Consider the following 144,179-nt stretch of genomic DNA (forward strand, 5'->3'; position numbering starts at 1 on the left):
GGAGGCTTTCAGTTGCATTACCAGAGATTTGTTGCTATCTCAGTGGTATGATCCATTAAAATCCATAGGCTTTGCAGAATTTGATTTGGGGGTAGCAGCAACTTACATCTATTTTGCTTTCCTTCTGTTACTGCTTGCTTTGTTTTATATGCTTTTGTCCTGTCTGAATTGGAGTATATCAACTATGTAGACTTAAGTACCCTTTTTAGTATAATTAATTTATAAATGTCTCTGCCAAAGTTACATTTTTTTAAAAACAACATTTACTCTATGCAAGCATAGACTTGGTAAATGTTTGGTAAATGACAAGCAAAAATAAGCTAGCTTTCTGGTAAATCATGGGAATGTCACTGTTGCCTCATAAAAGTGAAAGTTACAGTTGCACATGAAGTAGCATTTAGTCACTTAACTCTACATTTAAAGTACAGTTTTCCTCTCCATACAACACCAATGAAATATGGTATAGATAGTGGAAAGAGATAAATGACTTCCCAGGCCACTGTTAATACAGACAGCCTCCCTGTATATACCTTTCACTCATGCATTAAAAAGATATCCATTTCTTTATAAAAAGTATTGAAATAATCATTGCATCTTGTTGCTACCACTCTGTGGCTAACACTACAGCCTATAGCTTATATGACTCTAAATGCATTCTTTGAACAGTCATCTTCACAAAAATGTTGTCAGATAAAGTGAGGCAGATTGCTACACCATGTAGGATAGTACTTCCTAGCTCAGACTACAGTCTGAAAATTGAAGACTCACATAAATTGTTGATATTGAAACCTGTGTTTTGCCCTACTGGAATTTCTTGTGCTTTGGTTTAGAAAGGAATATCGCTCTTTCCCTTCCTTCAAGAATTCTTGTACATTTGAAATTTGTAACTGTGCCTAATAAAAGGAAAACCGTAATAGCAAATACATACCTAAAAAAATAGCTTATGTGGTACTCAGCATACTGTTGAACGTGTCACATTAAACTGCTTTCATAAAATAGATTTGAGGTAGATGGGAGAACAAAAAAAACCCCACCATTAACTATTTTCTCAGTGGTGGTCATTAAAGAGCTGACAGGTTGTGTGTCCCATCAGCTGGATCTCTCTGAAATGGAAATCTGATACAAAAGTTTTGGCAGTTATGTGAAATGCTTAGTTACAGGCACAAATAAAAGGGAAATAAAAAACCCAAACCGAAAGACCAAAACCACAAAACATCCTTTAAAGTATTTTGAATGTTATAATCATTGGGAATCACTGATGCCTAAGGAAATGCCAAGGACAGACTAAAACTTTTGCTAATACAGATTGCCAAGTCTAAACCGGATGCATTTTACTGAATGAGAATCTATGTGCCTGAAGCCAGATTCTGATCTTCCTTGCATGCACAGAAACCTATGGTGCCAGCAGGCCTGTTTATATCCATGTAAGCGAAATCCGAACCTGGTCTGATGCATTTAAAATAATTGAATTTATCACTGATGTCTTACTTTGCCTGTTACAAAGACTGTATTTTTTAACCTCATTTCTGTTAGTGCATTACCAAAGACATTATAAATACAAGATCCCTCTGAGGGCCATCTGTGGAACCAGATACGATCCGATGAGGACCTCTCTGCAGTATCAGGATTGTTTACACAGTGTCATGAACAGTAATGATAAGATTTTTGCTGTTTAAACTCAGAAGCAATACAAGTGAAGCGTACCAATATCCACACCACATCAGGGTTTTTCAGTGCTGCTACAGGTGGGCCAGAGCACTCACAGTCCTCATTTTTTGCCGGTGGCCCTTGCCTTTGTGCATAGGAGGTCAGAAGTCATGAACTCCCCATCTGAGATCTCCAAGAGCCCAGGTGGATGAAAACACAACAGATAAGCAGATATACCTGTCAGTCTGGAGACAGCTGTGGCTCAAGTTAGATACCTGAAAGGGTTCACAAGCCACTTCCCTTGCAGGCAATCCTCCTCCCTTTCTGCAAAAGTGGGCTTGGAGTACGTGAGATAGCAGGGCATGCAAAAGCTTTCTCCGCTTTCCTATGACACTATGACAGATGCACAAAGAGGAGGAAATACTTAGTTTTGAAGGGGCTAGGAAGGCTGGAGCAAACTTTCCCACCAATACCAGGCTCCTAATTTAGGAGGTGAATCTTCCTATGCCTCCTCTATAGCCGGTGAAGAGAAAGAGGATCCCCCGGGAGGGCACTGGAGAGCACCAAAATTAGACTCCAGCTGGGATTTGCTGTAGAGTAGACCCTGTGTCCTCCACTGGAGGAGGTCAGAGAGCTTGCCTCCAGCTGAGGTATGAAATAGGCCGAGGTGCACAGTCACGCTCATACAGACACCTCTTCCTCTCCAGCTCTCCATTGAACCACGTTCCCTCATCCACTGCTAGAACAGGGCTTCGTGTGATGTCAGGACATGTGCCTCTGTACGTTAGGATGATTTCTTCAGCTAAGCATGCCCGCTAGAAACTTGTGTGGCATAATTACAAACTTTCCAAAACATAGTCAGTAAGAGTGACTCAGAGCATCAGTTGGCAATTATTGATTATTCAGTAACGTACTAAATCATTAATTTACTAACTTATAATCAGGTTTGCTTTCAGAACCTTTCAAAATTTAAGTAACTATTGATTCTTCCATACTCTCTAATTAAAATTTAAAGTGAAAAATGTAAGAGCTGTAATATTTTTTAAAATTTTAATATTTTTATAATATCTTAATATTTTTAAATGTTTTAACCATCAGATTAATGCCATAAAGAAAATGACACATGTAGTGCTAAGAGAAATAAAAATTACCTACAGGCATACTGTAACTGTGAATTAATGGTACCTGAATGAATGCCAGTATGTTTTAATCTAGGTATTTAACCTTTAGAAAGACAGTTTCTTCAGTTCTTTTGTGTGTTGAAACTTAGCAATTTCAATTTTATGAAACACTATGGACCTTCATGGCAATTTCATTAAGACTGAATTTTTTTTTTTTTTTCCCCAAAATGTAAAAAACATTCCTTTACAATAGAAAGTTTAATTATTGGATGACTTAGCTTTTAAGATTTTTCTTACAGTTGTTCAGATGATAGTACCTAATAGAGGAACTGGCTGTATCACTGCAGAGAGCAGAAGGTAGTGGCGGAAACTATAACAAGTGGTTGAAAGCAGTTCTGTTGCTACCCACCACTCAAAAATATTGTCTCACTTCACAAATGACCAAATAAAAATCATTTTTTTGTTTGTCTTCTGGTGCTGCTTTCTTCAGGGTTAACAGTTTCAATCCTTTCACAAAACAGCAGCAAAATTCAATCTCAGAAGCCAAGATTCCTAGGCAAGGCATTTATCCTTAGACCAATGCTTTAGAAAAAATACAAATTATCAAAGATCTCATAAAGAAACAAAAAGAAACCTCTTAAATCAGGTATGTTCTTTCTTGCAAGAAAATGAAATGCAGCATGGCAAAATGTGAACATTTGACTTAGTTCCCTTTATTTTTTTTCCCAAACCAAAAAAACCCTTTCAAAAATATGTATATAACATATTACACAATATCAAGGCTTTGGATAAGTTTGAAATAGCCAACTACACCAAACTTGCAGAATCCTTGCCTGCAACCCTATTTATTTATAATCCTCAATTTCCGCCTTCAAAACACATCCCCACGTACAGTGTCCTGCAGGTTATGGTTAGAAAACATCACGTGAATGTGGGAAAATCTGCGGTCTGCAGTGGTCCGCCTCACTAGATTTGATACCAGGGACAGACAGCTGCTGCTCACACACAGACCAGGTTGCACAAACGGGAAGGAGCTGTGGTACCATGGTCATAGCAGTGAAACATGGCATCTTTCTAAGGCTCCAGGCACAGGCAATGGCCAGCTCACAGGTCTTCCAGCAAGACTCTGCTGTCTGGCTTTCCAGAGGGGCAGAAAACAAGTGTCGCTTGTTGTAAGCCTCCTTCTTACTACACCTTCCACATACACACAACTTCACGCAACTTACCCTAGGGCTAAATATACCAGACCATTTACAAAAAGAGCGGGTCCTCCTACCACCATCAGCAGCATCTGATATGGTTCTGATTGCCTGGCACATGAGAGGAGGACTCCAAAGTCACATAGCCCTCCCTATTCTGCACTAGACTGCATCCAGCCCTGCCCCGCCCGTACTAAAACAGGAACATAGCTATCATTATGTATTACCAGACAACAGCATCCATAATCAGGTAACACCATTTACCAACAGGTACTTGAAATGCTCTAAGTTTACACCTGAGCATATCTAGTTTGCGCGGCTATAAGAACAATTCTCATCAGCTGTAACATGCCCCCCCACCATACAAAATCAGATCCAGTTTATTCCAAGCATTGTAAGCTTTGCTGAACCTGGACAACGCATCACTTTTGTAACAATCCTAAAAGAAGAAGAGTAGTATCCACATTCAGTTGACACTACGATATTTCAGTCTTTAAGTCTTTCTGACTCACAAAAGAGAACAGAACCAAGGAGTAAATAAAACTGTGACCAATAAACATGTTTCCTAATTACAATCATTCCTACAATCTGCTTTTGCATTAACAGATCAAAATCAATATAATTGACTTTTGTTCCATAAAACCATTTTTTTTGTATTCTTTGCTATCTTATACACTAAGAAGTAAACTTAAAATGCATCAATGCATTAAGAAATTTCAGGTAACTGGCTCTGTCAATACAGCATGTAGGATGAGGAAAAAGTGAGTAGAAGAGTAACATATTTTTCACAAACTGTTGGATCCCATGAACGAGTTAATGATGTTTGAAAGGGAGAAAATGTGAGGACCAAAAGTTTTCAAGTTGCTGAGTGATAATAATGGTGCCTTCTATTGTGCATCCATCACACTGAAGTGCTTGACATGTATTTTGGGCTGTTTTCATGCATTTTCTTTATGATGATTAATAGTGGCATTGTACCCTCTGAAATAGCAGCCCATCACACAGAGAAAGGTGTACTAAATTAAATTCAGATGATAATTTTCATCTCAGACACACATGGAGAAAATACTGAAAGGTTAGACGAAAAAAACCTGTGAGAAATACTCATTTCAAAGATGAAGGTCCGCAACAAACAAAGAGCAGCGAAAAAGGAGTAGGGACAAAATGCACTGCTTAAACACAAGCACCTTTCTGAAGCATCCATTATTCTGATTTCTTTTCCCCACTCTACATTTACATTAGAAAGTGGTGAGGTTTAAGATGTGTTTTGTTTTGTTACACTTTGAAGGAGAAAGGGGGATACTACACTAGGTAAGGTAATTAAATTTCTGTAAAAGGAAAGAATAAAAGGTGATCTGTATCATCACCCCACCTCTCATGCCCTGGACATGCTACTGTAGTCTGTTTTGCCTGTAATACAAGTCAGAAGTGCACAGAGGTTGATGTAACGTACGTTTGTTTCCTCCTGGGTCCTTAAACATTTTGGCTAAAGCAGCTCTTCATTTACTGGAGAGAGGAAGCAAAGTTAGCATAGAGACACTCCACTGGTGCCTTTTGGTCTGGTGAGACTGGAAGCGGGGCTTCCAAGCCCCCTACGGTGACCAAAGCAACATAAAGACGTTGCAGTGCGAGCGTGCTTATGCGGACACATTTGAGCCTGCTGCCTAAGAGGATAAAGGCAGTTACTATGGCCCAGCTAACGAGCTCTAACCCTAACTTCACCTCTTCAGAGGTGGAATTTAGCAGAGGAATTTTCAGGGTGCACCCTTTGCTCCGACTTAAGAAAAAGTAAGGGAAAAAAATCCCTACTCCCATCAGAAGAGCAAGCAGAATAACTTCTGCATGAGTGCCATAATGTATATTTAATGACTGGAAACCACTCTGAAATATCTGGATGTGTCATACCCAAACAGGAATGGTAAATAGCTGCTAGAACTCGTTCGGGAACTCGTGCAGCCCCATGTGCTCCCAGGCGGGCAGAAGCAGAACCACGCTACAGCTTCCCCAACATGGGAACACGGCTGCAGAAATCAATTATTCAGTCTCTTGGAACAGTCAACAAACTTGCAAGTCTTAATGGAGAGCAGCTAAGGGATGGGAGATAGCAGTCTGATTTGTGGATCAACTCAGGTGCATACAAGCAGCACAGTGAAGTCTGAGTAGGTACGTCAAAGACTGCCACCTTTCCTAACCGCCAAGATATGAATAAGTAAGTCCCAGTTGTGCTATTTGATATGCATATGATTTCTAAATGTGCCTGAGAGCAAGTTTAATCCCTACTGGCTTTTGCTTTTATTTTTCTGTACAGTTACAAATGTACCTAATAATATTGTACAGGACTGTTTAGAAAAACTGAATTAGCTGGAAGTTGATCTATTGAATATATTCCAGTGAGGCATCACATAGTATAGTTAAGAGATGTGATCATTATTTAATAACTTATTAAATTGCAGTGTTGTTCATACACTACATATTTTTACATTATTACCACTAGCAAGGAATACTGGCATAGTTATTCTTGTAAATCCCCCCTGCCTAACCTAAAATAATCTTGATGGACTTGAAAAAAAAAATTCCAGGGCAGAATAACTCTGAAGAATGGGAAGGGTCAAAAACGCACCTAATTTTTTGAGTGGGAGTACCAACAGAGATAGGAACAGTTGGTTAGTATTTTTCCTGTTAACGTTGAGTGTGTAAAATCCAAGTAGCCATAAACCCCAGGGGAATGAGTTAGTTAATGTTCCACCCACACCAGTAATCATACCTTCATCTATTCAGAGAGTGCATAATTTACCAAAAAGTATTTTGCGAGTAGTCTAGCAGTTTTTTTCATATTTATTGGAACTACACTCACATCTCTTTAAAAGGATCTCTCCGGAGTTTAGCTGTCTGGGCTTCTATACTATAAAAAGCACAATAGCTAGTGAATTTAAAATCCTGAAGAAATTATTTTAATAACTTTCCTATGCATAACAATGTTGTATCTAGCAATTTAAAAGACCTGATCCACCAGGGCTAGAAACATCTAACTTTGAGGGCAGATGCCTGCTCTCTGTGAGCTGAAGAGGTCTTTATTCTGACCAAGCTTCCTAAGAATGTGTCACCTTAAATCCATCCTTCATCCAATATTTTATATCATGGATTCTAGGCTTTAGCTAGTGTATTTCTGTGACAGAAATTTCTTGTTTAGGGGGCAAACAGGGAAGGAAATGCTTCTGCAGCCGTTGGTTTGCATTTATTGCTGTGAGGCAGTTGTCTTACATTTAAAAGAAGAACTAGTGTTCTTGGAGGCCTTGAGTTTTGGAAGCTGTCCTAATAAAGAAAGTAAAGCTACCTTCCATGTCATGGTTTAAAACAGGTTAGAAAAGAAGAAAACATTATACTGTGAAAATCAACATAGTATTTAATATCATGTTTTCCCCATAGCCAAGAGCATGCTACCTTCCAGATGCCCAGCCACAACTCCCAGTCAAACCCCATGAAGCTGTGAGGTGCCAGGTAGAGCTGATGAAGAAATTCTGCTGGTTGAGAAGCAGACCAGCAGATAAAAGAAAAATCAATACCTGAGCATCAGTATACTGTAATAAAAGCAATATCTCATTTTGACACCTTGACTGAGGGGTTTTTTTGGACAAAGACTACCATTATTTTTCCACTTTCACCTAAGTTTAACCCCTGATGTCAAGTTATGCTTTTCCGTGTTGTCCAGTATGGGTGACTTCTGCCTCAGCTCCAGTTGTAGCCACATTGCTTGTTTCTCTCTTGTGTAAAAGCTACTACCATTCTGCTTTCTGCAAAGACTTTTCTCTCGCTCATAGTAAGCTAAATATGCATTAGTAGGGTATCAGAGACTAATTAAATATTGTGACTGTGATACTCAGATAAACAGGTATTCAGGTTCCAGGGGTTTTTTTCCCCCCCAAGGTGCAGACTGCTTTCTCCTTCTCACGAAATATTTCATCAGTAGAGTCTTTGTAAGTGGTCATTTGATGTTCCTTATAATTTCTAGCTGACCCCGTAACAGGTTCTCCACCTTCAACGTTTAAAGGCAAAGCCCTCGAGCTGAAGGCACTCCTAAGTTTTTTCAATGAGCTGAACCATGGATAAAGATTTAACCTGATGCCAATTCCCCACGTTCATTAAGATCAGTTATTCCACAGAAAACCCCACGTATTCCAAGGGAACTGGTGTCAGGTAAACCATTTCTCCACTGCTCAGATAACTGACAAAGAAAAACACCAGTTCAAAACATTCTTTAAACAGATATGACAGCTTCCAGTTTTGTAGGCATCTTAGGCAATTTCAGTTGCTACTTGTGAAAAAGTGGTGACCTCTTGCAGTTGGGAAACTTAATTTTAGCACAAACAAGAAGTAGTCAATGAGGAACAAAGGAAGGTAATAGCGCCCACCTAGTACTTGAACCTGCACAAAAATTTACATCAGAAACATTAATCCTACTGATTTTAATACTGAATTTTAGTAAAAACATATTAAGAAAGGGCTTTCATCCATAAAGTTATTTCTTTTCCTTATCATTTTTATATGACTGGATATAGGATTGCTGGGATTTTTCCATATTTATTCTGATGTTTGTTTACAACCTGCTTAATTTAGCAATGTTGGAATAAAGGAATCCTCAGTACAAACATTTTTTTCTGCTGATTTCAAGAGCTCTGGTGACATCAGCACAGATATTTTTTCATTCATTCTGAAGTCAGAGAAAAAGGTCCAACTGAAATTCATAACAACTCAGAGGAACAGCACACTGTAAGTAATGTCAGAGGCTTGAGAAACATGTGGATCAGGTGGCAGTCCTCTGCCTACAGGTCAAGGTCATTTAAGAGAGTAAAAACACATATTTACACCCAATTTCTACATATTAACTAAAAAGAAACCTACACATCTGTTGTTTTGAGTTTTCTTCAATTGCACATGCGTTATTAATGTTACCAAGTGAGACTGACAACTGAATGTAAATTGTAACTGTTAGCTATATTAATATCCTTATGAAAATCCCGTATCTATCTTAATCGTTCTTATTTCTCTGACTCACATTGTTGATGGAGCCTGGGATGGGCAAATGCAGGTAAACACCTTCTAATTGCATCAGATTTGAACTGCAGTAGAGTATACCTACTTCTCACTGCCCAGCGTGAGACACAAGACAAGTGAATTAATCCTTTTAAAAAATTTGTCTCTGTACTTCTGGCTTACACTTTGCGTAACGACCAAAAGCAACCACCTATGCATTTGCTATCTCCAGCTGCATAAAAGTGCCAGAGAAATAGTGAAACGTACCAGTTGCAAAGTACCTGAAATGTAATACGTAACCTGTAAGTCCACAATTAATTTCCATTATTGACTTCCATAACATTAGGAATAAAACAGGGTTGATTTTCCACAAGTATTTTAATTCATGAAGTGTATATACATATCGTAGGTTAAATCTCAAATAAGTGACCCAGTATCAACAACTTTAAATAACGAGCCATACCTCTGGCCAGCCAGATAGTTATTTCCCCTAATTTACAGCTGGTACCCTGGCTATTCTTGACCCAAGTTTGTTGTTTTGTTTTTTTAAATAAAATCAGAGACTATTTCTGCAATCCTAAAGGCCTGCTTAAGTACCCATCTTGAGTATTAATTTTGCTCTTGACCATGAATTCTTTAGCTATATGTATATGTAAACAATGGACATATTTCCTCTTATCCAAAGTTACAGAAACTGCAAAAGAAAGGCCTCCTGCTGTGTTGGTTGCAGAGACCTTATATTTGTAAGGTTGGGTTTTCGTTGGTGAAACATGCCTGAAGTGCTATCAAACTTGTCTGCATTTGTATTGCTTCTCCCAAAGCTAATTACAACTATTTTTATTGCCTAACTTTTTCTTACCATTAACATCAACAAAATTGAGTACGTTATGCTAGTTCCAAATTAGTAAAGGAAGTCTGCAATTTCCAATTTTCATACCACACTCTAACACCGTTTATGAGCGAAACTGCTTTGTATATTGTAACGCATACTCTGAAATAAAAGACTTTGGCACTTTTGTGCATTAAACTGTACATAAAAGAGGATAAACGAGCAAAACTCCCATGCCCTTTCACCACACCAGCACTTTACGGATTCCTCCCTTGGCTTTGGCTTTAAGATTTTGAGGGATGCCCGGAACAGCCTGACTGGAAGCAAAGCCCGCTTTTGCAGCAGGTGCTACCCCCACCGCCCCGGGATGCGTTTTGCCCCCGGGCTCCGCGCACACACACACACTCCCCCTACACAAACACACACCCCCCGCCCGCGAACCGCCCCGCCCAGGCAGACCCCGCTTCCCCACCTCCAGCCGCTGCTCCAGCCCCGGCAAAACTTCGGGAAGTTCCCCGGCGGGAGGCGCCTGCCGGGGGAGCGCCCGGCGCCGGAGGGTCCCTGGGGCAGCGGCACGGCCGCGCCCGGGGAGGCACCGCGGGAGGCGGCCTGGAAGGAGGCGGCGGCTCCGCCCCCGCCCCGGGGTGCGCCCTGGCCCGCCCTGGGGGAGTAAACCGCAGGATTCCGCCTCCCCCCACACCCCCTCGTCTTTTTTTTCTTTCTGCCCCAGCCCCCCGGCTCTTACCTGGGCGGCGGGAGGGGGGCACGGGGAGCCCCGAAACGCGGTCCCAAGAGATGCGGGGGGGCTTACCCTCAATTTGCCGGGGAAGGGCGGCGGGCAGATCCCGCTGGAATTAAAGCCCCCGGGGTGCACGGCCGGCAGTTTGCACAGTCCAGGCGGGGCAAGCTTTAATCGCTCTGTTAAAGGAAACAATAAAAAAAAAAAAAAAAAAATAAGGGGGTGGGGGTGGAGAGCGAGAGGAAGGCGCCCGCTCCTACCGGCTTCTGGCGGTGCAATTATTGCAGCCGAAGGGAGGAGTTAGCTTCATTCCAGGCCGCGCTCCCGGGCAGCGTGCCCGAGCGGGCGCACCCCGGGCCGCGGCGGCCCCCGCGCCTCAGCACCGCGGACAGCGGCCCCGGGCCGGCCCGGCCGGCGGGGCGGGGCGGGGCGAGGCGAGGCGAGGGGCGCTCGGCCGGGGCTGCCGGCGCTGGGCGACCGGCCCTGCGGCCAGGCACGGCGGCTCCAAGGGGCGCTCGCCGGCGCCCATCGAAGTTTGCCTGTGAGTCCTCCCGGGAAGGGGCTGCTGCCAGCCGTCACCAGCTGAGAGCAGGCAGCGGGCCGCGATTGCCTGCGGAATCACCGATACCCTACCGATACACGTAAATTATGTTACTGCACCGACTCTGGCCGATTAGCCATCCACGAGCACTGGCTGATAAATATTACTAATCTCATGCTGCCGCTGAGGACATTGGGACAGACCCATTAAGAAATAATCATAGAATCGCGGTTACATACATAAAGCCAGATCCCTACGTGACTCCAGATCTGAGTGTACCTAACCTGCGGGATCATCTTCCTTCTCAGATCATTTCTTTCCCTCCTCCTTGTTCCTCCGGTGTAAGTGTAGTGCCTTAATGGCACTACAAGCGATACCTTGGCCATCAGCTCTGGAAGCTTTTATAGACCTCACTCAAACACTGAAATACGATTTGAGGTCCTCCAAATTCAGAAAGTTGCTATTGTGAATGTAATACCCCAAAACAAAGAAGCATGGTTTTGTGAGGAAGTCAATAAGGAGTATGAGAATAGAACTAGACCTCTTATCTACACAGAGATGAGCGTTAAGCAAGTGGCATAAGAATTCACATTTTAAGGTCTCTCAGGCAGAAGGGAGAGAACTCACCTTCTGTAAATCTCAACAAACAAAACTTTCCAGGAATTAAATGCTTCTTATTATCTCCGGAGTTCATGAAATATTGAATAAGCGTTCCAGGACAATCAACAAGCTTTGTTTCAGCATTGTAGAATAAGCTTTGCTACAGGACTGGAGCTAAGTTATTCTGGGAAAAAAATGTTGATATATTACAGGGAGAAAGGAAATTTTCATTACTAATAATTCATATAAAGAGTAAACAAAGAGAACCCACTTCTTGCTGGTTGTTGGAAACACTTTACAGATTGGAAAAAAATAAAGGCAGGCTTGGGGAAAGTTCATCAATGATCAAGACAGACAAGAGGAAGGTAAGCTGAATCTTAAACCAGTACTGCATGACTCTTCAGTTCATCAAAATTTATATGATCTATTTATGTGCATGCCTTTTCTAAACACATGTATGACATGAGAATACAAATTACAGCTGTGGAAATGGAAGGGAGTATGGAAGGCTGAATGGATGGAAATCCTATGAAAAAAAACCTCAAATTTCTAAATAACTACTAAATTGTGATAGCTCACGTACTTTCTGTCTAATCGTAAAGTAAAGGGACTATGAGAATTGAAAGGCTGAGCTGATTTTTAATTTTTTTTATTATATGTACAATTATATATTTTAATTATTTTCATTATATAGGCAATTTTTATTATGTTTTATTATACGTGCAATTCCTCACAGCCTTCCCATGATTTTTACTGTTTAAAGTATATTCTAAAATGTCTTCTTTTTCTACAGAGTTTCTTTTTGCTAGCTAAGAAATTACATATATATACACACACACACACTTATGCATGTATGAGAAAACCTAATGCCAGGCATTTATACCATTTTGCAAAATGGAGCAAAACCAGAGGAAAGATTAGACTTTGAAATCTCACGATCTGAGATGCAGACAGTAACATAAGCTTAGAAAAAGGTTTTCAAAGTAGTAACACACTTAAAATCGCGTCATGCAAGTTTTCCCAACAACAGCCTGAAAGCAGGTGTGCCAATTAGGCTCATCACAGATTGCGCAGTGAAGACACAGGCCTCTTTAGTGAAAGTGTCTTGGAGCATATCCAGTACTAGTACATGACTATGGATATGATCATGTCAAAATCCAGGCTGCTACAGCTTCAGACTCATAAGTCACCTTGCTACACAGATGGTCTGAGAGATGAAGCATGGAAGAAGAAAGCTAAAATGCTAGTGGCAGAAGTCATGAACTGAACGGGACCAACTGCACAAAGTAATGTATGGCATACCCTGCTGTGGCAGAGAAGATCTTTGCTTCCCTGTACTAACCACTTATGCACAGCCAGGAGGCTTGTTTAGGGTAGCGACCAGTTTGGTATGTTCATTTTACAGGACAGTCAAAAACATCCTTATGGTTAACGTTTGGCAGTGAGGGTAAGATTGCTCTAATACGGACTGAGTTCTTGGCATCTGTGGTCTCAGTGCAGTTTCTACAGGAGAAAATTTTTGCTCAGGTAGTAAAAATCAAAGTTAAACAACGGTGAAGCAGCTATACTCAGAAATTATTAGGGACTGAATAATGATCAGCTTAGAATTAAAATTGCTAGATGAACTGCATATTATTTTTAAGACAAGGGATCTTCCTTTCCTCCTCTTCTGCAATAGAACAGACATGGTCCTATTATGTTAGAGAGTAGACAAGTATGGAAAAGCAACAGCAAAAACCTTCCTTCGTTGAATGTAGTAAGGTAAAAATCTTGATAAGAATAATGTACTTACTGTGTGGGCAGCCTAAGTTTTATGTGTTCTTAATTATTCATTTCTTTGCTTCTAAGTGCTTTGATTTAAAAATTATGTGATGTGTACGTGCAGTGCTGATACTCAGATAACTTAATTGTTTTGGTAATATAACAAGGCGTATGATGTAATGTCAATAGACTGCACCTTGTGTGCATTACAGAGCTTTTCCATGTGGATGCTTATCCTCTAGTGACAAAGCTAATGATTCCTAATATGTGTACAGGGTAAGAACGAGACTGCTGTGATAGACACTTAATAAATGGTTAAACAGATTGGTGGGAGAGCCAAGAAAAAAAAACTGAAAATCAAATCTTGGCTTTGAACTGGTTTTGGAATGATACAAGCAGATGCAAAAGATTTGAATGTGAGTAAAACAGGAAAAGAAAGAGCCTGAAGCAGAGAGATACCAAAATAATGCAGCTATTTGTCCATGCATACAAACTTATCAGTTTCCCTCCTAAAAATGTGCTCCAAGCAATACCAACTTTATGTTTTGCGTCCAGTGGTAATCCAGGCTCAAAAATATTAGTTACTGTAGGGCACAATGAATTTCCTTTTCTAGGTGCTTCAGTAATGAAGTATGAAGTATCTAATTAAAATGCAAACATCCAAGTGGGTATTCACGCCTTCTAACTCATGTCATCTGAATTACTGCCTAGGAAAAACTTCTTTCCATTGACTACACAGAAAAGCTACATTTCTAATCATATCACCTAAACAGTGTTAAGTAGATGGCTTTTTTTTTTTTTTTTTTTTTTTTTTTAATCCATTTGTGCTGAAACAAAATAGAGCTGGAAATACACAAAGCAGTCAGAAAGGGAAATAAAATCTAGACCATTACTATCAGTGTGGCCCAGCCACTCAGGATCAGTAGCATTTATTGCTCAGGTCATCTTGGAGGATAAGGGTCTAACTGTGATAGGTATCAACAGCTGACTGTTCAGAGCAAAGAGGAAATGCCCAACTTTACATATCAATTGTGTGCTATGTAGTCTTTTTAAACACATACAGTCTATTCAAGAACATTCTTGTAAGAGTCATCTGAGTTCTGCTGTAAAGTGTATCTTTCTGGACAGGCTGTGGGTTTTTTTGGTGTGGTGGTTTTTTGTTTTGGTTTAGTCTTGGGTTGGAGGGGTGGCTTTGGTTTTGGGTATTGTTTAAGATATCAGTATTACTGATAGGTAGCAAAAAGAGCAGGAAATCACCTCCTGTAGTCAAAACAGGAAGATCAGCTAGAGCAACTATCTTTCCTCTCAATAAGCTAATGCATATCTATCTGTATAAATTTCATAAAGCCTCAACTTCATGTATGAACATTTGGCACATTGAAATGAATTGATGTTTTGGCAGTGATTTCAGCATGATCAGAATTTTATTAAACAATATTTAGTAAGCATGAGGTAGGAAAGTGTCAACAGAATGACAGGAGGATGGAGGATAGGCCATATATGTAATAATGTCTCTAATTAAACTTCTAAAGAAATATATGCAAATCAATACCATCACTGCTGTAATTCACATTTTCTTTTTAGAAGCATGTCTGCTAACATCTTTCTTTCCCGCTGGTTAGCCTCAACTTAAAAGCCAGATTTACATTCTAATTGCCCAAAGGCAGCATCCATTTTGAAGGGCATCTGATATGTCCAATAGAAAACTGATGGAACAAACAAGAGCAAACCCATCATTGTGATATCAGTCACATCAGTACAAAATAAAGTATTGGATTACCAGGATGAACTAAGAGGTCATTTACCTTTTTACAATTCCTCAGCTTAACAATTAAAACTTTGAATGATATTTTGATTTGAGTTGTGTCAAAAGCAGTTATACTACTACTAATAGTGCTGCCTAATTACAAATGTAATCATGCTTTTGAGTGAAAATTAACCCCTAAACGCTATGGTGTAGAAGGTTAAGCACTCTGATGACTTTGTACCTAGAATCTGACCCAGAATCTCGGTTTCATAATGCTAGACCAATTTCTAATTGATTTTATATCACCATTGATTATTACAACAACGTAAGACTTCATCCAATTGAGTTATAGAGGTGGGGGGCAGAAATCTATCACAAAGATACAGAAGCATCCATCAAAGATGCATTTAGAGCAAATGGACAATGTAGTTTTTCTTTTTTTTTAAGTTGTAATTGTATTCAAGGGAATGACATTTAGCAGCCATCGACTGTAGGTTATTGAAATATTCTGCGACCTTGGCTCCACTTCCAAATGGAAAGCAAAACCACAAATAAAACTGCAGGGAATAAAGAAATCAAATTTTGGTCTCAATTACATTGTTGTGAAAATGTTCAATAGTAAGAAATGATCTTAATTACTCTCACAGCTACCAATTTTGGAATTGGTGCTTAACCAAAAACCACATGTTGAATAACCCCATAATCTGCAAATGGATGGAGTTCAAAGTATTGCAGTTGGAACCCACCTACACATACATAAGTGAATATATACATACTTATCAGAGCAGCCCAACTATTTTGGTAAGAGCATGGTTTTCTAGCCAAAATAGTTCTATCAGTATACTCCTTGTCTTGTACAAGCCTAACAAATACACATGCAACACATTATAGGTTATTTCATTAGTATGTAACATTAAACTATGGTAATACAGCTGCGGTCACATTGGATGGGCATTTTCCACCCTTCTGTATCCTGGCATTTAAAGCACTAAACTTATGTTTAGTAGTAATGCCTTTTTTATTCATGTAGCTACTTCTTTTAATGAAAAATTAGAATCTAACAGATTTTTTTTTTTTTTTTTTTTAAATTTTAGAAGGGACAGGAAAGGGTAGAAGTTAAACCCAGGCCACAAAGTTCCAGTTTATTTAAGAGTTATTTATTTACAGCTTGAGTCTCTTCACTGAATTTAGCTGTTAAGTAAAGGTGTAGGAAGAGAGGGGAGAGAGAGACAGAAGAGAAGCTCTTTGCTTGACAGCAGTTGTTAGAGCAGCACTCCTGATTATCGTAATGGGTTCACTTGTCAAATGCCTTTCATACCAAAAGCAAGGCTGTTAAACGCGAAGTTGAGACTGTGGATTCCCCCCCCCCCCCCCCCCGGCATGAAAAAGCACTCTCCACATCACCCCCCCCCCAATAAGCATTAAAAGCATTTTGATGCTTGAGAGAATCTTATTTTCTAGGTGAATATCACAGCATCTACCCGTCTTTTGTTGCTTCTGAACACGGTGTTCATAACTTCAAACAATGAGTCAGCACATAAGATTTAAACAAAAGTTTAGTTTTATCTCTTTTGACCAGTAGCATTCATAAGTTAGCACAATTTCTCACTTTCCATTCCTTAAAAACAATGAGCATTCTACCAACTGAATTGAAAACCTTTGCTCATCTTTTCAGCTCTTTAGTAGCAAAATTCCTTAAAAAAAAAAATATCAACAGTCAGTGCTGGTTTTGTATCAGCCACTAATCCCACCCTAAAACTACACAGGGACTAAATGAATATTTGAATAATTTAAAATGAACAAACAAACAAAACCCCCCAAACCTCAAACACTTCCTCTACTGCCTCAGAGGCAAAAAGCTTTGAGCAGTAGAGAAGAAAGCAAGCCTTTGGTTCCTTTTAAAGGAACACCTCTCCCATGCCTTCTTTAGGGCACGACTGTCACCAGCGTGGCTGTTGCAGGTTGAGTGACAGAGCATGGTGCTGGAGCAAACGCAAGTGGCTGCTGCACTGTGAGGGAGAGAACCTCAGGGCTTCCCCAGTTGTGGGGGTCACGTTATGCTGGGAAAACACATTGCAGGGAACAGATGGGCAGGCAGTGAGAATCATAACTGAAAAGAGTGATGACTGCTCCTAATGAAAAGGTTGTTCAGGCAAATATTACACCCTTACAGTAGTGGAAGGGGAATGATTTTAGCCGTCACAGTAGAACTGAAAATACAAAGATGCATGAAGAGAAAGGAAGGAAGCCATGCTATTTCTGATGCTTTCCAGTAAACAGTGCTCAATGAAAGAAATTATTCAGTGGGTAACCTGACTGGAAACAGATTAGGAAAAATAAATCACCCCAAAACCAGTGATTGGGATTCTGGCACAGTGTTTATTACAAACAAGAACAACAACAACATCATTTCTGGTTTTCCACTCTTCTTTATTTTCAAAGAGGTGTTTTGAAACCTCAGCAATGTTGCTAGGACCAGATTCACACACATAAGAATCTAAGGACAAGTAGAAGACTCAGTAAGGAGAGTTGAAATAGACTATTTTTTTCCAGACTATTACTAGATGCACTACTTACACTTCCAGATACATGAAACCACATTTCTAGGAGATGGAGGGTTGTTTGATTTTGGTGTTAGGCTGGGGAAGTTGACTTTCTTCCTTTGGTGCAAGGCAAGTCATGTACCTATATGCTAGCTACCTCCTTTCAGGCACAGGAAAGAGTAATGTTTGTATGTCCCCATAGATTGCCAAAAAAATAACAATAAACTTTTTGTTTGCTGGGTATGAAAAGAACAAACTTCCAACTGCATTTTAGAGCACAGATGAGCATAGTGCTCTGTACCTCAGCATTGCTTGAGCTTTATTGGAAAACAAAAGTCATAATTATTGTTCCCAGCTTATGTAACTTAATAAAGAACTGATTTATGAGGCATTTCTGTTGGCTTTTAAACCATCAAAACACCTGCAACTCACCTGAACCCTTACAGACCTGCAATTGTCTTCGCTGACACATTATGCACAGATTTTAAGTGTGGCATTCCATTACAGATACTGCAGGCCACCAGCCTGCTTGCAGAATTAGAAAAGGAGTAGAAATAGGCATTTTAAAGGACAATGAAGAGGAGGAAGGGAATATAACTGGGGGAGGGGAGAATTCCCCGAAATATGAAACTAGATTTTCAATTATTTTTATAAACCATTTTTAGGTCAAGGCAACAAAGAGAATGAGCTAGTATATTCAAAAAAGCTTCAATTCCTTTTGCTACTGTTCTGTAACAGATGTACTAAAAAATCATTAGTATCTTTCTGAAAGATGGAGAGTTGGAAATATAGCACCACAGTTACTGGTTATGTCCTTTATTAGAAAGACAAGTGATTGCTCCAGGTTTTCTTATTATACATATTGAAAAAAGAAAAGCTGCAAAAAGGATTAATTCTGGAAAATAGCACACAAAAGTGTGGGAGGGGAAGAAATCAATAGCAACAGGAATCTAGGGAATAGATTTTAAAAAAAAGAAAAATCACAAGGGCTGGAGCAGTTACTTGTAAATGACAGGTGAAAAGCATAAATCAATAGAAAGCTTTGAAGAAGGTACCATAGGAATAGATGAATGCATACTCCAGAAAGATTAATGCTTTGTGTATGGCACACAAAACCAATGGAACCAGTCATCATGAAATGGAAAATAACATCACATCCCATAACGCTTTGTAATGACCTTGATAGGAAGAAGCTGGCTGCAGAGAAGTTACATCTCACTTAATTAGGTAGGATTTTGTGCAGCTTTGAAAGCATTTACTTGATCCTCTACACTAAATATAGTTTATTACCTACAAACTACTCATAACTTAAAAGCATGCCTCCTGAATCAAAGCGAGACAGTGATAAATACTATACTTTTCATATTAACTACCCTTGTTAACTACCTTTTTACCAGTAGACATGCATCATTGAAAACAACACATTGAGACATAACTGGTCAGAAAGCTATTGAAACACACTTTCTGATTTGAAAGTGATAATTCAACATTGTTCCTTTTATGTAACTTCCCAGAAAGTTTTATTAATATAACTTCTTTATTTTACAAAGGAAGTTTCTACTACCAGGCATGAATGTACTGGTTAGGGAGATTAGAGTAAGGAGGAGAACAGTTCATTTGCTCTCCTTAGATTTGACCAAGCAATGTACCATCCATTCCATAGCTCAGAAGAAAGAGCCCTAAGAACAAGTGACCACTATTTTATGAAGAGTTTTCCTATCATTTTGTTCCCAATTACATTTGTGTTTTCTATCACATAGAGCTAGTATAGAAGAGAAGATTCTGTGTATTCGTAATAAAGTTTTAAATAGATATAAACTCCAGGGAATCGATTCACCTAATGCAATTTAATGAGACAGTGTTTTTGTTTTGTTTTTTCCTTAATTTCCTCTTTTACATATTCTTGTAAGTTCATGTTAAAAGTAGACAAGCACATATACAGCAACACTTTTTCTGAAAGTTTCCTTCTGCTGCACATCAAAGGACCTTAAAATGTATGTAAAAATTACTTTAATGACTTTGGTTTCTGTGCTATAGTGCCTCGACCCTTGCCTTGATGTTAACAAACAAAGGCTGTGTGCTATTCTTGCTTTGAACTAGCCCGCTCTCAGGACAGGTGTGACTAGACTACTGGACAGGCTGCCCGAACAAGAATGTCCTGAGCTAGATTTTGTCCCATAGCACTTATGCTCTGTCTCTATATAAGGACAGATGGGCTGGACAGCCATGAATATAAACAACTAACAGGGCATTTCCCAGGTACTGATGATGCATCTAGAAAGTTTTAGTCTGGAACAAACTGCTTTCCAGCAGTCCTTGCCTGGCACAGCAGCCTTTCAGGGACTATTATAATACATTGTAATTTAAGCAGCTTAAGTCACACTGGACAGGGAAGCCTCCAAAAGGAAAAATGAGAACACATGCACCACAGAAAGTACCATGGTATCACACGCTTGGCAATATCTGTACCTTTTGAAATCTTAAATGGCTGTTTCAAAAATTCCAGTGTGGAGGATGCATGCTTTATAAGCATGATAGTTTTATCTTCCTCTTCCTGAATTTTCCCTTGGTTTTCTGACCTCCTTTCCTTGCATCTGGCTGTTTCACCCTTCAAGGAAAAAGAACTGGAAGTTCACATTTTGCTCTGGGAAAGGGCAGAACATAACTGTTTTGTGAAAAATTCTGAGAATGAACCAGAATGTTCATCCTCTGCTCTTCTTTGGTGCTTACATCCTCAGCCCTACACAGCAGCTGCTTAGGTTTGAACCATTTGGTACCTCACAATCCACTCATCATATTTTTGAAGGTTTATTCCATTCACTTTTCATGAAGAAAATGTTCTGATCAAGCAAAAAGAAGAACCATAGGATGTTTAGACTTTACTCTTCCTTCTTGTGAGCATATACCTATGAAAGATTAAAGCTGGAGGAATACTGTGAAAGTAGCTGCCAATTTTGATGACTGAGCAGGGAAAACACAAATACTATTGCTCCAGTTCTCTAATCCACTATGTAAACTACTCTCACACCTTCTTTTCATCTTAACACATTGGCCTATACCTATACTAATATAATTATCTATAGCTAATATTCAGCTATATTGTATAAGTGTACAGTATTGCCTCCCCTTGTGTCAAAAATAATTCTGTACTGCCTCAGACAATTTTTCTAACCTTCCCTTTCACATCACAGTGTTTGATAAGGCATTTTATTCTCCTTCTCCCAACAACTTCTCAGTTGTACCCTTGATATATTTTAATCTGTGTTTCTCTGACCAAAGGATGGACGCCTCTCTCTTCCAATTAGTTAATGGTTTCCTACTTTCTGCTGCTGCTGTTGTTTCCATCTCACTCGCCATCCTCCTTGACCTCAGAGCAGCTGGAACTCTGCAATTAGATTAGACAGGCTCATGCAACTCTCTCAGCTCCACAGAACCTGCTACAGTAGTTTTGCTGTTTGTGTCCAAAACATGCCTGGATTCTTATTTTATTGTAAAATTGCAGTAATTGTAGGTGCATATGGATGGAGATTACTATTTCCAATACAACGGGAAGCATGAAAATACTAAAAAACAGAACAAGCAGGAGATAGACACACTTGGTTTTGTAGCACAAACACATAGAAGACACATATAAGCCTTCCCAAAGGCTGTATTCAAAACACCATTAATCAACATTACCCTAGGAACAGCCCTCAAAAGAAGAACTACTAATGACAGAATGGCAACAAAGTCCAGTGATTAGGAATGGTTTTATTAAAGATGCTGCAACCGAGATTATGACTGGTAAGGAACTAATCTTTCCATTTAAAGTATGCTATAATTTTAATGCAAGGCTCATGGTAATACTAGAATGCTAGTGTGGGGAAAAGGGATTTTTACACAGATGGACAAACCTCTATTTTATTAACTTCTGCCTCTTTTGAAGCAATATTAACTCAGGCTGACTCAAGTATGCTCTTTAACTCTCACATTTTACAAACATTTTAAAGGGATATGGACTTTAGCAGCAAGTACTCAAAGAGTCCTTTTCTGCATGTCATTAGCCCAGTTTTGAAGAAGTAGAGTAAAGCCCAGGCAAGGAAAACATCTCCTGAAAACTACAGCTAGAAAGAGAAACAGAAGGTAAAAGCATTGGTTGAAAATGCAACTGAATGAGGTGGTACAAATTACTTGCAGTTCAGCAAGCACCCATTACTTACTACAGTGGGTATGGCAGTGTCCATACCACTCATGCACATTAATCTCTTAATTAAAGGAAAAAAAAAAAAATCAAGCCAGCAGTGGTGGAGGAAGTAACCATTATTTCTATTATTTACATTTATCTTCTCACTATATGGCGGGAAAAGGAAACCTGTTACTAGTCTTTATACAAGACACATGATGGTGTGTTAAAGCTTTTGCTCCTTTTCTTAAGGAGCCATACAATTATGGCTCTTAACACACTCTTAACAACAGTTCCTCTTTCACCTCAGTGTCCCTGTGCTTTTAAAGTAGGGCAGGATCAGAGACATGTTTGTTAAGCATCTTCTCTACTACTTTTGTGTTCAGTTTCAGTTCCTCTGACTGTGACATTTCAGTTTCATATACATGAGAGTCAAATATAGACTGCCTGAGCTCTTTCCAAACACTCAGGAACCATCCCACCATCCACACCTCCTCTTAATTCTCCCACATTTTGCCAAACAATGAGGAATCCACACCTTAAATCAGGAAACTGAGCTCTGAAGGCTTGAATGGTTGAATATAGGAAAAGTATTTAGGTCAGATTTTTCAACTCAAAAAGCCTAACTGATACGCCAATTAATCTGAGTCTGAATCCCAATGAATAATGAGGCCTCTATTTCTATGATGCCATTGCTTTCATTATTATACTAACATAAAATAATTTCAATTGTTTTACCAATGTAACACAATGCTTTATGAACATGAAGGATTTCAACCTTACAACAGTCCTGACAGATACATGTTATTAAGCAAGAAACTGAAAAACAGAGCTGCTGAGTTACAGTGAAAGTTGAGGGGAAAATACCCAGCTAAACAGCAACAACAACAATAAAAAAAACAGAACAATAATAGAAGCTGTCATGGAACATAGAATTCCTGATAGCTAATCTGCCACTTAACAAACAGCAATTGATCTGAATAAAAATGGAGAAAACAAAGAAGGACATTCTCCAGTTGTCAGTCATAGTAGGAATATTATTCACCCAAGAGGCACAAGTCCAGAAGTTTATATCTGTGTAAGCAAAGAGGTGGACAGAATTGATCCTGCTAATTGTTTTCATCCTTCATTGTAATTAAACTAGGAGAAATCTATTCACTCAGTGGGCTGCAGGACTAAACAATCACTGTCAGGTCATGGTTACCATGTATATCAAATGTAACTTGATAGAGTCCTTAAATGTCAATGTTATTTCATCACAAAAATAAGTAAATAAATCAACCTCAACTCTACACCAAGATTCAACTTCATTAAAAATAACTGCAAGGGCTTAACATTTGGAGTACATTTAGACAACCCCCCTTATTCAGAAGTGTCTATGGTTAGAAAAGAGAGTCTCATTTGGATATATATCACTCTCCTGAAGCACATGATTATGTCTCCAATGGAAAATCAGTATTCCATTTGCAACAAATGTATTACTGCTGGTTTCAGAAACCCTCCCTCCACTGCCACCTTACCAGTAGTATGATGAATTTCAATGCATTTTGCTGAGTTCAGTGCATTTTGATACTTCCATTTAGTGTTTTGCACATTCTTTTCAATTCTCTCGCTGCAGTGTATCAAACTTTGTTCATTATATTTCAAGTAGTGGGGCAGATAAATAGTGTCTGCCAAGATATACTTTCAATTGAGCATTGAAAGTGCCTGTTTAAAATTCCCTTTGAATAATTTTTGTTTAAAAAAAATGAAAAGAAAAGCTTTTTGACAAGCCATTAATTATCACACAATTATTTGTGCTAGACTGTCATATGTAGTGGATGTAGCACTATAAACACATTTTATAACTAAACAGCAAAAAAGATACTGACCGCCTTTCCCACTGAAGAGTTTGTTGCACAATCCTAAATAGATAACCTATATGTCCTATATAGAAAGGATTTTAGGCACCTTTTTCTGGACTTGCACACTGCTATAAGTCTGGCCGTTTCCTTTAAAACAAAAAAATCTTTACTTTCATAAGCAGAATTAACAGTTTGCCTCTATAGCTAATGTTCTACCTGATGTTGAACATGAAGGATTATATCCGCAGATAAAACCTAAAATTATTCAAAAAAGTATCAAAACTCTTTCCAAAAGCATCTTGCAGATGCTTTACAGTAAGTCATCTTCACTTGATCATTTGACAATTAAAATCCTGTCTACTTCGTACTTTTGAGTTAGAAAACATGAAGAACTAGGCATTGAACTTCTTTTATTTATACAGGATTCAATTAGGGACAAATATCACTGAGTTTCTCCTACTCTAGGAACATCAAAACCTCACCATAGATGCCCATCTTTTCTTTTTACCCTGACCATGCTTTCTTGCTGTACTGGGTCTGGCTGGGGTGAAGTTAACTTTCTTCACAGCAGCCTGTATGGTGCTGTGGTTTGGATCTGAGACTAAGACAGTGTTGATAACACAGCAATATTTTGGCTGTTGCTGAGGAGGGCTTCCACAGAGTCAAGCCTTTTTCTTATTCCCCACTCTGTCCCCACAGAGAGTAAGCTGGGGACAGGCAAGTTGGGAGGGGGGACACAGATGAGACAGCTGACCTGAATTGGCCAAAGGGATATTCCATGCTACATAACATCATGCTCAGCAATAAAACCTCAGGTACAGGAAGAAGGGCCTGTGGCTGGGGGTGGAAAGGTTGGCTTCCAAGGCGGCCATTGCTCAGAGATAGTCTGGGCATGAGTCTGCTGGCAGGAGATGGTTCATGACTGCTTTTTCATCGCTTGTTGTTTGTTTGTTCCCCACCCCCCCTTCCTTCACCTATTAAACAGTTTTTATGTTGACCCATGAGTTTTATCACTTTTTCCTCTTCCCATTCTCTCCCCGACACCATCATGGGGAGGGAGAGAGTGAGAGAGTGGCAGCGTGGGTGCTTAGCTGCTGGCTGGGGTCAACCCACAACACCTGCTAAGTTATTCTATGTATTTTCTCTTTCCCTGTATCCTTTCTTGCCTGACTGCCCAGTAACCTGTTCCCCAGGCTTGGTCAAGGTCCTTGCTTAGGGACAGAATTGAAGGACATCATATAGAGAGCAATTCCCTCCTCTCTTAAGTAGTCTCAGTACACCATTCAAATAAGTCAAATGTGCTACACAGGACCCCAAGCTTTTAATGAAGCTTAACATTTTGCAGCTGGCAGCTTATAAGATGACCCTGCTGTCACCTTTCTAGTAAACAGTTTTTAAAGTAATAGAATTGTTTCCCTGAGAAAGGCAGTTACCCACTGCTAAATTCACACAATTAGTTACACTTACATAAACTGATATTTCTAGTACAGACACCCATTGCCAAATCCTTCTCCTGGTGTCTGCCTGAAACGCAATCCAAACAGTAATTGCACTGTGTGTAACTTTAATCTAGTTAATTTGGGTATTTGTAACAACCTAACCACAGCAGCACAGACTTAAGCTTTAGCTATATTAACTCGCCCAGTACCTCAGGGGAGGTGCTCAGCCAGGCAAACCCATAGCTCTGCTCAGTGTAGCCAGACAAGCCCACCGCAAGGTGGCTGGGGTATGGGAAATTTCACTTTAAAAATCTCAGTGCAGCCACAACCTGTATTAGATGTGATGACTCTGTATATGGTCTCTTATAATACAAAATTATACAGTTTAGTCTACATATTTGCTCTGTTTGCAAAAACCTTCTTTCCAGATACCACAATCAAAAGGCAGGAGAGACCGTTTGCCCTATCTACTAGCCTGTGAAGTTTTCATTAAGTTCCTGGAGGAATTATTCAGATAGTTGGAGAAAGAATAGGATCATTGCAGATATTTCAGGCAAGACAGTCTGTAGCCGCTTATTGGCACAGTATCTCCTAAAAGGTCATTGATTATTACCAACTGTGTCTATTAAAATTCAATTTTATATGACATTTTAGGAAGTGCATCAAGCAATAAATTGCTAGATTGAAAGTGTTTTTCCAAAGAAGAGAAGGTAGCCACAAGAGCAGATATACATTGCAGACCAGTAAGATCGCAATAGACTAAAGTACACTATCAATCTGCTGAATTGATGCAGGGGGGTTGATCCATTGTATTTGCTGTAATAGAGATAGCAGCTGTCACAGAAAAAGTATAGCATTACCAGGCTTGATATCTCTTACAGTGATAAATACTAATGGACAAGGCCATTCTTGAGATGCCTATGTCAAAGTTGATATTTAACTTTTTTCAGGCCCACCTGAAACATATTTTTCCATTGCTCTTTTCTTCCAATGGACTCTGTCATTAATGGCCACTGCCGTAAACGTGGGCCTGAAAAAAAGAGGTGAAGGCTGAAATTTCTTAGGATGCTTCCCCCACTACCCCATCCTGCAACAGACCCCCAAATCTGATGCTGCTGGCAGCTAGGAAATGAATTGTTTGCTCATATTATTAGAATAGGAAGAATAATTTTGCAAGAATGGATTACCCAAGCAGTCCTTTTGCAATTTACAGGGATCCACTGCCTCTCTAATATGCTCTTGTTTTCCCCCAGCTACACAAAGAAGATAATATTAACTCTCAGAAGCTACTATTTACCAGTCTGATGATTTACAGGAACAAGAAAGCTCATGAAACCAAGTGTTGTATGATGTTGTTTCATATTTGAGCTCTCTGACGTGTAATAACTACATATGAATTCTGGAAGAAGCCTTCCTGTGAGTGGGACATTGGTAACGCCTTTCTCCCTTGTGGCTTTCTCTCATACTTAGAGTAAGGATTAAGTTCACCCCACAGCCTTTCTTTCCCTTGGGGTGAGCTAACAGTATCCGTCTCTTCCGTGGCACCTATTGTTGCAAAATGCAGAAGCTACTGTCTCTAAGACCATACTATCTTTGTTAACAGGAGAGTTAAATTCCAAAGGAATGGTTGGACAGAGAAACAGCTTGAGACCATAACCTACATCCTCCTAGGAAACCCAGGTTTCCTACTACCTACAGGAAGGAAACACTTAAAATAACTGTTTATTCCTTATTTGGGCAAGTTTTACCTCTTTACAATTTAATTGTTAGATGCTACTAAGGCCCATTAATAACTATTACACATTTTACTGGTATAGAAAGTGTAGCAATGAGGGAGTAAAAAAGCAAACATTTCCAGCAAATCACTTCTCACTAATGGCAGCATAAATCTGAAGTTACCCAGTTGACTTCAATGAATCTACTTTACATTTACACTGCTGTAGCCAAGCATGAAATTCATCATAGTGATTTATTTCATAGATAAGAGAGATCTAGGTTGGACTCAGTTCTGCACTTAGAAAATGGTCTGTAGTTGAAAAACTCCTAGTCATTGGAGACAGAATTCATGGTTGAGGAGTGTTTCCAGAGCAAAATTTTTAAATGTTTCAAGGATTACATTACTATGAAGAGCCAGATGCATGCAGCCACCTAGGACTTAAAGTGTGCATGTTTCAGATATGAAATAGTTCTTAGGACTTAACTCTAGGTAATAGCTCTGTAAAACTGATTGCTCCTCATATTTTAACAAAGGCTTCAACTTCATGTTGCGTAATTGTTGTAATACATCAAAACAAAAGTCATAACCTAAAAGACAGAGTTGAATAAGGAAATGGAATAAACCTGGAACAAAATCAGTTGGTCACCTTACTCTAATCTGGAGATAGAAATACTTAAAAACACTTTCATTATAATTATATAGGCATTATGGGTGTAAAGACGACAGAGCCAGACATTCCTCAGGGGTATCCAGTGACATGACAAGAGACAATAGGCAGCACAAATTGAAATACAGGATATTCCACTTAAATATAAGTGGACGACTCTAACTGTGGATAGTTTAAGACTTCTACTACATTGTTGCAAATTACTCAGCTACTCTTGATGTAAAGCAGTATTTCAACTTATACAGAGGTCAGACCTTGTAACAAAAGCTTTATTTTACATCATAGTTCAGCAGTTCGGGGTTTTTCGTTGTTGTTAAAACAGATCTGTCTTTAGGAAATTAACTCTTCCTCTACAGCTCTTATTCTGCTTCTACAGAGAAAGTAGATGAACGCTCACTGTCTGCCATTGGTGGCAATTGATACCGCAGGATCAAGGTCACTTATACGGAACCCTCCACCTCTCCCCCAAGAAATGCCTTTTAATTTATTGAATGAGGTTTATTATCTAAAGAAAATGGAATTATTAAGAGAGGTGGATATTGTCTATTCTGACTAAACTCAAAAGGAGATTTTCTGCCTCTTCCAACACTGTCCTGATCTGAAGCTTGTTTTAAAAAGAGAAAGATATATTTCCACTGTTTTCAGTCACAGCATTGGACAAGGCTCCCATGTCAGAATCCATGAAAGAACCAGAAAAAAAAAACAAAACCCCACACAACAAGGTAAATTAGATGGTTTTTTCCCCTTCAACTGACTACAGTCTCCACCCTTTTCAGCAGTTGCACAGTAGATGCTCTGTAACAAAGTTCAGAAGAAATTTACATACCCATCTGGATAAAATATAAAATTCATTAACACCTTTTCTTGTAGATGAAAATTGCAAATTTAAAACCTTTCTTCTCATGACAAACTGGAGTCTTTTTTTGTCAGTAGTGTGAATTGATGTTTCCCATCTTTTACTTCAAGTGTTTGGTGGGAAGTGTACAATTTGCACTTCAAAGACTCACTCCAGATTAGTCGTGTGCTTTGCCGCTGTAGGAAAGTCTTGCAATTGTATCATTAAAGTCAAGAGATTTCTATATATTTAAAGTGACAGGCTCACATTTATTTAATTCTAGAGGAAGTATTAGACTGCATATTGTTTGGAGCAGCATTTCAGCATATTTGGATCTCTGATCTATTTATTTAACCATATAAATGATGAGCTGAGTACCCATTGCACTACAAAGTCTCATGTATGCAAAATAGTTTATGAAACAGTCTTAAAACGTGAGACAAAAATAAACCAGGCTCCGTGGCCCAAAACAATCACTTCAAAACAGTTCCTCCTGCCTTAAGCCATTACTTGATTACACAGTTTAGCTTTTAAATCCACGTTGTACCAGACCAATCCCTGACGACTTTACTTATTCAGTATTTCTGATGAGGAATGTTCCACCACAAAGATTTCAGGTGAGATGCCACCAGAGCACCCATCAAATCTTGCAAGCATCAGAAATTATTTCTGCTACATCTGTTTACAGTAGCAGCTCTGTAATCACACAGAGGTGCGGAAGCATTCTTGCTTCCCATTCCAAAAGGATTTGGAAAGCGAACATGCCATAAAGCGCTATCACAGCAAGTAGCTGCGATGGCCTCACTCTCGGCTGCTAAGTCTCTGCCAGAGCTCAGAGCCAAGCTGTTCACACCTTGTAGTGTGCTGTTCCCGACACTGGTGCACCGATGCCTCGTGGCAGGAACCACACATCTCTCTTACCAGCGACAGGCGCATGGGGCCGAGGGAGCTGTTCATCACCTGCTCGCTGCCATCTCCCCGCTACTTGGAAATATATTTAAAAAATAAATAAATAAAATCGAGGCACTGCTACCTAGGAAGAAGAGGCAGGCTGAATATATCCTCCTGAAATTATCAAACCCTTGTGAACATTATTTGCAAGGAAGTCTGTGACATTATAATTCATGGGAACAGTATAAACACTGTGGATCAAACTGTGCCAGGCAACATCGGGGCAGAGCTGATGGCTGCCCCCAAGGCTCTCAGGGCCTGGACACAGATTGTTCGCCCAAGTGAAACCACCTGATGTATAGTATTTTATTAGGCTTTTAAAGTTTTGATTCTATGTTGTCTTTGACAGCTTAACAACACTGTCCTCCCCAACACAGCACTCAAATAGCAGAGGTGGTGAGGAATTGCAGAGCTCTCCTGCCAGCTCAGCAGGGCTGGCTTGAGCCCAGCCACTCTCTCCTCTGAGGTAGGAACAGCCAGAGACACAATTTCCCCATTACCAGTGCCGATTAACTTCCTCCTAGTAAAACCATGAGAATATTTCCCTGTAAGATATGAATGATCAAGCAACAAGAAAGCTTGGCAGGTCTGAGGGAGGAAGGGGAACACAAGGTTCCCTTCACAAACCTTGGTTTATGGTAAGTCATCTATGTTAACAGTATGTCCAGTTATAAGTTTGATCACTTCAAAAGGCAGAGAACGTGGAGGTATCTTATAAAAGTTTTAATCTGACAGAATCTACCGCAGCTTGGTCTAACTTGGAAATGTTGATAGCACTTGTAATAAAAAAAAAAAAATTAAAAAAAAAAGGAGACATCTCTGAAAGCTCTAGTACTTAAACACTGCCAGCTAAAACTGATTGTTAGGAGTAAAATAAATGCTATGGATAATTCCTTAATAGCCAAAAGCTTTTTTCACAAGGAACTCTATCTTCTTTACTTCTGCATTCCCCATCACTAAATAGCAAGTGCTTCACAAGCCTTAATGCATTTATAATATTTCTGGGAGGTACAGGAAAACCATTGGTTTTCATTTTACACATGGAGAGCTGAGGCAGAGGAAGAGGAACACTTTGTCCGTGGCCACAAGTTTGAATCTTAATTTCTGGATTCCTAGGCTACTGCCCTAAATACTGGGCAATGCTTTCCACCACTAGTATTTTTTTCCCCCCTGATTATGAATAGTCCTTGATAGAAATATTGATACCATTAAATCAAGAAAAAGTAGGGTACCCTTCCCTCCTTCCTTGGGTGACCAACACCGAGATCTCCCCCTGTTCCTTTGTCCTGGTTTTGGCTGGGATAGCATTAATTTTCTTTCTAATAGCTGGCATAGTGCTGTGTGTTGGATTTAGCATGAGAATAACGTTGATAACACACTGACGGTTTAGTTGTTGCTAAGCACTGCTTATGCTAGGCAAGGACTTTTCAGCTTCCCATGTCCTGCCAGCAAGAAGCTGGGAGGGGGCACAGCCAGGGCAGCTGACCCAAACTGACCAAAGGGCTATTCCATACCATATGACGTCATGTTCAGTATATAAACTCGGGGGGGAGTTGGCCAGGGGGCAGCGATCACTGCTCGGGAACTGGCTGGGTATCAGTTGGCAGGTAGTGAGCGATTGCATTGTACATCACTTGTTTTGTATATTATTATTATATTGTTATTATTATCATTACTATTTTACTTTATTTCAATCATTAAACTGTTCTTATCTCAACCCAGGATCTCTCTCACTTTTACTCTTCCGATTCTCTCCCCCATCCCACCGGGACAGGGGGTGTGAGCAAGCGGCTGTGTGGCTGGCTGGGATTAAACCACCACATCCTTAAAAAGTCTAGAAGATAACGTAGTATTAATCATAGACATCTGAACTGCTTTCAGGAGTTTCTGCCCCTTATCATCCTAGACTAGAGCAGAAAAACCCATTCTGGAAATTTTGGCGAGGCTCCCAAGGCAAAAAATACTAGCAATGATATAGAGCAATAGGGTACCTCTCAAACATGGTTTTGATCTAGTTTCCTCACTCAGCTAGCTAAAGCAACTGTCGGACACAGGGCTACAGGACTAGGAGGGTGAATATCTTTTCCCAGCGTTGGCAAACAGGGCGATACTCCAGGTATAAGCACCACTGAACCCAGATAAAAGACTACAAAAGCCATGCTATAGGCCTACATAGGTTAACAAAGGCCTATGCTTTAACATGGGCTGACAAATAGAAGCCTATTACTCACCCATATGCAACATAAATTTTTGATTTCCTGGTAACTGCACCTCTGCAGGCTCTTTTTTTATATATACTATATTATATATAAACCTATCATTTCTAGGTATATTATTAGCCTGCTGAAATAAAGTTATGCTTGATACGAAAACTAATATATGAAACTAGGACAAGGACCTGAAACCAGAATGATTTCATGCTCTTACCAAATAGTTACACATAACTTCTACAGTAATGCATAACAGACCATATGAAGATAATGGGAGACAGCATGTAGGCACCCTGGCACTATTGCTATGAACCACAACAGTCCCTTTGCAAGGGAGACAGAAAAGACATCTGTCAAGACAGCACCTTTCCCCTTGAAGGGACAACACCTGGACTGGGATTTGACTCAGTCAAATCAGTGAACAGGTACATTAATTCACAAAAGGAGGGAAACAGCTTACAGCTTATTACATTTAGCTATACATATATATATAGTGTACGCTCATTACCAAACATGTCTGTTGTCCTTGTCTCTTCCCTGCAATCATCCTGATCCTATAGAACAACAGCTCTTGCAGCAACAGGTGTCTCAGCAGCAATAAATCATACCATTTTTTGGCTGCCAACAGGTGTCACCATGAGGAAGGAACAGAGTCAATGGAGATTCATTCTGCAGGATTTGCCACAAAACTGCTCTGGGGAGCAGCCTGAAGAAAATGCTACAGTTATTTATGGTTTCCATTTCTTGACCCATGAATAACAAAGGAAACTTGGCACCATCAGTAGCAGTAGGGAGAATCAGAATATGTTCCCAAAACGCTGCATTTTTTTTTCCTGGTCCTCTATAAGTGAGCCCAAATTTCTTCCTTCTTCCAAGCATATACAACTTCATTCCGGAATACAGGAGACTTTTTTCCTCTATAAAAAAAACAATACAAGAAGATTACACAAATGAAACATTGCTGACTTTTCCATTGCCTTTTGCTGCAGCATTTTGCATCGAATGGTGTTGTCCACAGACACATATACATGCATATTTATCATGTATCTACATAGATCATATTTTTTCCTATGGTCCCAAATTCTGAACTCTTCTCCATCTCTACTGCATTCCTTATCATCTGTTCTCCTTGTCTGTAGATTAAAATACCTTATTTTTCAAAAGTCCGTCTTTCTACTAGATAAAACAAAGGCATATAAATTTAAGGAATCAACTACATTAGTTCTGATGAGAACTTCTTTAGTTAAACTCTTTGTGTTCATAAACCTGTACTGCTTATGAATTCTTAACACAAGTGGATGTAATCAGAGCTAGTCATTGCTTGCATTGATAATTTTAGCACTTCAACTTCAAAAAAACTGATGATAATGATCAGTCTCTTGGAATTTGTTTTACATTTTCTGATCCTTTTGTTTTAATACTCTGCATGGCCCTAATAAGATAAAAGGAATGCCTACTTAAAAAAAAAAGTAGTGTTTTCTGCATTCTTCCTCTTTCAGAAATTAAAACTCCTCCAATATATTAAAGATAATTGAAAAAATGAAAATTATGTGCTCATTTTTAACTTAAAAAAGAAAACTCTTGTAGAGCAATTCAGTCTGGCAAGTCTGAAAGATAAGAAGAGCTGTTGTGCAGCATTCAGGTAAGGCCCTTCCCAGTGCTTTGCAATCAGTCAAAATTCCAACTTACTTTGAAGTTTGTGGAAGGGTAGAGTGTTTTGATACTGAAAGCTTTCTCATATGGAAAGCATAGGCATTGGAATGGAGGTTATTTATTTAACAAGTAAAGCACCTAATAAGGAATCCAACTGGAGAGGTTGAAATTCATGGAAAAGCAGATCTACTGTCATCCCTACTAGCTGCAATGCCCTGGATTTGGAAAAAATGTCTGAGACCATAACTTATACAGATAACCAGATTACTTTAATAGATAACCCAACCAATCATAGATACTTGTACAATGAAGTATACTGAACTGGAGAATTCTAAGATCACTGCTGAATGCTCTTGTTTACTTATGCATGTAGCTATATCATGGCAGTTTACTGTAAACACTTTTTCAGAAGGAAAACAAGTATTTATGTACAATTATATTGGATTCAATAAGAATTCCTCTAGATTTTTTTTTAAGTTGGAATTTTTTGTTGGTAAATTTTCTAATTTGTTCCAGAAAATGCTGAAATGTCATAGCAGACTGAAATTAGAAACTTATTTTGTCTTTTGCCTGCATGTACCTTTTTTTCCTCTTATTACATGACGTCCGAGTAGCAATAACTCCTACTGACATGTCATAATAACTGAAATATTCTGTTACTCATATTCTCTTTCTAAAACAAAGATGAACAATTGAATGTTATCTTTAGATGGGGAAACAAAATGTGAAAATATTCAGGATAGATACCTCAGAAGACAAGAAGATTTATTACATTCTTTGGAAATACACCTCCTGTGTCTGCTGTAATGAGAACACTGCGACAGGCACATACCCAGGCATCTTTGCAACCTACTATTTACCATCTAGCTGTAATGATTTCAAACAAAACCTAAAATATGGACTAAAGGTATGCTTTAAAACATGTTTCTTTCTTGCAGTAAAACCAGACCATTCTCATTCTCCTGCTTCATTTCATCTTCCCCAAGTTATCCCATACAACTGGTTGGAAGTTATCCCAACAGATTGGTTAGAAGTCAGTGCAGTGAGAGAGATCTCTGTAATTTGCTGGTTTAAAAATGTTTCAGAGATGTCTTTTAGCTTATTTTTACCACACAGATATTTCCATTGATCAGTTTACCCCTTTAACAGTATGCTGGCAGAAATTAGAAAGCAGTAAATTACAGTGAAGAAAGGGGGGAAAAAAGAAGTGGAGATGGGATATTTCAGATCAGCTTCACAATTTAAGAAAAGCAGCTGGACGAGAAAGCTTAAGTGCTGAAGAGACTGATCTGCAGAAAGCCTGACTCAATGGGTAAGATTGCAAACTGCTCCAACCACAGGACAGGTAACTGTAGCCACAGCAGCCAGGGCCTCAACTAAGTTAGAATGACTGTGAGGGTATGCTATGAACTACATCTGGGAACTAGGCTGGGTCTGCAAAAACTCCTTTCTGCTTTTGTTGCTATTATTTTCAAGCCAGTCTGTTTCCCAATTCAATTCGGCCATGTTGTGAAACCATAGGTTGAGCATCACTTAAACAGGAGTTTCAGCTTCTTTCAATCTTTAGTTACTTAAAAAAAAAAAAAAAAAAGGTGAGAAGATCTGAATCAAGCAGATCAATGCAGGCACAAGACCATTTCTTGAGGAAAAAAATTTGTAACCCTACATACTTCTGAATAAGCACGCATCCATAAATCTTGGAAACACTCAGGATGGAATACTTCACAACATAAGCATACAAAGTAGGTAATTACTGGCTTCCTTACTCTTCTTGCCATTCTGTAATTTTCATTTCACTTTTCCAAAGTGCAAGGCAAGAAAATATGGAATAAGAATGACAAAGAAAAACTTGATGTGCCACCCTTAACAAGTTAAAAGACATTAAGGATAGTTTTAATGATATTCTCTGGAATGACTGCAGTGTCAAAGCATATTGAAAAAGATTTATGAAGAGCTACAGAATAGGCACATAATAGACATTCAAACCCTTAAACTTTGCAATATGCAAGCATATAATTAGGAGAGTGCTATATAATAAACACCAATTAAGCCAGAACAATCACAAGGGGAATAACAAAATGAATACTAAAGCAGGAAAACCAAAGCCATCTGCATGCTGAAAAATACCATGAATTCAAAACAGTCTGCATAACTGAACACCTGAAAAACTATTTATTACTGAACTGGGCACAGCGGGGAAAGGATGCCATAACAACACTATTCCTTTTATAAAATTCTCTGACTGCAATGACATTAATATATGGGCACTACATAAGAAATTCCTTCACAAATGACACCACAGGAAAAAAAGAAAAAAAGAAAAAAAAAGTAAGAGCACCTACAATCATTTGTTTAAAATAAGAAGTTTAGGTCTGCTCACTGCCAAGATTGAATCCAAATACTCCAATATTAACCTGCTACATTAACAAGAAAAATAGGGTTTATTTTACCTACAGAGATTTACTGAGTGTCCTTTCTGTGGTTCACCTGATCATAGGCGTGCAAAACATGGAGAGCCTGCATCAATAAGTTACTGTACTCTCTAACTAACATCAATCCACCTTCTTCACGTTCCTTTTTATTAAGTTTCTAATTACCATATATTAAACAATTACATGCTACAGAATTATCTTTTCTTTTCCCAAACATAGAATATTCTTGCTTCCTTTGTCCATTAAATGAAGGCCTTGTTCTCATATGGACTTAAATCTAATTTCACAAAGAATTAAATCAGTAGTAAAATTCATTCAACTGATATCTGTGCTGAAGAAGTACCCAGCTAGTTATATTTAGTACCGCACCTGTCACAGGAAACAAAACCTTAACCATCAATGAAAAAACATGTGAATTAACTGATGGCTTTTCACAGGTGAGTTATTTACAGAACAGTACTTCTTCCATTTCATCTAGCATCACTGTTGCAACCTGACATACAACCTTTGGGTGCCTGTGAATGCAGGTATCCAACAAACTAGCAAATTCCCCTCCTGGAGCTCTGCAAAGTGATGGCATCAGCAATAACTCTAAGAAGGAAGAAAATAAGGTAAAATGGAAGAAGGACAAGATGCAAGGGATATAGTTTAATTAGGCTGCAACTTCATTAAATCTGGGATCATTTCTCAGCAGTAAGTCGTTCCTCCCATGACTGCCCCAACCTATTTCAGAGGGTGTCAGCCCACTGATATGGTAGAAGTCCTTCTGTCCCTCCTTGGCTAAAAATGAAAGGAGAGCTGATGACTGTTATTTGTTACCCTGTGGCCTCACAGAGAAGAGATATTTTGATGTCCTTCACCTTCTTCCTGCCAGCCCATTTCCAGACTGGTTTATTGGATAACCAAACCCTTGTGGTTCTTTACCTGCTGTGGATACAGGTGGAGAAAAAGCAAAGTGGAACAAAACAAAGAAACTTGACTAGCCCAGTGTTGAGGGAAGGGAAAATTTCCTCCTTGCTCCCTTTCAATCCCCCACAGAGTTCAACGGTTCACAGTGTGAATTGTTAAACACGCTCCTCTTCTGATCCAACAGGTGGGGAACGTGAGGAGTGAAACTGGCCTTTAGCAGTGATGGGGTGTCAGGGTCAAAAGGAACAGGGTGTAGTCGTTACTCAGTCCCCACCGTGCACACGATGTGACTTTTTCCAGCTCTTGAATAATATTCTCAGCTGATTTTTCTTACCTTCCAGGCAGATGCGCAACAGAAGAATCAGAAGTGACCTCTCTGCCAAAAGCCCTGGACTCGGTTTTTGTACAACATAAATAAAAAGGCATCCACATAGGGTGCTGCTAGAAGATACTGGTCATAGTCTGGGTAACTGGGCAAGCAGTACCTGGGCAAGCAAAACCACCTGGGCAAGCAAGGTATTTTTAATTCTTTATGTTCATGTCTCCTCTGGACCCTTCTAAATATTTGCCTGTGTATTGTTTAAAGCTAAATGATAAATTAATGTTAGTGTTCTGCATTTTTGACAATACATTATTTCTATAAAATGAAAAGTCATCAGAGAAAATTAAATATTATACTCGACAATATTGATCAGTATAAATTATGCATGACTCATTTTGAATTACTTCTATAACCCAATATTCTTCTCTTGCTAGTGGGAATAAATTAATTATAACATTAGGAGCCATTGTACAAAGGTTAAAAACAGGCATGCATGCATTCAATCTACAGAAAACTAAAAAGTTTAGGTTAATGAAATGTCTGAGGAAAAGAGTCTTATTAATTAGCAGGTTCACAGCATCCTTCACAGCTATATTTTAGAGATGCCAAACTGTAATATATTAACGCTGTAGGCAAAGGCTGCATCTCCATCTAGAGAATCATTTCAAGCTTATTTTATTCAATCTTGGATCTTTTTTGTATGCCACAAAGCACTATCTCTTCTTCAAAGTCTTGCATGAGACAGAAACCAAGTGCAATGTTTATGGCCCTGTAGATAATAGGATAAAAATACTGAAAGAGCTCTAGCTATATTTATTTTTTTAAATGGATTGCATTTTCAAAGTTTCATTAACATTGTACCTGATGTAGGTAAGTGTTTATAGATTTTTTTCCTCTTCATTGGCTTTAGATTTGATGTTGATATAATCTCGTCTTCTTTTTTTTTTTTTTTGGGGGGGGGGGGCTGATCCAAGCCCACTGCAATCAGCAGGAATCTTCCCACTGACTCTGCTGAATACTTCAAGACCTAGTAAACAACAACAACAAAAAAAGTACAGTACCTTGCAACCTAACAAACTTGGAGCTTTCTGCATAATATGCAGAGAAGGCATGGAGTGAGGAGTATTGGCACTAGCTATCACACTGCTCCAGTCCTTCAGTTGTCACCTGAAAGCCATTCAGGAGTAGATATTGTAATGCTTCATTTTTTCTCTTTTCAGCCTTTGCTCTTTGAAGAATGTCAATAATGTTATTGTTCATTGAGATTGCTTTTGTGAGATGGACACTTCTATTTTTTAAGCACAAATCTTATTCTGTCTCTGAGCATCACCTTTACGGACCAAGCAGTAAACTAACATTTGTGGTCCTGTGGGTTGATTTTGTTTGGAGGAAAAATCGCTGCTGCAAGGAGGTGCAGGAACGGGTGAGCTGCCAGACTCGCAGGCAGTTCCAGGGATGGGGACTTCTTGTTCTGTGCTTGAGTGGGCATGGGAAGCAGGAGCTGCCGGCTGAGCCAAGTTTGGGTGGCATGGCTCCCAGTAAAGGGTGTACCAGGGTGGAGAGCAGCACTTACTGGAGGCAGCACTTCTTCAGCTGACAGACAGTTCAGGATCCAGCTCTGACTTTAAAAATCTACTCATCTGAATTAGAATGAACCCCATTTGGCTCAGCCTGGATTGTAACTATGTCTATGAACAAAGTCCCCCCGGTGGACAGGTCCCTTCTTAGCGATTCAAAGTTCTTTTCCCAGATAACACTGCACCCCAAAATCTCCCTCCTCTTCCCTGAGCACGTTCCAGAACTTGTTGTCATCTTTATTTTGACCGTCTCTTCTTCTGAAAGACTTTCTACATTTTTTTTTTCATATCTCTCACTTTACACTGCTGATCAGGTTGAAGATTTGTATTATTTTCTGGCTACGTTCTTTGAGACTTGTCACCACTGTCCTCCTGGTAGTTAAAATGTCCTCAAATCTACAAGCTTCCTAACCTATCCCAATAACGGTGACATAGTTTAGCTGGAGAAATTTAAACAGTAGGTCTTTGATACCAATCAAAACATACTGATGTAGATTGGGTACAAACTACATTTGCAGGAAAGCCAAAAGCCCAAAGGCTTAGCAACAGCAATCTGCCATTTCTCCCAGTGACTGATTGCACTTTGTCCTTTTGGCCAGCCAAAGCCCCATCACCGCTTGCCCAGGACGGCCAGCCAGAGCCCTACGACACTTACCCCAGCCATCCATCCAGAGCCACAACACAGCTTGCCCCGGCCTGCCAGCCAGAGTCCCAACAACACCACTTGCCCCAGAAGGCCACCCAAAGCCCTACCCAGCTTGCCCTGCCCAGCCAGCCAGAGCCACAAAATGAACACAGGTTGCCCCAGCTGGAGAGTCAGAGCCCCAACAACACAGCTTGCCCTGGCCAGCCAGCCAGAGCCCTACAACGCTTGCCCCGTCTGGCAAGCCAGAGCCCCAACACCACAACTTGCCCCAGCCAACCAGCCGGAGCTGCAGATACGATGCTTGCCCAGCCAGCCAGCCAGAGCCCCAACACCGCACCTTACCCCGGCCGGCCGACTAGAGCCCAAATAGTGCAGCTAGCCCCAGCTGGCCAGCTAGAGCCCCAACAACACAGCCTTCCCCAGAAGGCCAGCCAGAGCCCTACAATGCTTGCCCCAGCAGGCCAGCCAGAGCCCTATCCAGCTTGCCCCTGCTGGCAAGCCAGAGCCCCAGCTATGATGCTTGCTCCAGCTAGCCAGCCAGGGTCCCAACAACACTGCTTTCCCTGGCCGGCCAGCCAGAGCCCGACGACACTAGCCCCAGCCAGCCAGCCAGAGCCAAAACACCACTTGCCCCGGCTGGCCAGTGAGAGTCTTCCGTTGCTTGCCCCAACCAGCCAGCCAGAGCCCTACAACGTTTGCCCCGGCCAGCCAGCCAGAGCCCGATGACACTAGCCCCATCCATCCAGCCAGAGCCAAAACACCACTTGCCCCAGATGGCCAGTGAGAGTCTTCCGTTGCTTGCCCCAACCAGCCAGCCAGAGTCCTACAACGTTTGCCCCGGCCGGCCAGCCAAAGCCCCAACGCCACCGCAGTTTGCCCGGGCTGGCCAGCCAGAGGCTGAGAACACTAGCCCCAGCCACCCAGCCACAGCCACAACACTATTTTCCCCGGCTGGCCAGCCACAGCCCTACATTACTTGCCACAGCTGGCCAGCTAGAGCCCTACAATGTTTGCCCCGGATGGCCAGTCAGAGCCTGATGATGCTAGCCCCAGCCACGCAGCCAGAGCCACAACACCACTTGCCCTGGCTAGCCAGCCACAGCCCTACCCAGGTTGCCCCAGCTGGCCAGCCAGAGCCCTATGTTACTTGTTCTGGCCGGCCATCCAGAGCCTCAACACTGCAGCTTGCCCCAGCCAGCCAGCCAGAGCCCTACATTACTTGCCCCAGCCAGCCAGCCAGCCAGAGCCCCAATACTACCGTAGCTTGCCCTGGACAGACACAGGAAGACCTGTGATGATTACTGCAGCTGGTCAGCTAGAGCCCTATGACGCTTGGCCAGGCCGGCCAGCCAGATCCCTACCCAGCTTGCCCCGGACAGCCAGCCAGAGCTTGATGATGCTAGCCCCAGCCACACAGCCAGAGCCACAACACTGAAGCTTGCCCCGGCCGGCCAGCCAAAGCCCAACGACGCTTACACTGGCCAGCCAGCCAGAGGTCTACCCAGCTTGCCCCAGCTGGGCAGCCACAGCCCTACCCAGCTTGCCCCAGGCCAGCCAGCCAAAGCCCAACACCGCTTGCCCCAGGTGGCCAGCCAGAGCTCTATGTTACTTGCCACGGCGGCCAGCCAGACCCCACCAACACATCTTGCCCCAGCCAGCCAGCCAGAGTTTTGCAACACTTGCACCAGCCAGCCACAGCCCGACAACACTAGCCCCAGCCAGCCAGCCAGAGCCACAACACTTGCCCCGGCCAGCCAGCCAGAGCCCTGTGTTACTTGCCCTGGCCAGCTAGCCAGAGCCCTATGTTACTTGCCCCGGCCGGCCAGCCAGAGCTCTACGATGCTTGCCCCAGCTGGCCAGCCACAGCCCTCCCCAGCTTGCCCCAGCCAGCCAGCCAGCCAGGATCCCAACAACACCGCTTGTCCTGGCTGGCCAGCCAGAGCCTTATATCGTCTTCCCCAACCTTCCAGCCAGACCCCCATTCATCTTGCCCCAGCCAGCCATCTAGAGCCCTACAAGGCTTGCTCCCTCCAGAGAGCTAGAGCCCTACACCACTTGCTGTAGCTATCCATGCAGAGACATAGCCCACTGTCTGCCTCCTCTCAGCACTAACAGCGTCATGAACAACCCAGAGGGAGATTAAAGGGTTACTTATATGAAGGATATAGGATGCAAAGGATACAGTACAGACCCACCGTAAGTTCTCCAGCTCCCTGACATCTGAGCCCCACTGCAGGTCGATACCATCATGCTGTCCCTGCAGTGCTGTAGGGAAGGAGGCAGAGACTTGAGCCCCTTTTGCAGCCCCTGCTCCCCCAGCACCCCCCAAGCCCCCCTGCTCTGGGCAGCACCACCCACGATCCAGAACCCCCCAGTCACAAGACAGCTAGCAATGACCGGCCAACCAACCCACAGGCATCTGAGGGAAGCCCCAGAAGCTTCTGGAAGCAGCTGCGCAGAGCAGCCATTACATGAGGGTTTACAGGCAAATGAAGGCTGCCAGGACGGCCAGAGAAAGCGATGGGGTGAAATAAAAATCAAACCCACCCAGAGAAGCTACTGCCCAGAGGAAGGAAAGGGCCGCAGCAGCTGGCTGCTGGCGCACCCCAGGCCCGTGGCGGCTCCCCGCAGCCCACCCTGGGCCCGAGAGCCCCGGCAGCGCCCCAGCCAGCCCCGCGGCACGGCACGGCGCGGCACGGCACGGCACGGGGCTGCAGCGGGCGGCTCTGGCAGCGTTCAAGAGCAGCCTCCGGCCCAGCCAGGCATGGCTCGGCTGCCCCTCGCTGCCCAGCCTTGCCTGCTGCTCCGCTCGCAGGGCTGCTGTTTGGGTGCGAGAGGAAGGACAGGCCTGAAACCCTGAGGAAGCTTGCACATTTCCTGCTGAATTAATTGCAAATTGCTCTTAAGAGTGTCTATTGCAAACCCAGAACATAGAAGATCTTACTGATAAACATTTAAGGCTAGTATTTTAAAGAGTAACGACACACAGGGAAAGTTGAGGTATTTTGACCATTAAAATCTACAGTCACTTGCTCTTTCCTTCAGGCAAGGTATACTTAGGCCTGTTGTACCCTCCTAACTGAATGAGAGAGACCTGTAAGCTTTCCTTTCCAATGTAAAGTCACCTAGTTAGTGCAGCAGACATGCAAAGTTCCCACAGTTAAACACTTTGCAAATTTAAACTAATCTGAAGTAGTAGTTAAGGAATTTGCAATATTTACTTAGTATTCCCCTTGTAAGCCAGAAGACACTCTAAGCTCACAACCAATTTTGGAAACTCCTTTTCCATGACATCCTCCAATTTGCAGCTTTTAGTAGCCATTCTCAAATCCATTGAAGCTTTCTCACTCCGTCTTCAGACACTTTGTACTCATGAGCTCTTAATTTTTCATCACACTACTAGATTGCATATCTCCAGAAGTGTCATTTATTGTAATCAGGTCATGATGTTTCTTCAGTCAGTCTAGATCTACACTCACTGAATTCTCATAAATCAACAGCAGAATCAGCTTTTACATTTTTTTTCCTATAAATACCCAATGGGAATTTAAATAGCTCTCACACCATGAAGAGTCATAAGCTCATACCATACAATGGAAGGTAAACCTGAATTTTGCTTTCAGACAGAATATTTTCTGATTTCTGATAAGCCTGAATGTGAGCTACTAGGTCATCCCCTTCAAAAAAATATATATTTCTTTTCTGAACACCATAGGAGGACCAAGAGCTGTGAAGACAGGGAGTTATTACCCCAATTACCTCAAAATTCAACAAGAAAATTGTGGTCAGTTTTGACAATCAGAAGTTAAGAAGATGTGGACAGATTGTAGACTCCACAGCAAAGCAAGAGTGACCCTGTGAGAACAAGATGAGAAAGGGGTTGGGCTTGGGGTTTGTCCCCCTGATAAAGGCAGTCAGTAGGTGGGACTGTAATCACAATCATCTGTTTGCTCTAAAGAGACACTAACAGTGTGTCTTTGCCTACAGCAGGGTTAGAATACAAAGCCATAGATTTTATCTGCAGAAAGAACATGTATTAAGATATACTTAAACAGCAAAACAGATTATATAAACAATCCCAGTTCATAATTACATTCAGGAACACCTTTTTTAGTAATAAAAAAAACCCCTTTTATTCAACATTCCTTAAGAAAAGACTACTTCATGAAACATACAAGCAGCACCTCGTAACTAAGACGAAGCCATCTTAAAATTACTACACACCATTTAAGATAGAATTTAACACAGGCATTGCAGAAAATACAACATCTAATTATCAAGGCTGTTCATTAATGTCAATTACATATGTGGCTATACCCATTTGCTAGCAATGTTGTTTTCTTTCCTTTTCTTTTTTTCTTCTAAGACAGCAGTTCCTATATAAAAGCTGCTGCATGTTCTTCAGTGCAGTTCTCGTCTCCTAATATAGTTTGAACTGACTTCCACCCAAGCAGCACATTCCTCTAAGCAAACAACAGATGTAAAATCATGCTTAAATCTACCAAGTTAAACTGCGGTTTTATTAACATTGTATGTGTTAGATGAAGGGTTAAGCAAACCACCATGTCTGCTGAGCTTTCAAGGTGTTTGCCCTGTTCCCCTGCCCATTCAGTCAGGTGCATGGACCACCCAAGAGGAGATGGGGAATGAGTTCAGAGCCCTGATCTGGCCTCCAGAAATCCCTGAGGTCCTTCTCTTTTCACAGTGAAAACTTCTTAGTGGAGGCAAAGAGAAGCAGAGGCTGAAGTTTTCTCAGGGTTAATTATCGTGTCTGCTTTCCAAAGGGTTCCTCATGGGTTGTCCTGGAAGACCTTCAGCAAAGGGAATAGAAGGGCATCGGCTCTGGAAAACAAACTGATCCACACAGAGATTTCTCTGCAGGTTTCCAGTCAATTCTTCAAAGAAAACAAAGAATCAGATTTATATGAGGAACAGCAGAATTGCAAGGTTAGCTCAAAGCCAGCTGAGAGAGAAGGGAAGAGTCCAAACCTCAAGTCCAATATTGTGGACATCTTTCCTAGCCAATCTAATGGAAAGAACTGCATACTGAATCTCCAGACTTGTCTTCTGGGAGTCCCCTTTTCCTCCTGTTGATCAAAGTGTACTGAGAGGACATCTCTCCTTCACTGCATTTCCAGGACTCTGTGGATCCTGAAGGCACATCGTCTGAACTACACAAAATAGCATAGCCATCCTTCAAGTCTTCAGATCGTGGAGGACTGCAGTAATTGAATTTGGCAGGAGCACAGCCATCAAACACTGGGGGAATGGAGTGATCCAAACTTGGTAGAAGGCAGTCCTCAAATCCCAGAGGACTGCAGTGCTCAAATTCTGGATGGGTGGTGTTCTCAACATTTGGGGTAACACACCTTTCATTAACTGAAGCAGGAGGCTTCATGGGGGAAGAAAGGCCAGGTCAGCCCCTCAGAGAAGCTGGTGAGCTAGAGGCCGCTGACCAGCTGCCAGCAGACACTGGGACACCCCAGCCATATCTCACAGCGCACGTTCCCTCGTGGCTGGCGCACAGGGCTGGTTTAGCCGTGGCCAGGCCTTCAACAGGTTATGTGGAAATGGGGGAGGTGACAGACCCCCGCCTGAGCGCTTGCCTGCAGAACAGCACCGATGGGCTCGCAGCAGCGCCTCTATTTGTATCGGCTGCCCCTTCCTGCCTCTCGCGAGCACAAAGTAGAGCAGTCTGTGGTTACAGCAGGGCTCCGGCGCAGCATGCAGCTTGATGGGCCTGGCCTGCCCACAGACCCTGCACCCACAGGACCTCCCACAGCCCCCACCACCCGCGTGGGCAGCGGGGCACAGACCCTGCAGGCAGCTGGCTCTGCTCGTAGCTCCCGAGCTCAGGCCTTTCCCACAGCCCCTGGGGACAGACGTGGGTGTAAGTGCAAAGGAGACGGGGGTACCCACAGGCGCAGCCTGACCATCACCTTGCAGGAAGGGGCACAACAGGGGACTCTCCTAGCTGGACAGCCAAGCACTTTGGGGCAGCAGGGCCTCGCTGCCCACTCTTACTCCTCCGTGCTCAGCTGGTGGGAGCAGGGTTTCTGGCCAACAGCTCACTCCTGCCTGCACTGGCATCTGCCAGCAATGCCGGGCAGAGCCACCCAAGCATTTTGGATAGGGGTGGCTGCAGCTCTGCATGCCAAGAGGTAGGAAAGGGCCTCAGCTTTAGCTCCACTGGCAGTGCGGTCCCTGACCACAACATGGGGGAGCACTGGCCAAACTCACTGCCCTAAGCAGTTTGTGCAATTTAAGAATATATTTTAAGAGATTATTTCTGTGTTAAGTGCAACAAATTCCTCTTTAACACAGGAAAAGCCTAATACCACTATATGGAGAAGCTACTGCTAGTCGGTTCTTTACAAAAAAACCTACTGTAGCCTAATTCTCCTAATTTCAGACCATTTTGTTAAAATGCTGCAGAATCTAATTCACTGAAGACTTTTGAAAGAAGTGGCTGTGTTATCTTACATCTTGCAGGGATTCACTGACATATCAGCTAAAAGGAAATAACAACCTGAGTTAGATGCACTTCAAAATGGGCAAAGTTCCCATCTTAAATATACACAAGTGTATTAAGTCTCTGGAAAGTCAAGACTTCTAATCCTCTGATTGCCTTGCTTTTTCCTTTCCTTTCCTTTCTATTTATGAACAGACAAAATGTGTTCAAATTGCATGGTCTTGCATAGCTAGCAGGTGGGGTTCCCATTCTTAGACCACAACAGATATATACTCTGCATACACAGGTCGAAAAGCACTCGGGTTGCTCTTTACTGGTGCAAATCCCTGTATGTTATTCTTCAAAGTAAATTTGTTCTGATATCCTCCAATTTATGGAGAATCAGACAGTTTAGAAGACAGAAACTGAAGGCATTTTAAGTCATTACTGTTTACACGTACAGCAGGAGTAAGTGTTGTTTCCCACCCTTATGAGTCATTACTAGCGGTAATAAAAACTCCGTCAGAATGTGATGATGATTGAAAATGCATTGTAGATAGATGTTCCTACCTTTTCAGTAAAAACCTGAGAAAAGGATGTTATAGACTGGCAGGATTGTTATGATCTTATGAAAAATTCACATTTGCCATATTAGCTGACTAGAGCCTAAAGCACTGTCTGTAATTAGCATTGTTATCCTAATTCATAATTTACATTGCAGTTGTGCCTGGAGATCTTAAGCATGCGTTTCGGTCTTACTGTGTTAGATGCAGGTACATGGGAAATAATAAAGTGAAATGTCATCTCACAACTTGTTTCACTTTCCCTGCTCCCTAGCTGAGAAGGGAGGGCAAAGGGTAGTCTATCCCTCTGACAGTCATGTTGGGTGCTCCCAGTCTTACCTTTTTGGAATAAAATTGTGGGTTCGAGTGACTCCTTTGAGGGGCTGGGTGCCATGTGCACCTTTTCTGTATAAGGTAGCTTTCTTTGAGCCATCACTGAAGTGCTCACAATAGTCCAGCTGAGCTGGCTGCCTAAACCCAGGGCTGATATGAATCAAAGCTAGGGCAGCATTGCCTGCTTAAGACAGCTTAAAGCCTGGCCTTCAATGCAAAGAGAACGTTTCTTAAATATAAAATCTCTTCACACCAGTGTTTTGAGGAGTCTATGGTGACAGAAACCCAGGCTGTCATTGATGAGAGTAAATCCCCTACTGCAGTCAGTATATTGCAACAGGGACTGTGCTGCCTTGTCTCTCTCACTCCACCTTGAATGCAAAACTGGTCATTTCCCAAGCCCACTGGAAATGTGGAATTATGGAGCCAAACTAGCTAGGAGTTCACAGTAGCAAAGCAACTTCCTCACCTTGCTCAAAAGCCTTGTCTTCGAATTTTGACCATTCATTTCCTAACAACAGCTAGGCATAGTCAAGAGGAGATGCTGAAAACAGGAAGATTTGTACTGGTGATGGAAATCATCCCCAGCCTAAACTGTGTGTATGCGAAAGCACTCCTAGCTACAGAGCACCATGAACTGAAGGCAGAGGTTGCAAGGGATTTCAGAGTGGTAGACAAGATTGCTGCACAGCTGCTGTGCAAAATAGTAGCTGGAATTATTTGTGAAATGAAAGGCAGAATAGGTCACAAATTGGCTTCTTGCTCATGGTATTTCTGAAATTAAAATTTACATGGTCCTTGCAAATCCTGTTGTGCACAAAGAAAGCCCTGGCGATTCAGGGTTGCCAGCTGCCTGATGCTCCATGTGCTTGCTTTGGAGTGGTGGTGGTTTTGGGTTTTATTTCCTGCAATGAAAAAAGTGTGTATGAGCCACCCAACCAGTGTAAGGTTGGGTTTCCTGCTCTGAAATGGAAGCTGCTGATGTAGGACCTCTGTGTGGCCTCAGTAACTGCTCTTAACGGTGTTTGCACAGAAAACACTTGCAAAAAACAACTGACCTGAGACACAACAGTTCCCAGCCATATCCTTCAGCTTTTCCCAAAGTATATCCAAAACTTTGAAACCACATGACATGTTGAGACAGCAGCAGGAATAAAGTGTTCGTCCCAGCCCCCACCCCTAGAGTGGGAAAGAGTGGGAAAGGGCGAGCTGCTGACGTGCGGCAGCTCTGACGCAGCGTGGGCGGGGACAGGAGTGACAGCGTCCAAACCCCCACCTATAAAAGCAGCACCCAGGAAGCGCGGTGACCAGAACGGGCAAACAGGGCGTGGCGCGGCAGTTTGTTTGTTTGCGTGGGGAGGGGAAGGCCAAGTGCCCCCGCTCCTAGCTCCAAAGGGAAACTCAGGCACTGGTCATCGCCCTCCCAGGAGAACACCTGGCAGCTATGGTTACCACCTGCCCAAAAGCCGTCACCAGAAGGAATGCGGTGACCCAGAGGGAGCTCCCGCACAAACACGCAGCCGTCCAGGCCTCCGGCTGCAAGGAGTGCCTGAGCCTGTCGCCTGTACCGCAGGGCAGCGGAGACGGCAAATGTCTTTGGTGTGGCCAGTTGAATGATCTGCTCAGCCTGGTGGCAGAGCTGAAGGAGGAGGTGGAAAGGCTGAGGAGTGTCAGGGAGTGCGAGAGGGAGACAGACTCCTGGGGCCAGGGCAGCAGGGGGAGGCCCCACAAGGAGCAGAGGATCCCCTGCCCTCTTGCCAGCAAGCAGAAGGAGGGGATCCAAGAGACGGGGGGGAATGGAAACAGGTCCCTGCCCAGGGAGGCAGGCGAATCCCCTCCCGGCCTCCCTCACCCCCCCAGCTGCCCCTACACAACAGATATGGGGCTCTGGGAGTTGAGGGCCAGGCAAGCGGGGAGGGAGGTGAAGGGGAAGGTCCAGCCAGGGGTTTGCCGAGGGCCAGTCAGTCACCCCCACGGATTACGACTGCCCCTGTTAAGAAAAAAAGGAGGGTAACTGTGGTGGGTGATTCCCTCCTGCGGGGAACTGAGGGCCCGATCTGCCGCCTGGACCCATCCCACAGGGAAGTCTGCTGCCTCCCTGGGGCCTGGGTTATGGACGTTACTAGGAAACTCCCCGACCTCGTGAGGCCCTCCGATTATTACCCACTGCTGGTTGTACAGGTTGGCAGTGATGAGATTACAGAGAGAATTCAAAAGCAATGAAGAGGGACTTCAGGGCACTGGGGGGATTAGTCGCAGGATCAGGAGTGCAGGTAGGGTTTTCCTCTATCCTGTCAGTGGCAGCTAAGAGTGCTGAAAGGAATGGGAAAACTCATCTGATTAACAAGTGGCTCAGAGGCTGGTGCCATTGATGGAATTTTGTTTTTTTCGATCATGGGGAGTGTTACATGGCACCGGGCCTGCTGGAGGCTGATGGAGATCAGCTGTCTCCAAAGGGGAAAAGGATTCTCGCCCATGAGTTGGCGGTACTCATTGAGAGGGCTTTAAACTAGGTTTGAAGGGGGAAGGGGATATAAACAGACTCGCTAGAGAGGAGCCCAGGGGCGGCATGGCAACATTGGGGGTGAAATCGATAGCCCGTCTCAAGTGCATCTACACCAATGCACATAGCATGGGCAAAAAACAGGAGGAGCTGGAAGCCCTTGTGCAGCAGGATGGCTATGACACAGTCGCCATCACAATAACCTGGTGGGACTACTCTCATGACTGGAGTGCTGCACTGGATGGCTGTAAGCTCTTCAGAAGGGATAGGCAGGGAAGGAGAGGCAGTGTGGTGGCTCTGTGTGTTAGGGAGTGTTTTGATTGTATAGAGCACAACAGTGGTGATGATAAGGTTGAGTGCTTATGGGTAAGGATGAGGGGGAAGGCCAGCAAGGCGGATGTCCTGTTGGGAGTCTGCTATAGACCACCCAACCAGGATGTAGAGATAGATGCAGCGTTCTACAAGCGGCTGGCAGAAGTCTCGCAATCGCCAGCCCTTGTTCTTGTGGGGGACTTCAACTTGCTGGACACCTGCTGGGAATACAACGCAGCAGAGAGGCAACAGTCTCAGAGGTTCCTAGAGTGTGTGGAGGATAACTTCCTGATGTTGCTGGTAAGCGAGCCTACTAGGGGAGGTGCCTCACCTGACCTGCTGTTTACTAACAGAGAAGGGCTTGTGGGAGATGTCGTGGTCGGAGGCTGTCTTGGGCTTAGCGACCATGATATGATAGAGTTCTTGATTCTTGGCGATGTAAAGAGGAGGGGCAGCAAAAACATTACCATGCACTTCCGGAGGGCAGACTTAGGCCTGTTCAGGACACTGGTTGGGAAAGTCCTGTGGGAGACAGTCCTGAAAGGCAAAGGGGTCCAGGAAGGCTGGGCATTCTTCAAGAAGGAAGTCTTAAGGGCGCAGGAGCGGGCTGTCCCCGTATGCCGTAAGACCAACCAGCAGGGAAAATGACCAGCCTGGCTGAACAGGGAGCATTTGCGGGGACTCAGGGAAAAAAGGACAGTCTGCTGCCTTTGGAAGAAGGGGCGGACAACTCAGGAGGAGTACAGGGATCTTGTTAGGGCATGCAGGGAGAAAATTAGAAAAGCAAAAGCCCAGCAGGAACTCAATCTGGCCAATGTTGTAAAAGACAATAAAAAATGTTTTTATAAGTACATCAACAATAAAAGGAGAGCCAAGGAGAATCTCCATCCTTTGCTGGATGTGGGGGGGAACATTGTCACCGAGGACAAGGAAAAAGCTGAGGTACTTAACGCCTTCTTTGCCTCTGTCTTTAATAGCCAGACCAGTCATCGCCAGGGTACTCAGCCCCCTGAGCTGGAAGACAGGGACAAGGAGCAGAATGGAGCCCTCATAGTCCAGGAGGAATCAGTTAGTTACCTGCTATGCCACCTGGACACTCACAAGTCTATGGGGATCCACCCGAGAGTACTGAGGGAGCTGGCAGAGGAGCTCGCCAAGCCACTCTCCATCATCTATCAGCAGTCCTGGTTAACAGGGGAGGTCCCTGATGACTGGAGGCTTGCCAGTGTGACACCCATCTACAAGAACGGCCGGAAGGAGGACCCGGAGAACTACAGGCCTGTCAGCCTGACCTCAGTGCTGGGAAAGGTTATGGAGAGGTTCATATTGAGTGAACTCAACAGGCATATGCAGGTCAACCAGGGGATCAAGCCCAGCCAGCATGGGTTCACGAAAGGCAGGTCCTGCTTGACCAACCTGATCTCCTTCTATGAGCTGGTGACCCGCCTGGTGGTTGAAGGAAAGGCTGTGGATGTCATCTACCTGGACTTTAGCAAAACCTTTGACACCGTCTCCCATAATATTCTCCTTGGGAAGCTGGCAGCTCATGGCTTGGACAGGCGTACTGTTCGCTGGGTAAAAAACTGGCTGGGTGGCCAAGCCCAGAGCGTTGTGGTGAATGGAGTTAAGTCCAGTTGGCGGCCAGTCACGAGCGGTGTGCCCCAGGGCTCTGTTTTGGGGCCAGCCTTGTTTAATATCTTTATCGATGATCTGGATGAGAGGATTGAGTGCACCCTCAGCAAGTTTGCAGATGATGCCAAATTGGGTGGGAGTGTCTATCTGCTGGAGGGTAGGATGGCCCTGCAGAGGGACCTGGACAGGCTGGACCAATGGGCCGAGGCCAACTGTATGAGGTTTAACAAGGCCAAGTGCCGGGTCCTGCGCTTGGGTCACAACAACCCCATGCAACGCTACAGGCTTGGGGGAGAGTGGCTGGAAAGCTGCCTGGCCAAAAAGGACCTGGGGGTGCTGTTGACAGCCGGCTGAACATGAGCCAGCAGTGTGCCCCCCAGGTGGCTAAGGCGGCCAACAGCATCCTGGCTTGTACCAGGAATAGTGTGGCCAGCAGGAGCAGGGAGGTGATTGTCCCCCTGTACTCGGCGCTGGTGAGGCCGCACCTGGAATACTGTGTCCAGTTTTGGGCCCCTCACTACAAGAAGGCCATTGAGGTGCTGGAGCGTGTTCAGAGAAGGGCAACGAAGCTGGTGAAGGGTCTGGAGCACAGGCCTTGTGAGGAGCGGCTGAGGGAACTGGGGTTGTTCAGTCTGGAGAAGAGGAGGCTGAGGGGAGACCTTATCGCTCTCTACAACTACCTGAAAGGAGGTTGTAGTGAGGTGGGTGTTGGTCTCTTCTCCCACGTAGTTAGCGGTAGGACAAGAGGAAATGGGCTGAAGCTGCACCAGGGGAGGTTTAGGTTGGATATTAGGAAAAATGTCTTCATGGAAGGAGTAGTCAAGCATTGGAACAGACTGCCCAGAGAGGTGGTGGAGTCCCCATCCCTGGAAGTGTTCAAAAAACGGGTAGATGTGGCACTTCGGGACATGGTATAGTCTAGTCTACCCTTGATTGGTTTAGTGTGGACTTGGTAGTGTAGGTTAATGGTTGGACTGGATGATCTTAAAGGTCTTTTCCAACCTAAACGATTCTATGATTCTAAGAGAATAAATGGTGAGGCATGCCTCAGGTAAACAGCTATGACTAGAAGTCACGAGCTCTTGCTAGGTACATGGACACTTACTGTGATCCATAGGATAAGCTGTGACTCATGTGATGTCAGACCAGGTATATGTATTCATAAAAGCCATCTAGGAGCAAGTCCTACAGTTCATCTGTTTATTTATACATTGTTAAGTTATCATGAAATTATGAATAATGGAAACATGAGCAAACTTGGGATGTGGCTTCAGGAACTTATTCCTTGCAACAGCTTCCTAGAGCCATTGGCTCCAAACTCCCTTCATCTGGCTGATGCAGAGGGAAATGCCCACCCTTTGTGCAGGATGAGGCATAGGCATGTAACAGCCACACTGTGCCTGACACAGCCAGGAGATTTGACATCCTCAGTCCGTGTGCGTTTTTTAGAGAAAATGTTGGCTAGAATAGAATAGCATATTTCAGCTGGAAGAGACCTACAGAGATCATCTAGTCCAACTGCCTGACCAATTCAGGGCTGACCAAGAGTTAAAGCGTATTATTAAAGGGCATTGTCCAAATGCCTTTTAAACACTGACAGGCACAGGGCATCGACCACCTCTCTAGGAAGTCTGTTCCAGTGTTTGACCACCCTCTTGGTAAAGAAATGCTTCCTAATGTCCAGTCCAAACCTCCCTTGGTGCAACTTTGAACCATTCCCACATGTCCTCTCACTGGATCCCAGGGAGAAGAGATCAGCACCTCCCTCTCCACTTCTCCTCAGGAAGCTGTAGAGAGCAATGGGGTCACCCCTCAGCCTCCTTTTCTCCAAACTAGACAGACTTAGAGTCCTTAGCCTCTCCTCACAGGACATGCCTTCCAGCCCTTTCACCAGCTTTATTGCTCTCCTCTGGATGCATTCAAGTACCTTAACAACCTTCTTAAATTTTGGGGCCTCTGTAATCTTCCTGCAAAGCCTGACCTTGCTTCACACAATTTCTTTTTCCACTTGAGCTCCACAAGGAGCTCCCTGTTCAACCAAGCTGGTCTTCTGCTCCTCTTGCTTGACTTATGACACAGTGGAATTGCCTGCTCCTGTGATTCTAAAAGGTGGTTCTTAAAAACTGACCAGCACTCATGGACTCCTAAACCCTCAAAAGCAGATTCCCAGGGTACTCTGCTAATAGCTCCCTGAATAGCTTAAAGTTTGCTCTCCTGAAGTCCAGGATAGCAACTCTGCTGGCCTTTTTTCTCATTACAGTGAAAATTTTAAACTCAACAATTTTGTGATCACTGTGGCCAAGACAGCCACCTTCCATCACATCCCCCATGGACTTCTCTATTCACAAATAGCAAGTCTAGGGGGGGCATCTTTCTTAGTTGGCTCACGGAGTACTTCTGACAAGAAGTTATCTCCTACAAACTTAAGACCTGCTCTTCACAGCAGTATGGTATTCCTGGAAGTTGAAGTCTCCCATAAGGACAAGGGCTACTGATCCAGAAATTTCTCCTAATTGTAGAATAGAATTTCTCCTAATTGTAGAATTCTCCTTTAGAATAACTCATCAGTGCTTACATCCTGGCTGGGCAATCAGTAGTAGACACCCACTACATCTCCTTTGTTTTCCATCCCCCTAATTCTCACCCAGAGGCTCTCAACCACATCATCTCTAATTCTAAGGGCTGTGCAATCAAACCTTTCCCTTGCATATAGTGTGACACCTCCACCTCACCTGCCTTGCCTATCCCTCCTGAACAGCCTGTAGCACTCCAATCGTAGGATTCATTCCATCAAGTCTCACTAATACCAATGATATCATAGCTCTGGGAACTGACCAGTGCTTCCAGTTCATCCTGTTTGTTTCTCATAACGTGTGCATTGGCGTATAAGCATTTACAATACGCTCCTGAGCCCTCCGTGCTCCTAGGAGCAGTGTAAATGAGCCACTAGCATTGCTACCCTCAGGCAATGCCATGCCAACCCTTGGCTTACCTGCTGCAATCCTGCTGGTATCCCCCTCTCCTGTTGATTCTAGTTTAAAGCTCTCCTTGATCAGTCCCGACAGCTTACACCCAAAGATGCATTTTCCCCATCGGGACAGGTGGATCCCATCAGGCCCCAGCATACCTTATGTCTCAAAGACTCCCCCATGGTTCAAAACACCAAAGTTTTGGCAGAGGCACCAGTCCTGGAGCCAGGTATTGATATCCTGGGCTCGCCTGTTTCTTCCAAAGTCTCCCCCTGTTACTGGGAGGATTGAGGAAAACACTACCTGTGCTCTGGAATTTTTTAGCATTCTGAAATCTCTTTTGATCGACCTCAGACTTTTTGTTGTGACATCATTAGTACCTGTGTGAAAGAGCAGGAATGGATAGCAGTTTGAATGTTGTACTAAGCTCTTCACTTTTGTGGTGATATCCCTAATATGGGCCCCAAGGAGGCAGCAAACTTCCCTGAAAAGAGGGTCCGGTCTGTAAATGGGTGCTTCTGTTCTGCACAGGAGGGAATCACCAATGACCATAACTCACCATTGTTTCTTCTTGGTGCTGGTCTTAATGTAGGTTTTGTTGTTGTCTCTCTGACCTTAGCAAGACCGCTTATGCAGGTTCCTACTCCATCTCATTATGTGCTTCATCTGCCCATCTGGGCCTTGTACCTATCCTGTAATGGTATCTCAGAGTGTAAGGAGGGGTTTCTCTTACTGCTTCGTGCTATAACCTTCTTTGACCCCTCCTTGTCCCTTGTGACGCTGACTTCCTCCTGGCACAAAGCAGATCCTGGACCTGCCTCCATAGTGCTCACGCTGAGTTGGCTTGCACACGTCATAGATGGCAGAGTACAGCTCCATTGATCAATCTCCCTCTCAGGCTCTCAAATACTGCTCAGTCTGTCCACCTCCTCCTGGAGCTTGGCCACCAAGCAAAGCAGTTCATCAGTCTGGTCACACCTCCCACAGGCTTGCTTGTAATCACGTTCCACCTCTAGCAATATCCCTTCACATGTCCCACAGCCAGAAACCTGGGTGGTCACATGCTTGAGGGGGAGCTCTGTCTGTGTGGCTGCATTGGTTCTACCAGGTGCTAGAAGCTCAGGAGAAGCAGAGGACACTGCTTTTTGCTGTGTGGTCACCATGGTGCCTGCTGCCCCACACCTGCCTGCTGGGAAATATATGTTGCTTGGGCATCCATTGCAACCTGTTGGACCAGTTGCTTTCACCTGCTTAAACTTCCTGTGCTGCCAGGTGCAGGCTCTGTCCAATCAGCAGGTCCGGGTCCAGGGTCCATTTCTCTGGGAGCATCCCCTGTCCAGGCCAGCCTCTACTTGTTCAGGTGCAGGCCTCGTGTCCCCCACCTGCTTGGTGCCGTGCTGTGGCTCTGCCGCTGCTGGTGTTGCCGCCACTGCTCCTCCTCCTGCTGCTGCCACCACCGATCCTGGTCCGGCTCCTCTTCTTCCTCCTCCTCCTCCTCCTCTTCCTCCTACTTCTCCTCCTCCTCCTTTTCCTGTGACTGCAGAGGTAAAAGCTTTGTGTTCAGGTCTTCGTTGTGCTTTCTGTGTTGTGTGTCTGGCAGTTTCGGTCAGGTAGGTCTGCCAGTGCTCAGCAGACCTGCTTTGAGTCTGCTGTTAGCCAGCCACCTCAAGAGGGTGATAGTGGTGAAGGGCCCCAGGGAGTGGCAACAGCCAAGCAGCAGGCTGTGGGGGACCTGCCAGCCCCACAAGGAAGGAAGCAGGTTGGGGCCATCAGCTGTGTGCTGCCAGCTTTAATCCAGGAAAGGCCCTTTCCACAGACTGAGTATCTACAGGTAGATAAGAGCTCCCTCCACTCCTGCTCTGAGCTGCTGGCTATGAGATGCCTCTGGTCTTGAAGTCGGCAACAATGGCTGAGTTAATAAGCTTTGCTGAGATGCTGGACATTTTGATTTGAGATTTGAGGAAAGGTCTTAATGTGGAAAAGTTCCAACAGATACTGATACATAATGCATGCAACTGTCATGTCTGTGTTAAATTTTCATAGAATCATAGAATCATTTAGGTTGGAAAATACCTTTAAGATCATCCAGTCCAACCATTAACCTACACTACCAAGTCCACACTAAACCAATCAAGGGTAGACTAGACTAAACCATGTCCCGAAGTGCCACATCTACCCGTTTTTTGAACACTTCCAGGGATGGTGATTCCACCACCTCTCTGGGCAGCCTGTTCCAATGCTTGACCACCCTTTCTGTAAAGAAATTTTTCCTAATTTGACCAGCCGGGTTAGCTCGGTTGGTTAGACCATGGTGCTAATAACGCCAAGTTCACAGGTTCAATCCCTGCTTACTGCAGGGGGGTTGGGCTCGATGATCTCTCAAGGTCCCTTCCAACCCAAAGCATTCTATGATTCTATGATTCTAATTTCCAACCTAAACCTCCCCTGGCGCAGCTTGAGCCCATTTCCTCTCGTCCTCTTGTTGATGAAGTATACCTACTTACACTGGTGGTGATCTTCATAAAGCCTTACCTAGACAGCTTGGGAGTTCCTGCTCCATTGCCCTGACTTATTCTGGGCTAAATTACCCGCAAAGAGACACAGCCACAAGGCTACTCCTTCCACTCAGGAATCAGAAGTTAAAACAAACACATCTTCATAATCTCTTGTATCAGTTCACAGACGATGTTCATTCAAATTCTATGGTTTCTCCTTTTCCACTGCAATGATATATGCACTGGAATGGTTACAGACTAGTTGTAGCTGGAGGTTACTGACTGCAACAAGTTCTGTATAAAACCAGTGTAGTCTGCCAATTGCTTATGATATAAATTTCACTATTTGAAACAGTCTTCATGACTACATATTGTATTTGAATAAATACTGAGAAAGATTGATATGATTAAGAATACATTAATAAAGCATCGTTCATTTAATTTACTAGATCTTTGTTAGCTCTTAATCTAAATATTGGCTTACCTCTCTGCAATAATATTTAAGCAAATGTATTTTGCCCTTAATACCCGAAGTATTCTAAATTCACTTGCCTTTAACTACAAAAAGGATGATCACATTTCCCTTTGTTGACTCATCTTAAAATAATTTCTAACTCTATTGTCTTGAACATAACAGGAAAAAACTGCTATGACAAAGGCAGGCCTCTGTCCTTTGAAGGTAGCACAAAAAAGAAGCATTGTTGTTGTGATCAAGTTTTGTGTATGTTGCAGTTCCCTTAACAAGGTTAACCCCACACTGGCATGCTTAACTATAGTGAAAGGACTAATTTAAGATATTTTCTGTATTGTTGTTGGTTTATAGTTTATGTGAAAAGGCTGCCCTCTTCTGACTACTTTTTCATGTCTTCTAAAATCTTCACATGTTTTTCTTATCTTGACTTAGAATTTCCCCTTTGTTTCTCTGTACATTTGTATTGGTAGGACCATTATCCCTTTTCCTTACATTCATATTCAGAACAATGTAAGAAACACAGATATGAGAAGATTAACTCCACTATCAAATTAATGTGTAAACTGCCTGCAGTTGATAAACATGATAAAAATCACCACCCCTCCATTACTCAAACAGTCAAGCAGGAAGCAAGTGGCTGTCTGGTATTCTGAGGTATGGTAGAAATATTAACTGCCACAGGTGTCACACTTCCACTTTTTAAACAGGTGTCATCTTCCCATTTTCAGATATACCCACTGTACGGATGCCTTTATCTGCAGCATTTTGGCAGTAGCTGCACAAGCTTTTTAGTTTGAATCAGGGCTGTGCTTCTGAAACAACCCTCTCAACTTACCACATCCTAGTTCGCATTGCAGAGCAGTCTCCAAGCATGCAGAGTGGGTTGCTTTCAAATAAAATTAAATTGAAAGACGCCTTCCAGGAGCAGACATAATGCACTCTGATCAGTACTGGGGAGTCAGCCAGTGGGACCAGAACAGAGCTTGTCTGAGGACTCGCTAGAGCTAGAGCATATGGTGAGTAATCAAGTCTCAAGTCTCAGATCAACGGTTAAGGCTACCAATCCTCTCCTCCTGGACCATGACACTTGATGGCCACAACCACTGTATCCAGCTGTGCTGAAGTCACAGCAAGGCAGGGACCTAAGAGCTGAGCTTATCTAGAAGGTACCACGTTACTTTTTCAGGTCATAAAGCTCTTAATCAGTGTTTCTCTCCTACATTCCTACAGTACACAGAAGGATGCAAGGGCTGAAACTAAAACTGGATTTTGATGCCACAGTGCAGAGCCCCTTTGGCAGCTGCAGTGAATACAGGGCTCTGTGGCAGTAGGCATGCAGGCTGGTTCTTCACCTTTTGAGAAAGGAGAGACAGTTCAGCTGCAATTGAGACCAACGGAACGCAGACTTTTAAGAGCCCATTTTATGTGTCGACCATGTAACAGCCCCTGAAGTAAGGCCTGTCACCCAAGAGTCCCTCTCCCATTGAGGACTCCACTCACTGGGCTCACCTGTGCTTTCTCTGTCCCAATCTTGGTCCCATTCTGCACACCGGCACACTTTCAAGAGGAGGGGGAAAGTGTGTGCAGCCCAGGAGGGCACAAGCACTCCCTTGGGCATCCATAGATGTAGACCTAAACCTCCCCTATGCCATGGACGACTAACTTGTACTCCAAACACGGTCTCTTAACCATAAACTGTGTCTGCTAGGGAGCACCAGCATATAATTTTCTTTACACTTTTTTTAACAGAAGGCAGAGTCTGTCTCAACTTTTTGTGTGGACTTTAGTTCAAAGTATTAGATGTGCACCAGGCATGCCCACCAGACTGAAGGGGGAGGTGTAAGCATGCTTGGACTTGGGATATTGATCAGCTAGGAGGCAGTGTCAAACTGTTCAGCACTACGACTGATGCACACATCTGGATATGCTCAGAAGAAATCTTGGAAACTTCAAAGTGAAAAAATAAGTTGAGGTATTGCCTGAGTGCTGTCAGTGGCAGCTGTCAAATGCAATAGGTGACTCTGGACTTAGCATAAATCCTGATTTAATACCTCTTTATGTCCCCATGTCTGAATCTTTCCTTCCTCACTCATATTCAGCTGCGCTGTACTGGTCCATCACTTGCCATCCAGACATTCAATGTCTGATGTGATTATTAATTACCCTGAAATGCTCCTTTAGAAGTAACCCATAACTCTATTTACAAAATTCGCATAAAAAGAACAGACGTTTTTACAGGGCTTTCTTCTTCCTAAAAAGATACCTGATCTTCTTTCAGCATCTCCTTACTAAATTGCTTTCCACTTAGCTGTATATAAACTTAGCCATTAATTCCACCAACATATATCTGCACTTTACCTTATACAAATAAGTAATCCCAATGTGAAATCAATCCTTATCTGAGGCAGAGATCATAAACCACAGCCTTAACTGTATATAGCATCACTGAAATCAATAAAGCCATCCCAAATTAAACTGGCAAATGGTCTTGTTTTACATATCTTTAATCTAGACCCTTTCAACCTATTGCAAATTGAGAGTGGTGTAGTGAACATCTCCCATATTATACATTGGGTTTTTTTGTCTAAGTAAGCTACTGCTTACTCCAGTGACTACTAGTGCTTAACGAGTTTCTTGACATATTCTCACTGTCGTGTCATTTGAAATAGTATGGTTAAAACAAAAGATTATGTTACCAAATACAAATCGGGTCTAACACAAGCTAACAAAGATAAAAAACCTTATATTAGTTTTATAAACCTGCCACTAAACAATTTCAACTCCCTGTGATGAAGTACTAAATATAAATACTGCATTAAATCTCCCAAGCTTGTTGCATTTGATAAAAATAATTTAGAGTTCATTACTACAAGTATATATGAACAATACCCCTTTGGTATTACTATAATATACTGGTTAATTACAGAGCCTACATTTACTCATGGGATATATCTTTCTTCACATGTATGGAGATTGCTCCTTACGGTTAAACACACTAGATACAAGCAAACTTCTAAAATAAAGTTAACAAAATTTATCATTACAAACTGGGAAGTGTTTTCTGACTGGACAATTTTCCATTTTACAGGTGAGAAAATAAAAGCACAACGCTATCACCAGACCACCCAGCAGGCTACTGCTTATTGCCAAATACTGAACCAGGAGAAAATCGGAGCATTTAGGGTAGTTCTATAAAGCAAATATTGCATTCCAAGTCAAACTAGTCTGAAATGAGCTATTTCTCCATTTTAGATTTTCTCAATGGAAATTGATTTGGGGTTTTCAGCTCATTCTAAATTTTCCCAATGAAAATATAAGTACACCTTTTTGCAGTAAAATGAAAAATGTTAGTGGATATTTTGTACTCTGGCAAAGAATGCAAAACAGTACTGCAATGACTCCAACCCCTCTTCAGCTCTGATGCAGAAGAGCTGAACTACCATCACCACTTGCTTCAGAACAGGGAACTCCTTGGAAGATTTTCATTTTCTGCCTGACTGTGGCATCCTCTGCTGTGCTTGAGGGAGCTGACAGAATTAGTACAGAGTAGCATGTGGCAGGGAGCCATAAAAAGCAATGCACTTCTGAACAATTACAGCACATTTTTGTTAGTGCCGGGAGACACAAGGCTACAGTCCAAGTGCTTAGCCACTTGAGAAGTGCAATTATGTGCTGGAAAAGCACTGCCTGGAACACTCCCTCTTAAGAAATGAAAATTAGCAACTAAAATGGGAAATTAGGGGAAAAAAAAAAGTTTCTTTCTGTCTCATGTTGTTTATTGGAACCTCCTTATCAACCCTGCCGCTTCTTTCCTTTTTATCCAAAGTTTACCCAAATCAAGGCAACAAATCACTTTTCCTGTCCTACCCTTCTTACAGGTATGTTTAAAATATGTGAAAATATTATTCATAGAATCATAGAACCATTTAGGTTGGAAAAGACCTTTAAGATCATCCAGTCCAACCATTAACCTACACTACCAAGTCTACACTAAACCAATCAAGGGTAGAGTAGCAATTTCATGTTCACTGGCTTGATGGCTTGATTATTTATAATGGAAGTAAAAACTAGGAATCGTTAAGGTTGGAAAGGACCTCTAAGATCATCAGTCCAAGTGTCAACCCAACACTACCATGCCCACTAAACCATGTCCCAGAGTGCCACATCTACACCATACACTTCCGGGGATGGTGACTCCACCACCTCTCTGGGCAGTCTGTTCCAATGCTTGACTACTCCTTCCATGAAGACATTTTTCCTAATTTCCAACCTAAACCTCCCCTGGTGCAGCTTCAGCCCATTTCCTCTTGTCCTATCGCTAACTACGTGGGAGAAAAGACCAACACCCACTTCACTACAACCTCCTTTCAGGTAGTTGTAGAGAGCGATAAGGTCTCCCCTCAGCCTCCTCTTCTCCAGGCTAAACAATCCCAGTTCCCTCAGCCGCTCCTCATAAGGCCTGTGCTCCAGACCCTTCACCAGCTTTGTTGCCCTTCTCTGAACACGCTCCAGCACCTCAATGTCCTTCTTGTAGTGAGGGGCCCAAAACTGGACACAGTATTCCAGGTGCGGCCTCACCAGTGCCGAGTACAGGTGCACAATCACCTCCCTGCTCCTGCTGGCCACACCATTCCTGGTACAAGCCAGGATGCTGTTGGCCTTCTTGGCCACCTGGGGGGCACACTGCTGGCTCATGTTCAGCCGGCTGTATACCAACACCCCCAGGTCCTTTTTGGCCAGGCAGCTTTTCAGCCACTCTTCCCCAAGCCTGTAGCGTTGCATGGGGTTGTTGTGACCCAAGTGCAGGACCCGGCACTTGGCTTGTTGAACCTCATACAGTTGGCCTCAGCCCATCAGTCCAGCCTGTCCAGGTCCCTCTGCAGCACCTTCCTTCCCTCCAGCAGATCAACACTCCCACCCAGTTTGGTGTCATCTGCAAACTTGCTGAGGGCAGACTCAATCCCCTCATCCAGATCATCGATAAAGATATTAAACAAGGCTGGCCCCAGAACGGAACCCTGGGGAACACCTCTTGTGACCGGTCACCAAATGGACTTAACTCCATTCACCACTACTCTCTGGGCTTGGCTACCCAGCCAGTTTTTTACCCAGCAAAGAGTACGCCTGTCCAAGCCATGAGCTGCCAGCTTCCTTAGGAGAATGCTGTGGGAGACTGTGTCAAAGGCTTTACTGAAGTCCAGGTAGATGACATCCACAGCCTTTCCTTCAACCACCAGGCGGGTCACCAGCTCATAGAAGGAGATCAGGTTGGTCAAGCAGGACCTGCCTTTCATGAACCCAAGCTGGCTGGGCCTGATCCCTTGATTGAACTGCACATGCCTGTTGAGCGCACTCAATATGAACTGCTCCATAACCTTTCCCATCAGCTGACAGGCCTGTGGTTCCCCAGACACTCCTTCCGGCCGTTCTTGTAGATGGGCGTCACATTGGCAAGCCTCCAGTCATCAGGGACCTCCCCTGTTAACCAGGACTGCTGATAGATGACGGAGAGTGGCTTGGCGAGCTCCTCTGCCAGCTCGCTCAATACTCTCGGGTGGATCCCATCTGGCCCCATAGACTTGTGAGTGTCCAGGTGGCGTAGCAGGTCGTTAACTGCTTCCTCCTGGATTATGAGGGCTCCATTCTGCTCCTTGTCCCTGTCTTCCAGCTCAGGGGGCTGAGACTTCTGCCAGCCACTTATATAATGCTTCATCTATCTATTCTTCCCAGTTGGGTGGTCTACAGCAGACTCCCAGCAGGATATCTGCCTTGTTGGCCTTCCCCCTCATCCTTACTCATAAGCACTTGACCTTATCATCACCACTGTTGAGCTCTTTACAATCAAAACACAGCCTAACATACAGAGCCACCCCACTGCCTCTCCTTCCTTGCCTATCCCTTCTGAAGAGCTTATAGCCATCCAGTGCAGCACTCCAGTCATGAGAGTCATCCCACCATGTTTCTGTGATGGCGACTGTGTCATAGCCATCCTGCTGCACAAGGGCTTCCAGCTCCTCTTGTTTGTTGCCCATGCTACATGCATTGGTGTACATGCACTTGAGCTGGGCTGTTGATTTCACCCCCAATGTTGCCATGCCGCCCCTGGGCTCCTCTCTAGCGAGTCTGTTTATATCCCCTTCCCCCTTCAAACCTAGTTTAAAGCCCTCTCAATGAGTACCGCCAACTCATGGGCGAGAATCCTTTTCCCCTTTGGAGACAGCTGATCTCCATCTGCTGCCAGCAGGCCCAGTGCTGTGTAAAACTCCCCATGATTAAAAAAAACAAAATTTTGTCGATGGCACCAGCCTCTGAGCCACTTGTTAATCAGATGAGTTTTCCTGTTCCTTTCAGCATTCTTCCCTGCCACTGACAGGATAGAGGAAAACCCTGCCTGTGCTTCTGATCCTGCAACCAATTGCCCTAGTGCCCTGAAGTCTCTTTTGATCGCTTTTGGACTTCTCTCTGCAAGCTTACCGCTGCCAACCTGTACAACCAGCAGTGGGTAATAATCGGAGGGCCTCACGAGGTCAGGCAGTTTCCTAGTAACGTCCATAACCCGGGCCCCAGGGAGGCAGCAGACTTCCTGTGGGATGAGTCCGGGCGGCAGATCGGGCCCTCAGTTCCCTGCAGGAGGGAATCACCCACCACAATCACCCTCCTTTTTTTCTTAACAGGGGCAGTCGTAATCCGTGGGGGTGACTGACTGGCCCTCGGCAGCCCCCCGGCTGGACCTTCACCTTCACCTCCCTCCCCACTTGCCTGGCCCTCAACTCCCAGAGCCCCATATCTGTTGTGTAGGGGCAGCTGGGGAGGTGAGGGAGGCCGGGAGGGGATTCGCCTGCCTCCCTGGGCAGGGACCTGTTTCCATTCCCCCCCGTCTCTTGGATCCCCTCCTTCTGCTTGCTGGCAAGAGGGCAGGGGATCCTCTGCTCCTTGTGGGGCCTCCCCCTGCTGCCCTGGCCCCAGGAGTCTGTCTCCCTCTCGCACTCCCTGACACTCCTCAGCCTTTCCACCTCCTCCTTCAGCTCTGCCACCAGGCTGAGCAGATCATTCAACTGGCCACACCAAAGACATTTGCCGTCTCCGCTGCCCTGCGGTACAGGCGACAGGCTCAGGCACTCCCTGCAGCCGGAGGCCTGGACGGCTGCGTGTTTGTGCGGGAGCTCCCTCTGGGTCGCCGCATTCCTTCTGGCGACGGCTTTTGGGTGGGTGGTAACCATAGCTGCCAGGTGTTCTCCTGGGAGGGCGATGACTACGAGTTGAGTTTCCCTTGGGAGCCAGGAGGAGGACTCGGCCTTCCCCGCGTGCCCTGCCCGCACCAAGTGCCGCGCCACACCCTGTTTGCCCATCTTGGTCGCCGCGCTCCCTGGGGGCTGCCTTTGTACGTGAGGGGGTTCGGCCGCCATCACTCCCGTCCCCACCAGGCTGCGTCAGAGCTGCCGCACGTCAGCAGCTCGCCCTTTCCCGCTCTTTCCTGCTCGAGGCGGGGGGCTGGGCTGCCCGCTCTCACCCTGCACTTTTGCCACCTCAGCAAGGGTGCCCCAGCACAAGCCTCCGCTCTGGAGCCCTTCGCTTCCGTGACTTCATTGAAATGGCCCCTTATGTCATACCACTGTGCAACACTGTTACTCATGTCTGTATGTCTCCTTGTACCTTTTCAACAGCACCTTACCTCACCTCACATTTTTTCCATGCATTTATAATGGCAAAACTCTAGGAAGGTATATTAGTCCTCAGTTCTTCACTTTTTCTTGCGCATGTTTTATGCTGTAACCCACAACTCGATACATAATGACTGCCTGCGTAGCCACCATTTTGCCAGTATGTTTACATGATAGATAAAGGACGCATGAGGCTAGTAGTCCACTGTATATGAGTTACAACTACTGCCTAAAAACATGTATTAGTGCAAGTTCTCCTTTCCAAGGGCTGCAATACCAGAGTTCTGTCCTAATTTGGGGAGCAAGTAAATGGCAAAGGATATAGTTCATAGTGAAAATGCCAACCCCAGCAAATACTGAAAAGGTAGACTTTCATGTGTCTCTGTCTTTAAATAGAGTAAGCTGTTGAAAATCAAGCTCGTACAGGTAAACAATCCACAAAACAGGGGAAAAAACCACTCATTTGACAACTACATCAATAATAGCTGTGGTAATAAACAAGCACTCGATTCCATTCCTGCAAAGATCAGTATTATCTACCCTTTATGCTGGCAATTTAGAGCTAACACAATTTATTTTTTCCAGATATTAACTTGTAATTGAATATCTCAAGCAAAATAAAAGTTTATAGTCAAAAACCATATTCATACCTCTGTACTTCAGGTCTTCTCAAAAGGAGATAAAATTAATGACAAAAAAAAAAGCGAGAATATGAAACATAAAAAAATTTTAAAAATTTAAAAAAACATAAAAACATAAAACTTCAGAGAAGTGTAGAAAGCAACATTAAAAGGAAACTTAAGAGGCCATCTGATACATTTCTATGCCTGAACATCTGTATCACCTGTTGCAAGATTCTAGTTCAAGACATTTGAAATTTAATCTCAAGTCTCTATGCTTTTTTTTTTTTAAGAAACAGGTATTTGGAGGCAAGGTGATGAAAGAAAGGATGGTCAGAGACCTGTAAAGGGGAAGCTAGAGGTGATGAGAGCAAGGCTGGACAAAAACCTGCAGAATGAAAACCAGTAGAATAACAGCAGTTTTAAAATATGGGAGGAGAAATACAAAAAAAAACCCACCCCTCCATACACATGCATATAAGCAGACAAAAATGTCTTTTACTGTGTGTCTCCTAATGACTCCCTCAGAGGAAAGGAGCCAAGAAGTATACAATAAAATGATAAAGCTGAGAAAGATACCACCTGAGAAAACCTATGGTAATGTAATTACCATTTCTATAGAATAAGTAACTTTTTAAAAACATCAGTCCATGAGTAAGTCTGTCCACAGTTCTGGATTTTTTTGGTGTGTCTAGACAAGTAAAAGCATGTGCAATGGCTGGTTCAGAGCTTTGCACGTATTGACCAGCATGCTGGAGCTGCCTCTTGCAACAAAAAGGATAAAGTTATAACTTGCTTTCCCTTCCTTAGGACATTATGTTCCATCTTCCTCCTAACCTAGCTGTTGACTTTCTATAAAACTTACAATTCATCGGTTTTGGACATCCCACTCTGACATTCAGACGAAACTGGTCAATAGGTTCAACCAAGTATTGCTGTTAAGAGCAGGGACAGCAGGTGCATAGGAAAGAAAAGAAAAGGATTAACATGCATAGGACTCGTTTACATGAGAAACCAGGGTTAAATACATAAAACAACCTTAAAGAAGAAAAATATACATATCTGTCCTTCAATCAGTACCATCAGGAAAGGCAATCTGGCATTGGAAAACCTTTTTCTGAACTGGAGGAGGAAATATTTATGTAGGGCTTATTCCTGCTCCCATTCCAATAGGTGAAAAGCTATCATAAGTCTCAACCTCAGCAGCAGCTCTAATTCCAAGAGGCCCAAACAGAAACAGAGTGAAAATGCATTTATTTCGTCTTTCAGTTATTCTCTTCACAATGGACTTTAGAATTGCTTCATATCTGAAGCATTGCTGCCCTGTCCATAGGTTTAACAGAAAAAAATCTGAATGGTTGCAATAATATTCATCTACAATGAGCATAAAGATAATTGATTTAAATAGCAAATTTACATATGTTCCACAAATCTCATTGTTCCAGTTCTCAGAGACTAGACATTATATAATGAGAAAATGTGAATTCATTTATCCAATGAACATAGAACAGCAAAACTGCTGTGTATTAGATCTGTAAATCACATGTACAGTATATTAAATTCACTTAGTAGACAGATAATTATGTTCCCACGAAAAAGCCATTATAAATAATGAATAATTAAATATATGTATGACTTGACAAATAATGTGCCAGGATTATGCAGATAATTCATACTTAATTCAGTAGTTGCTTCACTGCTAACAAATAATAACAAATAGACCATTGCATATTCTCCACCATGACGCATTTACTTTATTCAGATTTCCCAAATACATAGGTATCTGAACTTTTCAATTAATTTCACCCTAAGGTACTCAAAGCAAGCAATGCACATTACCAGGTAGACTCTTGAAAAGAAATCTATCTTAACTCATTTCCTTTCTCATTGCAGTCTTTATTCTGAGGAAGAATCAAAATGTCACTGCTGTAAGAGAAATTAAACTAGTAGAAGCTCTCTCTTCATGTACCCCTCTCTGGGCAAGGGATAGGTTTGAAGGTCAGTTCAGTGTTCTCCATCAGTACAAAATCATATCTGCACAGCTGCAGCCTAAAAAAGTAGAAAAAGAAAAAAATGTGCACAATAGAAAAAGTTAACATTAATAGAAAAGTATTTCAGTATTTGAATTATTAAACCTCCAGTATTTACCACCTCTCAGAGACGGTACTCAGGACGAAAAGAAATATCTACTTGTCTTAAGTTTACACCCTATTTTATGCATCACTAGGGTAGTTTTGCTAGACTGAACAACAACCAGGACATCAGCTGGACGGTGCAGTGGCGTGAGTAAGAAGTGTATCACATTAGTCTGAAATATTAAGATGCAATACTTCATCCATTAAAGCTATTAATCTGCATTCAAATTAATTGTTTAGAACAATGGTCCAAGAACAGCCCTATTCCTGTTAACACTGGGCCTGAATAATTTATTTTGAGCTCTCTAGGTATCAAAGTTTCTCTGCTTTCATTCCACAGAGAAAAGTAGAAAAACACATCATAGTATCTTCTAACTCATTCAATTGCAATGACAGCATGTGTAAGAAAGTTTCATGCAAGAGAGTAATTTGTCATCTAAACACCAAGAAAACTCAGAACTGCATAATACTACACGAACATACACAGAGGTCACGAAAGGAGTCACACATACACAAAATGTTACTTTTTGAGGTCCACATAGATGCTCTACCTTTTAGGGCAGAGGCAGAAGCATAGCTCTGCCCTTCATGCACAACTATAGATAGATGGTGAGAGCTGGTTTCAACAGGCAAATGACTAGCACACCCTCTTATGGCACCTCTAAGGGCATACAAGCTACGATACTTATTTTATTTAAAATTATCTTCTATATTGCTCTCACAGATGTGGCTATACAACACAATGCACCTCAGACTGGGATGTAGCATACAGTGAACCAGCTAAAGGACAAAGCCTGAGAAAGAACATCCTGCCAGGCACTTCTGTTGTTGCCTGTTAGTGTGAGACTTCCAACCAGTCAAGGCTCTACCTGTCTGTATGTGAAAGGACTGTCAGATTTCTATATAAGAATTTGAGGCCCTTTAAGGACCCCACAAAGCTAAGACAGTAGATTTTGTGACTAAGAAGATCAAGACAAATTCTGGTATTCTGGCAAAGCACAGAATTTCATCCAGTCCTTCATTCTACAATTTGTTTTGATTTGAATTTAACAGTTTACTACTATATTATTTTTGTAGAGGGAGAAAAAAAAGACATAAAAGCACAGAAATTGCCAGCATTTTAAAAGTCCTTACAAAAGACTGTGAAAGAATCCACAGGACAAATTTCCAACCAGAACAATGTAAGATTATTATATGCATCCATTTCCTGAGCTGACTTTTGATATCTCACGTAACAATACAATACTGTATTTTAGCACATTTGTAACACTATTTGCAACACAGCAGCACAATGTGTTAGCATGGCCAGGTCTCCAACAGCAGTCATCTCCTGGGAAGGGCTCTATCTAACCACAGGGGACACAATACAAACCATAATGATGAATACTAAAAATAAAAACATATGGTTTCCAACATATTGTATCTCATTTGAAGTGCAATCCATCTAAGCTTGTGATACTGAGTACCAGGAATGCCTTACGGGAGAGTAGCCCTCAGCGAGGAGCAGGTTCTCCAGTTCACTGACAAGGAGCAAAACACAAATAATTTTTTTGTTCAGTGAGGCTTTCATAATCACTCACTCCATGTGGCTTCTCTGCTGTCTACTAAAAAGCAAGGGCATACCACACTCTCTTGTTCAGTAGAAGTATGAATAAGGTCTTCTTTTCTATTATTCCTGTTCTTGTTTTGTTCAAAAAGCCAAAGGTGACTGGGCTAAGTGTCTTTGAGACATTCACCTTCCCCATCAATTGAGTTGGAATTAACTGACAGGTTCAAAAGCTTTTTGGGAGAACTGACACACGCAAGTTAGGAAGGCTTTCTGGTTTTATGGGTGAGCAGGAATGATTTATCTCAGAGACCAGAAGAAGAGTCTGAAAGTTATATGTACCTTTTGGCACTCCCACATTCACACACCATCTGTGTGAATAATGGACCAGCCCAGTAGACAATTGTCAGTGATATTCCCCAAACTCCCACTGTCTGCTATTAACCCAGTTCTACAGAGACTGAGACTCCTATTGTTTTTATCCCTGCACCTGTCCCCCAGTTTTTACCTACTACTTTGTTATATGAATAATTTAAATATTTCTAATGTCGTTCCTAGTTGATTATCCTGCATTCAACTAATTGTTGTAATTATATGTAACTAAGGTAAATACAGGTAGTTATAATTACAATGAGCAATTATGTAATTATGCCAACCAATAGTGTTGTAACATCTGCATTTAAATTACCTTTACATGCTGATTCAATACACTATTTTCCATTGCTATCTAAAATGCCTATATGACTGCCATCTGTTGAGGCTCCATGTGAAGAACTTTAGTGGATCCTATATTAAAGCAAATCAAGTGCATCTTACTTCAAAACTAACAAGACTCAGAGTAACAGAAATGAAAACTCAAAACCAGAAAGGGATGTTCACTGGAAGTCTTCCTTATTTGCTAGATCATTATCTGAAAAAGTCCTGAATGCTGATAGGCTTGCATGAAATGTGTCTTCTGATTTATCACCACTGGGTTGAGAAAAAAAATTGCAATATGATTTAGAGCTTTGACTATCTCTCATCACCAAATGCTTTGAAATAAAATCATGCCAGTTCACCTGAGAGCTTGAGACTTATGGCCTTCAACAAGTTAATAAAGTCTAATGCATACACGTTTTGGGGAAATATTTTGATTACCGTTCTGTTTCTCTCTAGGTCTCTCCCACCCATCTCCTTCTTCTCAATAAATATGAAATAGCAGATTAATTTAATAAGGTTTCATAATTTTTACAAAGTATCATAACCAATTGCTACTAGACTATTATCATATACCAAATCAGAAAGCCTTAAATGTTCTTTCTCAAGTTAACAAAATATACTGACTTAAGACTTACTCATATTGTAATATTATTCCCACTCATTACTTATTCAATAACCATTATTAGATTTTATTTTTGATTCTGACTTCGTTGAATCTGCCATTCATATGAAGCAAATTAACATAATAACTGAAACAAATTCACGTAATAACTCTAAAATAAAGTACTCTTGCTACTCCTGGATATTTCTTACCTATTCCATGTAAGAGGTTATTTTCACACGATGCAAATGTAAAATGTAGTTGCTAATGCTACTGTACAAGTAACTATGGAGATCTAAAAAATGAACATATGGCAATACTGCCCAGGTATTTAAAACCAGAATGTTTTTAGTAATAAGTAATAAAACTTAGTAATGACACTTAAATATCAAAAAATGCAGATGATTTCATTGTATGTGCAGGCAAGCATAGACTCTGTTTTGGTCTTGGAAGGTCTTTACCATCAGCAAGAAGACCAAAGACCTATTCCAGTCACACAAGTAGCTGAAGTGCTCCATGTCATATCTGAGTGTGAAAAGCTGTCTACAGACACATGATTAAAATCAGAAAAGTGTTTAATAAAATTTGTCTTCTGGAAGAGAACTTAACCATGCAGGTGTAAGTCAGGCAGATCTACATAAGTGGTCCTTGAAAACCCGTTGTGACCAGACAGCAGCAGCAGCAGCCTGCTGTAACAACCAGCACACTTGTTGACATCTACATGTACAAGAGATGCAAACTGAGGGTGCTGTGCACTAAATGCTAATGTACAGAGCAGCTCTTCCATGTGATAAATTTTATCCTAGGTAGGATGAGAAGGATATTTATGCATTTAGGAATATGTGATTAAAAAAATCAACAGAGGGAAATACACACCCTGAGCAGTTTAGTTGATACACACACAACTTTGATACATGACAAACACTTACCTTTCTGGATTATTAAGAGATTTCAGCCTCATCTGGAGAATCCTAAGCTTGTGTTTTGGGCCTACTAAAGTCTTCGTAGAAAAGGTCAAGGAAATTTTCGATATTTTGTCAAGGTCTTGGTGAAATCCAGTTACCATTTTGACTCTTTTATATTGCTGAAATGTTGAAGCTTCACTAAAGAAAAATATTATTTCTAGTCAGGGTTTTGTTAGCTGAGTAATATTCAGTATTACTAGAGCATTATTATTAAGATCAGAAATCTTGTAAGATGTATCGACTTTGAGCATTCAGAACAAGGACACCTAGAACTGGATTCAAACCAGTACCATGCAAGGACCTGGGCTAGTTCATAAATGGAGAGAGGATCACCTCCGTGTGAGGAGCATTGGCTCTGACACTGAGCCATATGCAGGAAAAGGAGCCGTGGCCAAGTCTTAACAACCTCATGATACTTTTTTGACTTACAAGTTAACAAGTTAAAAGGCTTAGGAAACTCAGAAAATTAGTCCTATAAAGTGATAAAAAAGATTTAGAGACAAAGCACAGCATACCTATTCATTGCTGATTCTACTGTGTTTCCAGCATAATCTGTTATTTTAACTTTAATGAAACCTCTCTTGACGCTTTTATTCCAGGTAGTAATATCCAGTAAGTAGTTATACACTGCAAAAAGAAATAGGAAATAATAAGATTCAAAGAATGACCTCAACAGGATACAGTTGTTATTATCACCCTGTTAAAAGTATTCACTGGCTGATGATAGGAATAATGACTCTTTACTTCTAAGTTATCAGCTCAAAGCAGAATAAGAAGGCTATTGACAAAAATTAGCTTCTACCAAATGGTTACTTGGAGTTTTGTGCAATCAGTGTATCATTTCCTCTAGTTCTTACATGGAAAGGATTTGCATCAGAAAGCTACCATCATAATTAGCATGAAGAGTTTGACCTGCCTAAGGAAAAAATGCAAAATCAAGCCCTAACTAGCGCCTTCGGGTTTTGGCAAGCTCTCCAAAGAGGAGATATTTGAGCTACTACTGTAGCAACACTACTACATTACCCACCAAAGTGACATGTCCAGAGAACAGCTGAGGTACCTTGGCAGCGAGAGGGGAGAAACAGCATTGGCACAAGCTTTATGTATAGGCGAAGTGGGCATTTAGCTAGGTGAGCAGATTAATCACATGGTAAAAGCTGAAGAGAGGCATTATTCCTAAGCCTTGCTTGCCCAGCCTGAGCAGGTGCAGCAGTACAGGTCCTCCAAGCACCCTTCCCTCAGAGAATTCAACCTGCTAAAACTTCTGTGTGGATACTAGAAAAACTGCATGGGGAAGACTGAGGAAGAGGAGAGGGATTTGATTGCTTTACCACGCTCCAGCCCCTTCTCCCCCTCCCCTGGAGGGCCCATGGCCTCAGGAAAACAGGCTGGGTACCCGGGGCTGGTGCCCTCCGTGCACTGGCATGGAGCTGACCTGCTCTGCTTTGCCCTCGGAAACCCTGACCTGGCCTTCTACCGCACTTCTGTAACCATCACCAGTACTGGAACCGTGCTGTGGCTAACCAGAGGGAACACAAGTTTTCTGCTCCCAAAGCAGGGAAGCCAATTCAAACTCTTCTTCTGCAATTCTTCTCTCCTAAAAGGCCAAGACTCACTTCATATGAAAAACTTGTCCTGCTCAGGTTTACAGTGTCACTTAGTTTTAAGGCCTCTTGTTTATTTCTTTTTCCTCACGTTTTCAAAGGTCTAATAATTAAAATAAAAATACCCTCTTTTTCAGACTGGTTTAGTAGACTCATTTTTCTTGACTTTGCATATTTTCCCTTAAATTTATGCTGTCATTACAGTGTTTCTTATTCCTCGCCATGTGCCTCATCCTATATTTGGTAATATTTCTCCCCTTCTTTTGTCTCTTCTACCACCCCTGTCCCAGAATACTATACATAATCTTTTCTTTCTGCCATGTACTCTTTCCACCATCAGGATTCTGCCTGGTTGGATTTTTGATGAATGCCCAGATTTTAATATGTGTGAGAGTGAAAGCAAAGCTGTATTTTTCTGTCGGAAGAATGAATGAGGAGAGAGACCTAGCAGCCTGTGCAGCGTTGGGAGCATGGAAGAGCAAAGCCTAAGCAAACAGGAGCAGGGGAGAACAGTGGTAGCAGGTTTGGGTTCAGCTGAAAGACCACTGGGAATAGGTGTTATTTTATGTAAAATCCATCACATCTTCGTTAACGTCTCCTTGGCCCTTTGGAAGAAACAGTGATGTACGTAAGCATGATTACCACTATAAAAAGAGATATTCAGTCCCTGGTCACAAAACTTGCCAAGATGATGGAAAAAGCTAATGGGAAAACTTGATTTCACTTGGAATTCCATGTAAGCCTATCCCCATACCCCAAATCAAAGAACCTTAAATATAGCCAATTAGAAGAATGTGCTAATATTTGCTTATGGTGGTAAAGTCTCTTAATAAAAACAGAAATTGGATGAGAATCTAAACTGGAATCTAAATGGATAGGTTGATACCTAAACTGTTGCAGCTAAAGCCCATGCCATGAGAATTCATTCCCTTGGCGTATAACTCTGAAACAGTCAGCTAAGTTTTCCCTCCACTGTTTTACTCCTAGGGAGACACAGACTGTTAAAAGCTGGAGTAGCTTTAGTTGACTGTGGGGTGCTGTCCTCCTGGGGTGGAACACAGACATGTCTCTTTTTTGTCCCCCACCCAGGGCAGTCTCGCTTCCCATTTTTGCTCTCTGAAAATGGCAGCAATGATCCCATCTCAGCAGGTTCTCTCAGTCAAGCTTTTCCCCTATCACTTGATTCTCATTTTCTGGCTTCCTTCTTCCTCTTGGCAGTCCATCACATTACTTTTAAAGTCACATTTCTTTCTTAGTTCACATGTTGCTTACTTTTCTGCCAGAATCATTCTTCTTCCTCCAGTCTGCGAACTGACACTTAGCTCATGGTTTATTACACCATTTTACACAGCAGATAACAATAACTTTCTACTTTTAACATGCTTTCACTCCAGATCAGCTAACAAATAACAGCCATAACATTTCATAAAGATTTTGTTATGTATTCAGTCACTCACTGCAGAATGGGTCTTGATCCGAAGTATCAAAGTAAGTTTTCGTTGGTGAACTTATTGGGATTAATAGTTTTTTCCATCGATCAGCATAATAACCTGAAATCCAAAGTTTAAATATTTCATTTCAGACACTTAGCAAAATCATGATACACATATAATTACACAAAGTAGCTCACCCAAAGTGACAGATTTGGCTTTAATTTTCTTAAATATTCTCTGAGAAAGTAAATTGACTTGGAAAATGCAGGAATCCCCTGAGTATAATAGAATGTAGTATGCAAGTATTTCATTCTTCTAATATGTTAGTACCACTAAAATTGTCATGCTGTAATAGTTGGAATCTATTTAGTCTAGAGTACTATCTCCAAACAATAGTGCTTATAAACTCCTGCAGAGGCAATAAAAACAAACCCAAGAAAGTAGCCCACATATTTGCAGAGAACAGTTACAGAACAGCTTCACATTAGGTAAAATTTCTTCCTTTCTCTTTTGAATCATTAAAGTAAATATTTTTAAACCCTTTAGTCTATAATTGTGGATATTATTTAATAAAATGTTAGATACCCTGTAAACCTTCTAAGTGTATGGATGTAATGTAGAAAGAACTTTTGGTTTACACAATTCTATACTTACTGTCTTTGGGGCTTGATAACAGTCCTTGTTTCTAAAACAGCTGATCCTATTCTCCCCCTCTTGATTTCTTTACCTAGACTGGGCAACAAGGGCTAGTTCCAGGCTGCAGAGCTGCCGCTGCAAGGCAGCAAGCAGGAAAGCTTGCAGTAGAAGGATGCTATTTCTCCTCGCAGTTCCCAGATTCAGCTGCCTGCCTTTTCCTCCTAGGTTCTACGGTTATTAAAAAAAAAAAAAAAAAAAAAAAAGGGTGGCAGCTGACTGGTCAAATAGTTCTCTACCTCTAGCTCAGGTAGTCTGTGTAAGTGCATCAGGCATGGCTAATAACCATGCTGGGGAAGTCCTGGCATCTTTCTGCCCTACTGTAAGGTCCCATTATGGTTGGGTTTTATTATAAAAAAGCATACAGTCTATCTATGCTTTTTCTTCAAACCTGATCTAACTAATATAGGGTGTACATCCTAATGTAAGGATGTAAGAAAGACAAGGTACAAATTGAAAGTTAACTTCTACTTAAATATTTAAAAAATTTCATTCTTAAGAAAACCCTGCCAACTAGGAAATGCTGACACTATTGTAGCTCTTTGCAAACTGTCCCCAGAGCCTCTCTAAAAGCAATAAAACCCCAAACAACTAAAAATCCCTGCAAATAAAAGCTTGATTCCAAAAGAAGAGCCAGAGAAACCATGAAGTTGCTATAAACATTATTACTCTTAAATAAAAACCACAGGTACTCTAGGGATGATAACACACTGTGAAAGCCTAAAGTGATGAACTAAGTAGAAGCAGTTTCTCTGTAGAAAGGAAATACACTGTGAATCCATTTCAGACTGGAAAGCATAATGATCGAAGATTAGGAACATTCAGCACCTGTGTCTAACAGAGATAACTATAAAGCAGACAAAACCATAAACTTTAAACTACTTTAGACAGTATGCAGCTCTGCACGCAATCAATCTCTACAGATCCCTTAACATGATACTACAGATCTCTGGAGTAGCCCCAGAAAGAGCTCGTCTGGATTTTCCGGAAAATCTCACCCAGCCTAGAGTAGATATCCTAAAGCTTACCCAGTACTGGACAGGACATTGGCTGGAAAGCTTCACAATCAACACATTTCCCTCTCTTGTAATCCAAGTAAGAGTCACAAGGATATGTTATTATGTTGCACCTTCTTTTCAAAGATGATAAGAAGAGGAAGACAGATCTTTGATGGTCACACTTAAAATACTGAAGTCCTTCAGGAAAGAAAAAACGAAATATACAAAGAATATGTAGTCACTTTTCTTCATGAAAGACAAGATGTTATCAAAGTGATCCCATTTACCTGAGTCACTCTTAGTTAGCCATGCTTTTATCTTCTGGTTAATTGACCACCAAGTGTAAATAATGGATGCACACACACAAGAAGAAGAAACTGAAGACTATTTTGAATATTACAGGTACAGAGAAAAATCTACAGGGTTTTACATGTAAGAAATAGTCTACTAAGTCCTATCAAATTTACAGAATTTATTTGTTATAAAGCATGAGTCTGAGTTAAAATTTGCCTTGTTGCATCCAGTGCGGAACATTTTGGCAGAAAAATTACCGTGAGGAATACTTCAGAGATTCTTCTCTCTGGTTTTTTTGGGGGGTAATAAATTAGTTCCTCTACTAGCAAAACAAACAATGAGAATTGTACACATGAAGATGATCCTGAGTCTTAAGGGAACCTCCCATACTCACAGACATACAAGTGGAAGCCCTATGCTTTTGCAGCAGCTCTAATTCAGAGCAGCACTGTGCAGATTTGTAATAGAAACATAGACAGACATAAACATATCCAAAAAGAGTAAACAAAAACAATGGGCAGAAATCTTGCCTAAGATTTATAGAGGTGAAATAAGCAAAATTCTGCAGCAAAAGATCATGTCGTAAAACTTGTTTTCATCCCAGAGCCTAAAAGACCTGTCCAAAACCTGTTCATCATTGCCAACCAGGAGGAACCTAAGCCACAGTGAAGATCTGAAAGCCTTGCCTTTCATGTCATATGCAAGTGATACTGTCCAAACCACTTGGACACAAACATCTTCCCCCATGCCTAGCCATATATAAACACAGAAAAACAATGATCACTATATGTAGGTTGTATAGATAATATAATAATTCCATCATACCAATAATAATGGTTTGGTGGAATACGTATGCTTATAGGAAGATCTTTTTTTAAAAAAAAAGATGTCAAAAGTCTTTGTTATTTCTCATTTGCTGAGTGGGGATGCAAAAGACAGAATACAATGCCCCCAGCTCCCATATTACCGAATATGTGCAGTGTCCATTGAATTCAGTGTAACCTTTTCTGATTTGTTCTCAAAAGTCTTTTCTTATTAATTGAACACATTTTTATTTACCACTGAATATTGTTTGTGGACAACCAGGCTGATCCGTTCCTCCATTTGGATAGAAATCAATGGTTCCTAAAGGTTTCTTGAAACCTAGTGCTAAAGTAAAAACATCATGAATCAAAAAAACATAAACAGAGTTATGCAGTCAATTATTTATCATTACATTCATTACAAAATAACATGGAGTTCTTAAAGAAAATTTTTGCTGTTGCTGTTCTTTTGTTCTGTAAATGGAAGTCATGTTATAAGTTAAAATACATGGGTTTTTTTCTTTTTAAGAAAATTATATATATGTAAAATGCTATACACAAATGTATACAAATTTGTGTAAGATTCCTACTGCCACAAAAGAAAAATGAAAGAACAGAAGCAACTATTCAGTGCTGTAGCTGAGACATTATTTGCACAAAGAAATTTATGAAATTCATGTTCTCTCCAGCAACGAAAATTCTTTCCCAATGTTATTTTCATTAGAGTAAGATTTTCCATTTTTTGCATGACATTGGATTCTGAGCTACACTAACGTAAGTAGTATATCAAAGTAGAAAAATCTGTGTCTGTCCTACAAAAGACCATGAGTAAGATTTAACTCAATCTGACCTACCTTCCTTTTTACCACACTTTATTCACATAATTGGAACATTACAAAAACTGGTATTCTACAGCTTCACATATAAATCTGTACAGTAAAATGCTTAATTTTTAATATTATTAGAGAAACCGATATGAAACTACACAAATAATGGGGCAAGTGTGGTACGTTTGAAAGGTTTACTTACGGGTTTGAGAAAAAAAAAAGATTATAGCATGGATGAAGCAGCCTTTATGACGTTTTTCATTTTAACCTTACAGTAATGTGATTTAGAATTTTAAGCAGTGGATCTGTACTGTACTAACGTGATACAGCTGAGACTGGCTGCCTCAGAAGGGACTAATTCAGTGATAACCACATGCTTTACAACCTCTATGTTCACACACACTAGCACAGCAAAAGAATGTTAATGCTAAACTATTTTGGAAATAGCAGTATCATAAGTTAATGCAATAGGCATGCTTTATTCAATGTGCAGACTTGTTTTTTTCATATTCAGAAGGAATATACTAAGGAATATATTATAACAAACAAGACATAAATGACAGCGGTGTAATCACTACTTTTGCATGACATTAAATGGACTCATGACTATATGGTTATCTACATTTGCCTTCAGTTAGCTGTTGGACATAAACGTTATTTCAATATTTTTAGGTTCAATCATGATACTTCATTCACTCAGTATCATGGCTACTCGTGTCAGAACTGAACAAAACAGCCCAACATTGCTTAAGTCATTAGTAAAGTTTAGTTTCAATTTCTTGATGAATAGGCATAATAACATACAGTGTGATTTCAAAAGTATAGACATTGTTAGAAAGTAACAGCACAGGAATCCACCTGATAACATAAAATATACTTCTGCAGCGCTATTTGGATGTTACTGAAACAGCTTATCCCTTCTTTTTTGCTTTCCTGCCTTTCCTCAAGTTGAAATAGGAAAATTAAGGCTATGTCATTACCATCGGTATCTGAATGGATTACATCAACAAATTGTGCATCAGTACGATCCAGTCTCCCCTCTGGTGGTTCTCGAGTGAATGAAGGGCCTGCTGGATCAAGACCTAAATGAAAATAACACTAGCATTACAAATCCTGGGGTCTGTTTGTACAGATATATACAAGCCCGACATTTGAGCATTACTTATCAATGACTTTTCATTTTCCTGAAATAATAATAAAAATAAAACCCAGCACAATTCTTCTCAAGTTTCCATTCTTCAACTTGCTAAACAAAGCAAGGGTTCCTACCACAAGACTGATCAATCCATATCTTTGAATTTTTCTCTCTCCCTAATTAGTTGTGCTCATCTCCTAGTTCTCCAGATGAATTATAAACCAACAGCATTAGGGATCAAATCAGGAGAATTAATTTTGTCCTTTTCTCCAGAAAGTACCATACATATCTATTATGTACTTCATAAAAACGAAATGCACAACATAACTACTGTCATCACCAGAACCCAAGATGAAGACATCTTGGATGGAGACAATTTCAAACATGCCTCAATCATTTTGTCAGTTGGTGTTGAAACTACTTATAGAAAAACAACTGTTACATACAACTAAGTGAAATGCTGGTTTTTGACAACATTTTCACCTGAAGGAGGTTTGGAAATCTTATACTTAAATCAAAACTCAACTATGACAAAAGAGATTCCAACTGAGATCCATAAAAAGCACTTTATATCAAGGAGCAGGGGATTTGGGTGGCAAAATATAAATACTGCATATTCTCATTCATTTTAGGTATAGGGAATTACGTTGTGCAGCCCCGAAGCCTGATAATTTTCATGATGGTAATTTCTGTCCTTCACAGGAAACTGAAACTCTCAGCTGAGGTTTGCTCTGCTCCAATTTTCTTGACAACAAAAGCACAAAGAGGGGAAATGAAAAAGCAGCAAAGATGGAAAATACAACTGCAAAGGCAAAACATATTCCTACATTTAACTGACTTCTAATTGCATTCTCACTGATTGAGAGACAGGGACATAGCATGACCTTAGCTTATCCAAATTTGTATTAACTGGCAGATGTTCTTTAAGAACTAGTCTAGGAAGGTTGTCTCTCAAGATCAACATAACCAAGACCCAAACTACTGCAGGGGATCACGGAATGCCAGGAATTCACATTCATAGTACCCCAGGTGACAAAGGTCATAATTTTAGTCCACTAATTAGTTTTATACTTCAGAAACCTCCAAACAGTGAAGAAGAAAATATCTTTTTTTTTTTTTTTAAACCTCATTTTTCCAACATCAGTTTGGGCCACTGTCTCAACTTGTTAGAAGGAAAGAGTATCAAAACAGTCACTTAAGAGGCTATGACCCTTGTGTGTTTGGACTACTCAATCTTTGCCTTTATTCATCCTATCGGTAATTATAAGAAGGTGGTTGACACTTTCCATATACTTCTGTTCACCCATGAGCATCTGAGCTCAGCAATGACATGGATCTTCTAGCTCCCAGTTATCATACAGAGAGGACACAGACCTGCTAGCCTAGCATTGCAATCAAGACTGTTCTCAACCAGTAATGCCACCAAACTCTAGGGAATTGTGTAAAGTGGAAACGAGTATTCTTAACCAAAGGAATATAGCTGGAGCTTATCACACTCTTAGAAGATGCCCTGACTTTCAGATTACTGCACTAAAAGGGGAGGAGTCTCTAATACCCTTTCTTAAGGCTGGTTACTGGCTCCTCTTTTTGGGAGGAAAAATTTTGGGAAAAAATTTTGGGAAAAAAATTACCTAAGTACTCTGAAGAGAGTGTTTGGAGATATGAATCTCAAGGAGAGGTAACTGCCTCCTTTCAGCCTGAAAACATCTGCTCTCTTAAATCCAAAACACTATCAGGATCCAACAGTCCCTTCTCTGACAGTGAGCTTTCTTCTTAACAGACTTGCTGCCGTGAGTTTTGCTCTTTCACCACAAGAAGTATCTGGAGCCTGTGCACCCAAATTAGCACTGTGGATTCTGCCCTAGAAACCAGTATCTAAAAGTTAATCCTGAACTTTGTGCAACCCTGGTCCTGAAAGATGTACTCAAATGATGGTACTCCAATTTTCACTGTATGCACCACTTTCCGTAGATGACAATGCTGACGATGTAACAAGTATGAGGTAAGATTTGCAGTATCCATACATAGGCTGGATACCTGATTTAAGCTCCCTGTAGCAGATAGCTCAACATACTAAAGCCTGCACCATGTTCAGATACCTCAAACTGAAACTAAATACTTGTGCCTAATTCCTGTAGTCTGACCAAGAGCTTTTGAATTTCTCTTCAGAGGGACCTGACTTGCTCGATCAACTAGACAGAAACTCAGGTAGTACGTAACTTAACTCAAGCAGCATTTGGATGTACCACTCAATTCTCATTTGAGAGACTAAACAGGTTGGAAAATTTCAGCTGTAACTTATGTCCTGAAGGCAGACTTTCACAATTTTCTGAACTTCTGTCAGGGATACATTTTTCCTCATGTATGTCACTAAATAATCAGTTCTCATTTGTTGATATTTCAGTGCTAGCATCTATATGATTCACAGCTATGACAACAATACAAGGTACATTAGAATATGTGTATCGGGATTAAAAGCCTTACCTGTAATTCTGCCAATTTTGCCATTATACTTCTGGCCAACAAAACCAGCTATATGAGCTCCAAGACTAACACCAATCATATACACGTTGTCAAGAGAAGCTCCACCTACCTATCAGGGAAAAAAAAAAAACAAAGCCACAACCACACACATGGTTAACTGAACAGACATCAGTAGACTGATTTCGTTTTCACTTTTTGTCAGTACTCTAAGTTATATTTCTAACTAACTTTAAAAACAAATGGAAATTATTAAGTTCTTTTCAGTTTGACATTCTGTACCAGTTAAACTCTGTAGTAATTATGAAATTCTTTGACTAGAAAAATGTAAAAAGGAAGCTTGAGTCACACTTCTTCCAAACTGTCACGTTAGTTAGAAGGGGAGCACAGGGAGGGAAGAGGAAGATATTTACCAGATACAAGAAAGATGAACCACAACTATGAACTAGGGAAAAAAAAAAATCTCCCCCTGCCTTATCCTTCCAATAAAATAAATTTAAAACATAATACCATTAACACATGCCACAGATCTGCTGAATAAATAATCCAAACACCAAGCCAGGAAACATGAAATTGCTACTCTGCCCTTAATTGGTTTAGTGGTGGACTTGGTAATGTTAGGTTAATGGTTGGACTGGATGATCTTAAAGGTCTTCTCCAACCTAAACGATTCTATGATTCTATGATTCTATGAGTAATGGTGCCAAATGCACACCTGTGGGAAAGCCTTAAGGTGCCCATTCTACAAAGCAGGCAGTGTTTAAAAAAACCACGCACACCAAAGAACTCTGAAATAGTATCAGCAGACCGGTTAGAATCTCTGCAAAGTGATGGAATGATATGTGGGATCTGAAATATTAATGCATCTCAGAATGAACTAACAGAGGCCTCACAACAGCTTGCAAGTATGAAACTGGTAGCTGTGGGACACAACATACCCCACCACCATCACTTTGATGACTCACACAACATCAGCCCAAGCATGCCCTGCAGACATTGCTTTGCCAGGCAGACCTGTAACCAGCAATTAACCAAAAATCGTCATTGAGAAATTTGTAAAATATACCTTTTTAACCCACTCTGGATTGGGGACTGTTGTTATAGTCCTATTTTATTTTTCTATTCCGTAACAATAAATTTACTGTCATAATTACAAATTGTTATCACTACATCTAGTCCCAGAGGGCAGATTCTGATAGGGTCTCTCTTCTTTCACCTCATCCTTTCCCAAAATAATGGGTTTTTTACTGAAATTTCACATTAATGTTTTCTTACTGCACAGCATTCACCAAAAATTTCTGAGAATGGCTGAGAAAAGAAGTGGTGAGAATAGAAGAAAAATCAAGTGATAAATCTAACAATGCCATAAATGAGATGATAACATATTTTGTTCATTTGATTAAGGAATAAATACAAAGCCCAGTTATGACCACTGGCATCAACAATTGTTTCAGCCACTCCCTCTAGAATCAAGAAGATTACATGATTTTGGAACAAATACTTGTATCTCTGTCAGTGATTTCTTTTTCATTTAAAATTTTTAATTATAGTAGTTTAATAGTAAAAAGAGTAGTGTAATGTTTTTGTAAAATTTTAATGTTGCATACTGTTTGAACATCTCTCACTTCGCCTCCCCACTGGTGCATTCACTCTTTCCAGAAGACCTAAAACTTCCAGCTGGCTAAAGAAATCAGATGCACTCTCAGGCATACTTCAGTGAAAGGGAAATAAGAACTCAGGTGGAGTCAAAGATATGCAGTAATAACTGCATGCGAAGTTAGTAAATACTTTGATAAAGAAATGTCATTTGATATTGTTCACTTGGCTTCTCTTTAGACATATTTTAAATATCCATTCCCACTCAAACTATGCTATTTAAACTTATTCAGAACAGGTGCAACTCTCTGCCTTACCAGCATCTGGTCAACATAGTTCTTCAGTATTTCTGCAACTTTTCTGCAGTTTTCAACAGCAGTTATGTAATTCACAGTTGTAGCACCACGATTCCAATCAACTATAATGAGATTAATATCCTCTGAAGCCAGTAAAAGCTCCTTTATGTCACCTAGCCATGCCGGTGAAGATCCTGTTGGTCTGAAGCCGTGAATAACAAGGACAATTTTCTTGGAGGTATTAAGGTACTCAGATGCAGTAACATTATGTTCAATGAGTCTCTCAGAACAATTTGAATTTTCCCTTGTGTATAGCAGTAGCTGGACTTTGAGTTCTGTCCCAGACAATGCATTGCCTATATTAAGATCTGTAAATTCAGGACATTTTTTCTCCTCATCTGAAAAAGATGAAAAGGTTAGACAGTCATTTGATGAGTTAGAACACCTGAAATGCCACCTCTTCACTTTTCTTCCCACATTTTTCCACTAAAAGTGAAGAGCTTCCATTTTCTTCACTCCAGACCTTTGGAATGAGGTGCCAGAAGATGCACTGAAGAACGAGGACATACAGTTTCACTAACAACTATGCAGATACCACTATGATCCTCTGAATCCTTCAAATACAAAATTAACCTTTCTAATTGTTCCTGAACCATGTATTTTCTCCATAACAAATACAAATTAGGAGTCAGTGTTGATAAGATGCTTTGCTTAAGCATTAAATTTAGATTCTCAGAATTTTTTCACAACTAATATCTGTTGAATAAACAGGAAGACTGCTGTGGTTGTTTCTTCCTCTTTCAGCCAGGGTGTCAAAGTTGACAATCCTTAGACCTTATTGTTTGATCTAGCAATAAGAAACACTTGCCTGACAGTACAGGGATGATCCAGAACCCTTCCCTAGTTTTGGATCACCATAAAGACACCATTACCAAGAAACAAAGAAAGAAGAAACAAAGGATCCTGTTCTGAGTTTGTGTCCTGGTTTTGGCTGGGATAGATTTAATTTTCTTCCTAGTAGTTGGCACAGTGCTGTGTTTTGGATTTAGGATGAGAAGAATGCTGATAACACACTGATGGTTTAGTTGTTGCTAAGTACTGCTTATGCTAGTCAAGGACTTTTCAGCTTCCCATGCTCTGCCAGGTGCACAAGAAACTGGGAGGGGGCACAGCCAGAATAGTTGATCCAAACTGACCAAAGGGCTATTCCATACCATATGACGTCGTGCTCAGTATATAAACTGGGGGGGGTTGGCCGGAGGGCAGCGATCGCTGCTCACGAATGGGCTGGGCATCGGTCGGCAGGTGGTGAGCGGTTGCATCACTTGTTTTCATGGTTTTCTTGGGTTTTGTTTCTCTCTCTCATTGTTTTCCTTTTCATTACAATATTATTGTTGTTGTTGTTGTTATTATTATTATAATATTTTATTTAAATTATTAAACTGTTCTTATCTCAACCCACAAGTTTTCTTACTTTTGCTCTTCCAATTCTCTCCCCTGTCTCACCGGGAGGGGAGGGTGAGCGAGCGGCTGTATGGTGCTTAGTTGCTGACTGGCACTAAACCACAACAGTTTGAAAAAAAAAGAATCTGTAAGGTCAATGTACATAATGGCACAAGAAAAAACATAGTATTTAGCATTTCTGTACTTGGACAGTTATGGTATACAAGGTTAAGCTGTAGATCAGTCAGGATCAGCAAGAGGATGGAGATTTTCAGAAGAGTCTGAAAAGACTAAATTTTTCCCTTGTGTGCTTATCAATCTTAAAACTTAATGCTTTAAAAAGTATCCTTTGGCTACTGAGGTCACACTGTGTGGATACGCCACTTCAGGATTCTGGGCACAATGCCAACGCCTGTCACAGTTCTTCTGCATGGCCTTCGCTACGGTGTTAGCTGGTGCATGGCCAAAGAAATTTGGGCCAATCTCTTGACTTCTAGTGGGCTATGCAACTCTACACAAGGCTTTTGTCTGATATTTGATGGCATCTTTCTCAATTTTCCTGTCATTAACAACTTTGTAAAACAAGACTCAGTCAACTTCTAGAAAGCAAAAGTAGGAAGAGAAATAGTACCTACTCAGTTCCTTAAAAAATAATAAAAAAGTAACCTGAATTTCTCAGAATTTTTGAGTTACAGGAGAGACAGTTCTAGCCCTTCTCCTTTTCCCAGCAAGTGGCTAGCAGGCAGAACTGAATCCACCACATCTGCACATCTGAGACAGACAGCAAGCCCTCACAGGTTTATAAAGCTGCAAAGGTCAAGTGTCAGGGGTTTACAAGGTATGTGAAAAATGTATTTGATACTATAGTGCAGATCCAAGCAAAGCTAAACAATAGGAATTACAGCACTTAAGATGCAGTAAAGATGCAGTAAAGACTAATTCACTTAGGGAACTATAGACCAATGACCTCTAGACCAATCCATATATGTACAGGGACTAGACCAGTCACTTCTGGACTGGACATCACACACACAAAAAAAAAAAAGGATATTTGCAAACTGGAGCAGGGTTGAAGTTACAGAGTGTTAGAAATGGCTTGAAACTTCCTGCCTTAAATCATCCACACAAAAGTTTCATGCCTATCACCACCTTAGGACAATAGCTACAGTTACTACGTCTAGGAAAAGACAGACTTACCTATATTTCAAAATAAATATCACCGTTCTCCTCATTTTGACATTGAATAATTTAAGTAAGTTTTAGTGTGATTACTGGACAGGTTATTAACTAACTAGTGGTACAGGAAGTCCACTCAGTTTTGTTGCTGAGACTTATCCAAGAAGAAGTTCTGAAACTAAGAGCTGTTTAGCGGCAGTTGCCTTGAATTTAATGAAAACAGTATTCAAGAACCTAGTAAAATGTCACGCATGTGACATGATACTGAGATGTTAATAGAATGTGTCATATTTATCTCTAGTTTTCATATAATGATATACGACAATAAAATTAGGATAGAAATCCTATCACACAAATGTCATATACAAAGCTAAATGATAAAAAACAGCCACTTGATTAAATTTTTGCTATTCAGATTCAGAGCTACAACATGAAACTCTTTCATTTTTGCCTAATATTGTTCTTAAATCCAAGTTTAATTACTGATCCTTATGATTCACTCCTACATATCTAACATGTAAAAGATTCATACTAAGATATTGTTGAAGTATTCCTCCATATCCATTTAAATGTTTTGATTTCTTATCATTCGATTGGTAGAAATAAGAATGAATTCTTCTAAAGCCAGTGGAATGACAGTGACATAAACTAGAGACACAGTCTGGTCCACGCATGTGAGAAATCTATCACAAGGAAATTATTTTAACCAAGGAAACCTATTTACTAGCTGGAAAATGTCAAAGGGAAACAACTTGTTTACTTATGGCTGTGAAATGACAGCAGTTATTCTCTGAAAAGTAAACAGAGAAAAAAAGAAAAGATTATGTCTTTACTGTGGAATTAGGTACGTACTATAAATACATTTATAGATTAAACACATTGAATAGTTTAGCAAGGAGTCATTGAGGGGAAGTTTTTCAAACTCCTATTTCTGATTGATTACTGGAAGGAATACCCAGCTGCCCTTTGTGCGCACCTGTGGGAGTACTCACATACGCTTTTCTGTACAGTCAGAACATACAGATAGGCATTGGGCAGTTACATATGCAGCTTAACTCAGTTAATATACAATTTTAACTTTCCTGTGTACGTTTGTAAGCATTGTAAGTACCTTCTGTGGTTGAAAAGGGGAAAATCTTAAGTGCGCACTTTCTTTGTAACGAAATTTTACTATCTAAAGCATAACTTGAAAACCGTCAACCTATCAAATCAGCAATAAACAATAAACTTAAGGTAACATGTTAAAACTATTTCGCAGTTACCTCTTTACTTCGTACAAAGTGCACATACCTGAGTGTGTCTCTGTGCAAAGTACAGCCAGAGATAAGGTATCAGGCTTTGTTCTATTTACTTTAAAATGAAAACCTATGTCTCCATTTCAAAGTGATCAAATTCTCTTTACTAAGTCTGCTCCATTAGGCATAACTCACAAGGTTTAATCTTTTGGCCAACTTAAATGAAAGCATATTCATTTTTTTATGCTTGAATAAAGCCAAGAGACTACGTCACAAAGAATAAGCTAATAGTTCTTACCTGATTTCACCCAGTATAACAAACAGATGAAGAAACACAATTTCAGCATGTGGAAATGGAGAAAAGCAATATCCACAAACAAGTGGTAAATCTAGTGTTTCCTTATAGTATGCTAGATTTCTAACCTAACTGAATGCCACTAAAGAAATGACATGGAGTAGGAAGCAGAAAGCAAAGCTGTATTCAAGCTTCTGCAATTCATGACTCCTCCTATTGAATGACTTCAGTAGGTAGGGTGGCTTGTGGCCTTTAAGGGTTGGGACTGGTTTTTAATCTATTTCCCTCTCTCTTTGTCTATCAGCAGACTTACACGTAAGCAGTCAATGTTATATATTGCTGACAAGTCTGTTAACACGCGTGGACTTTAGGAAGCAGAGTAACTAGAGGTACAGCACGTTAGAGACCCATAGTGTGTCTTTTTTTATGTGTGTCACTCAACTGCCATTAGAGGCACCGAGATGGGCAAAAGAAAATTAGAACAAAAAGTCATTCTGGTGACAGAAGGATTTTTCTGTAAGAACTTGAAAATAATTCTGAGAACTGTATCTCCATTGACTGTTTTTGCACAAAATTATCTTCTGAGCTTTTTCCAAGGAGTGATTCTCTAATCTAAATCCGGAGGAGGTCTGTGAAAGCGCTTATATGGGAGAGAGATGGAGCTTAGCGCCCCACAAATCTCGCCCAGACACTGACTTGCTGGGTGTTTTGGGTGTGTAACTTAACTTCATTCCCTCTGTGTCCCCAACTACAAAACAGATGAAGAAACGTTTATTTTTGTGAAGCTCATTTATTTACAAAGCAATTCACTGGGTAAATACAAGAGGACAAACTTCAGTTTCTTGGAGTTCACGGTGAGGCAAAGAGGTGGATAAACTCTGCATTGTCCAAGTGAGACGTCTGGATGCTCAGTTTGCCTGTAACTGGCCCCCAATTATTTCCACTGCAGGAGGAAGAAAAACAAACCATAACGCCTCAAATATGAGAGATACATATCCCAGGAAGGTTTTTTTCTGTAGTGTATACTTCACAGTGCTTCTAAATGCAAGGTCTAGGTCTCCTTTTCCATCCACAACAGCTAAGGGGATGTGTGTGTTTCATTATTTACTTCTAAGCGATCCGGCTGGCTTTATGATTCTGAGGAGCTCAACAAAGCTGTGCTACACAAGGTCCGGCAGCAGAGAGCCTTTAGGAAATATCTTCAAAGTCTTCTCCCTTTGAATGAAGCCACAGGGAGAGGAAGATGCACTATGTGCACTTATACTCAAACTGACTCAGCTTAACCGGTGACCTTTTAGCACTTTTTTGCTTCCATTTCTCAAATTTGTCACCCTATTCTCAGTACAATTCACTAAGGCAGCTCTTGTTATCCCTTTGCATTCCCTCTTCATCTCAAATCTTTGACACTTTGCCCAACTATTATTATAAAAGCACAGCCCTACTGACATTACGTATTACTTAGAACGAGTAATGGTATAGTGTCAATTTGGCTCTTTCCCCTCTCTATTTGTTAACACAGATTATTGTTACAACAAAAACTTAGAGCACCCACGCAATCACCGGTTGGGCAGCCTCGGCACGCTCTCGGTATGCAGCATGCATTCATACACAAGTTAAAGCACGGAGAGCTCAACACCACTAAAAATGAACTGGTAATAGCCCTAGTAAAATACCCGTCGTGCTTATCCCAGGACCAATCACCTGATCTTAGAAGAAAATCTTACATATGTACCTCTACATATACCTAATGCCACTAGCTGTGAATAAACACTTGCTCTTTTACACATGAAGGGGGAAAAGAAATTTTCAGTTCCCTCTTGAACTGAAAACAAATAAGCCCAGCTCACACGTAAGTGAAGTACAGTGCTACCCATGCCGATATGACGACCCATGGAACAGTTTTAAAGGCCTCTGAAATCAGTCTCGGGAAAGGACTGCTTTACTAAATCAACGCCCAGAAAGTTTTGCAGTATTAATCAGGATGTTGAACTAGCGCTTGCTGGACTCACCTGTCGTATGACAAGGGGACTGAGTTCACCAACAACGACACTTACACCACTTAGAAATCCATAAATCTTAACTACGGGTACTGTTTACACTGTCGTTGCTACTGACAACCCACTGTCAGGTAAATCCTTCAAGGCGACTCCGAGTTGCAGGTACGCTGTCACAAACAAATGCGAGACCCACGAAGTTCAGGCGCTGCCCACCCGGCTTCGCTGCGTTTTGTTACGTCCACTGCTTTTCTCACAAGGACACACCACTTCTCGCACTGAAATGCCGAGTTACCTGCTCCAAAGGTGCCTTATGTGCACCAGCGGAGGGTCCCGGCGCTGCCCCTTCAGGACTTTGGCCGTCCCCCACAGTGCTCAGGACCATAACAGCAGTACCTCCTGAACGAACCCTGATGCTTTTGGGGGAGCCCACAGCCCACCAGCTATTAAAAAACCCTCAAGACCGGTCAAGTATTCAAGTTGAAAAAAATATGTAAAAACTTCATTTTATTACAGTACAAGATTACAGGTAAAGGGGTGGCACTTTTACAATTCAGTTTACCCCCAGAAGTTTCTCATGAAATAACAGCTAAAAGCATTACAGCACGGTTTTCAAGATTAAGATCAAATTCTTATGCAAGATTTGCTATCCCTATCTGTGGTCACATGTAAATGTATTTCCCCTTCTAATCTTCTCTCTCCCCCAAAAGGTTTTGTAATCTTGGGAAATCCCACTCTCATAACGATTCTCATAACAACTCTCATTTCTCTTATGCATCAAGCCACTTCTCCAGAAAAATTCCTTTCTAACCGCTAGCTTAAGAGCGGTGCTCCCTTTCAGGTGAGACAAAATCACGCCTGGCTTTTGCAGTGCAGTATGTTTAACTATGAAAAAAGACTGTACAAAGATTACAAAGGGAAAAACCCTGACTGGTTGGAAAAAATTTAAGACTCATTATGTATTCTACACTGCGGCTTGCAATTCCTGTAAATTGATAGCCCCTTTCTAAATAGACTTGACAAATCAGTAACTAAGCCTCCATTTGAACATAATGGGCATCGAGGCAAAGCATACCATCTATGCTTGGGGAAAAAAACCCAGTATTTTTCACATGGCTGTCATCAGGATGACTTCTGAAAATGTGCTCCTTTGTAAAGTAACACTTTAAAAATATATACTGGATGTTAAATGTCTGTACACGGTTGAAACCTGTTTGTAGCAACCATGCGACAGTGGGTTATAACGTGGGTATAACTTCAGCTTTAAAGACAGCAATCGTATTCCACTTCTGTTTAAATCTTGAAAAATGTGCAACGTCCAACACCTTACATGCGTATTTTATTAGTAACTATCACAACGCTACATCATACTGATGACTAAAACACTTGAGGGCTTTAAAGGTTTTTGAAGTATTTGTCACCAGCCCTGCTCCAGCAGCTGCAATATCCACCTGCTCCACGAGCTGCCAAGGGGAGAAGGAGATTTTTGGGTTTCTGGAAATGCGTTTTTTTTCCGGCTGTTCACTGCGCGCTTGCAGTTTCGCACAGACGAGAAGGAATTATCCCGGGGTGCTCACGCTTCTCCCCGAGGTCGTGTTTCTGTACAATTCGGGCTTCCACTGGTAGGTGTGACAACAATAATCCTTCCCTCCGGTCAGCAGGGAAACCCCAGCAATGAAAGAATTAAATAACCGTCTTCACGCGGTGAAGCTCCCCGCAGAATAAGGGCACTGGCCAGCGCCTGCCCCGCCTGGCGCCGACCCGCCGCACGCCCAGCGCCCCTCAAAAACGCTACTAAATAAAAGGCGGCCTTGCCGCAGCCACGGTCAGGCCTCCCGCGGTGGCCGCGGCCTGTCGCCGTCCCGTCCCCCGCCCCGTCCCCTCGCACCTCGCCCACACGACTGCCCCCTTCCCGCGCGACGCTCCTCCCCTCCCACGAGGCGCCCCGGCAGCCCGCGCTCCCGCGTTGCTAGGACACCGAGCCCGCTCCCTAGCAACGCGCCCGGCCGCGCGGCGCTTTACGGCAGCGGGGGCGCTCCCCCCGCCCGTCCCTCGGCGGGCCCCGGCGCCGCCATGTCCTGCCCGGGGCGGCCCGAGGCGGCGGGCCGGACGCTCTTCGTGGGGAACCTGGAGAGCCGCGTGCGGGAGGAGATCCTCTACGAGCTCTTCCTGCAGGTGGAGGGCGGGCCCGGGGGCGGGCCCCGGCCGGGCGCGGCGGCCGCGTTCTCCCCGAGGCCGGGCAGGGCCCAGGCGAGGCCCAGGGCTGCGGCTCCGCGCTGGGGAGCGGCCACGGCAGCCTCTGCCGCAGGAGCGAAGCGCTGCGAGCGGCCGGACAGCGGCGAAGCCGCCGGCCGGGTGGGGCGGGGGCCGGGGCCGGGGCCGGGGCCTGCCGGCCGCAGGGGCCCTTCCGCGTTTGGCCCGACCGCGACCGCCGCTGCGGCTCCGGAGCCTCGGCGCGGGGCGGATGGGGGCGGCCCCCCCGCCCTCGGTTTTGTCTCCTCCCGGCGGTGCAAGTTTTGGGGTCGCAGATGGGCCCGAGTTAGTGAGGAAGTTAAATAATTTAAAGATGTTTTTCAAATCCCCAAGGGAAAACTTTCCCCACGCTTTTTTTAATGTCTTCTGGGCAAGAAATTTTTGATGAATAACTTGATTAAGAAAAATGAGCGTAGAACCTGAAAAGGTGCTGAGCAAGGTTGAAACTATTAACAGAGTGCAAGAGGTGGTAGGAATGATCTGCAGGTGGGGCTCTGGACTTCCCCCAGCAAATGACCTTCATATCAAAATGTTTTATGTTTTAATGCTTGCAAAGGTATTAAAAATTCCATCGGTGGGATTTTCGGGGAGGTGGTGGGAAAATACTAATTAGCTGGACTTGTTTCAAACCTGACCTTAACTCTCTTTCTTTGGAAATAAGGTATGTCAAGGAGGAAAGAAAATGGCAAAGATTGAAAATGTTAAGACACTGACTTGGCTTCAGTTTGGGTCACACATTGACAGCATCTCTGGAAGCCAGGCTTATTAACCTGGGGGTAGTAAGGAAAAGAGAGGGAGGATACGGAGAGGAGGGAGCATTATATCACTAATGTGAGCATCAAATTTCCAGATGGATTGACAACAGTTGCTGAGATGGGCTTTTCCTGGATTTGTTTATGGTGTGGTTGTTTTGTGGTTGGTTTATTTTTCCTCCTGGTGGGATCCAGCCAGCTTCTGTCAAGCTAAAAGGTCCCAGACTCTTGACTGGACAGTTTAGCTGACAGCATGGTGATAAACTTGCTTCTAGCAATCCACTAATTTCCCCCAGTCTCAGAATGAACCTTGCTTCCTTCTGGTGAGTTGGCAAAATAAAGAGTGCAAAAAAAAGAGGTGGCCAGAATCATCTGTTCTTTTGCTGTTACATTTGCTAATCAGAACTGTTTCTACTCACCAGTTTTATTCCACTGATTAATCTGGTATTTGTCTTGTTAACTAGGCAAGACCTCAGCATGCTACCCCATTTGCATTGAAAGGCTTTTTTGTTTGCTATATTCTAGCCCTTTGGGTTTTTAGCTGTTCCAATCTCTTCCTAGCTTTCAGTTTTTAACTTTTCCCTAAAATTAGCTAAGAAACAGTTGTTTCTTCTCCCTCCCCCCCCATTTTCTGTGCAGTGTTCATACCTGTTTCCAAAACTAAACAGTAGTCTGCTGTTTAACTGTAAATGTTAGGTTAAGAAAGCTTATCTTACCAGAGGACATGAGTAATACCATACAAATTCTGGTACAAAAGTGATAAAAATAAGTGGGTGCTCTCAGAATGTAGTTCCGTATGACTCTTCTGCATAATCTGCAGCAGTCATCCAACTGCTGACCTTTATCTGGATCTTTAGGTCATCCCAATAACACCTACTTAGCTTTTTCCTTCTCTTCATCCTGTTCTCACTCAGGTTTCTCTGTCTTTTGCTGCAACAGCATATGCTTCTCACTGCTGTATTGTCCTTTCTTGGAAAGCACACAGTTCAATATTCCTGCTATGGCATAATCCTAAAGACGTACCCCTGACTGTCGCTTTTCCCCCGTCAAATTACGAGCAAGTATCTATTACGACTCCTAAACCATTAATATTTTTGTTTGTGAACAGGAAGACTACACATTTAAAAGACTGATCTGCAAAGGACTTGAGTGTGTTGTTCCTAGTTCTTGAAGAACCAGATCCTCCTCGTTAGGCAAATAATAATCAGAAGACTGCATATATATAATTTTTTAAAAATGGCAGTGTAGTACAGAACAACAACAAAAGTGCTTTAAGGAGCCAAATTAAGGAAAAACAAACATTCAGAATCTTACTGAAATCCCTTCTTTAAAAAGAAACAAAAAGCTCCCTAAAACCCCAAACAAAACAAAACAAACAAAAAAAAAAACCCAGCAAACATCAAGATATTTGGAAAGACGAGATCAACATTTTGAAGATTCCCTGCACAGGACAACCTAGGTAGTATCCATTGCTGTATAGCCTGATCACGCTCTGCACCAATAATAAAAAGTGGTACATTATTTTTGATCCCTTGTGTTTGTCAATATGACTTCCCTACTTTCACCAGGGTTGAGGGGTGGGGGTGTTTCATTTTTCAGCGAAAGCATCTTACTTAATTGAGGATTAGTTTATACATAGCTGGCAAAAGCACGCAGCCATCACATGATTATCACAGATGACAATCCTTAACATCTTCAGTCTGACAACATGGGAGGTATAAGGGAGATGGCTCCACATCATCACTCTAAATGCTCACAGCAGACAAATTGCAGATTTGTTGTTTGAGAGTAATCATTGAAAATGCAGAATAATAAAGTAGATTACTTTCTATGGCTTATTTTCTTCATCTGAGCATATGCTGTGTGTTTATTTTGAATGTTTAACTGTTTATGGAGTTTAATTGCCATAAAGCTGTTACGAGTTAACTTGTGTTTGCCTGAAGCTATAGATGACTTCTGAGCGACTTTTACTGAAAAGTACGTACTCTATTGGCAGTAGCAGTGGAAGCCAGTTCTACTGATGAGTGCTGTTTTTTGATTTGGAACAACAAATTCTTCATCTACTACAGTAATTTAGACATTCAGTAATTTTTTTTACTGATGAATTTTTTTGTAGCTTACATTCACTTCATTGCTTATCTGGGTATGATATCCTCCTAAAGTTAAGTCGTTACATCCTTAACACTCCTGAGCTGTGGCAGGAGACAGCTGTTCACCACTTCTTTTCACTCTGCTAAATGAGCCGTACAGATGCATAGTTTGTTTTGATGAGAAACTGTTAATTTGGTGGCTAAGACACTGATTCTGTCTTGTGTAGCGAAAATTCACCATCTTTGATATCTGTTATGAAAATGACAGTTTCTTTGAAAATGCAGCCAGTATTTATGGAATATCACTGCTTTAATTTGGTTCTAGAAGTACTATGCAAGGATTAAAATGGCACGTGTAGGCCGAGATGGAACTTTTCAATGAAGATATTTCAGCCCAAGGGTGTGGTTTGGGGCTTTGTTTTGTTGGTCGGGTTGGGGGCGGGGGGAAGGGGAGGCACGGGCAGAAGCAGTATACTATCTCTGATGAGATGATGGCATCTCTTGATTCCTTGCCATGCAGTTGCAGCGAGGGCTAGGCAGTACAGAAAACTGTTTTGTGGTGGTTCCAGAAGCACTATTCTCTGTTCAGGTTTGCTTTCCCAGTGTTGATGCTGCCCATTTTAGGAATTTATGCAAGAGTAAAACAAGTATATTAATGGAGTAAGTCACTTTTACATAGCTGATACTATCAATTTGCTTGGTTACATTAGCTTTTGCTATGGAGTCAGTAAATTAGTCTTCCCCCTTGCAGCAGCTATCGTCATTATATGTTAAAAATAATCAAAAAATCTGATTATTAAAGACTAAACATCACCCATGAACTGATGCGTGGTTCCCTTTTAACATTTGTGGACCTGATTTTTGTTTGTAGAAGGCTCAGAATTTGAGCTTGGGAATGTGAGGAGACATTTTCAAAATTAAATAGAGATTCTTATACTGAGAAACTTACACTGTTTCTGACTATGGCAAAATATACATCATTATGAAATATTTAAAAAAGAATGAAGTGTCAAACTGTTAATTTCTGTGAGAAGATAATACGAATTTCTTTCAGGCTGGACCATTAACCAAAGTGACGATTTGTAAGGACAAAGAAGGAAAACCTAAGTCTTTCGGATTTGTCTGCTTTAAGCACAAAGAATCAGTGCCTTATGCAATAGCTTTGCTGAACGGAATCCGTTTGTATGGACGACCAATTAAAGTGCAGTATCGGTTTGGTATGTTTAGTAGTCTCGATGATTAAGTCTTTGTAAACTTTTTTTTTTTACTATTTTTGAATCCTACAGGCATTTACAAGGTGACAGTTTATAGTTGGAAAAAATTACAGTCCATTTTTTTTAAGAAACAAAAACTTCCTGTGGCTTTTGCATAGAGAAGGATTCAGTCTTTTTTGTTTATAAGAGAATACAACAGGTTGGTTCAGAACAGCTTAACTTGCAAACCAGCTCTGACCACGCTGTATGGAAAACAGCAACACAGGTTTTCTTGCCAGATTACATTTAGGAATCGGGGTGTGACTTTAACTTGCAGTCTGGCAGGAAAAGTTGATTCAGTAAATGCAGCAACTATCAAGCTGTTTGATAGTTTTTACACTAAAGCCACAGAGTTATCAGAGCGGTTGTTTTAAGTGGAAGGGGTTGTAGTTTGAAGAATATAGTCAAATCAGTCACATTCTTCATTTTATGTTTATGAAAATAAACAACCAAGAAAGCTAACAATCAGGCAGCATTTGCAACCGAAACGTTAAGGACTCGCATTCCCACTGTGCACTGTGCCGCTCCTTACTCCAAAGTTGCTAGGCTTAAGTGGAATGGCTGAGGTTCGTAAAATGAGAAGCATCTCCCATGTCTGTAACTGAATGGGAATTACTCTGTTCTCGATCACTTCAATAGCCCTGATTTATGCTTCTGTGAGTGAATAAATGATAAATGAACGTTCTCAAGCAGTAAAATGATGCCATAAAATGGCACCTTACCTTTATATACTACCTTGGATATACTAGCATGCTACAGGTGACATTGAATAGTTGTATCTCAATAGTCATTATGCTCTTGTCTTGTTTACAGGGAGTTCTCACTCATCAGAACTAAACAGCCCTACACATGGTTTTGAGAACTATATTGACTTATATTCACCTTCATATAGGTAACAAAGATCACCTGTGAATGTATTGCATGATTATAATTTAAAAAAAAAAATCTTATTAAGAAAATTAGTTGATGTGGTAGAGCAATCTTTAGGCTTTTCATTAAAACAGCTGTTGCATGCTTTAATTGCATCCTTACTGATGACTCACAATGGGCTGTAGTTAATTTTAATATTTGGTTGTTTAGCTTGCCAGAGGTTCAGTTAGCTTGAATTTCCTATCCTTTATTTGTTTCTGCAAGATACAGGACCATGAGAAAATACTGAAATACGGTGTTTGTACTAGAATGTTTGCAGTTGTCAGGGGAAAAAAAATCTTGACAATGGAGATAATCTTTTTAAACCCCACTGAGTTTATATCTGTGGGTTTTGTGTGTATATGTACAAGCAGCTGTCATGGACATCTGAATGCACAGGTATAAACCTGTTATAACGGAAGTCTGGACACCCCAGATTCAGTATTTTTCAATGTTTCAGCATTTTTATTTACAAGTGTGACAGAACTCATCTGTGGAAGCTAAACTCCCTTGGTGAAATCCAGAGCTCTTTTGCGTCTGCACTTAAATACATGTGAGGATTACTCAGTAATTGAGCCTTTGGGTGCGTTTTCCTTGTTTTATCAGTTTTTTTCATGGAATTCCCGTTGTTAATATCCCAGTTCTCCTCTTGGATATTCTCACAGCCCAAGAGTTAAGTCTCAGCACTCTGGTAAGCAGTATGTGGTGGTCGTCTAGTCTTTGTACGTTTGCTTGTTTTTCCTAGGTATCAAGAGCCTTATGGAAATCCTCCATTTCCTGTTACTCCTTTTCCAATGAACAATAGTTTACCTCATGAATACTCAGGCTTTCAAAAGATGGTGAGTTCACGTTAAAAGTTAAAAATTTGGGAGCTTTTTTATGAAGTTGAATGTATTCTGCATTTCTGCAAAGAACAGTGCTTGTTTAATGTCTCAAGGTGTGGTTTAGGCGGCTAACTTTGACAGTATTAGTCTATTTATTTTAGCATTTAAGGGTACTATAATAACAGGGGATCTACCAAACCAAACTCTTTTCTTACTGCAGGAATGTCTTAAAGGTACATAGCTTAGGAAGACTAAAAATGTCAAGTCTACAGACAGAGCGCTCTCCTGTACTGTGTTCCAAATCAAATCCCCATAGTGAGACAAGCTAACCTAGTAAAATTATAACCATGCAAGCAATAGCTTCTTCATATACAGCTAATTCAGTCTGGGAACCTCTTAGCTCTTCTACACAATTCAGAAATGCCCAGCAGAAGTTTCAAAGGTCCTAAAACCAAACCTAAAACTTGCTCAACAAATCACCACTGCCCAAGTTAGGGCAACAACAGTTTCAGGGTTTCTGGCCTAAGCCTTTATATGCCCCTGCAGTTCTCGCATTCATGCTTTACTTTCACAGCAGTAGACAGTGAGAACCCGTATTTCACTTCCCCTCTAACAGACTCTGGTGCACTGGGCCATTCTTGTCCTAATCTCTTTTATCTGAGAGATTCCACAAGGCAAGGGAAATGTTCACTTCAGATGGCACCCTGTGGCCCAAACCCTACTTGCCAAATACATGGAGCTTCTGAATCTGATGAGTATGGATCAGTAGGACTGAAGAAACCCAACATTTAGTGCGAGGTACCAACTGTGGGCAGTACTGCTGCCACCCAGTCTGACTGGGGAATGGCCAGCCCTTTGTAACTGCAGAAGGGGTGAAGTCTGGATAGATGACTCTAGCTAGCTGCCATCTGAGCAGGAAAATGGAGAGGGTCTGTTTCCTGTTGCACAGAGGTGGTGGTGGCCTGCCTCCCTCTTCCCACGCTGTGCCCTCAGAAGAGCTGGTGCTTGCACACTTTCCCATCCCCTCCGCTGTGTTTGGAAGGCTCGGGAATGCACCATCTTCCCCGCTGTGCTCACTGATGAACCCGCTCCTCTGTAACAGTGCAGTACGTAAACACCGAGAGACCGAACTTGGCAGACAGGCACACACAACCAACTTCATCCCATTTTCTGCTTGCTAGAAGGGATGCCACTGCAGTATGTCTCCAGTGATAGTTCGTTGCAGCTTCAGCAGGAAGCGATCTCATCACACGTAGGCCCTCACACATCTACCTCACCTTTATTTGGGTGAGCCAGGCAGGTTACTCACTTGGAGTCTGCCTGCACATACAATGTACTCAGACATCCTCCCCATCATTTTTCTGGTTACTGCCAGTCAGTAGAAAGCCGCTCTTTTCTGACCTTTGTAATTCTATTTCTGTATTTGGGCTGTGCATTTTGTATGAGAGGGCTCTTGAGATACTTTAGGGACTGTAGCAATAAGCTGGGCACTTACTGTGTTGTTCCAAGTGCTTTGATCTATGAATTCACTATACCTTGTTGGAACACCTTGTTCCACATTAACTTTAAAATCAGTTAAACCAGGTTAAAAAAAATTGCAGATGTGCATGTCTTTACATTAACAACAGGCACTGCAGTTACAAATATTTATAAAATATATAGATGAAGAAATGAAAGGAATGCCATGTTTGATTACCTTACACAAGGACTAACTGGCAGTTTAATCTTAAATCAGATTATGTCTCTGTTCTAACTTTGCCATGAAAAAATTGTCTACTTTTTACAACTATACTAGTTGATACAATAAAATATATAAGCTTTATTTGCAAACGTTCTGTGTTATTTTATGGTTTATCAGTATTTTCATTGTATAAGCTGTAATGCATGCAAAATTAAACTCTTCAGAACTTCCTCTTCACAGTGTTAACAACTCAAGTTTCTGTTTCTCTAGATGAACCATTTTTTAGCACAGCAGTACACGGTACAGAGTCCAATGGGTCAGCAATTTCCTTACTATCAGATGACTCCGCCACTGCCTTCAAATTTATCCTTTTCTCCCTATCAGAATCAAGCTGCAAATTTTAAGTCCACACAGAGTTCTTTTGAATTGGCCCCGCCACATTCAAGTGACTGTGAAGTACACCAGGTGGACGAAAGCACCTCTAAAAGAAAGAGAGAACAGCAAGGTTGTGACAGTGACACTAGTATTGAGGATGACAAAATGAGACAAAGAGACCGTGACCAAAAATACAAGAAGCGCAAAGCCAAGAAAAAGACACGTTAATACTGTGCAACTGGATTCATCTTTTTCTTAATTATATTTGCTATTTTTGAGACAAATTTAATCTATCATCTTTGCACTTTATTAAAAAAGGAATGGTCAAGATTCATTTTTTTTTAAATGTGTTATGCATAAAGTATACTGATACTTTATTTAATCTCAACCTATTTAAAGAGGAAAGTACCAGTTAAGGTATAGGAAACATTTAAGGAGATAAAGTTTGCCTAATAAAGGAAAAAAACCTAGTTGGTTCCTCCCCCCTTCAGAATCATGGAAGGCTATTATTTCACTAATATAGAACCTTTATGAAAATAGATAATTTCAGCCACTCATGAAATGTATGTATCACTTCCATCACTTATGGAATGTATTTATGTGAACGGTGTAAATTTTCTGGAGCCACTGAAGAAGTGAGCAGGCTACAAATTCTAAGTGTCACATCAGAGATGTGCTCGTCACTTAAGTATCAACACCTATAACTTTTTTCTGATTTAGCTCTGTTACTACTTTCAGTTAGGATCACCTTGTATAGTTATTGGAACTGTTTTCTTCCAGGAGTAAATTTGAGGTAAAATATGGGCATTTGCACTAACTACAAGACTTACATATGTATCGATACTCGAATGTATGTACTTTATGACTGCAGTTATGTACTGACTAGAACTATGTGCATATATATGCATCTTTCTATAAAAGTTACTCTCTAGTGTTTTGCTTATTTAAGAATCTAAATGTTCATTGTAACAAAAGGATGGAAAATTTAATGAGTATCTCATCTAATTGATAGCACAAAAGCATGAGACAGTAGAGTTACTACTACCTCTTAAGAAGAAAAGTTTTTCCCATGTTTAGCAGAGGAAGAATAAACTATCTCGTATTGTCACAAATCAAAGTAGTCAAATGACCTATTTTCTATCTTGCACAACTGCCACCAACAACCTACAGACAGATCCAGCGGTATTGTCTTATACAATGCCAAGTACAGGTGAAACACTTTTAAGAGCCTGTTGTATGGGAAAGCAAAACACTTAATTTTTTAATATTTCTTAAAGTTAAGTCTTCTGTTCAGACTAGATGTAGGCTTCAAATTGAACCTGACAGGAAAAAACAATTTTGGTTTTATTAAACTCAGTTTTCTTGGTTATAATGTTGGGTTGCTTGAAAGGAACACTTCTCATCCTTACACTGGTATTGAGAGAGAATATCCAAGTTTACTGGCTTAAAGGTGATGTGTTTTACAAGCCCAAAGATTTTCAGGAGTGAAGAATGTTAGCTTGCAACGATTTCTATTTTGTCTGATAAGATAAATCACAGCTAATAAAATTACTTTCTCAAGATGCTGCTTTTAACTTCCCAAAGGGATTACTTCTTCAGCCTGAAAGACATTCCTATGATGCCACAGTATGGCACCCCTGAAATGTCATTAGCAACTGAATTCAACCTTCTCTAGAAAGAAGTTATGTAACAAAGGTTTGTGCCTTAAATAAGATTTATGCCTTATGTTTTAAGAAACTTGCTAAGTCTGCCCAGTCCCTTTCCCTTTTTCCCTCTACCCTTCCACACAAACACTTGCCCCTTTATCTTTTTGGTTTGGTCTTTTTCTTTTCTCCACCAGTAACTTTAGGACTAAGCTATGTAGATGTAATCAAACTCCTCTTGGAAGATACTGCTGACATTATACCAGTAAGTCACTGATCACAAAAGTTGCCACAATAATGGAAAAAGTTAGCAAGTAAAATACACTGGATTTCTTTAAACCTGTTCCCTATGTTAAAGAAATTTAAATATAATCAAGCAGAGGAAGAATATGTTAACATTAGCTTAAGTTAGAAGTGAAGTTCATCAGACAAAACAGAAAACAGATGGATGCCCAAACCAGAGTTAGCCTACAGAAAGAGAACCTTAGTCAGGTCTATGCTAACGTGTCCTTATCGGACTTCCCCAGTGGATAGGTAAGATAATCTGTTCTATGCAGTTATACTCTACAAAAGGAATGTCAAGGAGGATCATATTGCATATGGCTGATAAAATATCAATACAGTTCTTCTAAAGAAATAATTTTTCTTACCTTCTTCCCAGTGTTTTTTATTCCTGAGGGAGGTACAGATTTTAACACCTCTCAATATCTGCTTACCTAAAAGTTGTGTGTTAAAAGAAGAAAAGCTGGGCATTAAAATTCCTTTAGCCATAACTAAATTTCTTTTGTACATCTGTTAACTTAAGACATCACTTTAGTCAGAGCCCCACTGATATTTTAATTACATTGTCACCATGTTTAGGAAATAATTTATGGGAAACAAAAAACCCCACTTGAGTTTGGCCTTGACCAAATATTTCTTCAACCCCCTACCTGTTTCAGTCACTTTTTAAAATTCTCTATGAATATGAAATGAATGTTTTCTATGTTAGTTCTGATTCTGAATTATTGTTATTTTGTCCTGGTCTTTCACTTCCCATGCTACTGGCTGGTCACAAGACCTTGCTTTCCCTGCTGTCACATAGGTCTTGTGTTTAGACTTGTTTCTCTGTATTTTACTATATGTAATGCAGTGCATAGCTATTTCCGTTACAACCTCCCAAACTTTGGACAAATCAGGATTGCTGCAGTCAGTGATGCATTCGCATTTAAGGTGGCAATGTGCCAGGTCAACAAGAGTCAAAGGGGAGGTGCCATATTAACTCTAGAGTGAAATCAAGATACTGATTTTTGTTAACTTTTGGAAAAACTTTATGTTCAGGAAAAAAACACAGCAATCGAAATTGTTATTATAGCTTCTTTCCTACCTACCTTTACATTTAAATACTGGTAGGCAAGCTGTATGAAGCCTCCAAAAAGCAAAACTAGAAAGTACTGGGAAGTAACAAAGGTCAAAACTTGCTTATCTGGTATGCAATCTGCCGGAGTTCCCAGTGCTGCAGCAGCCTGGTTCCAGAGACAGGCCGGAATTTCAGCTGCCAGTCCCAGGTGGAGTAGTTCTGTCGACAGCGAGCATGTGCTTTCTAAGTTTTATCGCAAGGTGTTTTAAGTTGGATCTGTTCAGCAGCAACAGCACTGCAGTGCTCTTATTTAAGTGGGAGACGCAGCTGGTGTCACGAAGCTGCTTGCTGTGCGGGCCCAACACCAAGATGAAAGTACTGTTGTCATTTGTCATTTTCTGATGCACTACTAAACTTCTGGTAGCACAGAGCTAGTTAAAAAAAAGGAGAAAGTTGGCTTTATACATTTGGTCACAAGATGGGATGCACACACACCACCACACATTGTTCCCTCTCCCGCCCCCTCAATCGTACTTGAATGCTGCCCACAGGTACAACACGCATCGGGCCTGTCATTAAATGGCACCAGCGAGACCAAAATCACAGCCACACCGTGCTCTCGGCGGCTGCAGGTCGCGTTTTAGGGCACAAAGTGCATTTCACCACACGCTCTGCGGCCGCGGGGGTACCGCGCCCTCAGGGCCGGCGGGGCCGGGGAAGGGACCGGGGGCCTCGCTGCATCCAAGCGGCAGGGAAGGCTTGAGGCAGTGCCGCCCTTCCCGCGCCTCGCCCCAGCCCGCACCTCCTTCTTTCTGTTTCCTTCTCCTTCTCCTCCTTCTCCTCCTCCTCCTCCTCCTCCTCCTCCCGCCTCCAACGCCTCTCCCCTCGCGCGCGGGGCGGCCGTTAACGGTCTCCGCCGGCTGCCCTCCCGCGCGCCGGCCTCAGGGAGCCATGGCCGCCTCCCCTGGCCAGGCCGAACGGCTGCTTACGAGCGCCCCAGTCCCACCGGCAAGAAGGTGACACCTTCTCGGGGTGTTTTTGACCGGGCTGAGGGCGGGGTAGCTCCCCGTCAGGGCCTGCCGGCAGGGTGGCTCCTTTAAACCCGATCGGATTGCATGCAGGTTTCGTGCTAGGCCTGTGTCCAAAAAAACCCCAAACCCCAAGCAGCTAATGACAACTGATATGTCCTGGGATGTATCCTTTGAATGTCTAGGCCAGGGTTTCGTTCAGTATTCCTTATCCTTCTTAAGGAAATAGGAGCCGTGCTGCGGATAGCAACAGGAGCAGGATTTGAGCGGGGAATGTCGGTGCCCCAAGACTTCTACCGTGTTCTTCCACAGTAAAAGACAATAGCTCAAACAAACGATGCCGTTTGGATGTAAAGTTCAGAAATCAGAATGGGCCGTGGCAAACGTTTACATCTGGTAGTGAAGGGCGAGTAGATGCACAAGAAGATGTCTTTGTTACAGAAAATTTGTTACGTACGTATTTCTTGGGTATTTGTTTCTTGCGTTCTCACTTCATCATTTGGCCTTTCACTGAAAGGACAAGAAAAATTGTTGTGGAAAATATACAGGATCTCAGAGCACCCGCACCACACATTTTTGATAGGTGGGGTTTTTACACCACCTACTGAAAAGAACTGTAACTGCACCTTTTGTTAGAAACCATTTTAAGACGGTAATTACTGAGGGACAGAATTTACTACCTAGTGCGCGGAAGCCCTTCTTGGGTGTGGATACACATGCCTCAAGAAATATGGGGGAGTTCATATTTGTTTGGCTTTATTACACTTATCTCCGATAACTTACGAAATTGCAGCACTGCACAAGCCTCATATTCTTCTCCTTTATGCATACAGTACATGGTGGTGGTACTACCTCTCTTAAGGACTGAAAGGAGTTTGCTGTTCTTTAGGTATTAGCAGTTGATAACTTCCAATAGCTAGGTTTTCAAATGGGGGAAGAAAACTCCACAGGATTTTAACTGTCAAAGATTTAAGGAAGGTTTGCTTGTATTGGACATAGAATCATAGAATATCTCAAGTCGGAAGGGACTCATAAAGGTCATTGGGTCCAACTCCTATGCTTTACTGTTGGTGTGATCATACTCTAGGGTATGTGTAAACACTGTAAAATCACGCTAAGGTGGTGGTTAAGTTGTTCTAGTAAGTCATGAGACTGTAGATCTCTCTCATTCTTCATATCTTGTGTTAGAGTGTATTGGTGGAAGAAGGTAACAGACAAAGAAGTGTAAGTATAGACCTTATTATAGCTCAGAATTAAATAGCTCCTAAGAACTACATGTTTGGTAAAAGAAAAAACCCCAACTTTTTCTTCAGTCTTTCAAGTAACACTGCTACTTTTTTCTTTTTTTTAAACAGAAATGCAGCCCTGAAGAAAATGTTTTTTTCTTCAGTAAATTAACATATTCCTGGTTTAGCAGATAAGAATTTAATAAACTGCTTGTTGAGGTTCATTGATGCTCACAGAATTAGAGCATGCACTTATGTTCCACACCATCATTCTAGGTTGACCCCGAGCCTGAGCCTGAGACTGATGTTAGCGTTTTGTACAAAAATCAAAGTTTACAACTTTTAGAGATTATATTAAGATATTTTGTGTGTTGTTTATACCTAGTAACAGTCATTTTATATGTTACCTAATGGCATTATTTAAAACATTAATCTTTTGATAACTAAGCACAATGTTCTTGTCACAGTAGACAATATTTTTAGATAAAGGGATATAAAAAGCCAAATTAGGCTATCCTTTTTCTTTATTATCCGTGTATCTGTGTAAAGTTTGGCAATAGAAAAAAATTAAAATAAGGTTGCTTTATACTCCATATAGTGATACAACAATTTGCTAGATCTCTGTGAACAAATATTCAGTAGCGCATTTAAGGTATTTTCCAGGTAGCCAATTTCATGCTTGTTTTCTTCCCTCTTTTATGCCAGGCCCCATGTTATTACTGTAGATCACCTGCTCATAAACACTAATAAAGTCCCTCCGCTTTTTGGGAAATTTTCCACTCAAAAATAGGAACTGAAAGTTCAACTATATCAAGTCATGCAGCTTCCTGTCACTTAATATTTTGGATGTTATTTCAAACAATTTCATGTGTTGTGTCTTGTGACTGTTACTCATTTTTAACATTTTTCTTTTTTCTTCTTTAAAAATCACTTGAGTCAGACATATACACCTCAAAAATCTAAAAGTGAGAAAAACCAAGAGTATGATAAATAATTCTTGCTTTATTCAATATTATCAATTTTAAGGAAAAACTGAAAATGGTATTTGCTACTAATAAGCTGAGACTAAACAATCAGATTGTTGCAAGGATTCAGAGTATTCGGTTAAATTCTGGCCCTGTTGAAGTTAGGAGTTCACCATCAATGTCAGAGTAGCTGTGGTTTTTACCAGTCCTTATGTTCTACACCATAAAGAAAAAAATTCAGTTTTTCTAGAAAGTTACGCAGTATACTGAGTGCAGCACTTCTATATGATATTTATTTGTTCATTATGTCACAGTGTTCACCCAGATGTTCAAGTTAGGCTATCCTTTATATGTTTTAACCAATTTCACAGTGTTTAACAAAAGAAGAGGGAAAAATATTATTTCAGTTCTACTCAGTGAGAGCTTGTTTAGCTATGAAATAACTAACTGGATGCAATTAAACTAATATTCTGAACATCAGATGTGTTCCCTCTTCCCAGTCACAAGCAAATGCAATAAATGATGGCTAATATATACTTGCCTTCAGTGCTTGCAATCTAAATGACGAAGTCTCAAATTAATTGTTATATAATAAATCCATAATGCTATGTTACGTTTCTTTAGAATTCAGGCAATCCAGAGATCACAGTGTGAAGGGCATTTGGTAAATCTGTTTATCCTCTGGCAGCAGTGAGTTGTGGCGCTGAGATGAGTTAGGCAGCATTCTTAAACAACAGTTCCCACTCAAGTACCGATTGGTCTGCTTTCCTCATCTGTCTTGAAAGCTGGCGCTCTTAGTGAGAAACTGTGTTATTTTTGCCTTAACTTATCAAGCGTAAGGCAAATTCACTTTGTGTTGATGTTACAGCTTCCGTAGATGCTTGGGTGGGCCTTGGGGATAGTGAGATCCACCCCCACCAGAATCTTACAGCCTCCAAAAAAGTGTTTCTGAGTCTTATTTTCTGTCGTGTGATAAACTCACAATGGCACACACGTTAGGCCCAAGCCCAGTGCTGACACTGACCAGCAAAGGAATGATACACAGGAAGGGCTCACGAGAGAAGACAGGCACTGCACTTGTGCTGCAGCCCTCAGGGAGGGAAAGCCCCACCACCACTGACAGGACACACACTCCAGTGTCTATGCATGTGTCTGTGGTTGATTCCTAGATGTTTGGGACTTCCTTTAAGTTAGAGAATGTTGTCAACATTAATCCTTTTGCATTTTCCCCACCTCAGAAATGGTATGGTATGGTTTGCTTTGAGTTGTCATAAATCTGACATGCTCATCAAAAATTCCAAATCATCTGTTGTTCTTTCAAACAGAGTTCCTGTAGGTTCAGTGTATTCATCAGCCCTATTTTGCCATTTTAAGTCCAATTTTAGTTTTTGTTGACACTTAAGTGGGTAAAAGCACTTTATTAAAACAAAATTTTAACAGCTGAAGAGCTACTGTAAGGAAACTTACACTGTACTTGTGCTGAAACCCAGTAGTTTGAGGTTGTTACCTTGCTTAAAGATCAGTCACAACATAATGCAGTCCTGTGATAGAAAAGGTATTTCATTCCAGATCACAAGAGTAAGTGGGTAATGATGCTACACACATTTGTTTATGAAATAGTAAATTTTCCTATCAAGAAATACGGGATCAGAAATGTAGACAGATTCTGAGGGACAAAGGTTCCTGTGATTCACCATACAGTGTGAGTCCTAACTTTGAAAAGCAATGGAAAAAAGAAATCCAGAAGTCTACCACAGGATTACCAGGAGTTGTAATTCTCACAATAGGCAATATTCTTTTCTACATTTAAGGAGTCTAGAAGCTGGAGATGATTTCTAAAATCTTGTTTATTGAACAGCCTACATTTTGTAGATTGCAAAGGCCACTCAGTGTTGTGATCAGTGGCCTCTAGTGTGGCTAAAGGATTTTTCTAAACTGCTAAAGATATCCAGTTACATTTTAACTCTTCAGATGATGCAGAATCTACCATGACTTCGGTGATTACCACCTTTGTCAAAACTGTCTGACTAATTTCTCTCTGAACTTGTCTGTTTCCTGGTGTCTTACCTTTGCATCTGTATATCAGGTGGGTAGAGAAGTCTGTTAGCTTGCTTATCAGTAGATGCTCTGGCTTACAGAACACACAAAACAGGCTTCAGTTTTCTTTAATTTTAACAGTGTTGAGGTTTACAGATATTTGGGTTTTTTTGCTTGAGTTATCCTGTGTGATTTTCATGTAAATCCTTGACAGTTTCAGTCACAGTTATTATTTCATTGTGGTCGTTGAAGTGCACTAGGAGCTCTAAAGTTCACAGGAGAGAGGACCTAACCTGTAAGTCCAGTAAGAGTGTAGCTTTCATTTTTTAATGACTTACTGAGAAGAGGGCTCCTGCAGAGTCTGACCTTACTGCATCTCTTCAGTATTTTCCTTACCTATTTGTAGATTTGCACTTTCTTCCACTGATGGTATACATACAAAAACCCTTTCTACCAAAGCATTCAAATGTATTTTTCAATAAGGATAACTTTTAATTCAGCTACTGTTTTTATTATTCAAGTAATCTGTAAAAAATATCCTGTCCTTCAACACTGTGGTAATTAAGAAAGGCTAACTCTTTTTTTGAGCCCCTGTAAGAATATTTGCAGTTGTTTGAGCTAAATTCAAATTGAAAAAAAAAAGTTACTTGACAACTGAAAATATTCTGAAAAAATAGAAGGGTTATTCAACCTTAAATATAAAGTTGCTGTAAGCCTGCTATTATTGATAATGCATTTATGTGGAGGCTTACCTCTGTTTTTCTGATACAGGTTTTTTGACCTGTGATAATCATTTGAGGATTAAATTATGTTATAATTATATTCGTGGATGATTGGGGCAACCCTAGAAATTATATTTATCTCTCCTGAAGGACTACTAGCCAGCCTAAATAAAACCAGACTTAATTTCTCACCCCAAAGCTTTTCTTCTAACTGTAGGAAATGTGCTTTTTCAAATCGTAAGTATAGTGATTGCTTTAGATGGACATTCTAGTATTAACATATTTTATATTTGTAAATGTGGATGAAGTTCAAAAATATTTTTTTCTCTTAATTCTGTACATATTTCTGTAATCTTGCAGGCTTCTTGCATCAGAAGAGTGCTATTTAAGAAAACAAGCTTCCATAAAACATACTTGCTTCTGCCATTATGGGCAAACATTTAAATTTTTATTGATTAAAGTTGCATTTCTGAAAGATGCAGCTGATATTCTGGCTTTCATGAGTCCACAAATAATGAAGTAAGTTTTTAATGTGTTTCACTTTATGTTCAGAGAGTAACAGTGATAATAAAGCTAAAGACTTACCAATATCGAAACCAAACTAAGCAACAGCTTAGATATGTAAAGATTTTATACCCCTCCCTGCCCAGTGATTATCTGAAAATGATCTAATGCGGGAAAGCTCAAAGAGATCTTTTTGAGAGCCCAAACAAAGATTTCTTAGCCAAAGGACTGAGACAAAACCAGTAGAAGTTCAATTCCACAATATTGTATTTAAGTATTTAATATACTTAAATATAAAATCAAATGTTAAGAAAAATGGAGTACCAAGATATTTAACTTCCCTGCTTTTTTGTCAATATTTTTCCATCTCTATTTTTTTTAAAAAACCCAAATATATAATATCTGCAGCTTCAGCATTTAATGGAAAACTGCAATGACTCTGTTGTTATCATGTTGTTGGTACCATGAGGTTGATGGAAGTGGTTTTTAGAAATTGTGCTTACCACAGAGGTGTTAAGAATGTATCATATACCTGTGTGTTTATAAAGAAAAGAGTTAATGAACTGAATTATTGTTAACGTCCAAACTATACCCTGAATCACTGTAATCCTGAAACAAAATTGTCAACCATAAAATCTGTTTGAAGACGTCACAGTTGCTGGTTATTTAAGATAACCTTCTAGTAACACAAAAATAAGAATTTTCCTGTAGATTTTTTTTCTCTCTCACTTTCATGGTTGGTAGTTGCAACCTTTCTAAGTATGAATATATAATTAATTTTTTTCTTTTTTTCTTTTATGCCATTCTTTATTTGTACTCCATTGTCAGTGAAGTCAGCAATAGCACATTCATGTCTGGAGTAGTATTTGAGAACTGTTTCTAAGCTAACAAATTGGAAAACACAGATAAGACCTGCCTTTTTTTTTTTAACATTGTATTTCTTTGTGACTTTCCTCCTTATCTGGGTTGAAAGTGGGCTTAATTAAACAAATTGACAGTATGTCAGTTCATTGAACTTTTTATTGTTGGTTGTTGACTTAATGCACAGAATTTAAAATTTATTTTCCTTCATCTTCAGAGCAATAATAATGGTCAATGAAAACACCCTACTTCATATGGGAGTGGATATGGCTATGCTATTGCCCTGGGTTTTGTATTTTTCTCACAAACTCTTCTCCATCAGCTATAGCAGCGTAACAACATGCTTACTGCAGTCAAGATCAAGACTGCAGTTGTTGGCCTGACATACAAAAAGGTAATTATGTATTATTCTACTTTTCTTTCAAAACAAAAACTGAAATAAACACTCAGTGTTGAAAGAGAATATACTTACCAGCATGATGAAACCCCAGGATGTTATACACTGGTGACAGGCTAACAGATTGACTTTATATTTTGATGGTTAATTATTTATAATTATTTGGAATTTCAGCAGCATTTTTATTATAAGGCTCTAATCCTGAAATTACATACTTTTGTCAGCCACCTGTACAGCCGTAATATTAGAGATATGTAGAAACTGAACTCTCCCTATTTTGATTATGGGTTAATTTCCCAAATTTACTGAATGAACTGGGAAAACTTTTTAGGTTGGATGTCTAGGAAAAAGTAAGGGTATATGTGATCACTGTTTTTACTATATAGTAGTGGTGAATATGAGAAGCTGAAGTTTGCCACATTGTCTCCTTTGGAGGTTGAAATTTCCCCCCTGATTTTAGTGAAACTGATTTTCTGTTGAGCTGAGTACCCAGAGGGTTCATTGGTTTTCAGATGTTTAAAAGATGGCTAACTGCTTTGGAAATCTATCTATAACTTATCCCATCTTTATTAAGATACGCTGAGGTGGCAGCATTATTAGCTACAAGAGATGCAGTTGCTAATAATGTAAAAGTAAAAGTAACTGTCTGACCTGCAAAACATAAAAATATTTACTATACTGTTAATACGTAGCATATAAGATGAAGCTGGTTTCTCAGTGCTACACCTTTAGTTTACTTTGTTATGAACATGGCTCATTGGTATTTTTACTGCAGTATTTAACTATTAACCACAAGCTAAGGAAGACAAAAAATAATCCAAATCTGATATACGTTACTGTCTTTGTTAATTTAAAATACAGTTGCTTTTCCCAAGAGAGTCAAACCGATCTTTTAACATAGACTTCTCAGGTGTTTTGTGAACCAGTACACAAAATTTTACTTGTAAGTTGCAGATCAGTTAAATAAAGGAATTCATTCTCTCACGTCACATATCAAGGTGTGTCAGTATGTCAGATCATGAACAGGAGAACAGAGGCTCCAGCTGGGGTGGGCATGTCTTCTGGCAGGCTTCCACAGCTATAGTGTAGAGATACAGCTGCTTCCTCTCTCTGAGTACAGTTGATTATTGAATGCTGGGTTGGGTTGTGCTTTGCACATAGGTTGGATTGTGGAGTGAGTTGCTGCAGCGCTGTCTTGTTACGTGCAGGAGTTGCAGGTGACACAGTGGAAGAATGTCAGGCACTAACACGGGGGGGGAGGGAAGGGGAGAGAGAGTGTATGTGTTTGTCGCGGTGTCAGTCCCAAGACACCTGAAATTGCGGTATCTGCCTGCCACATACGCTTGCTGTGAAGCCTGCTGTTGCTGTCCTGCACTGGCAGGTTCTAAGCTAGGCCAAAGGTGAGGCTTTCTGAGCCCTCTTTGCACCATGTTGTCCTATTTATTTACTATGAAGAGTTGCAAGTCGGTTTCACTGAGTGCAGCTTTGCTCTAGTTATTGTCCTTTTAGCTTCTCCTGGGCAGCTAAACCCATCAAAATTGTTGATTTTTGTGGCCTCTGTATTTTCTCATTGCAGGCCTTTAGCAAATTCCTCATGACGAAACTGTACAACTGGGGAAATTGTTAATCTGATGTCAGCAGATGCTCAGCAACTCATGGAGCTAACTGTAAACATCAACCTGTTGTGGTCAGCAACTTTTCAGATCATCATGGCTGTCATCTTTCTCTGGAAAGAACTTGGCTTCTCAGTCCTAGCAGGTGGTGTAGTGCTTCTTTTGGTTGTATCTATAAATGCACTCATTGCAGCCAAAGTAGGTGAAGGTGAGATATTTGAATAAGCATAGTAAGGAGAGGGTAAGTTGTCATAATACAGAAATGAAGGGTGGGGTAAATTATGCATGTATAAGAATAGTATTGGTACACCTAAATTAAACCCAAAACAAATAAACAATGCCAAGCCACAGCTGGTTTTTGTTGAGGGGGGAAGCATAACTGCAATAAGCAAGCCATATGTTTGATAGCTAAACAAGTATTTAGGTTGGATGCCTAAATTTTCATTATACTGAAACAATACTTTTGTATTACTAAAAATTACTGTATGACTCAATTTAGGAAGCAGCTATGTTTTTGCATATTACATGAGTTAATTCCATTAAATAAGTGATTTTGTAGGATTATGGCTCTCTTCTGCTTTTATTATTCAGGCTAAGCTGCTCACTCAAATTTAGCACATTCTCCTGAGATTATGGGAATTCCCATAGAGGTACTGCATGTGTTCTGACTTCTTTTCTGCTCCTCTGATGCTACAGTTCTCTTGGCACTGTATTGCCTGTTACTGTGACAATTTCTGCGAGCTCCACTGAAAAAAAATAGAACCCTAAGTTTTGCATTGCTATCAAGGCAATTATTTGTTTCTGTCTTACTCTGCCTTTGATAGTGCGACATGCAGTGGAGATTCTGGGTCTCCACTGATTCTTTTGTAAGGCTGTGACACTTTAGAGACATTGAAAAAAAATCCCAAACCCTCGCACCTCTTTCACAGGTGAGGTGCAGCAGCTACATATGCACTTAGATCCCTACTGTGATACGACAGATAGAGAAGAAGTACAAAGGACAATAAATTAATTCTGTCTAAAAGTTTGCAACTTGTTGTATTTGAATAAGACTCAAAACATTAAAGAGGCTGTTAATTAGTATTTTAGAAATGTGAGATGCAGAAGGGCCTGAGTTCGGCATAGGAGTGAGAAGAATTTCTGTGTTTCTTTGATTGGTTCTTTCAATAACAATGTATTAATCAGTAACAGAGAAAACTTTCTTCCTAACTCGTGTGTGTATATATATATGTTTACAGTGGTTTATATCCCTATAGTGTTACATATATTCATGTATGTGTGTATATAGTTTTATACCATATTGTTACTGAGTCTGTATTTACCTGCTTAGTGATTTTGAAGATTAAAACCATATTACCATTGCTGAACACCCTGGGAACTGGAAGCCTGTTAAGATTTTAATTCAATGTGAATAAAAATTAAAAGGACAAAAATTGAAATACGCTCTTTAAGATATTTTAGGGGAAAAATGTTATTTTTAATGTATTTAATCCTTTAGCCTATCTAATGAATTTTTTACTACATATACATCTGAAAATGGTGTAACTGCAGTGCTGGTATGTTTTTCAGCAAGGTAAAAATAGTATAAAAGGTATTTATTGCCTACAGTACACTGCATATTTTACTTTCCAAATTTTTTTGCTCATTGAAAAATGAAAGTATTGCTGTCTTTTAACCAGAAAAGCCAAATGAGGTATTCAGATCAATGAGTCAAGCTACTAAGTGAAATGTTACCTGGAATAAAGGTAATGCCACAAGTAATAAGGGGTTTGTTTTTTCTGTTAGGTTGTAAATATAGAAAGTAAGTTATTTAAAAAACTAAGGTTTTATGAGTGATATTTCAGCTGATAATGATGCAAGTTTAAAGAGAAAACATTTTAACATAATGTGCTTAAAGTGTTTTTGGAAAATATTTACTGGTTTAATTTGATTTGAAAAACTTACTATCCATAATGCATTAATTTTACTACCACATTTTAATGAAACTGTAAAATATGTTAGTAGATGTCTGAAAACCTTTAGCAGAGTGAAATTTTAGGGTAGAAGAAAGGCACTTTTGAACGTTGTCTCTGTTGTTTATTCTGTTTTGAAATAAACCACCTCATCATTTATGATACATAAGGGACAAGTGGAAATCTGAAGAATTAAGAGTGATTAGATTATATCTTCCATAAGAACAACCTAATTTTGAGTTATGTCAGGTCTTGGTTTCATTTGTAAAACATTCAAATTTTTGTAGTTTGGCATTGCTGAATATTTGAAAATTACATTTGGAGCTTAAGCTCATTTTCTGAAGCATGGTCACTGCTTTTTTGTTTTATTAAAATGTGTGTGTTTGATTGTGTAGATCCTCAAACTTTATGCATGGGAACCTGCATATCAAAGGAAGGTCATGAGCATTACAGAACATGAAGTGGGTGTTCTGAAGTCATCTGGGTATCTGACGACTTACTCCATTCTTTTTATGGTTTGTTTTATAAAAATAGTAATTCATGCAGGACTGTTTCTCATGTTCCTTACTGCTTTACTAGCTGAGTGGCTCACAAATGTTGCCTTACAGTATCTCAAAACATTGAATTTATCAACACAGTATATTTGAATTCTAAGGTTCTAATAGTATATATATGACTGGAGAAGAATGAGATTATGAATTGACCAAGCTTTTAAAGACCTCTGTTAGAAAGTCAGAAACCAAATCTAAAGCTCCTGAACCCCATTTCACTGTTTTAATCATACTGTTTCTATTGCATAGAAATGAACTACCTTCTTTATATTCCTCCTTTTTTAAGTTTTAAGAGCATGCATTTTTGATCTGTAATTTTAAGCTGTCCTTTCTCAAACACTAAACCTCTAAATACATGAAAAAGAAGAAACCAAAAAAATATGAACCAAATTCATCCTAGCCTTATTTCAGTGGAATTCTACCAGGAATGTATTCAGATCTTTGGATCTTTAAATCCCTCTATTAAACTCCACTGGAAAGTAAATGGAAACTTCAGCGCCTTGGGACAACTAGTTAAAGGATCAGGAGCATAAGCAGTGATCTTCTCTATCCTTACAGTTGCAGGGAATGATGGGAGAAACAGGAAGAGTCACCAGATCAATACGTGGCTCCAGGCCTGGTGTCATGTCGTGGTTTAACCCCAGCCAGCAACTAAGCACCATGCAGCCGCTCGCTCACTCCCCCTGCCCCAGTGGGTTGGGGGAGAGAATCGGAGGAGTAAGAGTGAGAAACACTCCTGGGTTGAGATAAGAACAGTTTAATAATTGAAATAAAATAAAGTAAAATAGTAGTAGTAATAATAACAATACAATAATATACAAAGCAAGTAATGCACAATGCAATTGCTCACCACCTGCCAACTGATGCCCAGCCAGTTCCCAAGCAGCGATTGTTGCCCCATGGGCAACTCCCCCCAGTTTATATACTGAACATGATGTCATATGGTATGGAATAGCCCTTTGGTCAGTTTGGATCAACTATTCTGGCTGTGCCCCCTCCCAGTTTCTTGTGCACCTGGCAGAGCATGGGAAGCTGAAAAGTCCTTGCCTAGCATAAGCAGTACTCAGCAACAACTAAAACATCCGTGCATTATCAACATTATTCTCCTACTAAATCCAAAACACAGCACTATGCCTGCTACTAGGAAGAAAATTAACTCTATCCCAGCTGAAGCCAGGACATGTCACCAGCAGAATTTAGAGTTTTTTGATCATGGGTTGGTCTACACACAGCAGGCCTGCTGGCAACAGACAGGGTACACCTGTCTCAAAGGGGGAGAAGATCTTTGCACAGAAGTTAGCAGGGCTCATTGAAAGAGTTTGAACTAGATTTGAAGGGGGAAAGGGATAAAACCAGGCTCACTAGAGCTAAGCCTGGGGGCAGCATGCCAGTGTTTGAGGGTCGGTGTGCTAGCGAGGTCCTTCAGTCTGCTGTCTCAGTAGAGGTAGGGGATGGAGATCCATGCATCAGCAAAGACAGAAGGGTGATGGATGTGTTAGAAACCACGGAAGCACCCATGAATGGTCACTTAGGAATTAGGGCTTCGCCCCCCAAAAAGGTGGTGGAATCAATAACCCAACTAAGTGCATCTACACCAATGAATGCACCATGGGCAACAAACAGGAGGAGCTGGAAGCCATCGTGCAGCAGGAAAACTGTGATATAGTTGCCATGAGGGAAACATGGTGAGATGACTCGCACAACTGGAGTGCTGCAATGGATGGCTACAAACTCTTCAGAAGGGATAGGTGAGGAAGGAGAGGCAGTAGGGTAGGTCTATATGTTAGGGAGTGTTTTGATTGTCTAGAGCTTAATGATGGTAATGATAGTGAGTGTTTATGGGTAGGAATCAGAGGGAAGGACAACAAAGCAGATACCATGGTGGGAGTCTGTTATAGACCGCCCAACCAGGATGAAGAGGCAGACAAAATATTCTATAAACAGGTGGGAGAAGTCTCACAATCGCTAGCCCTTGTTCTCATGGGGGACTTCAACTTACCAGATATCTGCTGGGAATACAGCGGAGAGGAAACAGTCTAGGAGGTTCCTGGAGTGTGTGGAAGATAACTTCCTGGCACAGCTGGTGAGTGAGCCAACTAGGGAGGGCGCCTCACTGGACCTGTTGTTTGTGAACAGAGAAGGACTTGTGGGTGATGTGATGGTTGGAGGCCATCTGGGGCATTGTGATCATGAAATGATAGACTTTTTGATTCTTGGAGAATAAGGAGGGGGGTCAGCAGAACTGCTGCCTTGGACTTCCAGAGGGCAGACTTTGGCCTGTTTAGGGGCCTGGTTGACAGAGTCCCTTGGGAGGCAGTGCTGAAGGGCAAAGGAGTCCAGGAAGGCTGGACATTCTTCAAGAAGAAAATCATCAAGGTACAGGAGCAGGCCATCCCCATGTGCTGAAAGATGAGCTGTCAGGGAAGAAGACTGGCCTGGCTGAACAGAGAGCTTTGGCTGGAACTCAGGGAAAAAAAGAAAGTTTATGACCTTTAGAAGAATGGGCAGGCAACTCAGGAGGACTACAAAGATGTTGTGAGGTTATGCAGGGAGAAAATTGGAAGGGCCAAAGCCCAACTAGAACTTAATCTGGCTACTGCCATAAAAGACAATAAAAAATCTTTCTATAAATACATTATCAACAAAAGGAGAGCTAAGGAGAATCTCCATCCCTTATTGGATGTGGGGGGGAACATAGTGACAAAGGCTGAGGAAGAGGCTGAGATACTTAATGCCTTCTTTGCCTCAGTCTTTAATAGTAAGACTAGATGTTCGCGGGGTACCCAGCCCCGTGAGCTGGAAGACAGGGATGGGGAGCAGAATGAAGCCCCCATAATCCAAGGGGAAATGGTTAGCAACCTGCTACACCACTTAGACACACACAAGTCTATGGGACCAGACGGCATCCACCCAAGGACACTGAGGGAGCGGAAGTGCTCACCAAGCCACTTTCCATCATTTATCAGCAGTCCTGGCTAATCAGGGAGGTCCCAGTTGACTGGAGGTTAGCAAATGTGATGCCTATCTACAAGAAAGGTGTTCAAAAAACCTGTAGACTTGGCAGTTCAGGACATGGTTTAGTAGGCATGGTGGTGTTGGGTTGATGGTCAGACTAGACGATCTTAGAGGTCTTTTCCAACCTCAATGATTTGATTCAATTTGATTTGATTCGATTCGATTCGACTCGATTCTAAGAAGGGCCAAAAGGAGGATGCAGGGAATTATAGGCCTGTCAGTCTGATGTTGGTGCTGGGGAAGGTTATGGAGCAGATCATCTTGAGTGCCATCATCTGGCACATACAGGACAACCAGGCAATCAGGCCTAGTCAGCGTGGGTTAGTGAAAGGCAGGTCCTGCTTGGCTAATCTGATCTCCTCCTATGACAAGGTGTCCCGCTTAGTGGATGAGGGAAAGACTGTGGATGTTGTCTACCTAGACTTTAATAAAGTCTTTGACACTGTTTCCCACAGCATTCTTCTGGAGAAACTGGCTGCCTATGGACAGGCATACACTTTGCTGGGTAAAAAACTGGCTGGATATCTGACCCCAAAGGATTGTGGTGAATGGAGGTAAATCCAGTTGGCTGCCAGTTGCAAGTGGTGTTCCCCAGTCCTCAGTATTGGGGCCATTTCTGTTTAATATCTTTATCAATGATCTGGATGAGGGGATTGAGTGCACCCTCAGTAAGTTTGCAGACAACACCAAGTTGGATGGGAGTGTTGACCTACTTGAGGGTAGGAAGGCTCGACAGAGGGATCTGGGCAGGCTGGATCGATGGGCCAAGGCCAACTATAGGAGGTTCAACAAGGCCAAGCACCAGGTCCTGCCCTTAAGTCACAACAACCCCATGCAACCCCAAGCCTGTAGGCCTGTAGGGCTGGAAAGCCGCCTGGTGGAAAAGGACCTGGGGCTGTTGGTTGACAGCCAGCTGAACAAGAGCTGGCAGTGTGCCCAGGTGGTAAGTGTGCCAGGTGCCAGAAGGCCAATAGTATCCTGACTTGTATCAGGAAGTGTGGCCAGCAGGACTAGGGAAGTGATTCTTCATACTTTATCTTCAGTGGACTATGAAGAAGAGAAGTTGAGAGAGTAGGAGCAGAAGTTGAGTCTAGTCCACTGAAGGAAGAAGAGCAAGAAACAGAAAGCTCAGTCACAATTAGGTGTGCTACCCAATTTTCATTCTATTTAAACAACTGAGAGACATCCTTTAAACAGCCTTCATGCTTCTCATTCCATCAAAATACTGTGCAGTTTCATCTCAGTAAAATGTAACTTAAAATAATTAAATTACTTAGTCACTCCTAGAAATAGGTGAAATATGATAAACATCAGCCTTTTATAGCACTTGTTCATAGTATGTTTACCTAGGCTACAGCAGAGATCACAGATGGTAAATCAAACAAAGACAGTCACAAAATGTTAAATAAAGAAATAGGTGTAAAAGCTTTAGTTGCTGTTAAAACATTCTCTTTGTCCAGATGAAAGAAGACCCCACATGTAGCCAATGAGATCTTTTAAATAAAAAAAGAAAAAGATATATCCAGAAGCAAAATCACATTATAACTAAAATTTATACACAGATACTATTTTTGTTTGCATTTGAAAGGTGTAGGATCCCATTTCTGCTCATGTATAAACAGGGACTCTGCAACTGCTGCACATGGAAATTATTGCATAGCTGCAATACTGAGTGTAGGAATACTATAATTTTAGTGAGCAAAAAACATGCCTACTGTGTTTGACCCAACCAGATACATATGAAACTATATGAAACAAGTTTTCCATCTCAGGAATTAATTTCTTCATTTTGAAAACACTCAAACATGATGTTTCAGGAAATTAATCTTTTTTTTTTTTCTTTCTTCTTGCTATTGCTGTGATATTGGACGTAAAATAGAATTATTTATTATGCAGGTATTTTTATTTTGACCACTTGGAATTTTTTTCAAAAATCTAGTCAGCAGTTATCAGAGAATAAGCTGGGCTCTTACACAACAGATACTCAAGCCTTCAGAATTACCCAGAAAAGCCTAAATTTGCTAGCCTCTCCTATGGGGTCTCTTCTGCCTTTTGTTGAGTATAGGAGTCCTAAACTAAACCAGCTGTAAAATAGAAGGACTCCTAAGAACATCCCAAATAGTAAGTTGATTATTTCACTGCACTTAATTCAAACTTTGAATTTTTCACTCACTGCTTCAAATATTTCAGTTATTATCAAGTTTACAGACTGAAGGATGGCCTTAATCCTCCCTTTCACTATTCTTAATCTGAAAGAATATTCCTCTTCACCTCTTATATATTGTGAGTTAAGCACTAGACGATGTCAGTTTGTGTAACTGAGGTTAATGGTGGTCGTTTTTCCCTAACAAAGGTTCTGGTTTCATCCATAGAATCATTTAGGTTCGAAAAGACCTTTAAGATCATCGAGTCCAACTGCAAACCTAACGCTGCCAACTCCACCACTAAACCATGTCCCTAAGTGCCACATCTACAAGTCTTTTAAATACCTCCGGGGATGGGGACTCAACCACTTCCCTGGGCAGTCTGTTCCAATGCTTGACTACCCTTTCCGTGAAGAAATTTTTCCTAATATCCAATCTAAACCTCCCCTGGCGCAGCTTCAGCCCATTTCCTCTTGTCCTACCGCTAACTACTTGGGAGAAGAGACCAACACCCACCTCACTACAACCTCCTTTCAGGGAGTTGTAGAGAGCGATAAGGTCTCCCCTCAGCCTCCTCTTCTCCAGACTGAACAACCCCAGTTCCCTCAGCCGCTCCTCATAAGGCCTGTGCTCCAGACCCTTCACCAGCTTCGTTGCCCTTCTCTGGACATGCTCCAGCACCTCAATGTCTTTCTTGTATTGAGGGGCCCAAAACTGGACGCAGTATTCCAGGTGCGGCCTCACCAGTGCCAAGTACAGGCACACAGCTTGCACACAACTCAGCTTTTTGGAAGGAAGGGGACCGCTGTGAGCAGGTATGCATCCTGATTTGATTTCATTTATGGTTAGCATACTGTAAGATCAAAGCCTTGTCTTTTCCTAACATTTACTTCTAATAGCTTAAAAATCAGCACAAGTGTAAGCTCATCTCACTTTGTCACAGCACAGTGATGGACATCTCGTGATGCACTCACAGTAAAATGTTGTCTTTCTTCATTATATGAAGAGAGAGTTACTGTGCACTAGTTCTTTAAATAAAAAAAAACTAAAGTGTTTTCACTACAGGTTTATGAAAAAAAACTAACTGAGTCAGAGGAACCAGACATTAAAGGATTAACTATATCTTCTAACATTGGATATGTCAAACATGCTCTCTTACTTTATAATGACCAAGCAGTAGATCCTCAGGAAAAAAATACACTTATTTATGACTTTAGATTGTTTAGTACTTTAAGAAAAATAATTTTTAAATACCTAAACACCTTTTTTTGTCTATATTCAAATAAGACAAAGAATATGTCTTTCCATACTATCTAGAACTTTTAAAATATTATTTTAAAATTTAGGGAACACAGGCATGTTATAAATATTGTATATATATATGTTCATCTTGCAGACCAAATTTTCTCTGAGCTGTTTAGAGGATCTTCTGTGTGCTGAGGATCTTAACCCTGAGAATGTCAATACAAACTACAGTGGAAGTAAGCAGTAGTTACTAATTTTTAATTGGTCATGAGTTTATATGGATGATTATTAAGAAACTCAGCTGAGGGGATAGATTAACAACTCTTTGCTCTTTTTTTTTACTGCAACAGATCATGCTGTTGGGTTTATTAGTGCTTCTTTCCACTGGGAAAAAAATGGCCTGCCAGTCTTAAAAAAGTAAGATATTTCTTACTTATCTTTATGACCTACTTTGGCAGAATGTGATGTCTATAGAGATTTTGTTCAGGTTTAATGCATTCTGATTCAGACTATTTAATGATGTTACATACCAAAAGGAACATCAATTATCATTTCCAGGGTATCCCATGTGATCAGTGTGCTCTGGAAAGTCAAATCTGACCTGGTCTCCCTGATGTTCCAAGAAGAACCACATAAAAGTGCCTGTTCCCCAATGCAGCAATGTATAAGTGCTATGGGAAGCCAGTGCTCTTCTTCCTTCCTTCTTCTTCCTTCCTTCTTCTTCCTTCCTTCTTTCCTACCACCTCTGCCTCAGTTTGCACAAGAGAGATTTAACTGCAATATCAATTTTTCCTGAATTGCATTTTGGGGAGCATTAACTGGCAAGATGCCCTTTTGTCAGTGTAGCATTTTATATTGCCTACAATATATATATTGCCTGCTCTCGGCACTGGTGAGGCCACACTTGGAATACTGTGTCCAGTTTTGGGTTGCTCAGTATGAGAAGACATTGAGGTGCTGGAGCATGTCCAGAGAAGGGCAACGAAGCTGGTGAAGGACCTAGAGCACAAGTCTTATGAGGAGCGGCTGAGGTTGTAGTTGGGGTTGTTTAGCCTGGAGAAGAAGAGGCTGAGGGGAGACCTTATTGCTCTCTACAACTACCTGAAAGGAGGTTGTAGTGAGGTGGGTGTTGGTCTCTTCTCCCGTGTAGTTAGCGGTAGGACAAGAGGAAATGGGCTGATGCTGCGCCAGGGGAGGTTTAGATTGGATATTAGGAAAAATTTCTTCACAGAAAGGGTAGTCAAGCATTGGAACAGACTGCCCAGAGAGGTGGTGGAGTCACCATCCCTGGAAGCGTTCAAAAAACGTGTAGACATGGCACTCTGGGACATGGTTTAGTGGGCATGGTGGTGTTGGGTTGATGATTGGACTGATGATCTTAGAGGTCCTTTCCAATCTTAATGATTCCTAGTTTTTACTTTCATTATAAATAATCCAGCCACCAAGTCAGGAAACATGAAATTGCTGCTCTGCCCTTAATTGGTTTAATGGTGGACTTGGTAATGTTAGGTTAATGGTTGGACTGGATGATCTTAAAGGTCTTTTCCAACCTAAATGATTCTATGATTCTAAGTAAGCTAAGGCAGTTTATGCAGCCTTGCATTGAGTGCTGATCTTAAAATTGGTCTGTGGCTACCTTTGGAAAGAGCAAACAAACAAAAAGTTTGCTTTTCTCACAGTGGACTCTCTTGCCTGAAAACACCCCTCTTTTTGTTTTGTATTTCTTAACAAGGTATTTCTTAGGTGTAAATTCAGCTATGCTTAAATTGCTACGCAATGAACACATTGGAGGGTTAGTAAGGAAATGGAATAACCAAGCTCTGGAGTGGAACAACAAACCTATTTGGTAAGATCTATACAGCTGTTAAACTTTACTAAGGCAGCTGAAGAGGTTACAACCCACCCAGTCTAACCCTCTCACCACACTGTCTACCCTAGTCCTCTGAGGGCTGGGGGGGTCACTTCCTATAACATGGCTTTGAGCATCCACATCTCAGCCACCATAGCCTGCAATATAGTATCCAGGTATGATCTGCCTTCAGCATTGTATACAGACTTCATTAAAGTCTGGTATAGTCTCTGGGTACAGTCTTTCTCTACCTCATTTGTGCTCCAAGCTCCAGTCTGAACAGACTGTGCTTATGTTAGCTTAAGGCCTTCAAATCAGAACACACTTAGATCCAGGTAGCATAGAGTACAGATACAGCAAGTGGCTTTCCTTGTATGCTAAAGTTTATGAGTACATATTGTACTTATTTTGACAGCAAAATATACAGACGATGAAGGGCAGCTTTTATTTACCCAAACAGCTATTTTTTTCTTTAAGAGGGATCACATATTGGCTACAGTAGATGCTACATGAGAAGTCTAGCAGTTGATTGTCAGAGTAAGGTGGAATGTGAACCACAGGTCTGAGAAGAATATAAGACGACCACTGGTTGACTGTTGGTTAGACTGTCTCCCATTTGATTTTATTGTGACTAGATGAAAGCACAACCTCTTAGCTTGCAGACAAATACATTTATACTTAAAGTCATTATTGCAAGTTTCTGAACAGTTCATAGTCAAAAGACGTGCAAACTTAAATACTAATTTCTCATCATTCTGAGGGTAGAATAGAGTATTTCTTTCTTACAGTGACCACAACCCATACATGATGGAGTATTTACAAAGAGGATACTAATTTGTCTTCCTCAATATTTCCAGCTTGGGTGTCAGCATTCCTGAAGACTCTTTAGTTGCTGTTGTGGGACAGGTTGGATCTGGAAAGTCAACTTTTCTTTCTGCTATTCTTGGAGAAACGGAGAAACTTGAAGGAACAGTTCAGAGAAGAGTAAGATTGTCTGTCCTTGTCCCCCTGCCCTGCCCCACTCCTCAATATCTAAATTAAGCAGAACTGCTATTGAAAGTGCAGTTTTTCTTCCTCAGCTGTTTATAGTTATAGAAGTACTGGCAGGAGTAGCTCCAGCTTCTTAAATCTTCAAAGTAAAGTAACACAGTGACGCTTTCATAAGAGTGTAACACTTTTTCTTTGATTTCAACCTAAGTGATTGCAAAGCTATTTTCATTTTTTATAATCTGTATAATTCAGTGCAAAAAATCATGAGTAAGTTGTATATTGAGCCTAAACATCGAATGGTTGCTGGTTTTGACCGGCCATACAAACATGACCCACTCAGAGCAGTTATAAACTGTTGTATAAATGATCATAGAATAGAATCATGGAATCATTTAGGTTGGAAAAGACCTTTAAGATCATCAAGTACAATCATTAACATAACACTACCAAGTCCACCACTAAACCAATTAAGGGTAGAGTAATAATTAATTTAATGTTTCCTGGCTTGAAGGCTGGACTATCTTTTAATGAAAGTAAAACTAGGAATCACTAAGGTTGGAAAGGACCTCTAAGATCATCAGTCCAACCGTCAACCCAACACCACCATGCCCACTAAACCATGTCCCGAAGTGCCACATCTACACATTTTTTGAACACCTCCAAGGATGGTGACTCCACCACCTCTCTGGGCAGCCTGTTCCAATGCTTGACCACTCTTTCAGTAAAGTAATTTCTCCTAATATTTAGTCTAAACCTCCCCTGATGCAACTTGAGGCCATTTCCTCTTGTCCTATTGCTAGTTACTTGGGAGAAGAGACCAACACCCACCTCACTACATCTTCACAACACCCACTACACTACATCACATGATCATCTTTCTTGCAATGGCTTATGTGTAGAGAAGATACAGGATACAGGAGATGGAATTAAGGTTCTGGCTCTCCTAGGTGTAGGAAACCTTGTAGCTTAACTTGTAGTTACATAGAGCAATGAAAGTCCCCATCACAGAACAGAGTATAGGGAATTTTTTTATAGGTTATAGATATGGAGGAAGTTAACCTCTGATGACAGACTACAGTGCTTGAGCCAACAAATATGAATGGATAAGCACAATATCCATTAATCTGGTTGCAAGCAGATCTGGCAACATTAAAAAAGTGTCTCAGGGTTGAAAATAAGTGTTGAACAAGAATTCAGTCTTGTGGAAATCTAATACAGTATCCTGTGACTGTTGGGGGAATGCAGGAAGAATATGAAGTTGAGGTGTTCCGAATCTGAGAGTAGTAATTAATGGGAAAAAGGTCAGCTGTGTAGAATATAATAAGGAAGGCCTATACTCAACCAGCGTATCTATGCTAACTATGCTATTTGTTGTAAAATTAATAGATTTTCACAGGGCATTTAGCTTAATGTAAGAAAAGATCTAGGAGCATTTACAGTTATCATTCCTATCCTATAACCTTAATTTCTAATGGCTGACACGCACGGCATGTTATATAAAAATATGAACAAACAAACTGTATTTTGATATATACCTAATACAGACCCATTTTGCTGCATATAAATGTTACAATGGATGGCTGTTTGTCAGTGAGATCTTTCCCTCAAAGACTTTGTTCAATATAAGTCCCAGGTCTGTCAGTTTTATTCAAAGTATGTGCTCCTATAATAATTATAGGCAAGCTGTTATACAGGAATATTCAACAGATTGTTTTTATTACCTGACTTAGTCAAAATTTTAACAGTTTAATAATACTCAAGTTTTGGAAGTAGTTACTGGTTATTTTAAGGTAAAGCTAGAATTCCAAATGTATTTTTAAATGCTATTTTTTATGTTCAGAAAGCTCAAGTAAAAAAAATTGTTTCCAATTTTTTTTAAGGTCCAGTGGCACATGTTTCTCAGCAGGCTTGGATTCAAAATGACACTTTACAGGAAAATATTCTCTTTGGTGCAAATCTAAATAAGCCATACTATGAACTTCTTTGAGAGTCTTGTGCTTTACTGCCAGATTTGGAACAGTTACTGAATGGAGACCAAACAGTGATTAGAGAAAGGGTGAGAATTTGAGGTGTCAGAAATGATGCAATAAGTTATGGCTTTTATGTTTTTATATATTATCTAATTGATAACTTACACTGGTGACTAATCAGTGCTCAGCCAAGTGCATCTAGCCCATCTCCTTACTTAGCTTACTTACTTTGAACTTAACTTCTGTTCAAGCTCTGAACTCTTATTAATTTCTAAAACATCTCTTTTCTATACAGAAGTTTGTCAGCCCTGTCCTGTTCTCCAGGGATTTCCTCCATGCTGTAAAAATGCCTGTGTGACTGTAAATAATAGTTATTTTTTTAATTTTCTGAAGTAATTTGCATTTGCCTATTTTGGAGTGGGAATTTAATCAACAGAGCCCAAACTTTGCTCTAATTACTTGAAAATCCAAATTTCTATTTTCATAGCTATTATATAATTTACTTTGATTACCCGAAAAAAAATAATGATAAGACTGAGTGTGATACACTGGTCATCTTTATTATTTCATATTTAAATGTGGATTATTTTGGCTTTCATTTCTTAGGGTGTCAATATAAGTGGAGGGCAGAAGCAGAGAGTGAGTCTTGCTGGAGCTGTGTACAGCAATGCTGACTTGTATCTTCTGGATGACCCACTGTCTGCTGTAGATGTGCATGTTGGGAAACATCTTTTTGAGAAGCTAATTGCGCCTTCAGGTCTTCCAAAAAGCAAGGTAAAGTAGGGTGGCTTCCTTTCAATTTGGGGATGAACTGCTTTGTACAATAAAACAGACACAGTAAAAGTCTCAGTCATTCTGCAAAAGCTCATCTCTTACCTGGCGTGTTGATGAAAATTACTCTGAATAAAGAGGCTAAATAAAAAGCATGGCTGATTGTGCCAATTTGAAACCTATTGGGTAGACATAGCACAGACTGACAAAAAGATTTGAGAGCTACCTGACCTGGGAGTCTGAAAGGTTAGTGTAATATTTACTCATTTCTTCTTTCCTGACATTTTTTGAGGAGTGCTGTGATCTGCATATAGAAGGCAAAGTGGAGCCATTTGTGGTCATTCTTGATGCCTCACTGCAGTAAATAGGTTATAGCTAGTATAGGTTATAGAAAGAAAGGCTTCTTGTTGAACAAAGAAATTCCTAGGGGAAAGTGGAATCAGAAGGAATAGATTCTCCCATTTAAAAACTATTCATATGGGAAAGTAAGATATCTTGTAAAAAATTTCTCCTCAGTGTTACAAATTAGTACAGATTATTCCCACTGGCTGATGCCTCCAAAACACCTGTATTACTATGAAATACTTACTATTATGAATACGTTACTTACTGTGAAGTAAATGTCTTTCACTTCCTCTCTTGCGCTTCTCCCTTTTCTTAATTTACCTGCTCCATGGGTTATAAGTATCTGGCAGATGCAAGAAATCTAGTAATGGTAGACTTGTAAGCAGATTTTACTACTGAGACTATCAAACTACATATATATTAGAAGCTGTAGTATCTACCTCTTCTCTTTATAACCTAATCTAAACCATTCCTGAGCAGAAGATACACATTAAGAAACAGGTAAGTACAAATAATAGGAAGTAGCTATAAGCATAAAGTTTGACATTACAATCAGCAATTAAAAGAGTAATGTAGTAAAGTAGGTAATAAATAAAAATAATAATAATGAAGTAGACAAACAAATGAGCAAAATCCAGAAAAAATCCACTATATCATTCCAACTCTTGTAATATGGTGTCTGTTTTTAATATATGCTTTTTATTTATATGGTAAAATGGAAAACATTGTGTTTCAGACTTGTATATTGGTGACCCATAACCTAACACTCCTGCCTCACAGTGATCTTATAATAGTAATGGAAGAGGGCAGAATAAGTCAAATGGGGATCTACCAAGAACTCATTTCAAAGAGAGCTAATTTTGCTAGGCTTATTCAAGTCTTCAGTGCAGAGCATACAAGTGAAGAGATAACCCCAATGGAAGGTGAGAAAATTTGTATACTGTGTTTGCTTAGTATTTTTTCTTTTCATTCAAGCTTCTTAAAATACTTCTCTGACCCTTCCTGGAAATGGATAGAATAATTGCTGAAAATGTAGAGAATTCCTGTCTATGTTTTGGTATAGAATTACAGGTCATAAACTGAAAAAAAATCAGGCTTTAATGTCTTGAGATCAAATGGTTTACTCCTTCAACTAATGAATGTATGATAAAGCTGCAGCTTTATTATGCAGCTGTTTTCTACTTTTACATACTGTATTAATTACATGGTAAAGTTACCTGATTCTGCTAAGGATTTATCACCCAGTAAATACCTTATGGATATTTCAAATTAATCTTGCAGTGTCAATGATTATGTCCTGGTTTATACTCGATACTTCCCATTTCCATCACCTTAGGCTGCTGTAATCATGGAGCACAGCAGAAGAATTAGGAGAATATGGTCCACTTGTAGGAGAAAAAAAAAAATTAAACTCTTAGTACTCTTATGAAATACTTCCAGCCAACAAGTAGACAACATAAACAAATGAATACTGCACAGTACCTTAAAAAAGCATACTTACAAATCATTCACATGGATTGGGAGCTAACTTACTTCTGTACCTTGGTTGTTCAACCTGTGCTCTTTATAGAGTTGTGGGAAAGAAATAGGTACATTGACAATGTAGTCTGTTTGACCTGTTTTCATTGTGTACTTCAGGAAGAGATTTATTGTGGTTATTTAATTTTTAGAGGAGGAATCTCTCCACATGACACAGAAGAGTCCTGTAGCAGATACGTGACTGTAGATGTTTCCAGTTAGCTTAGCAACTCTGAATTGAGCCTGTAGTAAGTACAATGCACAGTCTGGTGGGCTTATTAATTCAGGCCCTATTATTAATTTCAGAGCCAGCACTCTCAAATATTTGCTGGTGTTGACAGGGAGGTGTGGGAAGACAGAACACTGAATTTGCAAAACACAGCAGTGGGCAGTCTTGAGTTAGCTGTGTTGGCATGAAAGTGTAAGGTAGCTGTGTAAGGAGACCTGTATCATCCATGAAGGGTAATAAAGAGAGGGAAGGGGAACCAAAGTAATGAGGAGAAGAAACAGCATGAAAGGTGGTGTGACACAAAATTATACAGCGGAGGTACATTCAGCAGGATGGATGGATGTAGAAAACATATCTTTGTCTTAACAGATCTGTTGACAAAAATAACATCAAATATGAAAGCGAAGAAAAAATCCATTCCTGGAAGAAAAAAATGTTGACTCCTTTCATTAACACACAAAGAACAGCAAGCTCGTTTTCCAGCCATGATGCAAAGATACTTTAAGATAAACACTAACGTTAATATCTGCAGGCATACTAATACTTTCACTAAGCAAAAATGGAATTCCAAAGAGACTCTAGGCTCATGGGGGAGATTTACCTGCTGTCACAGTTCTAGCATTTGGTCATAAATGTGTCTGTCTTGTGTAGCAGCTGTCCCAAGACTAGGTAGACTTAAGGAGTTCATAGTTTAAAGTATCCCCATTCATCATTTGTCCACGTTTTTATTTCTAGCTTCTTGTACTGTACCTGTCTACTCATGGTATAATACTGAAAAGTTTTTTCTTTTTTTTTTCCATTGTAGTGAGTTCTTCAAAAGAAGGGGGCCAACTGCGCAGGAGTCTGCAACAAAGAGAACTGCTGAAACATAAAGAGTAAGTATTTAATAAAAAAAATTAGCCATTGCTTAACTGATGCAATGCTAGGATAACCCTAAGTGCTGAAGGCTGTGCCACTATCCTTCACTGTGTAAACATGGGTTAAGCCTGAATGCCCATTAGCAGTTGGCTGGAGAGCGTGTATCTGGAGATCATCTTCTGGTTTCACATTATACAAAAGAAATCCAGTTAATGTGCTTCATGAGTTCAAGAGGTCCAGTTCATGGGCTGCTTCACTCTGTGAACCAAAGTACGTTAAGGAGGAATGAAGGGGATGTTCAGAAGACCAACTGTAGTCACTGATGTGGATGCACCCACAGTTCCCTGGCAGCAATTTGACTTCTTGGTGTATTAACAAGTTGTTTATGCTCTTTGTTTTGCCCCTGTAACATTGATTTGTCTTTTTCCACCTTGAAGAAAACTTCTGGGCTTTCAAATAGTTGAATGACCTCCTAGATCAATTTGTAAAGCCCTGGTAATGGTATATTTACAGTGGTACAAGATAGTGCAAAGATGAAGTAGAAGAGACTCAACCTTGCAAGTTCAGACAATGTAGGACACTTAAGATTAACCACCCTGGTCCAGAAGTAGTAGAACTGGATGTGTCAAATAGTAGGCCCTAATCCTGGGCCCAGACAAGGGCTGACCCGAGCTGCACCACATTTACATGCCTCAGAAAAGGGCAGTCTTACATCTCTAGCTGATGCCTATGCAGGGCAAGCTCAGTTTTATCTACCCATAATTATACAAGAAATGAAAAGGCTATACCTAGTGTTGTCTTCTGACCATAACGTTACTCTAACAACAAAAATAGAACAGCTGAGGACAGTTCATATCTCCATAGGAAAAAATTACAAGATTTTATAGCATCCATTTTTGCTTAGGAATAAATGGATACATTCATTGTATGATGATTCACAAGAAGATTTGAAAGTGTTTCTTGTTTGCAGTTCTTCCCTTGATCGATGGAAAATACTAACAATAAAGAAAAAGTTACCACTGGTGGTATAAGTATCACTAATAGAAAAGTCTTTGACATTTGTTTTTATAAAAATGTATTATTTTGCAGTTGCAGTTTTCTGTTTCTTGTTAAGGTTGCCTGACATCTCATTACTGAATTTAAAATAAATCTTACAGGTTTTCACCCAATTTTAAGTATGTAGTCTGAGATTTTATATTTTGATGATCTGCTACTGGCTGTATTCTCTTATTACATCTACGTCCAGTCTGTTTTGCGTATTTCAGAAAGAAGATGATTAAAGAAGCTTTTACCTCTGTTAAAAAAACATTCTGTCTGTCTTACCTTTAGGAAGTTCAAATACCTGTGTGCTGGATCAGAGACTAGAACTGGGTTGGGTTTTTTTTGACTAACACAAGACTCTTGACTTTTTTTTGGAGAAATTATAACCCCAAAGTCCACAGGCTGCCAAGAGACAGAGGCATAAAACTCCAATACAATTTTACTGATCTTTGAAAACAGGCTTTGTTATGGTCTATCAAGTTTTAGAATTGATTTTTTGAGAATCTTAGCTGTTTGATTAGACAGTAATCTTCAGTACTGCTGGCATAATGCTATCCTGAAAAATGTCACAACTGCATGTTGGCAACTGTATGGAAGAAGCATCAAAACAGGGAGATCACAAATATGACATTAGGTTTTATTATGCCAGGTTTAGTTTAACAGTCTTAGCTAGAATAACTCATGTTCTCCAGAATCTGTATGTGTATAGCTACATGTGGTGTTTTCAAGTCCCACCTGAAGGCAAAAATATTTTAAAATAATTCTAATTATGTCTGAAATATGTAGGGAATAAAGTGATGTATACACAAATAATGTAATTTGTATTTAATTTAATCTGCTATGGTCTGTCATGTAAAGCTGTGCCTGCTTACGTTAGAATAGGGCAGGAAACTCAATTAGTTCACAAATCATTAGGATTGTGTTCATGCTGGCAAACTGATTTACGTTGAAATGCCCTAGTATAGAGTAAAACCTAGAACACAAATTTAGTGGTCACCTAGAGACTTTTTGCATGTTCCCTGAATTCCATTCATAAAACCATTTTTGTGCATGGGCAATGTTAACATCACTTATAATAAATTTATCTGACATTTTCCAAAGGAAGGTCTATTTTTTAGTAGCTTCTCTGGAGCTTTAACCCTGGTAATATTTCCTGTGTGTGCCCACCATAGCCTGTGCATGGAGACAAGGATAAAACTTAAACCAAAATAGCTTGGGTCTTTCCAAGAATGAGCTGAATAGAAAAAAAAAAAAAAGTATATATTCCTTCAAATGGTTGGCTGCTTTTCTGTTGAGAAATGTACTTGCTCAGGGGAATGATAAATTTACAGGTTTTCATATAACTTTAGGTCAGAAATGACAATACTAAACCAAATTTGATTGTGCTGCATGACTTCAAAACGTAACAATTCAGACATGTTCGGTTGTAACATTTTTCTTGTTTTAAGCAGCTAATACTCCATGAATCTGCACAACTGTTGTAAATTACACAGTATTTTCTCAACTGCAATTGCAGGTCTGATTTACTGTGGATGGAGTATATTGGATCCACATCAAGGCAACTAAACTGAGAGAGGTACAGGAAAGTTCAATGAACAAACAAGCTGGGATCAGACAAGGAAACTAGAATTGGAAGGGTGGAAAAAATGGAGACTGGGGCTTGTGGAGTAGGTGGAGTCTGGAGTGTTGAACTGCATAGGTCAGGAGAATGGAACTGGATGAAGATAAAAGTCTGGGACAGAAAAAAGGGCATGGCAAGATAGCAAAGGTTTCAGTGTGCACACACTTTTTCAGATCAGTCAAATATATCTCATACAAACAGCTTTTAACAATCATAATAAAGTACAGATTTGCAAATTAATGATGTTCTAATGCAAGTAACATGAGGTTTAAATGAAGAATATGCACAAGATGTCATACCATTTTAAAAGTCCTTTTTGGTCACCTACCTCCCTCAAAATTATCACTCTTCCGCTTGCATGTAACTTGCTAGTGAATGTTGTTGGCCTTTTACAATCTACCTGTTGGGTCACAAGCACTGTGACTGCGCTTAGTCAAGGTGTCTGTTCACTGCCTCTAAAAAACATCAGTTCCGTTTATAAATCTGTGCAGGTATTCATACGTTGTCAAGTACTAACTTCGTACATGTACCTTTTTAAGAAAAAGGCTTTTGTGTGCATCCAAAAAATGTTTAGACTTACCTACTGAATGCTTTTTTCTACAGTCGTAAGTGCTGGATGTGACCCACATGCATCCTGGGTTCTATTAGTCTACGTGTACTTTTCCAGACTCCCTGCTGTGTTCAGTGCACAGAAGCTAGTGATGCTCTTATGGCTGAATATGTCACCTTTCCTGTAGAAAATTAAGAAAATTTAACTTGCAGCCTTCTAATTTTTCTTAACAGTGCTCATGAATGTGGTATCCAGTGCTTCACAAACTTGACAATAGTAATAATTCATATGTTGTTGCAGTTGCCAGATGCTGGGCAGGTCTTTAGTCAGCTGTAGAACCGGTAGCACAGAGAATGCATAAGAAATCTTTTGCTCTCTACATTTCACATTAATGAAGAACTAAGCACACTGAGACCCCATGTGGTTTTTGCCTTTTCATCCACCAGCTTCAAAATGTTACAATTTCCCTTGCAAAGCTTCATTTCCAAAATTATTTGTCTCAGTTCCCTATGTTAACGCAAGGATTTATGACAGACTCTTTTTAGGCTTTGTGTTGGAATTGTGCACTCACATTCTGCTGTTATTTAGGACCCCGTATTGTTTTCTGGGACACTGCAGTCAAATTTGGATCCGCTTGAAAAACATTCTGATCTTGAACTGTGGGAGGTACTGGAACTGTGTTACTTAAAGGATTTTGTGCAGTCACTCCCAAAGAAGCTCCTTCATGAGATTCCAGAAGGTGGTGAAAATCTCAGGTATATAAACAAGAAAGTGCTACTGCAGTTATTTTCTGGTACTGTAAAACTGTGTTCCTTCCAGAGAATTTACTTCAGAAAGTATGAGGATAAAAATGACACTTCTTCTGTCATTTTAAGTAGAATTATTCTGGTAGTACGAGTTTCTTTGAGGTGGCCAGCTAGTCATAACTGTATAAAGTCCTATGGCCTATGCTTTGTGGGAAGCCAAGGAAGTAGACTGTTTTCAGCTCAAGTATATGAGTAGGTGTAAAGGAGTGGTGGGGAGGGAGGGGCAATTCATGCACCCCCCAATTAGATTTAGGTAGAAAAGTGCTCATTTATTTAAATTTAAAAACCAAACCAAAGCAAAAAAAGAAAAAAAAAAACAACCCAAAAAAACCAAACCTGGAAGGAAGGCAAAACTGCAGAGAGCTTGTGCCTTTGCTTTATTTGCTTAGGCAAAGCAACTCATTTTTTTCTTGTAGAACATTAACCCATAGTTATGTAAGGAAGGTGATGCTTGAAATAAAAGGACTTTAAGCTCTAGGAGACAAATACTGAAGCTTTCAACAGCAAAGGGGCAGGTCTTAAATGGAGTGTACTGGATAGCAACTTGAATTTTTTTGACAGATCGTTTTCAGGAGGAAGTTCCTAGAACTCATACACCACAGCTAACATATAGGAGTATCCAAACTTTTACAGTGAACATTATTAAAAAATCGTTTAGCATTCAATCTGGCTTATTCAGAGTCCCCACTATAATGTGAATATAGAAGTTGAAGGCAAGACTAGGTTTACACTACAAAGTTCAGCCACAGGTGTTTAAAAGTCACATCTTAACTATTATTGGTATGCTGAGCAAGAAGAAATCAAAACTTCCAAAATGAGGTGAACATACTTCACTAGTCTTTTTAGAAGTATAAAGTGTTGTTAAGAAAGACAGAACAGATAGGCTCCGCAGTAATCTCAGCTTTATATTGTTCTCCCTTTCCTCAATGTGCCTGACCTGACCTTCTCAAATGTATTTTTAACAGTGTTGGGCAGAGACAGCTGGTCTGTCTGGCCCATGTTTTGCTATGAAAGACAAAAATCTGGGTCCTACATGAGGTGACAGCTTCTGTTGATGTGGAAACAGATAACTTGGTGCAGTCCACCATCAAAAGAGAGTTCTACAACTGCACAGTATTAACTATAGCCCACAGGTTACATACAGTCATGGATTCAGAGGGGTAAGTTAAGTTTTGGTAAGCCATTTTAAAAATAAATGTCTTTTTTTAAATTCATCAGTTTTCAGACTTACTAAAATTTACATTTCAACACTTTTTACCTTAGTATCTTTGTATCACAAGACATCACAAAAGGTATCACAAAAGACTTAAGCATCAATATTAATTAAATTTTAATAGCCTGCGTTCTGTTTCCCCCTTCTAATTACAGATTTAATTTAATATTTTTCCTGCTAAAGTACAGGTATAAGCTACTATTAAGACCACTTAATTCTCTAGAGTAAATGGACTATACTGTAGCATTGTTACCAATTAAGCAAAAATGCCATTTCAAAGGGCTTTTTTTACTATAGGAGCACCTAGCTTTAGAAACCAATGAATTACCTAGTACAAGGATATTTCTTCTAAATAAGAGTTCCCATTATCCAGAGACACCTGTATTAGGACTGGAAAATATGTTTGAAGAGCTGATTTTTCTTGTCCTGTAACCCTTCTGCTTTTGCATTGTAGAGTGCTTGTTCTGGATGCAAGAAGGATTCTAGAATATGATACACCACGTAATTCGTTGCAACGAAAAGGTGCCTTTTCTGAAACAGCTGCAGAGGCTGGGATAAGAAGTTAAAGAAAACTGAGTGAATTTTTAATGAAGACGAGAATTCCTTACTCTAGTAAACACTCAAGGGATATGTGGCATTCCTGATGTTACAAAATGACTAGCTTAGTCAAAAGCTCCTGACAACACTGCTGTTTACTACAATTACAATCTGTATATATTGGTTTGGTTTCTTAAAATAACTTTCTGATTTTATACAAATCACTTATTTTGATCGTATTGACACTGGAACAACGTAATGAAGCAGTAATTTTCATGGCATATTTTAACTGTTGTGCTAGTAAAGACAGATTGAAAGATAAATCTTGCTGTTCACACACTGGTTTTAATTAAAAAATAGTACTTAATTAAGTTGCTCTCATATTATGCCCTTCTAGTTAATACATTCTTATTATGATTGTGAATTCATTAAAAACCCAAACTGCTTATTGTGTTGACATACAGGCAGATGTCACTTCGTGCTGATTTTTAGGACATGGATATTTGCATGTATGCTTAGGTAATTTTTGAGGCAATAAACTTGCCAGGTTAAGTTAATTTTCCTTTTGACCTTGTGATTTCTGAATAACTGAAAAATTATTTCAAATAACTGAAAACCACTTCTTATGTATGTAATTGAGCATTACAAAATCACGTTGTGAAAAAATCCCAGAAAAATGGAGTCAGGCATGGCTATCTCTTTGCTAGTAGATTATAATGCAAACCTCAGGACTAATTACAGCAGCAGGACAGGTTATGTACACTTACTGAAAGTGTTGGTTAATCATGCCTATGCTTCTGTAGGCCACACAAATATTAATTTGCATTTTTACAGTTCCTAAAACTCTTCAAATTCAATACCAACTCAATCTTCAAAAACTAAGAGAAGATCCCCATCAACTGCTTTAAAAAAAAATTTAAAAATCAAAGTACATGAATAAAGTTTCTGTCTACAGTCCTGTTATATTACTTTAATATTGACACCTGGTTAATATCAAGTAAATCTTAATTTCTTGCCTGATAGCAAGCAAACCATATTTGCTGTTTTTGAAAGGTGGTGAGAAGTGAGAGTTCCTCAAAGATGTGGTTCTACTACAGCAAAGGTGAATGATTTCTCTATCCTTTCCTGAAGGTAAAAAGCAAGCCTGTCTTCCTACATTGCAAACAGAGTACTTTCTAGTTTAATTGGTTACAAAACACAACTAAATATACTATCACTTGCACAAAACTATTCGAAGCATGTAATGATTTTAGACTAGGAACAACCCTGCCCAAGTAACTATTACCTTCTGAAAGTCCTGGTGTGACAGAACTTTTTTTCAGGAGAGAGAACAGCTTCCTCCTTTCCATCTCTGTTTTCCAATTCTGTCCCCCACGTGAGGCCAACAGTACCTTCCCAAGAGAGCAGAACCTCCTCATACCAACATTTAACTTCCCCGCAACATTCAAAGTGCCACAGGGACGCTTTGCCGGGGCTCTGCTTCCCTCAACCTTGTCCCCATCCCTTACCCCCTTCACGCTCCCCTCCAAACCCACCCTTACCTGCATGTATCACAGGAGGAACTAGAAAGGACTGACGTGAGTACCATTCCTAAACTGATTAGTAAGTTTTAGGCATAAGGCTAGGGGAGGTAGACTTCAGTACCTCAGAGACCAACCCCTTTTGCAAGGTCCAGAGAAAATAATCTGAGGCCTGGCATCAGTGCATGGTAATTTTTACCTTTTTTTTTTTAAATTTTTTTCCCTCTTTTTTTTCTTTTTTTTTTCTTTTTTTTTTTTTTTATTTGTGGGGAGGAGGGTTTTCTGTGCTTGCTGGTGGGCTGACGTAGCCTTACAGCTTCAGACTACCTTCAGACCACAGTTGGGAAAAGCTGCAGACTAAATAATAGCAGTCTTAGAGAAAAGAAAATGGTGGAGTAGTGTCAGCAAAAGCCAAATAGCTGTTCCTTCTCTTTCAGCAAGCTGCAGTCCTCACACATAGCTATACTTTGAAAAAGAAGGTGCAGTGGAGGCAGAAGCATCATAGAACCATAGAATGCTTTGGGTTGGAAGGGACCTATGCTCCTGCTATGTTTTCATGCAGCAACAGCTTACCAAAGTAAACCATCTAACAGGCTTAGGGTAGGCAGGAAAAGGCAATTTTGCAGTATCACCCAGCGTCTGCAACCTCTACACTCCCCACACACCCAATGTGAAAAAGAGTCTAAGCAACAGAGCGTGACCACTTGGCTGCCTCAAGTTCAATATCAGTTCAGGCTTCGCAGTACCAGCGCAACCCGCCGAACACAATGTCACCAGCTAACTCCCTTGACAGCGTGGACAAAGCCGTGCCATAGCCCTGCAGGCTGGCTCAGCGCGTACCTCGCCTCTCCTGCGCTTTCTCCTCCAAACAGCAGCTCCCCTATGCTTCCAGGGCATTTGGGGATCAGGTGCCAGCCTCCTCCTGCTGGGCTACTCATAGGCACCCACCAGCTGCGAAAGGCTCTGCCCCACATGGGCCGCTGAACTGCCGAGACCTGAGAAGGTGCTAGGCTGAGGAAAGGCAAGTGTGGAAAAACCCAGCTTGGGGCTGTTCTCAAAGGGCCTTCTGACTCCGCAGGTCGCCGCCACTTGGGATGAGGGACCCAACCGTTCACCCCTTTGAGGAGCTCCTGCGTGGCCTCTTTTTCCAGGTGGGTTGCTTGGGTTAGGGAAAGGAAGGGCAGGACAGCCAGGGTATCGAGGCAGAGTCTGAAGTGAGGATGAAGCTTGGAAGGGCAACATGGCTCTTTCCTGTTCACACGGAGAAGCATGGAGCAGAAGCTGCTCATGCTCTGCTTCAACTTCCTTCCCCGCAGCACTCAAAAACCCCACAGGCAGTACCTTCCCAGGCACCACTTCCCTCAGCCCTGCTTCTAGCCCTTGCTCTACACTTTCCTGGCAGCATCACAGGAGCAACTGGAAAGAAGTTGAGGGGAAACCCTCCTTTCCCTCACAGGAACGTATGCATTTCTGCCTTTTGCCGGCCATAGCTAGTTGCTGGCTGTTAGGGGAAGGTTGGACGAGGCTTTGGGTTCTCATCACGGCTTTTGCACTGGGGAGGCAAGAGGCTTGCAAATGCTTGCATTTTCTCTATGTTTCTGGGCAGAAGTCGGCCATCCCACAGCTGTTGACCAACGCAAGGAAGGGTCTGCTCCTGCCCCTCGCCCTGTGATCCAGCAGGCAGGGCACAGGGAACATAAGCGTAGGAAGGGTTGGAACTGCTCCTACACGCAACAGGAGCAAGGAGCGAACACCCCCTTTGACCAGGGTTTCACTGTTCAGGGCTTCCTCCCTCTCATTCATTCCTTGCTTTTCCTTGTACTAGCCTGCACTTTTCTTCTCAGTTCCATTCTTCCATGCCAAACTGCAGCTTGAAGAGAACGGGTTTTCTCCCCTCCCAGTCCAGTTCCTAACGCTCCTTTCTGCCACTTCCCAGAGAAGTTCTGTTACTCCAGGGTATAGCAACCCCTTGGCAAGTCGAGGAATTGGGATTCCTCCAAAGGAATTCAAGGAAGACAGGGAAATAGTGCTGTTACAGTATTTCCCTGAGAAACTGAAACAAGACATGTCCAAGGGACAGAAATCACTTTTATTAAAAACATTTTAAAAGGTTATTTATAAAATGCATTTCATCATCTGCACTTGGAAACAATTCATGAACATACAGTTGGTGAGGCACCTTAACTTTCAAAATTTTGACTCACAAAACAAGCTTTAGCTCTGTATCTTTATTACACACCTAACACCACGGACAACCAAACTCAGATTTCAAGGATTGTTTGTAGAAAGATTTCAGCCTTAAAACATCAATTTGTTTAGATACTTTTGGTAAGCAGCGCATGTGCATATCTGGAAATACCCACTTAGTACAGTGGACTCATCTTTAAAATTCAATGGTTTGTGCCAAAATACAGTACTAAAATCAAAAGACACAAAATAAATTACTTGACTACAGAATTCACAAAACAGTTATTTAATAAATAAGGATGCATTGTGAGATATCTAATGTACAGTAAATTCTTTACTAAAAAAAATCTGTACAGAAATCTGAATAAATAGCCTTTTGCGATTTTTTTTTAAAAAAACAAGTAAACAACTCACCCTTCCTTTACAATTCCCAGATTAACACTGAAGATTTAACTCCTCCTGAGTGAAGGAGTATGTGAAAGAAAAAGAAAAAAGTACTTCATTTATTTGCATTGAGAGTTTAACAGTTTAAAGTTACTCCCACACTCCTATCTAACTTGCCCCAAAACTGCAAAAAGCTTTCAACAGTTTAACTTCATTGTGATGTGGTTCTATTTTTGTACAGGTCTGCTCATTTTACACAGTACATTAAAAAATGAAGACTAAAGACCTACTGTAACTCCAGCAGACTTTGAGATTCATTTACAGCAGGGCAGAATGAAAGGCCCCAATGACTCCAAAGACACCGGAATATATGTTAAATTAAATACATACTTTTATATCTGCAAAGCAAGGCCCCAAACAGCAACTGCGTATGAGAACTGTACTGTATATTGGCATTCATCCATGATTTCTGAAGAGGCACTTCTTTTGATGCAGGAGTTACCGCAGGACTTACCACTCACTCTTTATACTGTGCAACATTTTCTTTTGAACACACTATCACATGTGACTGGAAGTTCCATGCAGACTTAGAGACAGGGTCACTTTCAAAGAGGAACTAAGGAAACAAAAATCCTCAAATAAAAATATCACTTTGGTTTTCAACTCACAGAAGTTAAACAGATGTTAGCAATACTTTGGGAATCCTCTGTGAAGTTAAACAATGCTGATGGAATGGTTGCGTGCAACTACGATTCAGTTTAAATTGGATTACTTCAAAGATATGTTTAGACAATAGCTATGCAAACAGCTGAATCAGCACAACTGATTTATGGCAGTGCCATAAATCAGGCCTACTGCCAGGAGAATAATAAGCCTGTTTTAATATAGTCATAGGTTAAACAATAAATCTATGCCCCACACTTTATCTTGGCAAGCTTAATACAACTAAAATTATTCTGGAGCATACAAGAAAATGCTTAGAACCACCTGCTACTAGAGCTTGCCTGATTAAGACTGGGTTGATGGATGTTGAAGCCAGTCTTAGCTGAATGAAGTGTTTTCATTAAGTTCTACACAGATAAAAGAATTCAACTGGCCTTTAACTATTGATTTAACCCTCCAAAGAGAGCAGAACTGTCACCAATTTTTTTTTTTTCAGATCATTAAGTTTTGGGGTTTTTTTCCTCCTCATGCATTTGCTAGATAGCTGGGCAGCAAACTATTTGCCTAAAGTCCTAAGTAGTGCTACCTCAAATCCTGAGTTACACACACTGCTTCCTTCCCAAAAGAACAGCTACAATCTGAATCTCTGTTCAGTTTAGAGTGGGGACATGACAAAACTTAAACCAGAGATACAACCTAAAAAGTATAAAATAGCTGGGTGAATTTTCATTTACTAGGACTACAGGAACTAGATTTCATCCAGGCAGTCCCTGTTGCCCCACACTTTCTCTCTGAAAACAGGACGGCTTGGGGTACTCAAGGGAAAAGACGTCACGCGCTTGTAGTTGCACAATAATGAAATTCATGTTGGTCAAATTCAAAGGAAGATATACAGGTGTGGCTTTAAGATGCGTAAAATTACTGCAGTTTTCAAATAAGGCAGGGGGAGGTATAAACAGTTGGTGATAGGCCCTTGTCCTCTGTGGAGAACACCAGTGGTATGACAGCAGCACCTGTATGTTAACCATCAAAATGAGATCAGGAAGTAAGCCCGTGGAGACACACTAAGTAACTCTACATTAGCAAGAGCTAAGTTTCTTAATATGGTTCGGCTGAAACAGGAGACAATTTGCCATATAGCCTCAGTAATCCCATTATGCTGTTATGAACAGCAGAAGAATCAACTGAATGCGAAAGTCTCATTCAAGCTGCAACATGCCTTTTAGAAAGGTACTTAAATGCTCAAATGACTCAATTCAATAAATAAATTTAAGCTCAACACTGCTAGTGCTATGTGCGTTAACACTGCTTCACATTCTTTCAGAGTAAGTATATTGGACTTGGGAACACCTACAGTACCATACCACATTACCTCTAAACCATTGGTCACATTGCCGTTGTATTTTAAACATACACCTCTTCAGGATTTGCTAATAAAATTTAGCAAGAAAATGTGAGTGTGTCATCACTAGCATCTTCATCCAATATCCAATCTACAAGCAAATGCAGGACACTTCAGAACTTCAAAGCCACTTGTACCTTTGAAGTAACATCTAGCTTTAACAGAGTTAGGCATCCAGTAACACCTAACTGGAGTAGATAAAAAACAATTAATATAATATGGCTAAGATTAGGCTCCACTGCCAGTCAGGTAAGTATGCACCAGAGTACGCTTTTGGAGATACGGAATGCAATGGGGAAGAGTTTCTATTCAGTTAAAATTAGTCTTCTGTAAATGCTTATTAGGAATTTCTATAGCGCTGACTTGGAGAGGCCAGGACCCACCAACGATTCCTGCTTGAATGGCTACACCCATTACAACTGCTAGATCGGGATCTACAGAGGTGTTAGGTTCCTTTCCAAAGAAATCCTGAATAACTTTGCGTATCTGAGGAATCCGGGTGGAGCCTCCAACTAACACAATTTCATCCACTTCTGCTTTGTGCAGGTGGCCTTCCTTCAACACCTGTTCAATGGGCACAAGAATCTTCTCAAAAAGGTCCTCATTTAACATCTCGAACAGCTTCCTAGAGATTTCTGTTTCAAACACAACTTTGACAAAGTTGTTCTCTGCTTTCGAAGAGTCTCCAAGATTTTTCAGATCTTTTGCTTTTTGTGAAGGCTTGCCTTTTAGCACACTGTTTGTTTTTACCTCACTTTCTGGAAGTTCTTTTGTAAGCTTCCCTTCTGGCATAGTCAACGACACCCTTAGCGTAGCTGCCTCATGAACAGTCAAATTTAATTTAACTGCTTCCACAGCCTGTCTGAGGCGATGTATTTCTTCTTTTCTTGTTGGCAAAGAACCATACATTTGATGGAGCTGATCATATAAATACAGCATCAACCTCTGATTAAAATCCTGTCCTCCGAGTTTGTTGTTACCTGAAACATCAGAACAGAAGGCATCAGACACATCACATTCAAAGCTTCAGAAAGCAGCACGCCATCTTCTCTTTTACTGGGCAGTGGTTTTTAAGGGCCAGAACGATGATACTAGGACTGTAAGCACAGAGCAAGACATCACAGAGCTGGGAAAACAGGCATAGTTGTCATCCACTGAAGAATGCATGAAGAATAGTGATTTCTAGATTTTTATTTAGCAACTACTTTAGAATTTATCCCCCTCAATGTTTTTCCCCTGAACTGGTCTGCTACACTGTAACAGAAAAAAGCAGTGGTTGTTAACTCAGAGGTATTCTCTATACAAGAAAATACTTAAGGATCAATTTCTAGCTGGAACCCTGTAACTGAAATGCAATCTCTCACAGCAAATTGTTTTTCCAGCTAAAATTCCAAGTTTCAAATTTCTCTGCCCAGAATGGATCTTTCTCTTAGCACTTCCAGAGTAAAGCTTCACAGGGATTATTGTTTTAACAGTTTCAAGTCATTCAATGTCTTTATACACCCACACGAAAAGGTACATGCTACTGAAGTATGTATGTATAACCTACCGAAAGTGGAAGAAAGTGATAAAATGCAAGCAGTGAACTTCAAGCTATATTAGCAGGCATATCTTATATTACCCTTCAGAGAGAGGGAGGAAAAAAAAAAAAGTATAATATTTAACCAATTTCTTCCGAAAGATTTTTCTTGCACCATGTTTCCAAAACCTTTCAAACAATTGTTCGTGCTTTCCATTCAACAGAGTTAAATGGCCTGCAGATTTTCATCTGTGTTGAACAGTACTCTCAAAGTTTCCACTGTTTTGTTTTGACTGAAAACACAAATTCACCTAGTAGATGTCCCTCTAAATAAATCAGAATGAAGCTGCTGAATATTTCTTGCTCTTCCACTCTTACTGGACCGAGCAGCAGCCCACATCAAAAACTTGTTCATTCAAGGCAACACAGACAGTTAGCACTGCATCTCCGACCTGTCTGAATCCAGGTCATCTGAAAAGCAGTTGTGTATTCACTACAGTTTTACGCAATACTGCTGCCAAAACTCTTTGCCAGGTGATGAATCACTTTGGCTCCAGCTCATGTGGGCAGGGTTTGGCAACACGCATGCTGTTAATGCAGAAGTAAGTTTTGTGTTTGGCATATACACATCACAATGCGAGGGTGCTCTAAAGCACTGGTCAATGATTTAGCAAATATTTCCAAGTTGGACAAAGGTAACAAAGATTCATAAAACCCCCAGCCCCCAAAAGTCCAGTCAAAGTAACTGTAATACACACCAGCACTTTTACTAGCAGGCACAAAAGTTAACAGCCATGGATAAAATGAAACCACAGTTTATTCCTTTGAGTCAGCCGAAACCTGTGAATTTATCTTAATCATTGAAACCAGTCACAAACTTCATTTTGCATGAAAGGCAGCTGAGAACACTTTTGGAGAACACTTTGTGACAAGACTGGTAGGTTTTAAAAAGCCCCTCTAATGGTGACTTCAGGTGCACCTTTCCTTTCCCCCCTGCTCTTTGAGAAAATAAAACATTTTTCTTACCTGCCATGGCTCGTGTGAGGAACATCCCTCCCTGCTTGTTCAACAGAGACACATCCAAAGTTCCTCCACCCAAATCCACCACCAGAACATTAAACACATCAGCTTTGTGGAGTCCATAAGCCATAGCTGCAGCTGTGGGTTCATTGATTACTCGCAAGATTTCTAGCCCTACAAACAGAAAAGATACCAAAACAGTCAGGTACACTGGAAAACTGCAGTTCTCATATCATAATGACATTTACCATTAGGTTGTTGGTTTTGTTTTTTTTTTTTGAACCAAACTTACTTTAAATAAAAGGTCAGATCTAAAGGAAATAGTTTTCTAAGCAATAATATTCAATGAACTCTTTTCCTTATTTAAGCCTAAAGTAATACTAATTCAGTATCAGGGCAAAGTCATGAACCATGATTTGCCCAAA

The 144,179-nt window shown here is 40.9% G+C and overlaps 3 protein-coding genes across 3 annotated transcripts in view; 1 reads left to right on the forward strand and 2 right to left on the reverse strand.

Annotated features, from left to right (window-relative positions):
- Positions 1–67,094: 67,094 nt before the first annotated feature.
- LIPI (lipase I) lies at positions 67,095–87,455 on the reverse strand. Its single transcript, XM_009486309.2, has 10 exons — positions 87,392–87,455; positions 83,261–83,637; positions 81,351–81,459; positions 78,712–78,813; positions 77,161–77,250; positions 75,838–76,005; positions 74,141–74,233; positions 71,595–71,706; positions 71,044–71,217; positions 67,095–67,182 (listed from the first exon to the last, which is right to left on the reverse strand). The coding sequence occupies exons 1-10, from the start codon at positions 87,438–87,440 to the stop codon at positions 67,095–67,097; spliced, it is 1,362 nt and encodes a 453-aa protein (XP_009484584.1). The 5' UTR covers positions 87,441–87,455.
- Positions 87,456–91,455: 4,000 nt separating this feature from the next.
- On the forward strand, positions 91,456–99,747 carry RBM11 (RNA binding motif protein 11). The gene is made up of 5 exons (XM_075727838.1): positions 91,456–91,557; positions 95,532–95,694; positions 96,544–96,622; positions 97,385–97,478; positions 99,415–99,747. Exons 1-5 carry the CDS (start codon positions 91,456–91,458, stop codon positions 99,745–99,747), a joined length of 771 nt encoding a protein of 256 aa, XP_075583953.1.
- Positions 99,748–138,662: 38,915 nt separating this feature from the next.
- The window catches only part of HSPA13 (heat shock protein family A (Hsp70) member 13), an 8,638-nt gene continuing 3,121 nt past the window's right edge, over positions 138,663–144,179 (reverse strand). The window contains exons 4-5 of the mRNA XM_075711274.1: positions 143,761–143,928; positions 138,663–142,195 (exon numbers count right to left, since the gene is read on the reverse strand). Coding sequence (XP_075567389.1) covers positions 141,525–142,195; positions 143,761–143,928 — 839 coding nt within the window. The 3' untranslated portion in view covers positions 138,663–141,524. The remainder of the gene's footprint in view (positions 142,196–143,760; positions 143,929–144,179) is intronic.

This window comes from Pelecanus crispus, chromosome 1 (assembly GCF_030463565.1).
Source record: "Pelecanus crispus isolate bPelCri1 chromosome 1, bPelCri1.pri, whole genome shotgun sequence".
In the NCBI taxonomy this organism is placed as follows: domain Eukaryota; kingdom Metazoa; phylum Chordata; class Aves; order Pelecaniformes; family Pelecanidae; genus Pelecanus; species Pelecanus crispus.

What these genes read in the sequence shown, in the direction of transcription:
- LIPI (XM_009486309.2), bottom strand. Translation starts at nt 87,440, where the DNA reads ATGCTGAAATTGTGTTTCTTCATCTGTTTGTTATACTGGGTGAAATCA. An exon ending in GGATCAAGACCCATTCTGCA is followed by an intron (nt 71,707 to 74,140) that starts GTGAGTGACTGA and finishes TTCTTTTTGCAG; the next exon opens with TGTATAACTACTTACTGGAT. An exon ending in TCTCTTAATAATCCAGAAAG is followed by an intron (nt 67,183 to 71,043) that starts GTAAGTGTTTGT and finishes CTACTTTTTTAG; the next exon opens with GCTGCAGCTGTGCAGATATG.
- RBM11 (XM_075727838.1), top strand. Translation starts at nt 91,456, where the DNA reads ATGTCCTGCCCGGGGCGGCCCGAGGCGGCGGGCCGGACGCTCTTCGTG. An exon ending in TCTACGAGCTCTTCCTGCAG is followed by an intron (nt 91,558 to 95,531) that starts GTGGAGGGCGGG and finishes AATTTCTTTCAG; the next exon opens with GCTGGACCATTAACCAAAGT. An exon ending in TAAAGTGCAGTATCGGTTTG is followed by an intron (nt 95,695 to 96,543) that starts GTATGTTTAGTA and finishes TCTTGTTTACAG; the next exon opens with GGAGTTCTCACTCATCAGAA.